The sequence below is a fragment of the Macrobrachium nipponense genome, chromosome 4, assembly GCF_015104395.2.
Source record: "Macrobrachium nipponense isolate FS-2020 chromosome 4, ASM1510439v2, whole genome shotgun sequence".
Taxonomy (NCBI): domain Eukaryota; kingdom Metazoa; phylum Arthropoda; class Malacostraca; order Decapoda; family Palaemonidae; genus Macrobrachium; species Macrobrachium nipponense.
In genome coordinates, this window is record NC_061100.1 from 33464116 (window position 1) to 33608294 (window position 144179).

Here is a 144179-nt window from a genome sequence, read left to right on the forward strand (position 1 = left end):
ACTTTTTTTTTTTTTTTTTTTTTTGGTGGTGGTATGTTTGGGAGTCCTTACTGGAATACGGTTGAAGTCTTTAGCTAAGGACTGTTTAGATATGTGGACCCTTTACTAAAGGGATTTTGGCGAAAGGATACTAAGTGTCTTCAGAAGAACGTTTGAAGGTCATGGTAGAATGAGGACTTCTGAAGTCCTTGGTGGAGTCGAATTTATTTATTGAAGGAGTCGAATTCATTCGCTGTGGGACTTTTGAATTTATTCTTTGAAGGACTTAAACTCATTGATGGAGTCAAATTCATTCAAAGGAAGACTTTTGAAGTCCTTAGAGTTGAATTCATTCACTGTCACTTGAGGACTTTTGAAGTCCTTGGTGGAGTCGAATTTACTCACTGAAGGACTTAACGTCCTTGGTGGAGTCGAATTCATTCACTGGAGGACTTTTGAAGTGTTTGGTGGAGGGATGTTTAATATCCATGGTGAGATGAAGTTTGAAGTCCTTAGATGAGTGTCTAATAGTTGATGAACGGGTATGTCTAGAGGAAAAGGATGCTTGTTAGATTGTTTTGGTATTCTCTTCTTACTTCTGTACCTCTTTTAAGTTCTTACATTATTGTATAAACCAATCGTATTTTTGGCGGGCGGATTCTTAAGGTAGCCTCAATACGTAATAACAAATCTTGTTGGCAGCTCGTAAACGTTGAATTACAGACTTTGGAAAATTGCATACTATTCATGTAGATTGGCAGACTAAACCATCATTTGTTTCCATACATCTTGAAATGACCAGGTAAATGCCAAAAAAAAAGGGCCTCAAACAGGCATGGATGATACTGATGATGGTTGCTCAGTTTCCCCAAACTTAGCATAGCCATGTATATATATTCTGTGGCCTAGCCTAGTCGCACCCCAGTTAGAATAAAACACCAATGTATACAAAAATTGCCCAAATTAAGAACGGCTTATTTCAAAGTGTTTGCCGTTAACCTACTATTGTTAGTCTTCAAAAGACTCCAAGGACCGTTCGTAGCTAGCCAGAACATTTTAATCTCGTTTCGTTAAGTCTTATTATGTCTTTACTATCCTAGTTGTGAAGAATATACCTGATAGTAAGTCGACTGTGGGGATATAGAAATGGTGGGCGCTTGCTGCAAACTGAAAAAATAAAATATTTATAGTCTCTCCCTTTAAAGGTAGAATCCCTGTGGGCGGGTAGTCTCGTCAGTGCACCTCGTGCGGTGCAGTGTAGGCATTACTTTAGGTTCTTTGCAGAGTCCCCTCGGCCCCGAGCTGCAACCCTTTTCGTTTTTTTACTGTACCTCCTTTCATATTCGCTTTCTTCCATCTTACTTTCCACGCTCTCCTAACACTTGATTCATAGTGGTTTTCCTCCTGTTGCACCTTGCAAACCTTTTCACTTTCAATATCTGTTTCAGCACTGTCTGATTTCACAGGTCCCAGTGCTTGGACTTTGGCCTAAATTCTATATTCAGTGTCATTCTAAGGTAGAAAATATATGTGTATGTGTTTGTGTGTATAAGATAATTATTGATTTACTAGTCTAGATGCATAACATTTTATTCATAAACTCATTAATACCATCATTCACAACATACGCTGATTAGTGATCAAAACGAAAATCTATGAATTAATCCTAAAATGATGACGGAGTTAACCCTTGAATATTCCATCATATTTACTCCGTGACTTTCAGCCTTCGTTGGAGAGCCGGTCGATAGATTTTCGGCTAATGCCAATCCCGTGTCCTCCGGCGCGATTTTATAATGGCATTTGGATGAATGTTTTGCTTCCTCTCTCTCTCTCTCTCTCTCTCTCTCTCTCTCTCTCTCTCTCTCTCTCTCCAAATATTTTTGACAACGGATAATAGCCCCACCAAAAACATTTCCATTTATCTGAACATTTCACTTCCTTTATCTGAATATTTCACTGCCTTCGATAAAGTATCTAATTCTTCATACCTAGGCCTTTGACTGCTATCAAAATTCGGTGAAAACTGTTCATTCACATTGATCTCCATCACCCAAAAATATTTCTCGTTATCAAGGATAACTTTATTTCCGGGGAGTTCCCATAAAGATATATTTTCGTTTTATTTTTTTTTTATTATTTTGTTTTCCTTACAATTGATGGCTCCACAAAGTACAAAAATATTAATCATAGGGCCAACCGGGTGACTGCCAGGGGTTCGTTCCCTGTGGACCTGGCCGCATTTTTGGACAAAATGATATTCGGGATGCAGATTTTGGCAAATTATTCGGAATGACGAAGAGAAAATAAAAAAATCGATAAGGAATTTCATTGTTATAAATTTGGAAGTAATAATGTGCATAAGGAAGCGTTTTTTTTTTCTTTTTTGAAATTGCAGGTAACAAGTTGCCAAAAGTCAGTAGATTAATATCTGCAAGGTGAGTTTTGAGTCTATAGTATATACCGGGAAATTTGTATTCAATTTAAAAGGAAATTTGTAATGTGACCAAACTATTATGCTTATGGAATTTAAGGTAATTGTGGTTCTTTTGTATGAAGGCCTATTTTCTCACATATTGTGCTATTTATGGGTATAAACACAACCTAGGACTTCTAGAACAATGCATGATATTGCGGTAATAAAGTATTATATGCTCCACCTCAGCTTCAGAACCTTATAACCTCTGTGAATAATGAATCATACTATGACTAGTCTAGTTTCTCAGTCATGCGACTTTTTAACACAAAACGGTTTCATCAACATGTTTACGAAGACCATTGCGTTTAGTAGCCCCTCTAAGTACTTTCATGGCAGCTAGAATACAGTTTTAGTTTGACATACAATCAATAATAAAATAGTTATAGCGAAATTTCAGCTCGTGGTCACATCTGTGGGCCACGATAAATAAGTAAACAGTCCTGCTTCCTGTCCTCATCATTTATACAAACGTCAAAGGCTTTGTCTTGCTGGGACTGACGCTCTGAAGTCCATTGAATGGTCGCCCACACACATTAAAGACTTGATTTGCCTTTTGAATTTTTAAAGAGGCAAATAACGTAACAATAATATGGTCATGTAGATCGATTTTACCACTTTAACGAACAAATTGCAAAAAGGTCTGGACGAAAAAAATTGAAACAAGGATTCGGTTGTTTAATGTTTCTGGGAAAATTATCAAGAGATGCACCGGTGAGCATGAATTGCTTTTAGTCTCATATGCCCTTGAATTGATCGTCACAGGCATTTTCAGATTTATGTAGTATTAAAAAAAACTGATAGAGCATTTCAGTAGTAATTTCGCCTAGACTAAGGCCAGATTATTCATCATAGTTATTTAAATTACATAATACTCGGAACAACCCTTCCGCATTGCTTTCACAAGTCCCTCGGATAATTAGCTATGTATCCCGACACCTTTATAGTTTATATTCTGAAATTGTGTTTGTATAATGAACTTAACTTTTTTTTTACTTAACGCTAATTTCTTCGCCAATGCCCAATACCCATATTTCCTTATGCTTTCAGTTTTGGGCATTATATCCTGCTAGAAAAACTCGCCGAATATAATGCCCAAGTTGATAGAATATGGAAACATATGGATATTAGCTAATTGGTGAAAACATTAACGTACGTAATGGAAAAATAAAATGGTATGAGCACATCTTAAAAACGAGATTTTACAATAAAAGCTATAAAGGTTCTGGGACATATTAGCTATATAATCTAAGGGATTAGTCAATGCAAGGGTTGCCCCAAATGTGACTGAAGCAACCTTCATAGCTATAAGCCATTATTTATAAGGTGTAACTTAATTAATTTTTGAATATATTGACCATGTACAGCGAAGTTCATAGAATCTTTATAACCTTTTAAAAGACTTTCGATAGGAAATGTTATTATGGGAATGTAGTGTTACCAACCTAAGTGAAAAATCGCTAATGCTGACGTATTCACAGTCATTATTGGCGGATTTAAACTATGCGGTCATCGGGAAATCGGGTTGATTGTGAAAGATGTTAACAGATTTTAGTGGCTTTCTATTGAAAGCATATTTGTTATTCGTTGACAGTCCCTTGTCACATTACGAATTAATAAGTAAGCTTAGAAAATATAGTCCGGTAATTATTTTAAGAACTACATGACTTGCCGCCAGCATATTACCCCAAAAAAAAAAAAAAAAAAAAAAATTCTTAAAAGAATGGAGAACGATTGGAAACTCACGATATTCTTAAAGAGAGTGAAATAAAAAATAAGAACAACAGCATTATACAGTGCAGCTATCATTGAGGAAGTAGCACACCACCGCACTGCTATTTTTTTTCTCTCCAACTGATTACGAAATAGGTTTTAACTTAACGAGGATAATGATTTAATTTTTTAAATGGAGGATTCTAGCACAAACACAACAGAGAAGACAAAATTGTCGGTACTGTTTAATGCTTACCGTTTCTTCCTTCTTTTTTCATACCCATTAAAGTCATTCTGAGATATATGCGGCTTTTTCCCTATTAATTGTCAGTTAACACTGACATGACACTTATAGGATAAGATATTGACAGTCTTCCCAATTGCAAGTGGGAGTTTATTGTAGTACACACTGAAGCTGCCAATTTAAAGACTCTTAAACCAAAGTCTGAAGTGTATCTTTGCTCAAATAACCGGGGACATCTGGACACCCAGTCTTGATATCTTGATGATGAATTATACTAGCATATCTTAGAAGTGTTAATAATAACATTTTAACCAACAAATGAAAAATCTAGCGGATTTGTGGCCAAAACAGCGGATTTTCGCAATTTGGTTAGCGAATTTCGGTGTTTACATTTGGCAACACTTGCTCAACCAAGGCAAGGCCAAGGAGGACAAATGTCTGGCTCTTCCTGTAACAGAAGCCGGCTTCCGTATCTGTAAGTTGATATATCTGGCTTTATTATCTTCGGTAAGTTAATCTCTTAGTAATATTACCTTGTATCATACAAGGTTAGGTCATAGCAATGCTAAATAATGTATCATATAGGGAATTGCACCCAGTTAAGGCTGTCCAGTGTCCACTGGTATCCTTGTTTTGACTGAATACTCGAATAACGAAGCAAAAAACCGGCATTTTGTCTTCCTGTAGCTATAGCAGAGGCAGAGGCTGGCCCTTCTGGCATTAATTTGACAGAGACCTTTGATTTCCTACTGATTGTTTTGCAGTGCAATGTGGGTTACGGTGAATTTTATCATTATTTGTCTAGTGGTGGTAAAGAAGTTGTGATTGAATATGCTCAAAGACATGATTTAATTCTAAAGCAAAAAAACTGCAAGTGTTGTGAGCTATTTGTCGGATCGACTACAACAGGAAAGCCTTTAGGTGTGATCGCTCTGTAGTGACGAAAGGACGTCGGCGTAAGCGATGTAATTTGAGTGTTTCCTTGCCTAAAAGAACGCGGTTTTGAAAATCCCATCTCTGTTTTGAAGTTAATCTAAAGTTTCCCGGGCCGCGCGACACCCAAATCCATCTGCCACAGTAAGTAGCCTTACTGTAACCCTTGTGGCTAGTGCGCGCAGCGCAACATTACCTCTTGCCAGAACATGCCGTGCTTGCCAAGAATCTTTAAATATGCGGATAAGGCGCGAAGCGCAGTTCCGCCACGGCCTTACTGACAGCACACACAAATCAATCGTCGCGGATATGTAGTCGCTCCCTACTTTGTTTGTTGTTGTTTTGGTATCGCCGCCATATTGGTTTTGGTGTTCTTCTGCCGATTTCGGTTGGCGGTCGAGTGGGCCCGCGAATCTGTAGGTGCTCCTAATTATTATTGCTGCAAAGCACTCCTTTATGGTATTTTCCCCACCCAAACCCCCGATTCCCAACTGGGGGCCCCCACAAGCTTGTTGGGTGGAAAAGGAGGTTAAAATAACATTTCCTCAAGAAAACAAAATGAGATTCACTGAAAAAACACCATTAAATAAAGGACTGTTAATTGTCTTTTAGAAACTGGTGATGCGGCTTGCTTCTGAAGAATTACCATTATTTTTGTCGGCCAACTGATTGTTTTGTATGGTGGCCATCGTGAAATGCTAGCGTGCATGCACATTGTTACAGGGAAACATTTGGTAAGATGTGGAGTTTACTTCACCTGGGGTCCAGGTTCCCCGTGGGGCAGGTTCCCCGTGGGGCAGGTGTTCCCCTCACTAAGTAACATGGCCCCAGCCTAGGGTTGGCTATTTGGCACGCTAGTTGAGTTTGGTTCCTTTTATAATAAATTCCTTAACCAATCCCTTCTTGAACATAGGGTTTCCTAATGACTTTCGTATTCATGGAACCATTCCTTACAGTCCGTGCAGAGTTGTACTAGAATACAGACTGCCCAGTTGTTGCTTCAGATGTTGCTTATTTTACAAATATACTCCATCATGAATGACTGCAGAATTGTCAGTAGGTTAGTCTACACTTTGATTACCTAGTTGGCAAAAGCTCAGAAGCACTCAAAAACCTACTATTCCCCGTGAGGCCCTTATATGATTGTTATATATAGGTTTACGATGGGGGTTCCATTCTTGAGACACATCGTAAGCCGGAACATCATCAAAAATCCCCAAAAATCCTAAGAAAACCTTACTTTTAATGCTTTGGCTGTATTGAAAACTATGTAATCTGCATTCTTATTGTGTTTTTTATAAGAAAAAAAAACTCCAAATATTGATTATTTTGCCTTTTTGGAGTCATATATCTTCTGCCAGATAGATGTCATAAGTGTTGTAACCCTGGAAATAATTTCTGATGAATATAATTGAAAAGTGTCATAACCTCAGAACGTCATAAGCCAAAACCTTTGTAAACCAGGGACTCCTGTATAGGCTAGCCAGAAAGAAAAAAATAAAGTTTTTTTTTCTTGTATTTGGGCAGAAATTGTTCTCGGGTGTAGTAATTTAAATTCTCACCAAACTTATGAGTGCATTTCATATTTTAGACTATTGTTGGCCCTTACTACCTTAGCTATTTGTTTCCCCAACCTCTCAGGTATAACAGTTATGTAGAGATCCTAGAGAGAGAGTGGAGGTTTGAGGGTAGGAAACCAAAATTGAGTGAATTACACCATTTAGACAATGCTTGCGTGCATAAACCAGAAAAGTGGTTTGAAAACTGCATAATTAAAGCGAGTTTCAGGGATCCATCCAAACATCACTTTCCCCAAACCTAATCTAGGGTGCCAGGTCATCCTGGCCAGGCTCTTTACCTGCAAACCCTACCCAGCCTAGTGTCAAAAAATCATTTACTGTGTATGTATTAGGGCTTATGCCTTGTATGATAAGGCGCCCTATGAGGTAATGTTAGACTAGCGATAATCTATACGCTAAGTCGGTTGGTATTGCACTTTCCAATCTTTCCAGTGGAGGTTTGTGTCTGGGGTTTTGTAGATCACTTACGAAGTCGGTATTATCTTTACGACGATGTGTTAAACTCATGGTTCGGTGAGGTTCTTGTAGAAAACACAAGGTATAAAATAGTATATTCTTCTGAAGTTTTACATGATGAAGATCAGGTATGATCGTACAGTCTTCTATGACGATAGCTTGATCGCTTCTGCCAATGATGATGTTAATCCTATTCCTCTACATGATAAAGCTTAGGTAAAGAGGTACAGGTCTTCTAATGACGATAGCTAACTCTGTTCTGCCTGTCGACCATCTCTGTTACAAAGTTATGAAGGAACAGACAGTACTTCGAACATATGAACATACTATCAGATGACATAGTTTCATACGAACACACAATCGAATGAGACACGCTACAGATCACGTAGGCCGTTTGATTAATAGGTCTGGTAGTTGTCTCAAGCAGGGAGCTTGGACTAATGTTTTATAAACAATTGAATGACTACAGGTGACGGCATGTGTTATCTTAACTTACATACTTATTGTATACGCATCTTTAGCGTCTCTAGTCTGATCACATTCCTGCAAGCAATCTGGTTGACCTCTTTAGTTTTAAACTTTATATATATGGACTAACATTCCATATTTTTATTATGTAACACTTACATTAGCTCGGTCAGCTACCAAAACCAACTACTGAATATTACTCAAACTTGACTTGCATCTGACTTATAGGATGTGATACAGACACTATGTGAATATATATATAAGTAAATAAAAATTCATGGTGTACATGAATTGATTCAAGTAATAAAATATAAAACAATGATATTGGTAAATAATAGTGATCACATGATATATAATGATACAGTTTTTCACTTCATCTCTTTAAGATACTTATGCTACAGAAAATACTAATGTACTCTGATAATTGCATAGAATGAAGATTACATGATAAAAAATCCAATATTTTTTTAACTGAATAACAAAAAAGTTTTTTTCATATATGAATTGATAAAAATTAGTAATGTTTAATGCTAACTGTTATATATCGGATTCATTAAATTCATATACTAACTCATAAATAGCCTGCAGATATTGGTAATATAAAAAGGTAACATTGATTATAGGCTACCTGATTTGTTATACATATGTATATGGATTCATATAATTATGATTAATATATGTGCACTTTAAATAGATTCCTATTGCGTACACGCAAAGATATATTTCGATTCCGTTATTTATGATCATTTATATATAGATTCCTAGTGCGTACACGCAAAAATATATTTCGATTCTGTTATTTATGATCATTATATAAATACTTTATATATATAGGATACATGATACTTTATATGAGGATACATTACCAGGTTATACTACTTCACTTTTAACTAGCGTTCGAACAACTTTTTCGTCCATTACACAGTTCCAGACAACCACCTATAGCCAATTGAAACGGCCTTGTTTTCAATGGTTGAAAACAATGGTGGGAAAATTTGCTCCTGGGCGGGTCCAACGTTCTAATTTTTGCGCTTCATACATTTTAGCTCTGCATCCTAAGCTACACGATTACGTTCGCGATGAATAAAAAAACATCCCCCCAGCACGAGTCTTCGCCAGCAAAGTAGAGTTGAATAATCTTCGGGTCGTAATTGTCGGAAGTATGTCCCTTTTTGTAGTCGAATTCCGACAGCCGCTGGAGCGTTCCGCATTAAAACGAGATTAACGACGAGATACGGTGTCGGTCGAAGAAGTCCATGAAATTCCTTTCACATTGTAGGCGGTTGTTACGTGACTGTAGTCGTCCCGCTGCGACGAACGATTTTTTGAAGTTGCTATGTGAAACTCTCGTACTGCAGGATACTGTAACCGGTTCCATTAATCAGCCTGCAAGTGAAATTATACTTGTCACAAGGGCAAAGTAAATTCAGACGACATCCAAATACAGGGGAGGGGAGAGAGCCATTTAGACCAGACTTAACCCACATGAATTCACTGATATTTTGGAATTCAAAAGAGTCCGCTGTACAAACTTTTTTATCCATGGCATTAACAATGAGTGAACCTATCCAGGTCTATGATGACTTGTAAAAATATCCATAATTATAAAAAATAAATAGATATCAATACGAATCTCAAAGAAAATTCGATATTACTGGTAGTAAGTTACTAGACAAAGAAGTGGAAAAAGGAGCTATTTGTAAGATTGCCAGGCAACATAAGAGTCAAAGAGAAGATTAATCATGATTCTATGTGCCCTAACAAAAGTTTAATATTCAATTTTCTCGTGCGCATCCTCTGAGGTTAATTTTTAAAACATTATTAATAGGTAGGAGATGCAACGAAAAAAAACCCACTATGTAACTAATTTCTATATAAACTTTGGGTTTTTCAAGAAAATGTGACATTTTCCCATGAATGTTTTACTTGAATTGTAATAGGCTAATGTTGCAAGTAAATAATCCATATCCATATCGTGATACTTCTAAATGTCTATGAGGTTCAGAAAAAGATTAATTCATTTTGATGTTATAGAAACTCTATTTCCTTATTTTGTTTTTTATTTAATTTTAAAATGATTTGCAAGTACTTAACTACTTTGCATTAACACACATGGATAAGAATATTTTATGTGGCCCTGTCATGTTGACCTATGAACCACATGTGAAGTTCATGAGCTGAGCATTCCTTTCTCCAGTCAATCTGCTGTTTTGCAAGCAGAGACGACACACAGATGAAGCCTGTGTAAGCAGATTATTGAGGTTAAAAGGAACAAATGCTGATACGGCAATGATGACGTCGTCACTTGGCAGGAGATTGCTCTCAGCCAGCTAAGAGTTACGTTACTTGCTGTAAGAGATACGACTTTAGTATTTTCAAATGATATTTTAGTGTTTTAATTCTCCACCCGCATGAGAAGAATGTCTGAAAAAAAAAAAAACAACAGTACCAAAATTGAAACAATATATTAGTTTCATGTTGGCATTATGTTAAATAAATATTCCTTATTCAAACTATATGAAAAAGGTTTCAAAAAGTTTTCCATACATTCTATATATATTATTAGCCCTGTATAAGATTCATATAGGATTATTTCATAGATAACCATTTTCACTTCTAGACTTCCTGACTTTAAAATCTCTTTTATTTTATTTTATTTATTTTATTTATTATTAGTTTATTTATTTATTTATTTATTTAATTTTTTTTTTTTTTCATTGACTACGAATATAAATCACCGGGACAGACAATATGTCAGTAGGTTTTTGGATATGTGTTTGAACTTTTAGCTTATTTGTCATTACTAAAGCGTTAAGTTAGAGTTCAAATCTTTACGCATATATATTTAGATATTTAATTAACCTATGGTTACGTTTTTGCTTATTGATTTTATCGTGATTCCTTTTATTATAATTTGTAACCCTTCCGACTTCTTACGGAGTGTATTATATTGACTCCACTTGTATCCATATTTATTTTATTTTTTTTTATATTTATTTATTTATATATTTTTTTTTATATATTTATTTGATAAATTAATGGTTGGCTTGAATATGTGGAAAAGTGTTCTAGCGGCGTACCGTATAAGGCTACTTGCGGCATTAATTCTATAGATACAAGATATAACTGATAAAGGTATTTAAAACCGCGAGAACCGCTATAATCCGGTCGGATCCAATATCACGAGTTGTAACTCGTAAGACATTGACACTTCCTATTTAATTATCCGTTATTCTACCAAACCGATTGATCTGTGTGATAAAATATAATTATTGGTTTTCTTAATGGAAAGGAATTCACACAACGTTTTAAGGAGATTATTATTGATTTACACCACCCGAGTCACAGATTATTATGTGTTGAATTCCATATTTATTGATTTAGCACTCATAAATATTCGTAACGCACTCAATTGCGGGTGTTGTTTTTAGTGCTATTAATTCTATATAACGTGTCAAGGAACTATTAACACTAAGAAGTGTTTTATTCCCTCTGTCAGACTCGTAATTCTGTTAATAATTCTACGTATATTCTTTCAGGATTGATTTGGCACAGGATAGGCCCTTAAACTGACAGGTGTCTTAGTGTATCCCTTGTTTTCATGACACGTGTTACAATTAGTTATGTGCTTTTTATATCTGTAAGCATTGTAGGCCAGTAAAATAGTGATTTGGCTTTCTGTGACATAGGAGGGAACCCTGGATGACGGAATGCAACCAGTTTATGACGATTGGTATGAAAGAGATTATTATTACTACCTGGTCGTTAGTCATCTGCTGTGTTCTTCGGGTTTACCTCGTCACAGACCTACTATAATATTACATTTGATTACATTATTCTGATACACATACTTTAAATGTACTTTTGCTTTAGGGTTTCTGCTCGAAGTGTGTATTGTTTATGCTTAGCCGCTGACCCTGTTTCCGTTTCGAAGTGTTTATTGTTTGGTGTTTATTGCTGCTGACTCTGTTTCCGTTTCGAAGTGTTTATTGTTTGGGTTATGTCTGTTGACTCTTGCTTTGTTCAGTTTGTAACAGTTCTGCGCTCCGACCCAGATATTCAATGCTCGCGATCTCTTGGGTTAAGGAATTTTCTTGTTTAGATACGGTTTTAACAATAGGCACGGATGTTTCTATATCTTTTAGTCACAACCAATTAATGGTTCTTTGCTGTATGGTGCGGGATTGCGGGATAATGCGTCAGCTATGATATTTGCTTTCCCAGGTAGATATCTTATCTTGGCTCCAAAGACCTGAATGATCATTTGTCACCGAGTTCCTTTTGGACTGTGATTAAAGCCTTTGAAAAACTCTGTAAATGGACTCATGTTCAGTAAAGCTTTATCAGGATAGCCATAGGGGGATTATTATGAACTTAAAATGTACTAGTGTTAAAGATACCTAGCCCTTCCTTGCTATTACTGCATATTTACTTTCAGAGGGCTTTAGTTTACGTGAATAAAAAGCTATAGGGAAGAACTGTTTATCATATGACTGAAGTAATACCCTCTTACCCCTTGGTCTGAGGCGTCTGTTGCAATAAAAAAAAAAATTCCTTATTTAAATCAGGGATTTTTTAAGTTAGGTAAGCTGCATTTTCCGCTTTTAAGATATCGAACGCCTGTTGATGCTTTTCAGACCATAATAAATCTACGTTCTTCTTCGTAAGATCTGTTAAAGGAGCTGTCATGATTGAAGAGTTACATATTTACATACGATTGTAACACCCACTACAGCGCAAAAGTGCTGTATCCCCCTTTTACGTTAATAAGTACCGGAAAGTTATGAATAGCCGACACCTTACCATGGACTACTTTTAAGACCTAGACCAGACACATAAAACCTAGATAAACATGTTCGGTTTTTTAAAAACTCACATTTAGATATTTTACTCTGAGATTATTTGTCTTTGTCTCTGTAGCACTAGCTCTACTTTATGTGAATGTACTTCTAAGGTATTAGAAAAGATTACAAGATCATCCATATAGGCATGTAGGGTATCCCCTAAAAATCTCCAAACACTATATTGTAATTGGGGTGCAACGTAAGCCTGAGGCATACGTAAAAATTGATAATGTCCCCTGAGTGTGCTGAAAACGGTGTATGAGGTACAATCACTTAGGTAATGGTATCTGGTAAAAGCATTTAAGTAAGTCCAAGTTGGTGAAAAAAAAAAATTTTTATTCTAACCTAACAGAGATAAGATGTCGTCGGTACATCGCACTGGAAACTATCGGAAGTCGTTTCCTTGTTTAAGCGACAGAAATCTACGCAGATACGCCAAGTCCGATCTTTTATGGCATGACGTTTGAGGGAAAAATTATATGGGCTATTTGATTTCCTAATGACTCCTATTACTAACATTTTTCAACTTCGTCATTTATCTCTATTTTAAAATTTCATTGAGAATCTATACGAAGGTACGTAAATAGCTTTATGTTTGTCCCCCTTAGACCGTGTTTTGTTTTCAATGACATCCGTTTTTCTCCCAGAGATCACTCGCCAAGTGGAGAAAACTTCCTGGTATTCAGGTAAAAGATAAAAAAAATTCTGCTGAATCACCTCTGCTTGAATGACTTTACGGATATTACTTTAGATAGATTTATCAGAGAGATTCATCCACTACTGGTTGGGCGTGATTAAAAATTAGCAACAATAAAAAATGCGATATTTATAACTTCCGTATCCACGATATGTATACTTTTAGGGCTTTGTTCGCGGAAATCGTTATATTTCAGAGTGTCGGGAAGGATTAAAATTTCATTTCCCAGCAAAGTCTTTTTACACGCACTAAGACATTCGAGGGTGCATGCTTCTCGAGATTTTGCGTGCAAATTGCGACTGCGGTTGTGGGAGAATTCTGTTGGGTCATTTGAACAATGTTACGATTTATGAGACAAATGTATAGTTCCTTTATATACAAGTTATTATTTGATTAACTGTCTCATTTTTGTTCAAACGGATTTTAATATGTTTGAAGGGTTTTTTTTATAGGATTTTCCTTTGATAAACACGGCACCTATTTTTTGGGCAGGCAATGTAAGATAATATTTTGTATACCCCTAGATGAATCTTACAATTACACTAGATCAGATCAATTTTTTTTTTATAACTATGAGAGGTATCTGTAAGCGCTCGCTTATCCGGACTTCTCATTAGGGAAGTTCGAACAACAGACGGTGAGTTCCGTAAATACAAGATATTGCGTGTACTAAAGAAATAAAACAAGATATTCTAATTTTTACGGGCGCGTACAGTTGGGCTTAATCCACCAGATATTTATTATCAACTTAATGTATTAATAAAATTAAAACGCAAAACCTGCCTCGGATTACTTATTATACGGTCGTGTGTTTCATAGGAAAATCCTTTTTTTAATTCAAAAAGATATTGGTATGAACCAACATCGCCTTTTCCCCACTCTGCTAGAGTCGCTTATTGTGTGGAATTTGCTATGTTTTGAACACTTCGGCAGTTTTTGACTAACCTTGACCGCTTGACTAGGTGACACAGTAACCGAGTTTGCTTGTTTGATTCTGAAAGGCTACTGTTTCTATTTCTTCTTGTAATAATTAGGATCCTTCTCTTTATTACCATCTGCCAACATATTGTGTGTTTTTAGCATTATGTATCTGGTTACGTATAAAGCAATGAATGACGAACTATTAGGAACTGAGCGATTACTAATAAGACGAGTTATCTCTACTGCATTCAATCTTAACTGTTTGTACTTCATTCGTTGCTAAAATTTGAAATAGTGAGGGATCCTGGGTCAGCGCATTTAGCCTGATGAAAGTTTTTTACAGACATGTTATTCCTTGCAATCCAGCCATATTTTTAAAAGTTAAGTTGAGTCATTGAGGTTCGATATTTTATATAACTCAAAAAAACTCAAGGCTAAAACTGCGATCGGGACTTGCAAAGGAGCATTTATTGTCAAGACCCGAAATAGTGTTACCTCTAATTTATATAGATTTGTACGGGTGTTCCACTTGTGTTTTGTGTGTTTTCTAATCACTACGGTGCTTAACGACCCTATCCATGCATCTGTATAAATACAGACGTCCACTGCGTAAACGCATATTCACTGTTTAATATGAATTTTGTTTACGTAAGGGATTATAATCACCCATCCATGACAAAATTAACATAGTATATGATTTTATGATTTGACTTCAGTTTAGAAAAAACTTCTGGAAACAGACACTCCAAGATAAAAAAAAAAAAAACTCGCAGTAGCGAAATCTCAATGATGTAGATAATTTCTGTAAAAAAACTAAGTATTAAGAATGTCTCGTAACTTCAGCCACAGGAATAACGAAATTCGACCTGTAAAGGAAACACTCAAAGTTACTCCAAATGAATAAAAAATTGTACTTAGCTTGCTTTTGTGGGAAGTCACGTGTTCCGATAACGACACACGGCCTTGGTCCTCCTCCTCTATTTAGCGATGAACCTGGTTTGGCTTCAGTTTCCCCCGTGGACTGCGCGTTGTTTCGATGATTCGAGCCCTTGAAAATCCGATGCTGCAGACGCGTTCGGTTTGTTTCTTGCAGTGCCGGAAACGCTCACTAACGATGTTTTCTTGAATGATTCTAATGAGACGAAGCTTCCGTTGCCGTAGGAAAAGGACGCGTCGGTTTTTGTTTCTTGAAGTTATTCACTAAACAATTATACTAAGTTGCTTGACGAATCTTGTTTTCTGAAGTCGCTCACTAATGATGATACTATGTTGCTTGAAGAATCTGCTGCTTCCGTCGTCGTTGACTTCTTATGATACATGATTTATTATTCTGGTTTTTTCTTCGTAGGACGTTGTAGAGTTCTTCTGGTCCGCTGGCCACCAATATTAGGCGGGCTTATGCCTTGTATGATAAGGCGCCCTATGAGGTAATGTTAGACTAGCGATAATCTATACGCTAAGTCGGTTGGTATTGCACTTCCATCTTCAATGGAGTGTCTGGGGTTTTGTAGATCACTTACGAAGTCGTATTATCTTTACGACGATGTGTTAAACTCATGGTTCGGTGAGGTTCTTGTAGAAAACACAAGGTATAAAAATAGTATATTCTTCTGAAGTTTTACATGATGAAGATCAGGTATGATCGTACAAGTCTTCTATGACGATAGCTTGATCGCTTCTGCCAATGATGATGATTAATCCTATTCCTCTACATGATAAAGCTTAGGTAAAGAGGTACAGTCTTCTAATGACGATAGCTAACTCTGTTCTGCCTGCTACCATCATCTGTTACAAGTTATGAAGGAACAGACAGTAGTTCGAACATATATGAACATACTATCAGATGACATAGTTTCATACGAACACACAATCGAATGAGACACGCTACAGATCACGTAGGCCGTTTGATTAATAGGTCGGGTAGTTGTCTCAAGCAGGGAGCTTGGACTAATGTTTATAAACAATTGAATGACTACAGGTGACGCATGTTATCTTAACTTACATACTTATTGTAAACGTCATCTTTAGCGTCTCTAGTCTGATCACATTCCTGCAAGCAAATCTGGTTGACCTCTTTAGTTTTAAAATTTTCTATATATGGACTAACATTCCATATTTTTATTATGTAAACCTTACATATGTACTAATTTTTTTTTTTTTGCGGGGGGAGAGGAGGAGGGTGGAATTAAAAGCGTTGAAAAGATACTGGTAAAGTTGAAGTAGTGGATAACATGGGGTTAACTTTTATAACTGTTACATACATTATGGTCTTATAATGTTCTTAGTCTGCCAGATCTATTCAGAGCAGGATATCAGGATTGCTTCATCCGCCAGGATTATGGAACTGTAACCAATACAAGCCCAAGAGAGTTACAAACGAAGATGTATACATATATGACCATTCTGGACGATAAAAGCATGGTAAATTTTGAAAACAAACTTCACTGTATAAACTGGAGAAGAGCATCTTGATTCTTTAAAGTGGGGTTATAAGCTTAAAGATCTAAAGAACCTGAAGTTGTGAAGGAGGAGGGGCCAGCTTATTTTGCATCCATTAATTACCCATGCTGAATTTTGAGTAAAAGGTTTTGATCTTTTAACAGAAGTAAGTGCACACTTATCTCCTCGGATGGACTGATAAGTCTTTGAGACATCATAATCCTTGTAACTGCAGCGTCAAATAACTGGAAAAGATATTGCAATAGGACAGTTCGAGTAAATGTACAGCAATCCCATGTGTAAGCTCATTATTAGGTCCAAGATGTATTTAGTCTGTTTTCAAGTGTGAAATATCTAAATGTTAGTTTATATATTCTTTTTTGCAGATATGTAAATGAAGTGTGATCTAATCTGTATTTACAGATATGTTGAAAACATGCTAAGGAAAGAAGAAGAGAGGCAAGAACAATTACGTGCACTTAATTCTAATCCTAGTTCATAGTAAGTATTTAATAACGGTAAGGGTATAACAGTAAAAAAAGAAAATATGAAGCATTTTTGCCCTGGAATTATGGCTGGGTAGTATAATTTCAAGGCTTTTTGTGAACTCAACTTTTCACAATACTATTTTTGCAAGCTTATGAGAAAATTCAGGAGTCGAAAAGTAAAAGCAGGTATGTGTGCAAGGTTGCCTACCATGCAAATGATTAAGTTGGGATTGTAAGTATCAGTAGTGTATTTTATCTTGACAGGCCACCACCAGGCTTTTGCTGAAAGTTTCATGGGCCATGGCTGAGAGTTTCATACAGCCTTATACAATGTACAAAAGACTGGATTGTGCTGAAGACATTTTTAAGTTTTTTATAGCTTAACAGCAGTTAAAGATGGCATCAGAAAGTGGGAAGTTTATTGCTTAAACCCAACTTCTAAAGACTTGACAAGATATTGCTGAGTACAGCATAAGTTAGATATACAGTAATCCCTTGTTTGACCTTATTAAAGTTATATTAATATACATTAATCCCTTGTTTGACCTTATTAATGGTCAAACAGTTGCCAGTGTATCCAAAGTGCTTTATCTTGAGAGTGAATATTGTAACCTATGGTAGGCTAACCCAAAACTCCCAGCCTAAGCAGAGTCTGACTGTGATACATGTAAATAGAAGGCAACATAGTTGGTTGTCACCCATACAACCCAGTAACAAAAAATTAGAGGATTTGAGAAAAAATAGGCTTTTGGGGATCTGGCCATAACCTGAACAGGTTTGAAGAGAATGTGCCCTGCCATAGGGTTGGCCGTACTAGGTATTATTGATAATCCTAGTTTGGAAAACCCAGTCTCATGAGTAAATTATGGTGCAGTGTTTCAGTTTTGACTGGTTAAGGAAGCAATGCTATTTGTAAGAATATCTGAGAAATTTTAAATAACATTGTAGTTTTAGACAACCTTGTGGAATATCTACAGGATGTCAGGATGTTTATACATTTACTTTTTATAATATTCTCTGAAAACTCCTTAATCCCTTTAGGAAAATTTAAATGAAAAAGGTGCTGAAAAATAGTCATAGCATTTGGCCATTGATCCTAATTGTTATAGTGTATGTGGCCAGTCTGTGGAATCATAAACTTTATAGAATGATGTGAAGTATATATACATTGTAGTAGTATACAGTAAGTGTGTAAATGTGTTTTACATAGAATGCCAAGAAAATAAAATGTGCAAAAACTCTCATGATAGGCTAGTGTAGCGAAACTGCAAACTGTATTTGCGATAAAGTACCTGTATCATCACATGACAAAGCAGTCTATAGGCAGTCATTTTGATATAGTACATATATTTATACATATAAATACTGAGTACAATGACTAAAAATCCCAATGGCAAGATAAGCCACTGAAGATAAATGGCAGGGCACAAGGAAGTGTAATGCAACTGATCTAAGTTAGACTCCCTTTTCTTCACATACGTAATTTTTTTTATGAATGATACAGTATTGCATCATAGGCCAGCCAATGATGCAACTCCAAACAGATTAATTTAGTGAAGATTTACAGTAGCACTATGTATGAAGCAAGTAACATTCATGCCTTATGGTAAAACTTGAATAACACTACTGAACGACTAGAGCGCCTGGACGATTGCAAATACATCTAAAGAAACATTCAAAATACTGAAAGGCAAAACAAAAGTAGACAGTAACCTATTTACATTAAACAAAAACCAGGCGAAGTAATGGATGGAAACTAGAACCGAAAAGATAAAACACATCCCATTGTGGGAACTCGATCTCTATATACAAGATATGTGACAAAAGGAGTAAACTGCCACCAGAAGTTGTAAACAGCAACAGTGTGGAAGAGTTTAAAAGAAAGCGAGACAAAATCATTAGGAGAGACTGAATGAACTAAAACTTGCTCCAAGAGATAATGAGCACACGATGTCTCCTTGGATAGATTAATAAGTCTTTGAGATCTCCTAATCCTTGTAACTCCTTGTAGCTCAATCTCCTTCAGTACTGAAAACCCAGGGAAAGGTAATTTTCAGTTAACTGAACTGGACATCTCCACGTGCTTGTTTGAAGGTAGTATTCCATGTTGCTGTGGGCATTCAAGAGGCATTACTACGCCACCTTAGCACATGCAAGTGACCCTGTGCTGACATTTACAGATGTTTGAACAGATGAAAGTATGGCAGTGTCATTGGGTTGTTTGGAGGCGAAGTGAGACATATTAATTTAGATAACTGATGTGGAGATTAATGGGTGTAGCAGCTGAACAACAGTGGTTGATGCACTTGGCATTGGTTGTGATGTTGTACGTATTTGTGGTTACCAAATTACTTGGATGGTATGTGGGACCAGCCCCGAAGTGTTCTTCAAGCCTACCCTTGACTGTAGTACTGCTGTTGCTGGAGCCTGATATGTGTATTTTCAGTTTGAAGGGAGTCAACCAAACCATAACATAGCTGTTTCCTGTCAAGATTGTGATGGTCGAAAAACTTCTTGAGTGTGCTTTTGAGCCATTGCTGAATCTGGTCATTACAATACTAGCAACATAGTCCCGGTTGCCATCATTATCATCTCGGGTAGTAACAGTGACCACCACCTTTTTGAAGTATTCAATGTCTCCAACCTTGAGGCCTAGGAGATAAGTTGCATCCTCCTCTCCACTGTACAGCTTATACTAACCACACTCTTGGGCTAAGAGCAGAGGCTTTATTCCAAAAAAAGTGCCCTGGTTCTAATTGTGGACTTGGGTTCTATTTTATAGTCTGTATAGTCCATTCCTTAAAGATATATAAGCTAAGCTCTTACTCCTCCTCATTTGCAAAACCCTCCATCACTACATCCAGGAACCTCGATAGGTAATGCCTCATTGCTTCAACAATATCATCATGGTCGACTGCATGAAGGACAGATGAATTAGAAGGCAAAAAAGAACACCTGTCCTTTGCAGCTTAAAGTACGATGGAAGGCATGTAGCAGTTTTGCAGTTGGTTATTGTAGCCTATCAAACTTCTCAGCAGCCATCTTTCATTTTGGTCCTGCAAACGATTACATCTGCCGAGTGTTGCTGACATTACCATGGGAGCATAACTCTGTCCATATCCTTATATAGTATTGGGCAGGATATTGTCTTTCACTCAAGCTTCTTAGGTGCATACAAGATAAAGTACAAATTGAGGTGTATATGAAAGTTTTAAGTGTTGACATTACGAATTCAAGCTTTTTCTTCTGATATACCTATGCTCTAATCAAGCACAGTATGACTTTTGGAGTAATCTACTGGTAATTAAGTAGATTTGATGTTTTTTGTCTGGAAGGCAGGTTAATAACTATACTTGTCGGTGTTTATTTATGAATTCACTGTTTATCTAAACTTAATTGAAATGTCTAGGTTTGGTGTGATTTGTTCACGCCGTAAATGCTCTTGCATCAGCTTTTCCAATCATTGGGTTGGGTATACAAGTTTTTGCCAGCTTTTACCTGAGGAGGCCCTAATGAACGTGTCGGCGCTGATATTATGATTAGGGGAATGGGAGGTCCGATTCCATATTGAGAGAGAGAGAGAGAGAGATATAAGATTGTTTTCGCCAGAAATTTATATATACATTGTTTTTTTCGTATTTATACAATCTTTGTATTGTTGTGTTTCCCTTTTTATCGCGAAGATTGTCTCCTGTTTTCTTTGTTTTCTGATGGTTGATGAGGATCTCTGAACTGTGTTCCATATCAGTGCCTGCACTTTTCGAATAATAATTATATATTAATAATAAATAGCGATCTTTATTCTTCATAGAAAAAATACGGTCATTGATGAACTTTACTAGCATTGAATTTCACCACCATTATAGCGAAGTTTATTGTTTCCTTCACTATTATTACTGATACTTCAGCGGGCTTGGGCTTATAGTAAAATTTTCTATATTTAAAGTTAATTCTCTTATCATCGGGATAAAGCCGTCCAATATTCGTTAGCAAGTTCTTCTGGAGTTTTCTTTATTTAATGATATGCTCAGTAAATTAAGCAATATCAACAGGCCATTTCTTGAACAGGCATAGTAGAGTACCTGGGCACTAAATGCAGAGTAATAGCACTTATACGAGTATTTAGGTAGTTACTAATACCTCATAGCACGCCGTACACATCGAACTAGACTGTGCTTCCCAAGTGCTTGTTGGGATCGTTACCCTGACAAGGAAACTGATAAAAGAGTTAAAGAGGCCATTGTGAGGTAGTTCACTTCATCAGCCTCCCACCAGGAAAGATTAAAAGCTTCCGATTACGCTATAGTACCATCAAAACGTTGGGAGGAAGAACTCGCATACACGACGTTATAGCTTGGTGTTTTAACCTCAACACTGAATAAGCCATTAAGCTCGAAATTATATCTTATGAGAAATAAAGCCTTTAAACACAATTTATTATAAAGCAGCGAAGATATCAAGCCTTCTTATGAGGAATAAACCTAGCCCTTCCATGCATGAGGTCTCAAGATAAAGAAAGTGGAAGACCAACCAACTATAATACATGTAAATTTACCAACTGCCACAGAAGCATAAGCCTGAGCAGGTCTTATCCAACATCGACTATAGTTATCCAGTTTAATCCCACCTTTCGTTGTGCCTCGTTCCAGCCAAGTCTTACTATGCTAAAACAACGTTAAAGGGTAATATTTATCGGTTTGTTTACTGCGTATATAAAAAGTAGAAAGCTCCCAAGTGTCTGTAACCTTTATTGAAGAAAAACTTACGAATGAATATCATGCAGCTCATAGCTAACCTTTGTCCTGATGAAAAAGGGAATTATTAGACGGAAAAAGATTTACCATATTATCACAGCGCCTCTTAAACCAGTAATTTTTGATAAATCATTTGTAAGAGGTGGTCTCCTTCCCAAATTTAACATTATTGTTAATCACAAGTTTTCACCAGTTCTTCATTGAAATTTTGATGAGTGGTACCCCATGATCCTCTGGGTATATGCCCCAAAGATTCAGATATAAAACCGTATATGAGGTCGCAGAAGCACAAAAATTCCAAAATTCATCAAAATCTGTCCCGTATTCTCTTTCTTCCATTTTACTGTTCATATTCTCTTTCTTCCATTTTACTGTTCATATTCTCTCTCTTCCATTTTACTGTTCAATATTCTCTTTCTTCCATTTTACTGTTCCTATTCTCTTTCTTCCATTTTACTTTCGACCCTCGCCTGACAACTGATTCATAGTGCAACTGCGAGGTTGTCCTGTTAAACCTTCCTAATCTTTTACTGTCAATTTCAGTTTCGGCGCTGAATGACCTCGTAGGTGCCATATTCAATTCAGTCAAAATCTGAAACAGATATCTCTCCAGTTTTAGAAATGTCAAATTATTTTAATAATATAGCCCTTGTTGTTTATCAGTTGCCAGTCATATGATTTAACTTTAAGACTTGTGGCATCTCTTCCAAAATGGAGATTTACATACCATTTGATCAAATCTAATTTCCTGTGTATTCACGAAACCAGACAACTTCTTCTTGTGCCATTCGCCGGCGTTCTCCCCAAGGCTGAACTGATAAGCATATCAGAGGCTGGTCTCAAATGGGTCTTTGAAAAACCTCGAATTTTATACGGAAAAGATCTTGACTAGAAATTTGATTTCGTTGTATTCAAGAGAATTGAACTTTGAGATAATCGCAAGGTTCTTGGCGAGGTGAAGTTGACTGTTTGTCACGAACAATTATTATTATTATTATTATTTTTTTTTTTTTGGATTTTTTTTTTTTTTGCTCTATCACAGTCCTCCAATTCGACCGGGTGGTATTTATAGTGTGGGGTTCCGGGTTGCATCCTGCCTCCTTAGGAGTCCATCACTTTTCTTACTATGCGCCGTTTCTAGGATCACACTCTTCTGCATGAGTCCTAGAGGCTACTTTCAGCCTCTAGTTTTTTTTTTTTTTTTCTAGATTCCTTTTCAGGGATCTTGGGATCGTGGCCTAGTGCTCCTATGATTATGGGTACAATTTCCACTGGCATATCCCATATCCTTCTTATTTCTACTTTCAGATCTTGATACTTATCCATTTTTTCCCTTTCTTTCTCTTCAACTCTGGTGCCCCATGGTATTGCGACATCAATGAGAGACTTTCTTCTTGATTTTGTCAATCAACGTCACGTTTGGTCTATTTGCGCGTATCACCCTATCTGCTCTGATACCATAGTCCCAGAGGATCTTTGCCTGATCATTTTCTATCACTCCTTCAGTACCACTTATTATTGTAAGGTAGCTGATGTTTCTTGCACAGGCTCCAGTGGAGAGCTTTTGCCACTGAATCATGCCTCTCTTTGTACTGGTTCTGTGCAAGTGCCGGGCATTCGCTTGCTTGCTATGTGGTTTATGGTTCCATTTTTCGTATTGTACTTCCTACATATGGGAGAGATGTTATTTCCGTCTAATCGTTCTTTGAACATATCTGGTTCTTAGGGCCTGATCTTGTGCCGCTGTTATCATTCCTTCAGTTTCCTTTATTATTATTATTATTATTATTATTATTATTATATTATTATTATTATTATTATTATTATTATTATTATTATTATTATTATTATTATTATTATTACACTAACGAAGGAATGGCAGTGAGCGTGATCAAATGGGGAATTGGTTGGATATCAAAATCCAGTTTAAACTTACGTTACAGAGAGAGAGAGAGAGAGAAATAAATCATCAGCAATTCATCCCTTACATCCTACTACCTGTTCATCGAGGAATTAAAAACTATATTCGTATCATATCACTTTCTCGTTGCATTTACCATTTATTGAGGAAACCACCCTTGATGAAATCTGAATTCTCACTGGTAAAATTCCTATTTGAATTAATGGTCTAATACTTGAGAAGGGATAGCTGATATGAGTATGAGAGCTGACCTTCGTTGAACATAAGAATGCCACAACTCCCACCAGATGGTGCTGCTGTTGACACCATCTTGTGCAAAATTTTTTTCTTTTTCCAAACTTCGATCATATTGAAAATGACTCTCCCCTCTTAAGATGAAGTGGAAGTTGCACACGATTCTGGAAGATTATTCCAGACAATGAGACAGTTTCCTGAATTACTTGTAACAAGGAATTACAACATGACGTTTAATCTGAATTACAGACAGTTTTTCAGAGAGTTTCCAGAAACTCCAAGATTCGCTCCGCTTGTATGATTGACCATGAATTCTCAGTTTGCGACTAGTGTTAATATATTTGATCATTTGAATTTCTCTTATAGTTTCATATTGTTTTCGGTGTTTTAAAATGTATGTAGTCAACTGTTTGGTCACGTTATTGGTAGAGTGAGAATATCATTAGATAAGCTGCTCTACTTCCGAAACCCAACAATGAGCACATATTTTGATTGGAATACAAAATCTCTTTGGTAGCGCATTCTCGCGCACTTTCGTTACTACGTGAACGCGGCTTTTATTGCACAGATAAAGGCCTGCATTGAACATGAGTCCTCCATTCCAATGTCATTTTTAGGTCTCAGATTAATCTCGTAGGCAAAAGATACTCGTTTTTTTCTCTCCCGAACGCTGCCTGAACACAACGACACTGAAATGTATTTTGATTTTTTATTTTAGAAAAAAAATGAGGTAGTCAAAATGATTTGAAATTCTTCGTTACTCGGATCATTCAATTGTGGACTGTCAAACTGGTAAAACTGATAGGTTATTGACCCGGGGTACAAAGTAAAATATAAACGAAACAAAAAAATAAAATCTTTGTATTCAGTCAGTATTTTGTTAGCTCCAAATATTCCAATAGTTTCAATTTTCAAGTTCAGTTACCTTTATTTATTTATTATTATTATTATTATTATTATTATTATTATTATTATTATTATTATTATATTATTATTATTATTAGCGCAGTGGTGTTTATACGATGAAATGTTACACCATAATTCTTTGTATATGTCTTTCCGTCTGTCTTTAGTGTTTGTGTTATTTTGAGTTCTGTATATCCTGTTATACCATTTCCCGAACGGTAACCGAGTACCAGACCTTCCCAGAAAAAAGTGGGACGCCATATCTTAAAAACTAACCACAGAAGCTTCTAGAAAATAATCTCATTATGTTCCCACATCCAAATTACGAAGTACTTTCTTTTTGAGCTAACCTAACCTAACCTAGGGGCACTGCAAAAAGAAAAAGAAAGAGAAAAATAGGGCTGGTGCAGTACTAGTATACATCTCGGAAATTTGTCGGCCGGCTCCACCCTCCCACTCCTACGTAATATACACACCTCGCGTGATCTCTCTCTAGTGAGTTAAAAATCACAAAACCATTTTCTTTATCTGATTTACTTTTTAATCTCTTATCATTTTTTTAAACGTTTTATTTTGTCCATTTCCTCCGGAAACCTTCGTCGAAAGCTATTCAGCAGTACTTCATTTCCGTCGTTCTCGAACGATAAAACAGAAATGATAATTCTTTGAAGTGTATTTGATAACATTCACAATAAATGTGCTCTCCCCAGCTTTCCTTTTCCTTTTTTCTGTGGGGGGTGGGCAACAGTTAGATTGGAGGAAAGGGTACAACTTGTCAAACTTCACCATTATCTGCAAGTGTTTTTGTTTATATACTATTTTTTACCTTCAGTAAAAGTTAAGTATATCTTAGTTTAACCACACCACTAAGCAGATTAACAGTTCTCCTAGGGCTGGCCGGAAGGATTGGATAGTTTTACGTGGCTAGGAACCAATTGGTCACTTAGCAACGGGGCCTACAGCTTATTGTGGGATCCTAACCACATTATAATGAGAAATTAATTTTTAATCACAAGAAATAAGTTCTTCTGATACCACGCTAGCAGAGGGGGTGGGGGCGAACTCTCGCTACCAAATCATTAGGCCAGCACGCAACCCACACGTCCAACAAGAAACTTGAATTTTGGTAAATTGACAGGAATGAATATTTCTTCTAAATTATGCATTACAACATTTCGCTCCAGCGATTTGAGTAAAGGCTCCGATTCGTGTAGTTAGGAAGGATACAATTTAATTAAAAGATTTTACACATTTATTTTTTTCAATAGTACAATCGGAAATGGAACAAAAATGCTTACTACGTTTTAAACGCTTAAATTACCTAGTTTCCATTTTAATAATTCTGAAAGGGTGTACTTGCCTGTTTCATTTTAAGGACGCTCACTAATAACTCATTTTTGAGCTATTTCCTTTTCGGTGAAAATACGCATTTAACCTTCGCCCTGAAGAATATCTTTGAAAAGACCAGTGGAAATGATTCAGCCATGAAGAAACTTTCCCTGCTGTTGAAGTATTCAGATGGCCCTGTCCAACTGAAGCCTTTGTGATGAAAGTAAAGGAAAATGGGAGATTCGCTTAATTCCCAGGACGCTTCTTTTACAAGAATATTTTTTTTGGTGCGGGTCCGAGAGAAATTGCAAGAGTCGCCTGAATCTGTGGGAAATTGCTGTAGATACCTGCTGTGATTCTCTCTCTCTCTCTCTCTCTCTCTCTCTCTCTCCAGCCAACAATTTTTCCATTCAGTTCCAAAGATCTCTCCCTTCTTTATTTATCGAACACTCTGATACGAATACTTTTTCCCCCTCCTCTCTCAGTCCTTCCAGCGTCATTCAGAAAGGCCATTGTGGTTTATGGAAGGGACTGGAAAGGGGGAAAAATCAAGAGTCGTATGTTACCTAGGTGTCGATTTATTCACTGAAGGACTTAAAGTCTTTGGTGGAGTCGAATTCATTCACTGGAGGGCTTTTGAAGTGTTTGGTGGAGGGATGTTTAATATCCATGGTGAGATGAAGTTTGAAGTCCTTAGATGGGTGTCTAACAGTTGATGAACGGGTATGTCTAGAGGAAAAGGATGCTTGTTAGATTCTTTTGGTATTCTCTTCTTACTTCTGTACCTCTTTTAAGTTCTTACATAATTGTATAAACCAATCGTGTTTTTGGCGGGCGAATTTGTTTTTTTTTTTTTTAAGGTAGCCTCAGCACGTAATAACAAATCTTGTTGGCAGCTCGTAAACGCTGAATGACAGACTTTGGAAAATTGCATACTATGGTTTTTTTTTTTTCTCATCTGTCCATCCGCCTGTGGTGTTTGCACATGGTAACACTGCATCCCGTGCTTTAAATAATATCCTATTTCGAATATTAAGGGTGTAATTAGCATACAGTAAATTATTGAAACACTTTTCAGTTACAAATGTACACCCAGATATCCTTTTATTTACATAAAACTTACACATAGCGTAACTATTGAAAGCCCAGGACGCAGTGTTACCATGTGCGACCACCACAAAGGTCCCGATGGACCAGATGGAAAAAAAAAGAGTATACGTTCTATTGAGATTGACAGACTAAACCATCATTTGTTTCCATAAATCTTGACATGACCAGGTAAATGCCAAAAAAGGGCCTCAAACATAGTCGTGGATGATACTGATGATGACTGCGCCATTTCCCGCAAAACGTTAGCCCAATAGCCCCATGTAATATATTTTATTCTGTGGCCTAGCCTAGTCGCACCCCAGTTAGAATAAAACACCAATGTATACAAAAATTGCCCAAATTAAGAACTGTCTTATTTCAAAGTGTTTGCCGTTAAGCTACTATTGTTAGTCTTCAAAAGACTCCAAGGAACCGTTCGTAGCTAGCCAGAACATTTTTAATCTCGTTTCGTAAGTCTTATTATGTCTTTACTATCCTAGTTGTGAAGAATATACCTGATAGTAAGTCGACTGTGGGGATATAGAAAGGGTGGGCGCTTGCTGCAAACTGAAAAAATAAAATATTTATAGTCTCTCCCTCTAAAGGTAGAATCCCTGTGGGCGGGTAGTCTCGTCAGTGCACCTCGCGCGGTGCAGTGTAGGCATTACTTTAGGTTCTTTGCAGCGTCCCCTCGGCCCCTAGCTGCAACCCTTTTCGTTCTTTTACTGTACCTCCTTTCATATTCGCTTTCTTCCATCTTACTTTCCACGCTCTCCTAACACTTGATTCATAGTGGTTTTCCTCCTGTTGCACCTTGCAAACCTTTTCACTTTCAGTATCTGTTTCAGCACTGTCTGATCTCACAGGTCCCAGTGCTTGGACTTTAGCCTAAATTCTATATTCAGTGTCATTCTAAGGTAGAAAATATATGTGTATGTGTTTGTGTGTATAAGATAATTATTGATTTACTAGTCTAGATGCATAACATTTTATTCCTAAACTCATTAATACCATCATTCACAACATACGCTGATTAGTGATCAAAACGAAAATCTATGAAATAATCCTAAAATGATGACGGAGTTAACCCTTGAATATTCCATCATATTTACTCCGTGACTTTCAGCCTTAGTTGGAGAGCCGGTCGATAGATTTTCGGCTAATGCTAATCCCGTGTCCTCCGGCGCGATTTTGTAATGGCATTTGGATGAATGTTTTGCTTCCTCTCTCTCTCTCTCTCTCTCTCTCTCTCTCTCTCTCTCTCTCTCTCCGCAAATATTTGTGACAACGGATAATAGCCCCACCGAAAACATTTCCATTTATCTGAACATTCACTTTTCCTTTATCTGTATATTTCACTGCCTTCGATAAAGTATGTAATTCTTCATACCTAGCCTTTGATTGCTATCAAAATTTCGGTGAAAACTGTTCATTCACATTGATCCCCATCGTAGCCTTCATCACCCAAAAATATTTCCCCGTTATCAAGGATACCTTTATTTCCGGGGAGTTCCATATAAAATATATTTTTGTTTTATTTTTTTATTATTTTTTTCCTTACAACTGATGGCTCTATAAAGTACAAAAAGATTAATCATAGGGCCAACCGGGTGACTGCCAGGGGACCATTGCGTTTAGTAGCCCCTCTAAGTACTTTCATGGCAGCTAGAATACAGTTTTAGTTTGACATACAATCAATATTAAAATACTTATAGCGAAATTTCAGCTCGTGGTCACATCTGTGGGCCACGATAAATAAGTAAACAGTCCTGCTTCCTGTCCTCATCATTTATACAAACGTCAAAGGCTTTGTCTTGCTGGGACTGACGCTCTGAAGTCCATTGAATGGTCGCCCACACACATTAAAGACTTGATTTGCCGTTTGAATTTTTAAAGAGGCAAATAACGTAATTATGGTCATGTAGATAGTTTTTACCACTATAAGGAACAAATTGCAAAAAGGTCTGGACGAAAAAAATTGAAACAAGGATTCGGTTGTTTAATGTTTCTGGGAAAATTATCAAGAGATGCACCGGTGAGCATGAATTGCTTTTAGTCTCATATGCCCTTGAATTGATCGTCACAGGTATTTTCAGATTCATGTAATATAAAAAAAACTGATAGAGAATTTCAGTAGCAATTTCGCCTAGACTAAGGCCAGATTATTCATCATAGTTATTTAAATTACATACTACTCGGAACAACCCTTCCGCATTGCTTTCACAAGTCCTTCGGATAATTAATCATGTATCCCGACACCATTATAGTTTATATTCTGAAATTGTGTTTGTATAATGAACTTCACTTTTTTTTTTTACTTAACGCTAATTTCTTCGCCAATGCCCAATAACCATATTTCCATATGCTTTCAATTTTGGGCATTATATCCTGCTTGAAAAACTCGCCGAATATAATGCCCAAGTTGATAGAATATGGAAACATATGGATATTAGCTAATTGGTGAAAACATTAACGTACGTAAAGGAAAAATAAAATGGTATGAGCACATCTTAAAAACGAGATTTTACAATAAAAGCTATAAAGGTTCTGGAACATATTAGCTACTATATAATCTAAGGGATTAGTCAATGCAAGGGTTGCCCCAAATGTGACTGAAGCAACCTTTATAGCTATAAGCCATTATTTATAAGGTGTCATTTAATTAATTTTTGAATATATTGACCATGTACAACGAAGTTAATAGAACCTTTATAACCTTTTAAAAGACTTTCGATAGGAAATGTTATTATTGGAATGTAGTGTTACCAACCTAACGAAAAATCGCTAATGCTGACGTATTCACAGTCATTATTGGCGGATCGTAAACTATGCGGTCAGCGGGAAATCGGGTTGATTTTGAAAGATGTTAACAGATTTTAGTGGCTTTCTATTGAAAGCATATTTGTTATTCGTTGACAGTCCCTTGTCACATTACGAATTAATAAGTAAGCTTAGAAAATATAGTCCGGTAATTATTTTAAGAACTACATGACTTGATGCCAGCATATTACGAAAAAAAAAAAAATTCTTAAAAGAATGGAGAACGATTGGAAACTCACGATATTCTTAAGAGAGTGAAATAAAAATAAGAACAATAGCATTATACAGTGCAGCTATCATTTGAGGAAGTAAGCACACCAGCACTGCTATTAACTCCAACTGATTATGAAATAGGAACTTAACGAGGATAATGATTTAATTTTTTAAATGGAGGATTAATTCAGCAAGGATTCTAGCACAAACACAACAGAGAAGACAAAATTGTCGGTACTGATTAATGCCTACCGTTTCTTCCTTCTTTTTTCATATCCATTAAAGTCATTCTGAGATTTATGCGGCTTTTTCTCTATTAATTGTCAGTTAACACTGACATGACACTTATAGGATAAGATATTGGCAGTCTTCCCAATTGCAAGTGGAAGTTTATTGTAGTACACACTGAAGCTGCCAATTTAAAGACTCTTAAACCAAAGTCTGAAGTGTATCTTTGCTCAAATAACTGGGGACATCTGGACACCCAGTCTTGATATCTTGATGATGAATTATACTAGCATATCTTAGAAGTGTTAAGAATAACATTTTAACTAACAAATGAAAAATCTAGTGGATTTGTGTTCAAAACAGCGGATTTTCGCAATTTGATTGGCGAATTTCGGTGTTTTACATTTGGCAACACTTGCTCAACCAAGGCAAGGCCAAGGCCAACTCCAAGGAGGACAAATGTCTGGCTCTTCCTGTAACAGAAGCCGGCTTCCGTATCTGTAAGTTGATATATCTGGCTTTATTATCTTCGGTAAGTTAATCTCTTAGTAATATTACTTTGTATCATAAAAGGTTAGGTCATAGTAATGCTAAATAATGTATCATATAGGGAATTGCACCCAGTTAAGACTTTGAAATTGTAATTGTTACTGGTGGAGTTGACCTACTACTTCATATCCTCAGGCGGCAGTCCATGATAGAAGTTATGGAACTGCTCATGGTTTAAGCTTAAACCAAGTATCATCACAACAATTCAACATTGACTTTCGCAAAGTGTGCTGCAATAGGTTAATGAAGTTTCATTAGTTTCGTTCGACCGTTGCCTGATGCAACAGAGTGCACGTTTACATTAATGTAGCCTAGTATATGTTAGGTGCAAGGTTATTTTATTGACTCCCATCAAAAATAGTGTATGTTGCAACACTACCATTTTTCAGTGTTGAATTTTTTATTAGTTTAGGTTAATATGTGTAAGGAGAGCTAAAGATCATACATTTTCCATTACTGAGATATTAATCGTCTGTTTCAATGGCCGTACTAAATATGTCATTCATGTAGGTTGGATTGTATTGAAATTTTACCTAAAATAGGTTAATAGGAAACTACCCGGTATTTCCAAGTAATTGCTCTGCATCGGGTATTTCCCTGGAAATTGACTTTTTCTATAGTATGTTGCTTGCTTATTAAGAATTCGCCGATTATTTTTGTTGGTCAACAGTAATTAACCTCAGAACTGATTGTATGCACATTGTTACAGGGAAACATTTGGTAAGATGTGGAGTTTACTTCACCTGGGGTCCAGGTTCCCCGTGGGGCAGGTGCCCCCTCACTAAGTAACATGGCCAACTACGGTTGGCTAGGGCACGTTAGTTGAGTTTGGTTCCTTTTATAATAAATTCCTTAACCAATCCCTTCTTGAACATAGGGTTCCCTAATGACTTTCGTATTTGGAAAACCATTCATTACGGTCCGTGCACAGTCGTACTAGAAATACAGACTGCCTAGTTGCTGCTCAGGAATTTGGATAATGCTTATATTACAAATATACTCCATCATGAATGACTGTAGAATTGTCAGTAGGTTAGTCTATGCTTTGATTACCTAGTTGGCAAAAGCTCAGAAGCACTCAAATACCTACTATTCCCCGTGAGGCCCTTATATGATTGTTATATATAGGTTTACGATGGGGGTTCCATTCTTGAGACATCGTAAGCCGGAACATCATCGAAAATCCCCAAAAATCCTAAGAAAACCTTACTTTTAATGTTTTGGGTGTATTGAAAACTATGTAATCTGCATTCTTATTGTGTTTTTTTATGAGAAAAAAAAAAACTCCAAATATTGATTATTTTTCCTTTTGGAGTCATATATCTTCTGCCAGATAGATGTCATAAGCGTTGTAACCCTGAAAATATTTTCTGATGAATATAATTGAAAAGTGTCATAACCTCAGAACGTCATAAGCCAAAACCTTTGTTAACCAGGGACTGCCTGTATAGGCTAGCCAAAAGAATAAGTTGTTCTTGTATTTGGGCAGAAATTGTTCTCGGGTGTAGTAATTTAAATTCTCACCAAACTTAAACATTTTTTTGACTCCTTACAAGAGTGCATTTCATATTTTAGACTATTGTTGGCCCTTACTACCTTAGCTATTTGTTTCCCCAACCTCTCAGGTATAACAGTTATGTAGAGATCCTAGAGAGAGACTGGAGGTTTGAGGGTAGGAAACCCAAAATGAGTGGAATTACACATTTAGACAATGGCTTGCGTGCATAAACCAGAAAAGTGGTTGAAAACTGCATTATTATAGGCAGTTTCAGGGATCCATCCAAAACATCACTTTCCCCAAAAAACCTAACCTAGGGTGCAGGGTCATCCTGGCCAGGCTCTTTACCTGCAAACTTACCCAACCTAGTGTCAAAAAATCATTTACTGTGTGTATACTAAATTTTTTTTTTTTATTTGGGGGGGGGAGAGGAGGAGGGTGGAATTAAAGCGGTTAAAAGATACTGTAAGTGAAGTAGTGATAACATGGGTAACTTTTATATGTACATACATTATGGTCTTATAATGTTCTTAGTCTGCCAGATCTATTCAGAGCAGGATATTTAGACTGAAAGTAGAAATATTTTTATCTCCTTATCAGGACTGCTTTCATCACCAGGAATATGGAACTGTAACCAGTACAAGCCCAAGAGAGTTACAAACGAAGATGTATACATATATGACCATTCTGGACGATAAAAGCATGGTAAATTTTGAAAACAAACTTCACTGTATAAACTGGAGAAGAGCATCTTGATTCTTTAAAGGGGGTTATAAGCTTAAAGATCTAAAGAACCTAAAGTGTGAAGGAGAGGGCCAGCTTATTTTGCATCCACTAATTACCCATGCTGAATTTTGAGTAAAAGGTTTTGATCTTCAGGGCACAAGAAAGTGTAATGCAACTGATCCAAGTTAGACTCCCTTTTCTTCACATACGTATTTTTTTATGAAAGATACAGTATTGCATCATAGGCCAGCCGGTATTTCTACAGAAGCAATCCGCGTGGCTTAGACTATGGCAATTGACTGATTCCTATGTTATTTGAGTTACTGTACAAGATTTAAAAGTAATATCCATTCGGCGGCTGTAACTAAGCGGTAATTGAAATTGAAAGTTACATAATAGCCGCACCAAACTCAAAGGTATATTAAAGTTTAGTTCCAACCAAACGAAAAAAATATTCCTTACAACCCTTGTAAAGCAACTAAAATAACATAGAAAATGTCAATTGCCATAGTCTAAGTCACCGAAGAACGGTCCTATAGGAAGGTACCAAGTATTCGTTACGGTGAAGGCAATGTAAACACAGCCGCCATGTTTAAATTCCCCAACCACCACGGAGCCGAGCCATATGTTTCACTAAGGGCGGGGGGGGGGGGGGGGGGGTGGGGGGTAAGGTGGAAGGTACGAGTTGTCTTAGCAGCACCCCACTGAATAGTAAACATACCTTGACGCAACTTTCGGCGAAAGCCTAACACTCACTTTCCTAAAAACATAATAATTAAGAATAATGTTTGGACCTTACCTTAAAGGGGTGGAGGGTACAAAGCAGCAGGCCTGCTTTAAGAATGCGTGGAAGGGCGTCTTGGGTTCCTCAAAATGCAGCTTGAAATAAGCAACAGCCAAGTACCCGACGAAGTTATACATTCTCCTCCCGTATCTGGAGTCGACTGAATGGGGGCAAAAGACCTGCTTTCTCAGGAGGCCATGGTCCTGGCAAAAAACCGATTAGTCGATCATAATTACCTGAGTAAAAGGCAGAAAAATCTTTGTAACTCATGTAACAATTGTTACATGAAGTTGGCAAAAGAGTTCTGGTGAGGGGCTGGGGCTCGAGCGTGAAGTAGATGCAGCAGTGGATGTCATGGTGGCAGATTCAACAGTGTTGGAGTTCTACAGTTAGGAGGTGGCAGGAGGCCAGACCGTAGAAAACAGGGTGGGAGAGGTGGGGTGGAGTAGTAAAAATGCTTTGATGCTATTGGTTGAGGCGTGGTGGGCTGAGGTAAATGAACAAGCACTTTAACAAGATAAGTTGGCAATGTTAAGGGTAATAAAAGTAAATGGGTAGTTAAGGAACTAAATGTAAATGTGGGATGGGTTCAAAATATGAAATAATACAAATACATATATAACGGGCCCAGGAGGGGGTGGATTTGGGAATTTTAAGTCCTGGGTGGTAAATGTGTAAAAGGGTCCTATAGTTGTTTTAATAAAATACAAAAGACCAAATAAACACTAGGTTAGCATATAACAAAACTAATTAAACTTGTAGGGGATGTTGCCCTGACCAGGGGTGGGTTGGGCCTGCTGTAACCCCCCTTAAGAACCAAACCAACCTAACATAACCTAACCTAGCAGGGGATGGTAACCTTACCCTAGTAGGGAACTTAAACCTAGTAGGCAATGTTGCCTGACCAGGGGGGATTTGCCCCCTGTACCCCCCCTTAAAGGCCTAACCTAACCTAGTAAGGAATGTAACCTAACCTAACCTAGTAGGGAATATTGCCTGACCAGGGGACTTCGCCCCCCGTAACCCCCCTAAAGACCCCCACCCCTTAAAGGCCTAACCTAACCTAGTAAGGAATGTAACCTAACCAACCTAACCTAACCTAACCTAGTAGGGAATATTGCCTGACCAGGGGGCTTCGCCCCCTGTACCCCCCCTCCCCCCCTTAAAGGCCTAACCTAACCTAGTAAGGAAGTAACTAACCTAACCTAACCTAGTAGGGAATATTGCCTGACAGGGGGCTTCGCCCCCCGCTACCCCCCCTTAAAGCCTAACCTAACCTAGTAAGGAACGTACCTAACCTAACCTAGTAGGGACTAGGCCAATGTAACCTGTAAGGAATTGTAACCTAACCAACCCTAACCTAGTAGGAATATTGCGACCAGGGGGGCTTTGCCCCCGTACCCCCCCTTAAAGGCCTAACCTAACTAGTAAGAATGTAACCTAACCAACCTAACCTAACCTAACCTAGTAGGGAAATACTAGGCCTAACGTAACCTGGTAATGAATGTACTAACCAACCTAACCTAGTAGGGAACATTGCCTGACCAGGGGGCTTCGCCCCCCCCTCCCCCCATACCCCCCTTAAAGGCCTAACCTAACCTAGTAAGGAACGTAACCTAACCTAACCTAGTAGGGAAAAACTAGGCCTAACGTAACCTAGTATAAGGAATGTAACCCTAACCTAACCTAACCTAGTAGGGAATATTGCCTGACCAGGGGGCTTCGCCCCCCCGTACCCCCCTTAAAGGCCTAACCTAACCTAGTAAGGAATGTAACCTAACCAACCTAACCTAACCTAACCTAGTAGGGAATTTTGCCTGACCATGGGGCTTCGCCCCCCGTACCCCCCTTAAAGGCCTAACCTAACCTAGTAAGGAATGTACCTAACCTAGTAGGTAACCAAGTAGGGAATGTAACCTAACCAACCCCCCCCCCCCACCAACCCCCCCCCCCCCCCCCCCACCCCCCCCCCCCCCCCCCCCCGGTATCCACCCTTGAAGAACTAACCAACCTAGCCTAACCGGGTAACCCCCCCTTCAAGGAAGTAAAACTAGTAGGTAAACCAACATATAACAAACTAAACCTAAGGGTATGTTGCCTAACCGGGGGATGGGATTCGGCCCCCAGTAGGTAAAATGACATATAAACCTAACTTTGATGGGTGTGGACTGTTGTAAAATGTAAAAAGTAACCATACATAACTGCATAATAGTAAGGAAACTGGAAGGGAGGTGTAAATTGTAATGTCTGTAAAAGTGTATAATGGAATAATATAAATGTAGGTTTTATAAAAATAATGGCAAATCTATATATTTAAATGTTATATATTTAAATGTAGGTTTTATAATAATATGGCAAACTTTAATCTAGATATTAGTATCGGTGAGAAATGCATTGTAAATGGATGGTGTAACGTAAAGAGCCAGTCGTGAATACTGGAAAGGGGGAGGGATTGACTTGTGTATAAATGATATAGGGAGTATGTGTATGTAATATGCAACGCAATGTGCAATTTCACGTAAACAACAGGTAGGTTAGGTAGTATCGAAACGTCCTAAAACTGAGTTCTATATCAACACGTAGCATTTTTAGGTGTCTGTCCTCAATTATAACATAATATTTCAAGTTTATATATGGTGAAATGATTAGGTGGGGATATTTCAAAACAGTTTTTTATTTTTATAACAAATACTATGGGAAAATGAAAAGGAATAAACACTAGAATTCACATAACATGTTTAATAAACAAATTAGGTAAATGCTTTTATGTAACTCAACGTATGGTTACCAGCCAGGGTTCCCAGATGACACCACTACCAACCAGCCAAAGTCTACCATGAAACCAGCCAAAATCCCGCCAAATGGAAATCCAAACCAACCCAAATAAACCGGCAAATATATGTGCGTTATTATTTATTTCTTTTATAAATGCATATTTTTTTATCATATATATGCTTGTATAGCGGCATCATAGTTTTAGTTAGATAATATAAACTAATATAAGAATACAGGAAAAAAAACGAGAATGAATTGAAATTTTGAAATGAGGCTCGTTCTCTGAGAATCCGGCGGCCTGTTTTGTGTGCGTTATATTTATCTTTATAAATGCATATTATATATATATGCTTGTGTGCGTTATATTTATCTTTATAAATGCATATTTTTTTATCATATATGCTTGTATAGCGCATCATAGTTTAGTTAGATAATGTAAACTAATATAAGAATACAGGAAAAAAAAACGAGAATGAATTGAAATTTTGAAATGAGGCTCGTTCTTCTGAGAATCCGGCGGCCTGTTTTGTGGTCGTCTGGTGTGTGTGTGATTTTTATTTTAATTCCATCTACATATTTTGCTTAAATGTTACCAGTTTTTACTGAAAACCTATTCAAAAAGAAATTCCCCAGATTTTCCTGAAAACCTTACCTTCAAAAAATTCCCAATCTGGGGGAGAGATTCCTCAAACGTGGATCAGTGTTTAGCTCAAATAGAAAGTATTTGAAAACCAGCCAAAATACCACTAACCAGCCAAAGTGAATGAATTTTTACCCACCAAATTGGGAAAAAAAGCCAAATTTGGTGAGAAACTGCCAAATCTGGGAACCCTCCCTGTACCAACCCAATCCTTCACTCAGTCCGGTAGCAACGTAGGGGTCATACTGTAACGTGTTTGGCTAAATACATGTATCCCTCCCCCGTACCCCCATTTCTTTCCTCACTAAGCAGTCTGAGTTTAGGCCAAAAGCTCCCTTACAGTTAGCGCATGCGCAGTAGCATTAGCGCATGCGTAGTAGGATTCAGTATTGTGGTAGTAGTAGTAGTAGACGAATATGGATGTGAAACGGCTCCACTATCGCTAGTTTTGTTATCTCTTATTTCCGCCTGTATTTCGTTGTTTTTAAAAGTGATAAATGTGGGAAATACCACAATAACACGGCAAAATCACCCCCCCCCCCCAAGTGGTTTCTCCCCACCCAAAACCCCGGTTCCCACTGGGGGTCCCCTTACCGTAGGATAGTTTAGTTAGGGTTTTGCCCCACCCCAAAACCCAAAACCCCGGTTCCCAATGGGAATCCCCTTTACCGTAGGATAGAGTTCAAAGGTCAATTAGAGTCGTCCGAATAAATATTACTTCAAATTCTTGTTCAGGAGGTAAAACTGCATAGAAAAACCGCAACTGCCATACTCTGGGCCGCCGCGGATAGGTACACTAGATCTACCGGCCAGCCAATTATGCAACTCCAAACAGATTAATTTAGTGAAGATTTACAGTAGCACTATGTATGAAGCAAGTAACATTCATGCCTTATGGTAAAACTTGAATAATACTATGTACTGAACGACTAGAGAGCCTGAACATCTAAAGAAACATTCAAAATACTGAAAGGCATAACAAAACTAGACAGTAACCCATTTACTTTAAACAAAAACTAGGCGAAGTAATGGATGGAAACTAGAAAAACCGAAAAGATAAAACGCATCCCATTGTTGGAACTCGATCTCTATATACAAGATATGTGACAAATGGAGTAAACTGCCAGAAGTTGTAAACAGCAACGGTGTGGAAGAGTTTAAAAGAAAGCGAGACAAAATCATTAGGACTCTGTGAATGAACAGTAAAACTTGCTCCAAGAGATAATGAGCACACGATGTCTCCTTGGATAGATTAATAAGTCTTTGAGATCTCCTAATCCTTGTAACTCCTTGTAGCTCTCTCTCCTTCAGTACTGAACCCATGGAAAGTAATTTTCAGTTAACTGAACTGGACATCTCCACGTGCTTGTTTGAAGGTAGTATTCCATGTTGCTGTGGGCATTCAAGAGGCATTACTACGCCACCTCAGCACATGCAAGTGACCCTGTGCTGACATTTACAGATGTTTGAACAGATGAAAATATGGCAGTGTCATGGGTTATTTGGAGGCGAAGTGAGACACATTAATTTAGATAACTGATGTGGAGATTAATGGGTGTGGCAGCTGAACAACAGTGGTTGATGCACTTGGCATTGGTTGTGATGTAGTACGTATTTGGGGTTACCAAATTACTTGGATTCTATGTGGGACCAGCCCCGAAGTGTTCTTCAAGCCTACCCTTGACAGTAGGACTGCTGTTGCTGAAGCCTAATATGTGTCCTTTCAGTTTGAAGGGAGTCAACCAAACCATAACATAGCTGTTTCCTGTCAAGATTGTGATGGTCGAAAAACTTCTTGAGAGTGCTTCTGAGCCATTGCTGAATCTGGTCATTACAGTACTAGCAACATAGTCCCGGTTGCCATCATTATCATCTTGGGTAGCAACAGTGACCACCAACTTTTTGAAGTATTGAATGTCTCCAACCTTGAGCCCTAGAAGATAAGTTGCATCCTCCTCTCCACTGTACAGCTTATACTAACCACACTCTTGGGCTAAGAGCGGAGGCTTTATTCCAAAAGTGCCCTGGTTCTAATTGTGGATTTAGGTTCTATTTTATAGTCCGTATAGTCCATTCCTTAAAGATATATAAGCTAATAATAATAATAATAAAATAAAAAAAAATAGAGCATTGAGTTATAATCGTTAATGCAGAGATTGCACAAATTAAATTCCAGCCAAAGACCTTAGGTGATTACAGTAGTCATGTCCAGAGGGCTAAATACGAATATTGAATGTAGTAAAGCTCTAACTTGATAAAATTCAAAGTAATAATGCAAAAGTAAATTATCATTAATTACAGAGATTAAGTCATTTAGGGAACAAACGCCTTATTTTCCCATCTTTCCCACAATTTAGATCTCCTTGCTTCACTCCTTTGGATGCTTGTATGAGCGAATTGCTATTGTTCTCACTCAGGTGATCAGACTGGATACTGTTCGCCTTACAATGATTTTTAAGTTGTTCCGGCGGTTTTCTGTGAACATCTGTGTGGCGGAGTGGTAGCGCGGAATGTTTGTGAGGTATCTCAAAATGTCATAGTGCACAATAATGATACATCTCATGGTCTCTCTGGTAAAGTTCGTCCAGGGAGATCACCCATAGATACTGTAGAAAATACGAGAGGAAGAGTAGCAGTTTCACACCTCGGTGACAGAAGGCAAAACCTCCTTGCAATCATGTTGCCAGTTGCACATAGTTGACGACGCCTCTGTCTATGTCTGCCGTAGGTGTAATTTGCTGAAGCGATCTCAGGAGCAGCGACATGCACTGGTCTTGGTTTTCGTTGTAAATTATATCAAATTCCTCTGCATACTGGCAGATAGGTAATGCCTCATTGCTTCAACAATATCAACATGGTCGACTGCTTGAAGGACAGATGAATTACAAGGCAAAAAAGAACACCTGTCCTTTGCAGCTTTAAGTACAATGGAAGGCATGTAGCAGTTTTGCAGTTGGTTATTTTAGCCTCTCAAACTTCTCAGCAGCCATCTTTCATTTTGGTCCTGCAAACGATTACATCTGCCGAGTGTTGCTGACATTACCATGGGAGCATAACTCTGTCCATATCCTTATATAGTATTGGGCAGGATATTGTCTTTCACTCAAGCTTCTTAGGTGCATACAAGATAAAGTACAAATTGAGGTGTATATGCATGTTTTAAGTGTTGACATTACAAATTCAAGATTTTTCTTCTAATATACCTATGCTCTAATCAAGCACAGTATGACTTTTGGAGTGATCTACTGGCAATTAAGTAGATTTGGTGATTTTTGTCTGGAAGGCAGGTTAATAACTATACCTGTCAGTGTTTATTTATAAATTTACTGTTTATCTAAAATATTGAAATTGTCTAGGTTTGGTGTGATTTATTCACACCGTAAATGCTCTTGCATCAGCTTTCCCATTTATTGGGCTGAATATACAAGTTTTTGCCACCTTTCACTTTCTGCCTGAACTCCGATCAGGTGGTTTCATGGTTACCTGAGTCATCCTGCAGGTCTTTGTCCTGCTACATCCTCATCTACTGTTTTGCTGGCCAACTGTTTTTCGTCCCTTGTCATATGCCAAGAGTCTAGAGCATCTCAGTCCTTGATATCAGTCCTCTTTATCCTAGCATCTTGATACTGTCTCTCTAATTCCCTTTTCCTAACATTCTTCTTCCCACCATAATTTGATGATGAATGTTAAGGTTCTGTAGTTGCATCTTTTCAGTTGCTTTGTATCACTGAGCTTATGGTTGAAGTGGGTCACTTTAAAATTTACCCTTTTTTTAAACAATTTCAGTTTACCTATGTAAGAATACCTACCCTAAAATTTGAGCACCATTTCTATGTAATATACAGTTTTTTTCTATTTATACAATAAATGATAATACAGTACAAATATTTTACCCTAGAAGTACAGATTCATTTAAGTACCAATCCGAAAGCTTCACTGAACTTCATTCAGTCACATCAGTGAAATTCTTTTTCCATTACAATGTTTTCAGAAAATGGCAAAAGAAAAAATCCCAGTATTTTAAAATGGTGGTGGTAGGAAGTAATGCTATTTCACATTAGGGAAAGAACCAGAATATTTCATAATCAAACAATAATGTGCTTACCCTTATTTTGAAATAGAATGATATACCATATACTTCACAAGTTGATTTGTCCATAAGTAAAATTGCATAGAATTGTAAGTTATATAAACGTGTTGATTTTTATATAATTTTTTTGTTATGGAATTAGTATTGACTTTCGTTTAGAGTAATGAGATAAGGTACCTATGCCTCAATATCATCAAGATCTTCAGTTTCCCATTATCTACCTTAAAGAAAAGTCCACTAAGTTGGTAACTAGTTTGAGATTTTGATCGAGATTTCATAATGAGATTTTGATCGAGATTTCATAATCTATCACAATATGGTGTTTACTAGCAACCCAAAGATTGATGGGGGCTATGAAATAGGTCCACAAAATTGTATATATACATTGGAGTTTTTTAGCTATAATACTTTGTTTTATATATTAAGTAGATGTGAAACTGTCCAAAGATAAAGTACGTATTTTAGGTGTAATGTAAGGTCTTGGCCTGCCACCTTTATGGCCGCGAGTTCAATTCTCAGGCATTCCATTGATGGGTTAGAGATGTGTATTTCTGGTGATAGAAGTTCACTCTCGACGTGGTTTGGAAGTCCCGTAAAGCCGTTGGTCCCGTTGCTGAATAACCACCAGTTCCATGCAACGTAAAAACATGTTGATTGTGAGCCAGATTTTGGGTATTTAGATCATTTATTTCAGAAGGTCAGAAACTAAACCATTCTTACCGTCCCTGTGATCAAAGCAGTTTAATATATTATGACTTCAGTTCATTTATTATCATTTAGCATCTATAGTTCATCATAGTTAATTTTCAGTCAATTTGCAGTTCATTTATTGTCATTTTACTATAATTCATCCTTTAATCTTCATCACATTCAATTTTTCACTCATTTTGCATCTTCTTGGTTAGATATGCAGAACAAGTATCAAGCTTTTTACCCTCCCTGACCTAGTATGGGATAATGAGTATAAATATTGCAATGTCTCTGCAATATTTATACTCATTATCCCAGCTTAGGTCAAGATTTTATGAGTCAAATCTGAGAACAGTTTGTAGTAATTTTGGTTTACTACAGCTATCTCCATTTTATCCGTGCTGCAGCTGCACTGTTTCTTACTGCTCTCTCAATTCTTACTTCGCTGCCCAATGGGTCCCCTAGGCTACAGTAATGCTGTACTTCTAAGACATTCCTATATAAGGTTCTCAACCCCCCCTTTCCCCTGTTTACTCTTGTAATGCATTTTAGTTATCACAAATTCTTTACTTCATGTATATTTTGTCATTTTAATACATTGTGACACCATCTTTGACACAATCTACGTATATACAAAATTGTGTACTTTCCACACTTTCTCCCCACAGTAATGACATGACCACTTTCCTGATAGTAGTACGTATTTTCTTTGCTTCTTTTCCAGTCCCCATAAGCTTTGTTTGGCTTAATTGATTTTCAGTCCACGTTCTTAACTTTGCCATCACTTTCTCAGATTATAGATCATCTGGTTAAAGCAGTACTCGGTGACCCCCATTTCCGACATCTTTGTAAATTGTCCAGTACTACTATGATAAAGAGCTGAAGTCTCAGTGCTGATCCATGAAGGACACACTTAGTATTGTGTTTGAAGTAGAGTAACATCACTAGTTTTTTTTTTTTTTTTTTTTTTTTTTTTCCAAGATCCACAAGTGTCCCTTCCAAATTGCTTGGTACTCTTTCCATAGTTGTCACATTATAAATAATGCTTCTGGTATTTATCTCCCTTGTATGAAGTTAAACTGACAGTTGTTTCTCAGCTTTTCCTCCAGCACTTATTCCATTGCAATCCATCCCCTTTTCCTTTGTGTACCATGACTAGAAGGCTCTTTATCCATTCTTCTGGTCCTATCCCTTTTCTTTCAGTCTGATAAGATGTGTGGATAATGGAGCCTCTTGCTTTCTTAAAGTTGTTGCATTATCTCTTCAGCTGGTATGCTCTCCTTTGGCTCTTTTAATATGTCTGCATGTCCATTTCTTGTTTATTTCCTTCTTTCTGAAGTTTTTGAAAATCCAGACCTCGGCCAACATTCCGTACATACCTTGATTTTCAATCTTAATCTCTCCAATTTCATTTTTATGTGTTTTGCCCCTTTTACATCTTTCCGCAGTCACTGCTTTCCTGAATGTTTTCCCCTTGCCATTTCCACCAGCATTTTAGCCTCTTCCCCCCCTTTCTTGTACTATATGTACGTAACACCCAGTTATAAAAGCGGTGTCGCCCCGCCATCGTAGAGATCATGCCCTTCTTACCCTGAAAGTGGCCCACGTTCAAACAACCAGTACGTGGTTAGAATGGTTCGAATGGGAGGAGGTTTTTTTACGGGCTGCTCTGTGAGCAAGAGCCCGTGCTGACACAAGGTCAGCTAAATCAAAAACAACAACAAGGAGGAGGGAAATTATGGTAATCACGCAAAGAAATGCAACATTGAATTAAATATATATGGAGAGAGAGAGAGAGCTTTTATTAATGAAATATATATGGACAGAGAAAGATAGTTTTTATTCCTGTCTGTTTAGTTATTAATCTTAAGGATATACTTGAGACCTTCTGCTTTAAGAAACATGTTTACATATATTTTTTCGGAAAATAATTATTATGAATTCTTATCACATCGTATTGTTTGAAATCTGTCACATTTTCTAAATAAAAATGACTTAAATATTGTTGGCACTTACTATTCATATGAATATTATTCAGACGAAAATAACCTTTTTAATTACCCTATAAGCAGCTCTCTCTCTCTCTCTCTCTCTCTCTCTCTCTCTCTCTCTCTCTCTCTCTCTCTCTCTTCTCTCTAGCTCCTCTCTCTCATTCTGTCCTCTGTCTTATATCGCCTGGATTGACTATTAAAATAATGGTAGATGTTTTTTGATATGTTATTTGGATGTGGCCAAGGATCACAAAACCCCGTAAATGGCTACTCTACCAACTTGTCCTAAGCTGTATCTATTTTTGCTCTAGACTGATGGATTATAATTACCTGTATTACCAAAAATATACGAATCTGGTCACAAAGATGTTACACACCAGGTTTTGTAGCCGTGGGTTGTATAAGTCATCAAAGCATCAATTTTGCAAGGATATTTTATTAAACTATGCTAAGAACACGTTACTGGATATCATAATCTATTACTACAGGATTTGTATTTAAGGCATAACTTCGTTGAGTAACCAGTACTTGAGTGTGATGGGCTACTTGGCTCCACCCCTCACAACCTTCTAGGCTACTTATAGAAAGTATTTTAATTTGCTTTATTTCTTATATTATAGAATATTTATTATTTTCGAAACTTTGTGAAAATAAATTATAGGAAATTAAATGCAGTGAAATGTGTGCATCGGAGCATTAAAATAATGATGGTGGGGTATAAAGTATGTAGGTGCTGCAAAACCGGTTACTATTAACATAATATTTAGTGTCTCAAATTATTTGGTGATAGTCGTTAGACCTGGGCAGATCAGTCACGTCTTAGTTAACCATCTCCCCCTCCTCACCGCCACCCCCCCCCCCCACCCCAACCCCACCCTCTGGCTCACGCTGCTTGCTCACTCTGCCTTTATTCGTGGCTTCAACGGCTAATGTCCCACACCCCTTGTTGGTGTTCCCCCTCCAAGCTAATCTAGAAACCCACCACTTTCGATATCTCCTGTTCATTAGTCTTTTACGTAGCCATGTTTTTATTTTTTGTAATGAAAAAATTGTAAAACATTTGGAAAATATAATTGTGTATGAAATACTGTCATCTGAGTATTACTTTACCTTCCAAAAAACATCCATCAGAACAATTTCATAATAACTGTAAGACATTGAAATCCCGAACATGAGGAGGTGCGGGGATAGAAGGATATTTATAACAAGGTGGGGGTTGAAGGTGATGGGGGACAGGTAATATTTGGTGACCTTGACGGGTTCACTTACCAACATTTATAAGGTAATGATAGTAACACCTTTACTGATAGCAGTTAATATCAATGATTCTAAGTCGCCATCACGACTGGCACATAGCATTATAGGGTTACTGAGATCATCTTTGTATATCTGGTTAATGTCTGTAACTATCGTTTACGTTATGAATCCTGGTTCGCCCACGAGGTAACGTGCCATGGACGATCTGTATAACGCCAGTGGTCTTGACAGTTGTTTATGCAGCCTTTGAAGTATATGCTCAACAGAGTTGCCTTAGTTTGCCACCGCCATCCCTACAAACGTTGCCACAGATAAGTATATAATACATAAATTACAGAGCACAACATTGTTAGAACAGTTATTCCAAACGTATAGATAAACACAATGACCTCGACTAACATCTAATTGTAGATAATCGTAATTACCAAATAAACCTCCACAAAGGCTGCAAACATGACTGTCAAGACCACTGGCGTTATACAGATCGTCCATGGCACGTTACCTCGTGGGCGAACCACGATAGTTACGGACATTAACCAGATATACAAAGATGATCTCAATAACCCTATAACGCTATGTGCCAGTCGTGATGGCGACTTAGTCATTGATATTGACTGCTATCAGTAAAGGTATTACTATCATTACCTTATAAATGTTGATAACCGAACCCGTTAAGACTTAAATTAAGGTCACCCAATATTACCTGTTCCCCATCACCTTCAACCCCCACCTCGTTATAAATATCCTTCTACCCTTGCACCTCCTCATGTTCGGGATTTAAATGTCTTAGTTATTATGAGATTGTTCTGATGGATGTTTTTTGGAAAAAATAATACTCGGATGACAGTATTTCATACAACATTTATTTTCCAAATGTTTACAATTTTTCATTACAAAAAAATAGAAACATCGCTGTATAAAAGACTAATGAACAGGAGACATCGAAAATGGTGGGTTTCTTGTATAGCTGGAGGGTGAACACGAACAAGGCTTGTTGGACGTTACCACTGAAGAAGGCGGAGTGAGTGAGCAAGCATGAGCCGGAGGGCTGGGGATGGATAGCCAAGACGTGATCGATCCGTGGCCACGATCGATCTGACCAGGTCTAAAGTCTGTCCCCAAATAATTTGATACTAAATATGTTAATAGTGTACAGTTTTGCAACACCTACATAATTTATACCCCACCATCATTAGTATATTAATGCACCGATGCACACATTAAACTGCATTTCATTTCACATAATTTATTTTCACAAAGTTTTGGAAATATAATGAATATTCTATAATATAGGAAATATAGCAAATTGAAATGCTTTCTATAAGTAGCCTAGATGCTTGTGAGGGGTGGAGCCAAGTGGCCCATCACACTCAAATACTGGTAACTCAACGAAGTTATGCCTTAAATACAAATCCTGTTGTACTACATTAGGATATCCAGTAGTGTGTTTTTAGCATAGATTAATTAATAAAATGATATCCTTGCAAAACTGATGCTTTGATGACTTATACAACCCACGGCTACAAAACCTGGTGTGGAACATCTTTGTGACCAGATTCGTATATTATTGGTAATACAGGTAATTATAATCCAGTCAGTTTAGGGCAAAAATAGATACAGCCTCGCACAAGTTGGTAGAGTAGCCATTTACGGTTTTGTGATCCTTGGCCACATCCAAACAACATATCAAACATCTACCATTATTTAAATAGTCAATCCAGGCAATATAAGACAGAGGACAGAATGAGAGAGAGAGATTGAGAGAGAAATACAGCTGCTTATAGGATAATTAAAAAGGATATTTTCGTCTGAATAATATTAATATTAATAGTCAGTTCCAACAATATTTAAGGCATTTTTATTTAGAAAATGATAATTAAAAACAATACGATGTGATAAGATTTCATAATAATTATTTTCCAAAAAATATATAACATGTTTCTTAAAGCAGAAGGTCTCAAGTATATCAGTCAGATCAATAACTAAACAGGAATGAAAGCGCTCTCTCTCTCTCTGTGTGTCCATATATATTTCATTCAATATTTGATTTCTTTGCGTGATCACTGTAATTTTCCTTTTCCCCCTCCTCCCTTTCGAACCATTCGAACTATGTACTGGTTGTTTGAACGTGGGCCACTTTCAGGGTAAGAAGGGCATGATCTCTCCGAGCCAGGACTGGCGGGACGACACCGCTTTTGTAACTGAGTGTACATGTATCCTCATCCTTGCATGTCTTGTCTCAGAGCTTGAAGGCTGCGTTTTTCTCTTTAGTTGCTCATTGTACATCGTCATTCCAGCACTGTCTTTGTTTTCAATTTTCCCCTCACCTATTAACTTTAAGCAGTCTGTTGTGTATGGCAAGATTCACCAAGCATGACAGTACTCTTCTTTTTAGTGATGCTATCCATATTTTGTGTCACAAGTGAAGAAGCGTATGTGTGTATGAGTGTGTGGTTTTTTGTTTGTTTCTTTGTTTGTTTATTGTTTCTTTTGTTTCTTTGTTTGTTAGTATATAAAGAATAGGCCAGGCAGTCTAGTGTGCGTGCGTGTACGGGCTAAGAGAAGGTGCCATACGTAGGTTAGGGATCTTATAAACTGTTTGGCCAGTTTGAGTTCAGTTATCTGAGTGATCATTTCACAGCTCAACAGCTACTTAAAAAATGTGTTAATGTACTATTTGAATACAACAAGTTATTTATAATTTATTTTGATAGGGAACTGAAACTTTTAGTGAGTTTTAAGTATTTTATGGATTTTGCATATTTTATAAATATTACATATTCAAAAGTTGTACTTTTCCCAGCAGAGTATGTATATAGAAATAGGCTTATTTATTTAGTTATATTTATTAGCAGGAAGGTTGTGTAAACATTTATAATCTGTTAAGAATATTAATAATTTAGTTTCCTCCCACAAATTCCTGTAAGTATAAATGTGACTACACACATTATGTGTTGAAGGATAAGTTTGTTTGTTTGTATGGTGCTTTTACGTTGCACGGAACCAGTGGTTATTCAGCAACGGGACCAACGGCTTTACGTGGCTTCCGAACCCCGTCAAGAGTTAATTTTTATCACCAGAAATACACATCTCTCACACCTCATTGGAATGCAGAGAATCGAACTCGAGGCGACAGAGGTGGCCGGCCAAGACCATACCGATCACGCCGTTCAGATGCTATTGAAGGATAAGTAATAGTGTACTACTCGTGTTTGCATATCCCACGTCCAGGTCTAGGTCTGTATGCATTCATTTTATTAATTGCTTTAATATATGTAATTGTTTATGTTTACATTGTGTTCATTCTTAATTTTATAGGTCTATATAAAATAAGACTACTTGCTGAGTTACACATGTTTTGTCCTGCATTTTTCGTTTACCAAAGGTTTTCCTCTATATTCTTTTTGAATTCCATTCATTTTAAATAAAATCTGTTACACCTGTACAACAAATCAAAATTGGAACTAAATTTCATGTGCATGTAAGGCTGTTATAAGGAGTGTTCCTTCTTTGTTGGTGCTCTGTTTTCAATAAGCAACAAGTTTTGTGTACTTTTGTAGTTCACTATGTTGGAACTTTTAAATACAATACTTTGATAAGGTTATAGATTTGTTCAGATAGGCTTTATTGTTGACTTGTAATTTTTTTCAATTTCCTTATGAGGGTCAGTTGAGTTTGTAAAGGCATGTTATAGAATTATAAAACTGAGTAGGTCATCATGCAAAAGTATAGAGTACCTCCCAGCCCTAGAGAGACTATTGTGAAACGAGGAAGGTATCTTATTTTTTAAAGGCTGTGCCTTATTGTCAGAACTCCTTTCACTTGGAATAATTTAACCTCTGAGTTCTAATGCCATTTCAGTCCTTAGTCTATGTATTCATTGCTGTAGGATTTTATAGTTGTTGTAGAGTTACTTGGAGAGACCTGGTGTGTGTGTGTGTGTGTGTGTGTGTGAATTCTTTTTTTTTTGGTTTTTTTTAGGCTTTTGTCAAAACTATCTTGCTTTGTTTCTTTGTTCTTCACTAACTTTGAAGAGTTGAGCCAGTTTTTTTATGTTATACACAGCTTTAATCCCATTTTGTTCTTGGTGATGCTTGTCTCATACTTTATTTACATTTCCTTACGTGCAATTGAAATTACCATCTGAATTTCATGGCATGGTAGAGATAAGTACATGTCTCTTCTTACTAAAAAAATACCCTTTTGATTGAAGTTTTTGATCTGCGCTACTAATCAGAAGGTGTCTGTTTTTCATCTCCTACTCCCTCATGGAGACAGTTCTGGTACTGTACTATAAAGCATCATAGCTCAGTTTGTTTTCCTCTACTTTCAGTTAGTACCTAATAGGACTTCTGATCCTGTTCCCATAATTATAGGCTTGCTGTAGACAGTCTGGAGGAGTAGTGATTTGAAATAAGACACTAAATCTGTATAAAGGATAATGGATGTTTAAAGAAATAGTTCCACCACTTAACATTGCTGACTCTTATTGGACATTGCTGATCTTAGTGGATGCAGCTTGCTTGGCCTGGTGGGTAAAATACAAGTGTCCTGAGTAAACAGCCAGCCTGTGATTCTTAAGTTAATGATGGTAATTGGCTTTTGGCTTTACTTTACCCCTTACGAGATATGTATTAATAAATATTGACTTGTTTCAGGTGTTTCATGAACTGTCTTGACATGTAGAGAATGACTGATGTTTAAGCTTATTTTGAATGGATAAGTCGTTAGATTTTATCAGTAATTAGCATTGCAAGAGGAGTTTATGATGTGGCACACTATTCAGTATACTCAAATTATCATGTTAGATGTATATAAGTTATATATTAATTTTTTATCGGTAATAAGCATTGCAAGATGAGATTGGTATAACACTACATATTCAATATATTCAAATAATCTCGGTATATTCAAATTTATCATGTTAGATATATTTAAGTTACTAAAAACTTAAGTTTTATGTCCAGAATTAAAATTTGATATGTCATGTGAGTTTATCAGACCACAATAATTTTGTGTTGTAAGTGGTGACAGTATTTTACAGTGTAATATATAAGCTTGTTTTCTCTCAAAGAATGAGAAAGCTTAAAGCTTCAGTATTTAAATATTTCTGGTATGTTCGATGGAAGCTGATCTACAAAGTCGTAGCAGTTATGCTTCCTATTTAGAAATAAGTGTTTCAAAATGTTTGGTCGGAAACGCAAAACAGTTGCAGTAGAGATTGTTATTTGTTTTATCTATTTAAACAAGGTTTACACTGTTAAACTATGTTAAGTATATCTTAGTTTAACCAGACCACTGAGCTGATCAACAGCTCTCCTAGGGCTGGCCCGAAGGATTAGATATTTTTACGTGGCTAGGAACCAATTGGTCACCTAGCAACGGGACCTATAGCTTATTGTGGGATCTGAACCACATTATATAGAGAAATGGATTTCTATCACCAGAATTAAATTCTTCTGATTCAGAGTTGGCAGAGCTGAGAATCGAACTTAGGACCACCGGATTAGCAACCGAGCGCGAAAACCACTCATCCAACGATGAACGCCACTGTTAAGCAAAAGATGAGAACTTGTTCACTGTATATATACATCAACAAGGTCGTCTTTAAAGTGCTAGGTTGGCTTAGTAGAGTATAATTGACTTTTTTCAATGTCAAGTTAGCCTAGTTGGGTACAATTGACTAGCGTGTCTAGTTAGCATTAACAAAGGTAACAAAGCTTTGGTTTGTGACATTCCAATTGGAGATTTTTTAAAAAAATTTGTTGTGCATATCTTCATAACTTATGTTGGGCTTATCTTCCTTAACTTTTATTCATTGCATATTGATTGTAAAGGTATGAAATAACAGTATGTCTTTTATTTTGCCCACATTTCAATAGTAATAATGTTTCCTTAGTTTTCAGATCGTCATGGGGGAGTGACTACAAACTGAAGAAAATAGAGATCAACATAGGAGAATGGGAGAGTACACCAGAAGGGAGACTAGAGTGTCAAAAATACAGGAAGCTACTGGTAATCCAGGGTCTGGTATGTATTGGGAAAATTTTCTGAATTTTTGTCAGGTCCATTAATACATTAATACTTACTACGTATAACCTCTGTGTTAAAAATGAGCATTTTACTGGGAATCCAGGGCCTAGTATGTATTGGTTTAAAATTTTCTGAATTTGTCTGGTCCCGAAATATGTCTAATACTTCCTACGTATATTTTTCTGTGTATTAAATATGTGCATTGTCAGTTGGTAGTTCATACCTATACTAAATTTGTTGCCTGTATTTCCAGATCAATAAGGTAGGGTACTAAGAGTACAACAAAAAAAAAGAAAATACAGGTCAGCATTGGAGATAACACCAGGAGTGAGACTTCAAAATTAAAAATGAGAAGCCGGTAATCCAGGACTTGCGTTATATTTCTGGACCAGAAATTATTATTATTTTTTTTTTGTGGGGGGGGGGGGGGGGGACAGCCACAACCCACTAAGAGGGTTATATGATACAGCTTGCTATTCACTTTATCAATAATATATAATATTTTCAGTAATATATATCTTGTTTTTTTCAGATGATGGCAATCCAGGACTTGCAGTATTACACAATTGTGGACTAGACAAAATCTAGAGTTGGAACGACTGTATTTTATTGAATTTACAACATTACAATGCAAAATAAACATTGTGAAATAAATGAAGTACGTATTTATTTATTTTACCTAATTAATCATTATCATTACAACCAAGATAAACCCTCAGAATAAAATGTGGGTTAATGAGCTCAAAAATTGTTAAATATAATTTTTGCAATTTAAGAGACCAAATTTTAAGGAGGAGCCTTAGTTAACTCATGTATGGGTCCTGCTTGGGGGAAAAACTAGAGATGTTTTATACCTACCTCCTCAAAAGCTTCCTGCAAGCTCCATCTCCAATTGTCCATATACACAATGATGCTCTCCTGTACTCTCTCCAGTGTAAACGATGTTATGCTCCTCTGCCCTCTCTCTAGTGTAAACGATGTGATGCTTTCCTGTACTCTCTCTTTACTAGACTAAAAATGCTTTTCTTCCCCCTCTTTACTAGTACATAGTAAGTCATCATACGAGTTTGTTGGGTTCTGAATATTACCTGTAATAATCCACAGTACGTACTTCTAGCCGTTATCCCGTGTGCAGTACCCCTTTGCTTACGACTTGCAGCAGACTTTTATTCTTCCCTTTAACAGATTTCAAGATCGTAACTCGCTAAAACTTTGCTCCACCAGAAAGCCTGGAAAAATGCATAAGGTCAAGAAAATTAAGCAGTTTTAAAGTAAAAGTCACCTCAAAGTAACTATTTGGAAATACTGTTGGCTATTTCTAATTAAAAGTAATCTCCATGTACAAGATTTCATTTTTAATTTGGCAAAAATTTAATACGCTTTATGAAAACTTATTTGCACATATTTAATGTGCTTTATGAAAACTGACTTTAGCATTAGTTTGAATAAAAAACTAGTAACTGCTCAAACAAAAAATACTTCTCTGCCAAACTAGTAGTAATTGCTCAAACAAAAATACTTTTCTCTTGCCATTACCATTCTTACATTACAATACCGATGAACTTTATTATAGCCTAAGAACCCGGCTTTGCATATATCGTATTTTGCTTTACATAAAATCTTACTTTAAAAAAACCGTAATAGCTTATTGTTTCCACTAGTGCTACTGTTAAGTAACACCTCAACTTGACAGGCTTCTTTTACTCAACTACTTTATTTTATTTTACTATACTACTAATTTAGATGTTTTGCCTTTTTCTTGAATGTAAAAGTTATTTCACACTAGAAACTATCAATTATGTGGTGTTGCATTATGCATAAGATACATGGGAAATACTCAAGGACAGGCTATATAATAAAGGGTCTTTGTCAATTAACTCTTCTCCTTTTCTAAACTCAACCTAGGAAAACTGCCACTCGCTATCCTTATTTATAACTAATAACGCTGTTCCGTTGTTTGAAAGCTTGCTTCAAGTTTTTAATTTATACCAATAATACAATTTATTGGTGATTTTTTCTTCTTTTTTTATAAAATTTAACCACGACATTCTTAAGTGTTTAACAAAGTTTAAGTTATAAAATTCATAAAGCTAGAGCCCATCATTACTACTACGTATTGTATTGACAAGGCCATACACCAAGGAATGTTACTACTTGTCTTACTATTTATATGAAATCACAAAACTATAGCCGTAAGCTGGCCAGCTAAATAGTTGTAGACGTCATATCTAGTGTAAGTGCTGATCATTGATTTGAGTTTTTAAAAACCAGTAGTGCATGCAAATTGTAATGTGAAAAAAAAAACGCTCAAAACTAATTTTTCAGACTACCAAAATGCCATGTGGCTTGAAATTACTGAGCGTGAAATTTTCTCGGGCAGAAAAAGTCATCCCACACGATATAAAGCCATATACAATTGTTAAGTTTTGCATTTCCATACATATTACATTTCATATTAGAAGTGTTTTGAAATTACCCCCAATGTTACTTTAAAAGACGTGATAACTTTGTCATTTAACTTACTCAAGTGAGTTTACAACTACACTAGCGCTTTACGTGTTAGTACAATACACAAACTTTGAAACTAATTATGAATTCTGTATCCAATACTTACATCCAGTATTACATTTCTACGTTCAAATGTATAGTATTCGTCAGGCTGAACAACGGAACAATTGACTAGTCATTCGTGTGGCTGTTCATCCCGGGCGTTAAATATTGTTCAATTTTTAATTTGTCTCTTCAGCAAAATAGAGAAAAAATGCGCAGTTTAATCGAACAGACATGAAAATACTTGAAACTTTTAATTCGAAACAACTTATGTTGAAATTTACTTCAATACTGTCTACAGAATAATGACAATCCGTGTGAAGTTGAACGCAGTGGCAGGAAAATGCTAAAGAAAGAAAAAAAATCTTTTGGAAGACAATTGCATTTTGAAATGTTTAACTATACAAGACGAATTAACTTGTTCAGTATTCAAAGGAAAATGATGGCGACAGGTAACATATGGGCAGATCAGTAGTATGGAAAGAATCCAGTCAAATTAAAAAAAAAAAAAATGTCCGAGCTGCTTAAAATGGCACTTCCCTTTATCTAGAGCTGTTGATAACCGTCATAAACGTGGCAAGCCTTTGCCACATCCTATTCCTCTTATGAATGCTTATTATGTACACACCGAGTTGGTCGAGAAACACTTTATTAAATAACAAAACTTATGAATCGTTTTGTCAGTCGTCATATCTATGTATAATGATTTTTGAAAGCCTTCCTATGAACCCTTTTTATTTATCAGGTGTACCCCTCCCCCTTTATTGACAGCCTATTCCTTCCTGGGTATTTTAATCTGCTGTGACTCTAGGCAGCATTTAGTGCCACAAAACTGGGCCTACACATTTTCTCATAGAATAATGGAAACTTTCTAAACTGTACTATTAAGTTTTCGAAAATGTCCCTTTTGCTGTACCGGTCTTCAGTGATGTTGCTGGTACCAATTCACGGCTTTATTACATTCTCGGTCCCAAAAAGAACTTACTTGAACCACGAGTATATTGAAACTATATAGCTCGACACAATGGAGGCAGGAATGGCTATCGCTGAAAATTTCATTAAGTTGCCATTATCACTGGTTTGTAAGTAGAATCCACATACTGATAATAATGAGTAATGAACAAGGGATTAATTAATTCTCAATTCGCTCATATTACATCCATGGTCGAAGCAAAAAATGGTTCAACCATGCGAATCGTGATAATTGTTCTGTATTCGAGAATAAAACTTCGTGTTAGCGTAACATGGTATTTGTAGCAATATATACTAAAGAGTATTTCCAATTAGCATTTTTTCGTCTATTGTCAAAACTTGTTTTTTCCTAAGAAACTCGACTTAGTCTTTCAGATATTTATCAAAGGTTGGCCAAAACTACAGTACATACTTAATCGTTTTTTCTTTTTATAGAATTTTGTTTTTTTAGGAAAAGCCCTTCAACATTCCTCGAAACGAAACCACCTCAGCAGTGTTCTGACAACAAAGGTACGACAGAAGTCTTTTAGTATTATTTTTTGTCCTAAGATATCTCTAACGGACTAAAATATCTTTTTAAGGTGGATATTTATTTAACAATACCATAAAGGTTTTAAGATGCCTGTTTAACATAATATCCTTATCAAATTACAGTGGAAACCCAAAACTTGCAGTTATTAGAAATAATAAAATAAACGGCTGGAAGCTCGAATTTGCAAGAAACTGCAAAATACGATATCATTTACAGTTCTTCTTACAATATTAATAAAACTCAAACTTTTTAATGCATAAACTAATTATTACGATTTTCGAAAATGCTAAATCATGTGATAAAAATTGCTACAGAGTCCTATGTAAAAATAATTGGACCCGCCATGCACAAAAAAATCGTTACTTGGTATGTTTTTTTTTTTTTTTTTTTTTTTTTTTTTTACTGTTGTAGCATCGGTTAACCGGCACTGACCTGTACCTTAAGGTTTGCAAATTGCCGGACTTTAGCTTTTTTAAGGTAAGCATGATAGTTTTTCTACATTCACTTTAAACTCTTATGAATTCTTCAGATATACTCGAACTTTCTTGAACAAAGAAAACATAAGTAGGCGTTCGCGTTTTCGTCTTACCGTAACTCTGCAATAGTCCAAAGCACTTTGTTTATGCGTAATTTTCAACTACAGTAATTCACTTTTTCTCCACTTGGTTATGTGACCAGCAACATACTGTAAAACAGACACGCGGCAAACTGCTAAGTGAAGTATTTCCATCATTTACTTGTACACCGGTCATTGCCAAAGAACTTAATTGCCATAATATGAAAATATGTACAACAAACTTTTATTTCCCAGTTTGATAAATACACGCTGAATGAGTGAGTCGTGCAGCAAATACCATGCCACCCTTTAATTACTTTAACAAAATGTTACTTGCTATTTAATATTCTGGGTAACGAAAATGCTAATAAAATATTCTACTCTTAAATTAAATTTAAACTTCGATCTATTAATTGTGATCTAGAAACACGGTGCTGTCGCTTCATAAAAAGAACGTGTCATTCTCTTATGCGCTTTTCACGACACGTTAGAAAATCTTTTCAGGCATTGAAAAGTATTCCGTTCCACGGCCCTGAAAACAGCCATATAACTAGTTAAAGCGTTAATTTGATGCTAGTAATAAGCGTAAAGTCAATTGCAAATTAACATAGCAACCGAATTGCATTATCACGTTTTTAGCACTGTAATTTGGTCAACGAAAAAAATAAAACATTTCCAGTGAAAGATAAAGGGAAACACTGCTACCGAATCTGGTTTGATTGCTGCTTTGCATTGCACAAAAAGCCCACCTACTAAAATTAAGCTTTAAAAACACTACAATTCTTCAGAGTAGCCTTCGAACCACATACGACACGACTAAACCTAGATAAAATTCACAAGATAAATATTTACTTAAACTTTCGACACCAGTAAACACATTCCTAGAACCAAAGTAAGGTACGAGGCATTTTGCGTTGTATTTTACGTACGTAGTGTATGGTTTCCTTTAACATTCAAATGATCCCAACATCAAATAATTATTATTAGCTATTTCCGAGGAACTCTGGATGACAGGCAATACTACTTAACCGAATTATACTGAAAGAACGAAGGTTTCGTTCAATTTTCCTCATGAAAAATGCACCGGTCCCTCTACGTACAAGGATGGTGCTGGCATACGCGAATATTCGGACATGACATACTGCAGACTAGCCACTCGTGTTTATAACCTTATTTTTATTTCACTTGACATGCCCATATTTTATTAAGTGGTAACGAATCACTAAAATAAGTTTAAACCACCTATGGAACGCTACAAGAATTCTTTGAAACAACCAGGTTGTTATTTAACGCTACTGCTGTTGAAAGCAGATTTTCATTCCACCGTCTTTCCCAGAAAGAAATTAATTTTTCATTGGTCACTTATGACAAATATGCAAACAAAGAAGTACACACACCGCAGCGCCATTATATACAGCAGGTAGAAAGCTTTATATACACATATCACACGTTTATTGATGTACTAGTTTACCACACGAAGTACTATAATTTTACTTACAGAATTGGTCTCTCAAAAATATCACTATTACTGTTTACATTAACCAGTGACAGGAAAAGATAAACTATGTTAAGATATTAAATGCGATATTTTGTAATACTCTATCATCTATTTAAAACTAAAATCTTTTTGAATTATGTCGCCTATGTTTAGAAGCATTTTAAAACCTACTTATCCCCGTGAGCCACTGCTAAATTAATCCAGACTGAACGGGGTGTGTGTGTGTGTGTGTGTGTGTGGGGGGGGGAGTAAAATTACATTGCATGAGCACATTCGTTTTTACATTTCTTGGGGTGTTTACAATAATTTATTTTGCATCTCAAGGAGGCACTTTTTTTTTCCATCACAAAATCTTTGTATTTGTATTTGAAGCATTTGGATGGTGTAACATGAGTGTTCCACATGCACGTTCCAGTTTAGAGAAACTAACTTTCCCTCTTCTAATCTCTTGCGTAAATAGCAACAATGACAATAATAAACCTACATGTGCTAATTCATTCCCTTGATACCCTGGTGGAATACAAAATATTAATTGTCAACTGAAAACTGTTCAACTTCGGACAAAACTCTTGTACTAACCAATTTTGGTAACGACCTTTCTTACGGGAAGAGCGAATACACTTTTCTTTAATGAACCTCCTATGGCGTCATTATTTCAAACTTCACGTACGGTTTACTTCATGTTTTGGTCTATACTAATTAACTGGGCATCGACTGCTCCTAATAAACATTGTCGAATCTTTAAAAGTGCGAAAATAGGCTTTGTGACATGCTGCTTAAACAACTTTTGCAAACAATACGGCTTTATTTTCACATGACAAAACTTTATAATGTCTCTGCCAATGCCAATGGCTATTGCAATTGCTTTCTACATTTAAAAAACCTCCCGATAATGTAAATGGCGGTCACACTTCTATTGGATTAAAATTCTCCCTCTTCCCTTTCTGTCCTTTATAAGAAAATTTCCCCCAGTTGGTTCGATAGTACTGTATATTAAAGCCTTTTCTCAAGAGCCCTTCCATACGCATTAAATAGAGATAAAAATATACCCGAGTTTTGCAATATGTAGTGATAAAATTCGCAAGAAACTTCAAGTGTTTGTAAAGGCCAATGGGTCACTGTTCATCTTTAAGTAAATGTTAAGAAAACACAAATTTATTTTCAAAAAGTTTGAAAACTGCCTTATTCCAAAGAATTAATTAGCAGTGGTATAATACAATTAGGATTTTGATAGCTCACACCTACATTCCTATCTGTTAACTTTCTTTTACCGTATTCCTTCAGAGATTAGCTACTTAATATCACGCGATTTTTCTTACATTTCTTTCGAGTTGGACCATTCTTGGATATAACTAGTCATTCGTTACCTACCAAACATATCCTTAATGGATGATTTTAAAAAATGCGTTCTCAAGACCGTATTTTTGCAACAACTGACCCTCTAGCTTTCTTTGACTTTGGCTGTCCGAGTTCATAGAGGACAACAGTCATCATGGATTTTTTGTCTTTCATCAGCGTATATATTATAAGCCTTTGGATATTCCTTTCTGCTCAAAGACTACCACAGATCCTAATCTAGATTGGACCTACTTTCAGGACTTTAATTTCCTTGAAAATTAATTTGAATAAAATTTTTCAACAACATTTCGAGCCCTTAATTCCACCCTCAAGTACCTATATTATACTCAGTACCACCTTAAAAGCCCTTGAACATATCAATTCATCAGTGGCCAGCTTTAATAGAACTATATGCAACTTTACTGCTTTTAATTCTGGTAGGAATTTCTACGTAATTTCAGCTCTTCCCTTCCCTTGACTAAAAACATTCAGCTTTATTAAACTTACTGGCCCCCAAACAACAACTAATCAAATTCTCTTGTAACTTCAAAACTCCATTCTATTAAATATTAACTTTTTATTTCCTATTTCAAACTTTTAAGATTGACCATTAGGACAGCGTACAGAACAGTTCAGTGACGCATAATGTCCAGGCTTCCAAAAATCTAGGTTTCCAGCAAGCAGCTTTGTTCCATTAATGTTTTCTTTGATTCTTAAATATTTCAATTAGTAACCTAAATTCAACACAGGCAACTACCACATTAAGTAGTTTATAATATAAACTTTCCTTTTACTTTAGCGTACTTTAAGGTTAAACTGAACTAAATAGCACATTTAAGGGGATTGGCTTTGCCAATCCGTTCATTTAACCCCAGATCAATACACTACTTTGCATTATGGAATTTTGTACTTACACCCTTTTTATTTTAACAGAATTCACATTAAAAAGCCCTACAACCTTACACCATCTAAGATATATCTATATACCGTAATGATTGTTGCAACATTTAACTAGGGTGGCACAAAAATAAACTTATTACCTTCAAGGTAATAATGCCCAAGCCAAATCAGTACTGCCCTAATTATTCCCAGTATTCAGTGCTTTAACTTCCGAAAGGTTTCTCTCATTTTGTACATTTTCATCTGTACTCAAAAGTACGAGATGGCTTAACTGCCAAATACTATCAAACACTATCCATTCCACCCACTGCAGGATTTAAGCCTATAGTACCCTAACCTTAATCGATTTAAGTATATTCAAGGTGATAATTGGTCCCTAGTAGAACTATTAAAGATTAAACGAACTCTTCCACTTTTAGCAAAAAGACAAGAGACTGAGTGTTAAAACTAGTTTGGGTGTCTAGCTTCCAGTATCCATAAAGTTAAAGTTATCTAGTAATTTTACTAGATTATAAACTAGTAATTTCACTACTAAATGATTTTAAGCTTGGAGACTTAAACTAGTACAACGTTAAACAAGAAACTCTCAAATACTCAGAACCGCCGCATTTCCCTATGCATCCAAATTCGGATAATATATAAAACAAAAAATTTAATTATGTCCAGCCACCATAATAAAAATTTCATGCGAAGGTGTTAGATGTTACAAGGGTAAAAGAAAGTAAAGTTACTGACCAATAAATATATTTACAGTAACTCCCAAACAGTCTACAGTGGGGAATTCTTCACAGTCTTACAGTGGGAATAATTTCACTAAACGAACGAACCCTTACTTTGTAGGTTCGCAGGCTTTTCACAACATTTTTTCGAATTGTGGGACTAATAAAGCGGAAGCTTTTAGTCTTTTAGAAATTAGAGTTTCAATGTGTAGGGATACTACGCCTTATCCTTCCTGGCAAACGATCAAACCTGAAATAAAAAAAAGAAAAAATAAAAACTTTTCAAATACACAAACGAAACTATTTCAAACATTAGATTTGCCCCACCAAAACCACGTAATTCTTTAGCACATCTCAAAAAAAAAACGGAAATTATTCAAAGGTAGTTTCCCACCCACAAATGCTGACCAATACAATATGCCAGGGACCTACCAATTCCCAGAGAACTTCCAAAAATTTCTATTATTTACTTTACATATCTATTACTTTACATAATTTCTAGCAATGGCACAATGAATAACTAAACTGTAACCAAAACCGAACTAAAATGCGTTTTCAATTCGGCCTGTACTGATTGTTTTGCAACCGAGGTTGGAAGGCTGAAAGAAACTCCTTGGTCAGCAAGCAATTGTGCACACCAAACTTGAAAATCGCAACCTTGGACGTAAAATACTTAACCAGACCCTTTAACAATAATACGTCAGGCTAAAAACATTCACCACTCAAGGGACCTTTGATTCAAAATTACTATTTGGAGTGAATGGACATGAAAATTACAATACACAAGTGGTTTACTATGCAAATGTTAAATGTGCCCTTTACGAAAACAATGCATTAGGGTAACCCGTGTCAATGATTTATTTGGTCAACTATCAAATTTCCAAATTATCAAATTAAAAAAAAAATAGCCTGTAATTTTGATAGCAACTGCGATGTTGTGCCGAACATAAGAGTGCAAGATTCAGTATTAGGCAAATAGAAATGGTGTAAAGTCTTTAACAGAAACGCCGATTTGGAAAAGTCAACCTATGATTTTGCCACTTAGATATCTTTGAAAAGTAAGAAAAATCAAAACTATTGACACTCAAGTAAATAGGGCTAAGTAACCCATGTGAACTCTCGAGCGAGACTTTCCAGCCCTGTGATTGGCTTAACAGCCAACCAGGAGCATCGTAAGGGAATGGCCTAGACATCAGATGCATGGCTCGTGTGTAATTATAGTACCATATGTGAAACATTCTTGAATAACAGGTGGGGGCTAATAAGCGATTAGTTGGACAACAGGTGAAAAAAAATGGTGAAAGAGCAGTCTTCTCGCTGGGTGAAAAACCATCTTTTAACTACTAAATACACCCTACCACTCCTTTCGTTCTGGTTCTTCGATCCTCATCCCCACCGATATCCCTCAGTTAAGGGTCCGCCTTCAACATCTCAATTTGTACCTCTAATGCAACTGGTGCTCATCCATTAGTAATTTCACAAGACTTAATTTTCATAGTTTGTATCTCAAAATCACCGGCTACTACAGCCGCCTCCTGACCTCTTAGGTTTATCTTCCTATTAAAAAAAAAATATACGTAACCCATCTGCGCTTTATTTCCTTACACAAAATATTTCCTGTCTTCCTATCTGTAAAAAGTCTCCCTAATCCAGATAGCTTATTTATTCATAGTGCCAATTTATCATAGTGCAATTGCGAGGTTTTCCTCGTTACACCTTGTGACTTTATATACTATCAATTTACGTTATTCCAATTCACTAACTGACCTCCATAGGTCCCAGTGTTTGGTCTTAAATTTATATTCAGTAAATATATTTTAGTCGATCGTTCTTGGATGGACCTTCCCCCCCCCCACTTCTCTGTCCATAAAAAAACTCCAGACTTCCGCCTAACTAAACAAATCATTGTACCTCTAAGCAGCTACAGATATGCCAAAAAGTACTTCGCAATGGCTGACCTCATAAGGACAGCTTCCTCTGCCAGATTGTTTAGACTATTTAGTTATTCGATGTTAAGTGTGCTAAAGTTGGCAAGATTTTTTAAGCCAAATTCTGAGACCTGTTTCCTAGTAGCTACTAAAATTAAACAAGAATTTTAAAATTATCATTAGGCCACCATTTAAAGAAACAATTTAAAACCCAGGCTTATGTAAACACCGTAAAGATTAGTAGTCACCTACGCAATCCTATAGGAAAAATTTTTTAATCTTTTTAAAGTTAACATTTGAGGGAGTTTTGCAACCAAAATTATGAGGACCCTGGGCACATGGATAAAAATGAGGAAAAATAAGGGAGCATACAAGACATCAGATGATCAGACCAAAAGGAAATAAGCAATCTGCTAAAACTTGCAAGCAAGTGAAAAACTTTCCAGATTCACAAAACGGACTGAAAAACCCTGTAATTATCAAAACCCAAACTAAACGAAAATCTCCACGAAGTAAAATTTCAAGGGGGCAAAAAAATGTTACAAAATCTAGGGGTTTCCATCAATTAGCTGTCCTTACCGGCTTACTCCACAAAGTAAATTGTCAATGCTCAGCCGTCACTTTTCAGTCAGCAAAAGTGGCTTTGTGGTCTCAGATGCAACATTAACCAAATAAGTTCATTAACCAACCTGCCAGGCTGCAGCTCAATAATGAGATACAACAATACTTGGGCTGAAGACCAACATTACAATGTAACTGTGCCAAATCTATCTTCAACCATTGAAATTAGCTTTTATGTACACCCTATTCTTGCAGTAGGAGGGAAAAATCTGGAAATCCTGCTAGTTCCCCCCATCTTCGTGCAACACGAACCCTCAACTAAGCAGGCAGCTCTAAAAACTGCACGGAATAACAAAATTAAGGCAGTTTTTAAAGTCAAAAAGTCACCTCTAAGTAACACACATTCGAAAAATTACTGACGACTAATTCTAAATAAAAGTAATCTTCATGTACAAGACTTCATTTTTAATTTGTCAACCAATTTAAATATGCTTTATGAAAACTTATTTTTGCCCATATTTAACTATGCGTTATGAAAAACTGACTTTTTTAAGGCATTAGTTGAAAATAAAAAAAAAAACTAAGTAATTGCTCAAAACAAAAAAATAACTTTTTCGCTCCTGGCCATTACCATTCTTACATTACAACAACCGATGAACATTTATTATAGGGACTAAGAACCCGGCTTTGCATCTATATCGTATTTTGCTTTACATAAAAAATCTTACTTTTAATATAAAAAAAATACCGTAATAGCTTATTGTTTACACTAGTGCTACTATTACGTAACACCTCACTTGACAGGCTTTTTCTCTTATTCTCACTACTTTATTTTATTTTTTTATTTTACTATAACTACTAATTTAGATGTTTTGCCCTTTTTCTTAAATGTAAAACTAAAAAAAAAAAAAGTTACTTCACAACTAGAAACTATTCAATTATGTGTGTTGCATTATGCATAAGATACATGGGATATACTCAAGGACAAGGTTATATAATAAAGGGTTCCCTTTTGTCAATTAACTCTTCTCCTTTCTAAACTCAACCTAGGAAACTGCCACTCGCTATCCTTATTTATTTAAACTAACTAAGAACGCTGTTCCGTTGTTTTTGAAAGCTTGCTTCAAGTTTTTTAACTTTTTTTACCAATAATACAATTTATTGGTGGATTATTCTTTTTTATAAAATTTAAACCAACAAAACATTATGAATTTTTATATCTTAACACTTAAGCTAGAACCCATCATTACTAACACGTATTGTACTTGACAAGGCCATACACCAAGGAATGTTACTACGTGTCTTACCATTTCATATGAATTCACATAACCAGAAGCCGTAAGCTGGCCAGCTAAATAGTTGTAGATTGAAAAATGTTGCTACCCTCTAAAACATTGCTGTCAGTGGTACATTACTCCCAATATGGCTGCTTTTTTTTAAAATTTTAAATTTTAAGAAATGTCAATATCTAGTGTAAGTGCTGATCATTGGTTGAGTTTTAAAATCCAGTAGTGCATGCAAAAAATTGTAATTTTAAAAAAAATCAAAAAATAAATAAAAAGCTCAAAACTAATTTTTCACGGACTACCAAAATGCCATGTGGCTTGAAATTACTGAGCGTGAAAATTTTCTCGGGCAGAAAAAGTCATACCACACGATATGAAGCCATATTACAATTGGTTAAGTTTTGCATTTCATACATATTACATTTCATATTAGAAAGTGTTTTGAAATTACCCACTAATTACTTTAAAAAGACGTGATAACTCATTTAAACTTCTCAAGTGAGTTTTTACAACTACACTAGCGCTTTACGTGTTAGTACAATACCACAACTTTGAAAAAACTAATTATGAATTTCTGTATCCAATTACTTACATCCCAGTATTACATTTCTACGTTCAACAAATGTTAGGTAGTATTCGTCAGGTGAACAACGGAACAATTGGGACTAGTCATTCGTGTGACTGTTCATCCCGGGGGGGTTCGCTTAAATATTGTTCAATTTTAATTTGTCTCTCAGGCAAAAATAGAGGCAAAAAAATGCGCAGTTTAATCGAACAGACATGAAAATACTTGAAACTTTTAATTCGAAACAACTTATGTTGAAATTTACTTCAGTTACTGTCCTACAGAATAATGACAATTTCCTCCGTGTGAAGGTTGAACGCAGTGTGTCAGGGGAAAAATGCTTAAAAGGAAAAAAAAAATTTTTGGAAGACAATTGCATTTCGAAAAGTTTAACTATACAAGGGAAGACGAATTAACTTGTTCAGTATTCAAAAGGAATATGATGGCGAAGGTAACATTATGGGCAGGAACAGTAGTATGGAAAGAATCCAGGGTCAATTGAAAAAAAAAATAAAAAAAATAAAATCTCCGAGCTGCTTAAAATGGCACTTGCCTTCATCTACTATGAGATTCAGGGTCTCTGTAACACTTTTTTTTTTGGACTTTGCTCCCTTGTTGCCAAAATCAAAAGCATCGATGTAGCTTGAAACGTTGACATATGTTATATTTTACAACCCCACACAAATTTTGTCAGCATTATCAATAACCTAAACCCCCGATAGTTTTAATTTTTTATAGAAAATTAAAATGATCTAAGCCGACGCCATGGCCAATGATTACGAGCCAAGAGTCGAAAAATAAAAACATTCATTACGTAAGCAAAGGTAAAAAAACAAACAAACACCTTCTTGACTAAATGTTGACCCCGCAACATCCACCAGACAGAAATTCCATTGGCTCTGAAACCCAAAGACTTTATGGAACTGCGGAACGATACATAGATGTGGGTGGGTTATCAGTGCTAAGCGTAGTAATACTACTGTAGCAGTAGTGGCCGCAACAGTATAGCCATAATATACAAGAGTTAAACGTTTAGGCCAACTGCTGGGATCCTTGAGGATCATTTAGCACTTCTTACAACTACTCGAGAAATTAGTTTTTATAGCCAGAAGTTAAATTTTTTTCTCAATCCAACAATGCCCATGGGTAGCCTTCAGTGTTATCCTCAATTATAACGAGGCGAAAGTGGGTGGAGCCTCATGAAGTCACCATTCTGTCGATAATTATTGGCGAAGGTTTAAAGCCAATATACGGTACCGGCTATTTTTTTTTCCAGTAAATAGGTAGATAGCCAATAAATAAAAATTGCTTGACATTGATATATGGCAGTTATCAAATCAAGCTTGTCTACTATGTTTTATGAAATTACCAACTATTCCTACATCTTGTCAATCTGATTGTGACCTATAAAGTAGACTAATTTCTTTGGAAACTTAATTTTTTTTTGGGAGTTAGACTAATAATCGAAGTGTTTTTGTATTATTAACATTTTGTTGGTTTGTTCATTATGACAATTATCAGTGGAGAGGTTCAGAGTTCATAAAGGTGTACCTGCTTTGCTGTATTTTAAATTTTTGTATGTCATTGTGCCAGAGGTTTAGCCTTCGTTACGTATAGCAATCATCCATCGAGAAAGAGGGAAGAAATGCTGTCATAAGTTACGTAAACGAGTGCGTTCGAAACCTTTTCTCTGAGTAAGTTGGCCCGTCTTCAAAAAAGGTCAAAACTTTTTAACATTATAAAAAAAGTACCAAATTTATTCAACCTACGTAGTGCAGATACACTAAAAAACAAAATTTAAAATGTGTTGATATAATATGTATTCTGAATAAGCGTTATATTTATGAAATGCATGATAAAAAGTTATTGCGAAAAAAAAAAAGCAGAGTTACAAAGGCCCCTTGAATCTCATAGTAGAGCTGTTGATAACAGTTATAAACGTGGCAACCTCTGCCACATACATTCCTCTTATGGATGCTTATTTACCGTACACACAGAGTTGGTCGAGAAACACTTAAATAACAAAAAACAAAAAAACTTTATGAATCGTTTTTGCCAGTCGTTCATATCTATACTTGATTTTTTTGAAAGGTCCTTACTATGAAGCGTATTCATTTATCAGATGTAACCCCTCCCCCTTTATTGACAGCCAATTTCCTCCTGGTATTTTGGTCTGCTTTTGGACTTTAGGCAGCATTTAGTGCACAAAACTGGCCTAACACATTTCCCTCATAGAATAATAATGGAAACTTTCTAACTGTACTATTAGTCTTCAGTTGATGTTGCTGGTACCAATTCACTGGCTTTATTACATTCTCGGCCCCAAAAAGAACTTACCTTGATCCACGAGTATATTGAAACTATAGCTAAGGGGTACACCAATGGAGGCAGCAAAATGGCTATCACTGAAAAAAATTTCATTAAGTTGCCATTATCACTGGTTTGTAAGTAAAATCCGCACCACTGATAATTCTGAGTAATGGGAACAAGGGATTAATTTCTCAATTCGTTCACATTACATCCATGGTGGAAGCAAAAAAAAATGGTTCAAGCATGCGAATCGTGATAAATTTTTCTGTATTTCGAGAATAAAAAAACTTTAGTTTGTCGTAACATGAGATTTTGTAGCAATAATATACTAAAACAGTATTTCCAATTAGCATTTTTTTTTTCGTCTTTGTCAAAACTTGTTTTTTTCCTAGGAAACTCAACTTGTCTTCAGATATTTATCAAAGGTTGCTAAAAACTGCAGTACATACTTGATCGTTTTTTCTTATATTATTTTTAGGTTTTTTTGTTTTTTGGAAAAAAGGCCTTCAACATTCTCGAAACGAAAACCACCTCAGCAATGTCCTCCATCTAACAACAAAGGTACGACAGAAGTCGATTTTTTTTAGTATTAGTTCTTTTTTTGTTCTAAGATGTGACTAAAACAGACTAAAATATCTTTTTAAGATAGATATTTATTTAAGAATTACCATAAGGTTTTAAGATGCCTGGTTTTAAAATAATATCCCTTATCAAAAATTACAGTGGGAAAAAACCTAAAACTTGGTTATTAAAAAATAATTAAAACAAACTGCTGGGGAAAAGCTCAAATTTAGCAGGAAAACTGGCAAAAAATACGATATAACTTTACAGTTCTTCTTACAATATTGATAAACCTCAAATTTCTTTTTAATACAAACTAATTTCTTACGATTTTCGAAACGCTAAATCCTGTGATAGAAATTGCTTACAGAGTCCTATGAAAAAAATAAAAATAATTCGACCCGCCCCATGCACAAAAAAATAAAGTTACTTGGTAGGTTTTTTTTTGTTACTGCTGTAGCATCGGTTAACCGGCATTGACCTTGTACCTTATGGTTTAGCAACAAAATTTTTTCAGGGACTTTTAGCTTTTAAGGTAAGCATGATAGTTTTTTTCTACATTCCACTTTAAACTCTTATGAATTCTTTCAGATATACTCGAACTTTCTTGGAACAAAAGAAAGAACGTAAGTAGGCTTTCTCGTTTTCGTCCTTTACGTAACTTAACTCCTGCAATAGTCCAAAAAAAAGCATTTTGTTTTATGCTTAGTTTTCAAACTATAGTAAAATTCACTTTAATTTTTCTCCACTTGGTTATGTGACCAGCAACATTACTGTAAAACAGACACGCAGCAAACTGCTAAGTGAACTATTTCCCCATCAATTTACTTGTACACCGTCATTGCCAAACGAAAACTTAATTGCCATAATATGAAAATATGTACAAACAAACTTTTGTCTACCATTTTTGATAAGTGCGCGCTGAATGAGTGAGTCGTGCAGCAAATACCATGCCCACCCCCTTTAATTACTTTAACAAAATGTTACTTGCTATTTAATATTCTGGGTAACGAAAAAGAAAATGCTAAATAAAATATTTCTACTCTTAAATTAAATTTAAACTTCGATCTATTAAGTTGTTGATCTAAAGAAACACGGTGCTGTCGCTTCATAAAAAGAACGTGTCATTCTCTTATACGCTTTTCACGACACGTTAGAAAATCTTTTCAGGCATTGAAAAGTATTTCATTCCACAGCCCTCAAAACAGCTATATTAACTAATTAAAGTATTAATTTGATACTAGTAATAAGTGTAAAGTTAATTGCAAATTAACATAGCAACCGAATTGCATTATCACGTTTTTTGCACTGTAATTTGGTCAACGAACAAAAATAAACATTTCCAGTGAAAGATAAAGGGAAACACCTGCTACCGAATCTGGTTTGATTGATTGCTGCTTTGCATTGCACAAAAAGCCACCTACTAAAATTAAGCTTTAAAAACACTACAATTCTTCAGAGTAGCCTTCGAACCACATACGCACGACTAAACCTAGATAAAATTCAGAAGATAAATATTTACTTAAACTTTCGACACCAGTAAACACATTCCTAGAACCAAAGTAAGGTACAGGCATTTTGCGTTGTATTTTTACGTACGTAGTGTATGCTTTCCTTTAACATTCAAATGATCCCAACATTATATACTCATTATTAGCTATTTCCGAGGAACTCTGCATGACAAGCAATACTACTTAACCGAATTATACTGAAGAACGAAGGTTTCGTTCAATTTTCCTCATGAAAATGCACCGTCCCTCTAAGTAAAAAAAGGATGGTGCTGGCATACGCGAATATTCGGACATGACATACTGCAGACTAGCCACTCGTGTTTATAACCTTATTTTTATTTCACTTGACATGCCCATATTTTATTATGTGGTAAACGAATCACTAAAATAAGTTTAAACCACCTATGGAACGCTACAAGAATTCTTTGAAACAACCAGGTTGTTTATTTAACGCTACTGCTGTTGAAAGCAGATTTTCATTCCCACCGTCTTTCCAGAAAGAAATTAATTTTTCATTGTTCACTTATGACAAATATGCAAACAAAGAAGTACACACACCGCAGCGCCATTATATACAGCAGGTAGAAAGCTTTATATACACATCACATTGTCGTTTATTGATGTACTAGTTTACCACACGAAGTACTATAATTTTACTTCACAAATTGGTCTCTCAAAAATATCACTATTACTGTTTACATTACCAGTGACAGGAAAAGATAAACTATGTTAAGATATTAAATGCGATATTTTGTAATACTCTTTATCATCTATTTAAAACTAAAATCTTTTTGAATTATGTCGCCTATGTTTAGAAGCATTTTAAAACCTACTTACTCCCCGTGAGCCACTAAATTAATCCAGACTGAACGGGGTGTGTGTGTGTGTGTGTGTGGGGGGGGGGGGGTGGGGGGGGGGGGGGGGGGGGGGAGTAAAATTACGTTGCATGAGCAACATTCGTTTTTACTTTTCTTGGGTTGGGTGTTTACAATAATTTATTTTGCATCTCAATGAGGCACTTTTTTTTTTTTTTTTCCATCACAAAATCTTTGTATTTGTATTGAAGCATTGGATGGTGTAACATGAGTGTTCCACATGCACGTTCCAGTTTAGAGAAACTAACTTTCCCTCTTCTAATCTCTTGCGTAAATAGCAAACATGACAATAATAAACTACATGTGCTAATTCATTCCCTTGATACCCTGGTGGGGAATACAAAATATTAATTGTCAACTGAAAACTGTTCACTTCGGACAAAACTCTTGTACTAACCAATTTTGGTAACGACCTTTCTTACGGGAAGAGCGAATACTTTTCTTTAATGACCTCCTATGGCGTCATTATTTCAAACTTCACGTACGGTTTACTTCATGTTTTGGTCTATACTAATTCACTGGGCATCGACTGCTCCTAATAAACATTGTCGAATCTTTAAAAGTGCGAAAATAGGCTTTGTGACATGCTGCTTAAACAACTTTTGCAACAATCGGCTTATTTCACATGACAAACTTTATAATGTTTCTGCTGCCAGCCAATGGCTATTGCAATTGCTTTCTACATTTAAAAAAAACAAAAAAAACCTCCCAATAATGTAAATGGCGTCACACTTCTATTGGATTTAAAATTCTCCCTCTTCCCTTTCTGTCCCTTTATAACAAAATTTCCCCCAGTTTGGTTCGATAGTACTGTATATTAAAGCCTTTTTTAATCAGGGCCCGTTTCCATACGCATTATACGAGATTAAAAATATACCCCGAGTTTTTGCATATGTAGTGATAAAATTCGCAAGAAACTTCAATTGTTTTTGTAAAGGCCAATGGGTCACTGTTCATCTTTAAGTAAATGTTAAGAAAACACAAATTTATTTCAAAAAGTTTGAAAAACTGCCTTATTCCAAAGAATTAATTAGCGTGTATAATACAATTAGGATTTTGATAGCTCCACCTACATTCCTATCTGTTAACTTTCTTTTACCGTATTCCTTCAGAGATTAGCTACTTAATATCACGCGATTTTTTCTTACATTTCTTTCGAGTTGGACCTATTTCTTTGGGGATATGAACTAGTCATTCGTTACCTACCAAACATATCCTAATGGATGATTTAAAAAATGCGTTCTCAAGACCGTATTTTTGCAACAACTGACCTCTAGCTTTCTTGACTTTGGCTGTCCGAGTTCATAGAGGACAACAGTCATCATGGATTTTTTGTCTTTCATCAGCGTATATATATAAGGGCTTTTGGATATTCCTTTTCTGCTCAAGACACCACAGATCCTAATCTAGATTGGACCTACTTTCGGACTTTAATTCCTTGAAAATTTAATGTGAATAAAATTTTTCAATAACATTTCGAGCCCTTAATTCCACCCTCAAGTACCTATATTATATTCAGTACCACCTTAAAGCCCTTGAACATATCAATTCATCAGTGGCCAGCTTAATAGAACTATATGCAACTTTACTGCTTTTAAATTCTGGTAGGAATTTCTACGTATTTCAGCTCTTCCTCCTTGACTAAAACATTCAGCTTTATTCAAACTTACTGGCCCCCAAACAACACTAATCAAATTCTCTTGTAACTTCAAAACTCCATTCTATATAATATTACTTTTTATTTCCTATTCAACTTTTAAGATTGACCATTAGGACAGCGTACAGAACAGTTCAGACGCATAATGTCCAGGCTTCAAAAATCTAGGTTTCCAGCAAGCAGCTTTGTTCCATTAATGTTTTCTTTGATTCTTTAATATTTCAATAGTAATCTAAATTCAACACAGGGCAACTACCACATTAAGTAGTTTATAATATAAACTTTCCTTTTACTTTAGCGTACTTTTAAGGTTAAACTGAACTAAATAGCACATTAAGGGGATTGCTTTGCCAAATCCGTTCATTTAACCCCAGATCATACACTACTTTTGCATTATGGAATTTTGTACTTACACCCTTTTTATTTTAACAGAATTCACATTAAAAAGCCCTACAACCTTACACCATCTAAGATATATCTATATACCGTAATGATTGTTGCAACTAGGGTGGCACAAAAATAAACTTACCTTCAAGGTTACAAGGTTATTGCCCTCCAACGTTCAAATGCCCAAGCCAAATCAGTACTGCCCTAATTATTCCCAGTATTCAGTGCTTTAACTTCCGAAATGCTTCTCTCATTTTGTACATTTTCATCTGTACTCAAAAGTACGAGATGGCTTAACTGCCAAATACTATCAAACACTATCCATTCCACCCACTGCAGATTTAAGCCTCATACGTACCCTAACCTTAATCGATTTAGTATTCAAGGTGATAATTGGTCCCTAGTAGAACTATTAAAGATTAAACTAACTCTTCCACTTTTAGCAAAAAGACAAGACACTGAGTGTTAAAACTAGTTTGGGTGTCTAGCTTCCAGTATCCATAAAGTTAAAAAATTATCTAGTAATTTTACTATATTATAAACTAGTAATTTCACTACTAAATGATTATAAGTTGAGACTTAACTGTACACGTTAACAAACTCTCAAATACTCAGAACCGCATTTCCCTATGTATCCAAATTGGATATATATAAAAAATTTAATTATGTCCAGCCACCAGAATAAAAATTTCATGCGAAGGTGTTAGATGTTACAAGGGTAAAAGAAAGTAAAGTTGCTGACCAAATATATTTACAGTACTCCCAACAGTCTACAGTGGGAATCTTCACAGTCTACAGTGGGAATCTTCACTACTAACGACCCCTTACTTTGTGGTTCGTAGCTTTCACAACATTTTTCGAATTGTGGGACTAATAAAGGAAGCTTTTAGTCTTTTAGAAATTAGATTTCAATGTGTAGGGATCTACGCCGTCTCCTTCGGCAAAGATCAAACCTGAAAATAAAGAAAAAATAAAACTTTCAAATACACAAACTCAACTATTCAACATTTGATTTGTCAAAACCACGTAATTTAGCACATCTCAAAAAAAAAGGAATTCTTCAAATGTAGTTTCCCACAAATGCTGACCAATACAATATGCCAGACCTACAATTCCCAGAGACTTCCAATTTCTATTATTTACTTTACATACTATTTACTTTACATATTTCCTAGCAAGGTACATGAATACTAAACTGTAACCAAAGCCGAACTAAAATTTTCAATCGGCTGTACTGATTGTTTTGCAACCGAGGTTGGAAGGCTGAAGAACTCTGGTAGCAGCAATGTGCACACCAAACTTGAAATCGCAACCTTGACGTAAATACTTAACCAGCCCTTAACATATATACGTCAGGCTAAAAACATTCACCACTCAAGACCTTTGATTCATTAAGCAGACAAAATTACTATCTGGAGGTGAATGGACATGAAAATTACAATATACAAGTGGTTTACTATGCAAATGTTAAATGTGCCCCTAACGAAAACAATGCATTAGGTTAACCCGTGTCAATGATTTATTTGGTCAACTGTCAAATTTCCAGATTATCAAATTTAAAACAAAAATAGCCTGTAATTTTGATTAGCAACTGTGCAGATGTTGTGCCGAACATATGAGTGCAAGATTCAGTATTAGGCAAATAGAAATGGTGTACAGTCTTTAACAGAAACGCCGATTTGGAAAAGTCAACCTATATGATTTTGCCACTTAGATATCTTTGAAAAGTAAGAAAAATCAAAACTATTGACACTCAAGTAAATAGGGCTAAGTTACCCATGTGAACTCTCGAGCGAGACTTTCCAGCCCTGTGATTGGCTTAACAGCCAACCAGGAGCATCGTAAGGGAATGGCCTAGACATAAGATGCATGGCCCGTGTGTAATATAGTACCATATGTGAAACATTCTTGAATAACAGGTGGGGGCTAATTAGCGATTAGTTGGACAACCGGTGAAAAAAAAATGGTGAAAAGAGCAGTGTGTCGCTGGGTGAAAAACCATCTTTTAACTACTAATTACACCCTACCACTCCTTTCGTTCTGGTTCTTCGATCCTCATCCCCACCGATATCCCTCAGTTAAGGGTCCGCCTTCAACATCTCAATTTGCACCTCTAATGCAACTGGTGCTCATCCATCAGTAATTTCACATAGACTAATTTTCATAGTTTGTATCTCAAATCACCGGCTACTACAGCCTCCTGACCTCTTAGGTTATCTTCCTATTAAAAAAAAATATACGTAGCCCGTCTGCGCTTTATTTCCTTATAAAAAATATTTCCCGTCTTCCTATCTGTAAAGTCTCCTAATCCAGATAGCTTATTTATTCATAGTGCAATTGCGAGGTTTTCCTCTTGTTACACCTTTGTGACTTTATACTATCAATTTACGTTCCATCACTAACTGACCTCATAGGTCCCAGTGTTTGGTCTAAATTTTATATTCAGTTAAATATATTTTTAGTCGATCGTTCTTAGGACCTTCCACTTCTCTGTCCATAAAACCTCCAGACTTCCGCCTAACTAAACAATCATTGTACCTCTAACAGCTACAGATATTGCCAAAAAGTACTTCGCAATGCTGACCTCATAAGGACAGCTTCTCTGCCAGTTTGTTTCGACTCCTATTTGGTTATTCGATGTTAAGTGTGCTAAAGTTGGCAAGATTTTTTAAGCCAAATTCTGAGACCTGTTTCCTAGTAGCTAAAATAAACAAGAATTTTAAATTATCATAGCCACATTTAAAGAAATTTAACAGGCTTATGTAAACACCGTAAAGATTAGTAGTCACCTACGCAATCCTATAGGAAAATTTTTTTAATCTTTTAAAGTTAACAATTTTGAGGAGTTTGCAACCAAAATTATGAGACCCTGGCACATGGATAAAAATGAGGAAAATAAGGAGCATACAAGATATCAGATGATCAGACCGGGAAATGCAATCTGCTAACTTGCAGCAAGTGAAACTTCAGATTCACAAAACTGACTGAAAAAACCCTGTAATTATCAACCCAACTAAACGAAATCTCCACGAAGTAAAATTTCAATGGGGAAAAAAAAATGTACAAATCTAGGGGGTTCCATCATTAGCTGTCCTTACCGGCCTTACTCCACAAAGTAAATTGTCAATGCTCAGCCTTCACTTTTTAGTCAGCAAAAGTGGCTTTGTGGTCTCAGATGCAACATTAACCAAATAAGTTCATTAACCAACCTGCCAGGCTGCAGCTCAATGAGATACTACAATACTTGGGCTGAAGACCAACATTACAATGTAACTGTGCCAAATCTATCTTCAACCATTGAAATTAGCTTTTATGTACCCTATTCTTGCAGTAGGAAAATCTGGAAATCCTGCTAGTTCCCATCTTCGTGCAACACGAACCCTCAACTAAGCAGCAGCTCAAACTGCACGAATAACAAATGTAAGCAGTTTTAAAGTAAAAGTCACCTCTAAGTAACACTATTCGAAAATACTGACGACTAATTCTAAATAAAAGTAATCTTCATGTACAAGACTTCATTTTTAATTTGGCAACAATTTAATATGCTTTATGAAAACTTATTTGCCCATATTTAATATGCGTTATGAAAACTGACTTTAGCATTAGTTTGAATAAAAAACTAGTAATTGCTCAAACAAAAAATACTTTTCTCCTGCCATTACCATTCTTACATTACAACACCGATGAACTTTATTATAGACTAAGAACCCGGCTTTGCATATATCGTATTTTGCTTTACATAAAATCTTACTTTTAATATAAAAAAAATACCGTAATAGCTTATTGTTTACACTAGTGCTACTATTAAGTAACACCTCAACTTGACAGGCTTCTATTACTCAACTACTTTATTTTATTTTATTTTACTATACTACTAATTTAGATGTTTTGCCTTTTTCTTAAATGTAAAACTAAAAGTTACTTCACACTAGAAACTATCAATTATGTGGTGTTGCATTATGCATAAGATACATGGGATATACTCAAGGACAGGTTATATAATAAAGGGTCTTTGTCAATTAACTCTTCTCCTTTTCTAAACTCAACCTAGGAAAACTGCCACTCGCTATCCTTATTTATAACTAATAACGCTGTTCCGTTGTTTGAAAGCTTGCTTCAAGTTTTTAACTTTTACCAATAATACAATTTATTGGTGGATTATTTTCTTTATAAAATTTAACCACAACATTATGAATTTTATATCTTAAACACTTAAGCTAGAACCCATCATTACTACTACGTATTGTACTTGACAAGGCCATACACCAAGGAATGTTACTACGTGTCTTACCATTCATATGAATTCACATAACCAGAGCCGTAAGCTGGCCAGCTAAATAGTTGTAGATTGAAAAATGTTGCTACCCTCTAAACATGCTGTCAGTGGTACATTACTCCCAATATGGCTGCTTTTAAAATTAAGAATGTCATATCTAGTGTAAGTGCTGATCATTGGTTTGAGTTTAAAATCCCAGTATGCAGCAAATTGTATTTAAAAAAAAACAAAAAAAAAATAAATAAATAAGCTCAAAACTAATTTTTCAGACTACCAAAATGCCATGTGGCTTGAAATTACTGAGCGTGAAATTTTCTCGGGCAGAAAAAGTCATACCACACGATATGAAGCCATATACAATTGTTAAGTTTGCATTTTCCATTACATATTACATTTCATATTAGAAGTGTTTAGAAATTACCCCCAACCAATAATACTTTAAAAGACGTGATAAACTCATGTTTTTAAGCTTCTCAAGGTGAGTTTACAACTACAAACTAGCGCTTTACGTGGTTAAGTACAAATACACAAACTTTGAAACTAAATTATGAATTCCTGTATCCAATACTTACATACAAGTATTACATTTCTAACGTTTCAAAATGTATAGTATTCGTCAAGGTTTGAACCAACGGAACAATTGGACTAGTCATTCGTGTTGTGACTGTTCATTCCCGGGGCGGTAATAATTGTTCAATTTTTTTAATTTGTCTTCTTCAGGCAAAATAGAGAAAAAATGCGCAGTTTAATCGAACGACAATTTTTTTTGAAAATACTTGAAACTTTTAATTCGAAACAACTTATGTTGAAAAATCGGACTTCAGTACTGGTCTACAGAAATAATGGACAAATCCAGTTAGAAGTTGGAAAAGTATTAACGCCAGTGGCCAGGAAAATGCTAAAAGGAAAAAAAATTTTTTGGAAAGACCAATTGCCATTTCGAAAAGTTTAACTATACAAAGACGAATTAACTTGTTTCAGTATTCTAAAGGAATATGATGGCGGGGCCAAGTGGTAAACCATTATGGGCAGAAACAGTAGTATGGAAAGGAAATCCAAGTTCAAAATTGAAAAAAAATAAATCTCCGAGCTGCTTAAAATGGCACTTGCCTTCATCTACTATGAGATTCAGGGTCTCTAACTGTTTTTTTGGACTTTGCTCCTTGTCAAAGCATCGGATGTAGCTGAAAGTTGACATATGTATATTTTACAACCCCACACAAATTTTGTCAGCATTATCAATAACCTAAACCCGATAGTTTTAATTTTTTATAGATTAAAATGATCTAGCGACGCCATGGCCAATGATTACGAGCCAAGAGTCGAAAAACATTCATTACGTAAGCAAGGTCAAACAAACACCTCTTGACTAAATGTTGCCCCCGCACATCCACCAGACAGAAATTCCATTGGCTCTGAAACCCAAAGACTTTATGAATGGCGGAACGATACATAGATGTGGGTGGGGTATCAGTGCTAGCGTAGTAATACTACTGTAGCAGTAGTGCCGCAACAGTATAGCCATAATATACAAGAGTTAAACGTTTAGGCCAACTGCTGGGATCCTTGAGGATCATTTAGCACTTCTTACAACTACTCGAGAAATTAGTTTTTATAGCCAGAAGTTAAATTTTCTAATCCAACAATGCCCATGGTAGCCTTCAGTGTTATCCTCAATTATAACGAGGCGAAAGTGGGTGGAGCCTCATGAAGTCACCATTCTGTCGATAATTATTGCGAAGGTTTAAAGCCAATATACGGTACGGCTATTTTTTTTTTTTCCAGTAAATAGGTAGATAGCCAATAAATAAAAATTGCTTGACATTGGATATAGCAGTTATCAAATCAAGCTTGTCTACTATGTTTATGATAATTACCAACTATTCCCTACATCTTGTCAATCTGATTGTGACCTATAAAGTAGACTAATTTCTTTGGAAACTTATTTTGGGAGTTAGACTAATAATCGAAGTGTTTTTGTATTTATTAACATTTTGTTGGTTTGTTCATTATGACAATTATCAGTGGAGAGGTTCCAGAGTTCATAAAGGTGTACTGCTTTGCTTGTATTTAAATTTGTATGTCATTGTTGCCAGAGGTTTAGCCTTCGTTACGTATAGCCAATCATCCATCGAGAAAGAGGGAAGAAATGCTGTCATAAGTTACGTAACGAGTGCGTTCGAAACCTTTTCTCTGAGTAAGTTGGCCCGTCTTCAAAAAAGGTCACTTTTACATTATAAGTACCAAATTTATTCAACCTACGTAGTGCAGAATACACTCAAAATTTATGTGTTGATATAATATGTATTCTGAATAAGCGTTATATTTATGAAATGCATGGATAAAAAGTTATTGCGAAAAAACAGTGTTACAAAGGCCCTGAATCTCATAGTAGAGCTGTTGATAACAGTTATAAACGTGGCAAACCTCTGCCACATCCCATTCCTCTTATGGATGCTTATTACGTACACACAGAGTTGGTCGAGAAACACTTAAATAACAAAACTTATGAATCGTTTTGCCAGTCGTCATATCTATACTGATTTTTGAAAGCCTTCCTATGAAGCGTATTCATTTATCAGATGTACCCCTCCCCCTTTATTGACAGCCAATTCCTCCTGGGTATTTTGGTCTGCTTTGACTTTAGGCAGCATTTAGTGCCACAAAACTGGGCCTACACATTTCCTCATAGAATAATGGAAACTTTCTAAACTGTACTATTAAGTTTTCAGTGATGTTGCTGGTACCAATTCACGGCTTTATTACATTCTCGGCCCCAAAAAGAACTTACTTGATCCACTAATATATTGAAACTATAGCTAGACACAATGGAGGCAGGAATGGCTATCACTGAAAATTTCATTAAGTTGCCATTATCACTGGTTATTAAGTAAAATCTGCACACTGATAATTCTGAGTAATGAACAAGGGATTAATTAATTCTCAATTCGTTCACATTACATCCATGGTCGAAGCAAAAAATGGTTCAACCATGCGAATCGTGATAATTTTTCTGTATTCGAGAATAAAACTTAGTTTGTCGTAACATGAGATTTGTAGCAATATATACTAAACAGTATTTCCAATTAGCATTTTTTCGTCTTAGTCAAAACTTGTTTTTTCCTAGGAAACTCAACTTGTCTTTCAGATATTTATCAAAGGTTGGCCATAACTGCAGTACGTACTTAATCGTTTTTTTTGTTTTTATAGAATTTTGTATAGGAAAAGCCCTTCAACATTCCTCGAAACGAAACCACCTCAGCAGTGTCCTCCATCTGACAACAAAGGTACGACAGAAGTCGTTTAGTATTTTTTGTCCTAAGATGTGACTAACAGACTAAAATATCTTTTTAAGATAGATATTTATTTAAGAATACCATAAAGGTTTTAAGATGCCTGTTTAACATAATATCCTTATCAAATTACAGTGGAAACCTAAAACTAGGTTATTAAAAATAATAAAACAAACTGCTGGAAAAGCTCAATTTAGCAGGAAACTGGAAAATACGATATACTTTACAGTTCTAATTACAATATTGATAAACCTCAAACTTTTTAATGCATAAACTAATTTCTACGATTTTCGAAAACGCTAAATCATGTGATAGAAATTGCTACAGAGTCATATGTAAAAATAATTGGACCCGCCATGCACAAAAAAATAAAGTTACTTGGTATGTTTTTTGTTACTGCTGTAGCATCGGTTAACCGGCATTGACCTGTACCTTATGGTTAGCAAATTTCAGGACTAGCTTTTATGGTAAGCATGATAGTGTTTTCTACATTCACTTTAAACTCTCATGAATTCTTCAGATATACTCGAACTTTCTTGAACAAAGAAAACAAGTAGGCTTTCGCGTTTTCGTCTTTACGTAACTCTGCAATAGTCCAAAGCATTTTGTTTATGCTTAGTTTTCAACTACAGTAATTCACTTTAATTTTCTCCACTTTATTATGTGACCAGCAACATACTGTAAAACAGACACGCAGCAAACTGCTAAGTGAACTATTTCCATCATTTACTTGTACACCGGTCACTGCCAAAGAACTTAATTGCCATAATATGAAAATATGTACAACAAACTTTTGTCTCCCATTTTGATAAGTGCGCGCTGAATGAGCGAGTCGTGCAGCAAATACCATGCCACCCTTTAATTACTTGAACAAAATGTTACTTGCTATTTAATATTCTGGGTAACGAAAATGCTAATAAAGTATTCTACTCTTGAATTACATTTAAGCTTCGATCTACTAATTGTGCTCTAGAAACACGGTGCTGTCGCTTATAAAATGTACGAGTCATTCTCTTATGCGCTTTTCATGACACGTTAGAAAATCTTTTCAGGAATTGAAAAGTACTCCATTCCACGGCCCTGAAAACAGCTATATAACTAGTTAAAGCGTTAATTTGATGCTAGTAATATGTATAAAGTCAATTGCAAATTAACATAGCAACCGAATCGCATTATCACGTTTTTAGCAATGTAATTTGGTCAATGAAAAAAAAAAATTTCCAGTGAAAGATAAAGGGAAACACTGCTACCGAATCTGGTTTGATTGCTGCCTTGCATTGCACAAAAAGCCCACCTACTAAAATTAAGCTTTAAAAAATCTACAATTCTTCCTAGTAGCCTTCGAACCACATACGACACGACTAAACCTAGATAAAATTCACAAGATAATATTTACTTAAACTTTCGACACCAGTAAACACATTCCTAGAACCAAAGTAAGGTAAGAGGCATTTTGCGTTGTATTTTACGTACGTAGTGTACGCATTCCTTTAACATTCAAATTATCCCAACATTAAATAATGATTATTAGCTATTTCCGAGGAACTCTGGATGACAGGCAATACTACTTAACCAAACTATACAGAAATAACCAAGGTTTCGTTCAATTTTCCTCATGAAAAATGCACCGGTCCCTCTACGTAGACGGATGGTGCTGGCATACGCGAATATTCGGACATGACATACTGCAGACTAGCCACTCGTGTTTCTAACCTTATTTTTATTTCACTTGACATGCCCTTATTTTATTAGGTGGTAACGAATATCTAAAATCTGTTTAAACCACCTATGGAACGCTACAAGAATTCTTTGAAACCACCAGCTTGTTATTTAACGCTACTGCTGTTGAAAGCAGAATTTCATTCCACCGTCTTTCTCAGAAAGAAATTAATTTTTCATTGGTCACTTATGACAAATATGCAAACAAAGAAGTACACACACCGCAGCGCCATTATATACAGCAGGTAGAGAGCTTTATATACACATGTTTCACACGCTTATTGATGTGCTAGTTGACCACACGAAGTACTATAATTTTACTTACAGATTGGGTCTCTCAAAAATATCACTATTACTGTTCACATTAACCAGTGACAGGAAAAGATAAACTATGTTAAGATATTAAATGCAAGATATTGTGATACTCTATCATCGATTTCAAACTAAAATCTTTTTGAATTATGTCGCCTATGTTTAGAAGCATTTTAAAACCTACTTATCCCCGTGAGCCACTGCTAAATTAATCCAGACTGAACGGTGTGGAAAAAAAGTAGTTTGTGTGTAAAATTACATTGCATGAGCACATTCTTTTTTACATTTCTTGGGGCGTTTACAATAATTTATTTTGAATCACAAGGAGGCCGACTTTTTTTTCCATCACAAAATCTTTGGATTTGTATTTGAAGCATTTGGATGGGGTATCAGTAAACCTTAGCTCTTAAAATATGAGTGTTCCACAAGCAAGTTCGTTTAGAGAAACTTAACTTACCCTCTTCAAATCTCTTAAGCAAATAGCAACAATGACAATAATAAACCTACATGTGCTAATTCATTCCCTTGATACCCTGATGGAATACAAAATATTCATTCGTCAACTGAAAACTGTTTAGCTTCGGACAAAACTTGTACTAACCAATTTTGGTAACGACCTTTCTTACGGGAAGAGCGAATACTTTTTAATGAACCTCCTATGGCGTCATTATTTCAAACTTCACGTACGGTTTACTTCATGTTTTGGTCTATACTAATTCACTGGGCATCGACTGCTCCTAATAAACATTGTCGAATCATTAAAATTGCGAATGGGCTTTTGTGAATTGTTGCTTAAACAATACGGCTTTGTATTTTCACTTAACACAAACAGCTTTATATTGTCTTTGCCAATACCAATGGCTACTGCAATTGCTTTCTACATTTAAAAAAAACCTCCCGATAACGTAAATGGCGGGCACACTTCTATTGTATTAAAATTCTCCCTCTTCCCTTTCTGTCCTTTATAACAAACTTTTCCCCAGTTGGTTCGATAGTAATGTATATTACAGCCTTTTTCAAGAGCCCTTCCAAACGCATTAAATATACAGATTAAAAATATACCAAAGTTTTGCAATGTGTAGTGATAAAATTCGCAAGAAACTAAGTGTTTGTAAAGGCCAATGGGTCACTGTTCATCTTTATGTAAATGTTAAGAAAACCCAAATTTATTTTCAAAAACTTTGAAAACTGCCTTATTCCAAAAAATTAATTAGCAGTGGTATAATACAAGTAGGATTTTGATAGCTCACACCTACATTCCTATCTGTTAACTTTCTTTTACCGTATTCCTTCAGAGATTAGCTACTAAATATCACGCGAATTTTCTTTAAATTCTTTCGAATTGGACCATTTTTGGATATAACTAGTCATTCGTTACCTACCAAACATATCCTTAGTGGATGATTTTGAAAAATGAGTTCTTAAGACCGTATTTTTGCAACTGACCTTCTAGCTTTGACTTACTTCAGCTGTCTGAGTTCATAGAGGACAACAGTCATCATGGATTTTTTGTCTTTCATCAGCTTATATATTATAAGCCTTTGGATATTCCTTTCTGCTCAAAGACTACCACAGATCCTAATCTAGATTGGACCTACTTTCAGGACTAATTTCCTTGAAAATTTATTTGAATTAAATTTTTCAACAACCATCTCGAACCCTTAATTCCACCATCAAGTACCTATGTTATACTCAGTACCACCTTAAAAGCCCTTAACATACCAAATTCACCAGTAGCCAGCTTCAATAGAACTTTATATGCAACTTTGTTGCTTTTAATTCTGGTAGGAATTTCTACATAATTTCAGCTCTTCCCTTCCCTTGACTAATAACCTATTCAGCGTCATTTAACTTACTGGCCCCCAAACAACAACTAATCAAACGCTCTTATAACTTAAGAACTCCATTCTATTAAATATTAACTTTTTTTTTATTTATTTCCTATTTCAAACCTTTAAGATTGACTTAGGACAGCCTACAGAACAGTTCAGTAACGTATAATGTCCAGGCTTCCAAAGATCTAGGTTTCCAGCAAGCAGCTTTATTCCATTAATGTTTTATTTGATTCTTAAATATTTCAATTAGTAACTTAAATTCAACACAGGCAACTAGCTCGTTAAGTAGTTTTTAATATAAACTTTCCTTTTACTTTAGCGTACTTTAAGGATAAACTGAACTAAATAGCACATTTTAGGGGCCGTTCATTTCACCCCAGATCAATACACACTACTTTACATTATGGAATTTTGTACTTAAAACACTATTTTAACAGAATTCACATTAAAGCGCCTTGCAACCTTACACCATCTAAGATCTATCTATATCTGTAATGATTGTTGCAACATTGATATTTAACTAGGGTGGCACAAAAATCAACTTCTTACCTTGAAGGTTACAAGGTTCTTGCCCTCCATCGTTCAAATGCCCAAGCCAAATAATCAGCACTGCCCTAATTTATTCCCAGTATTCAGTGCTTTAACTTCCGAAATGTTTTTGTACATTTTCATCTGTATTCAGAAAGTACGAGATGGCTTAACTGCCAAATACTATCAAACACTATCCATTCCACCCACTGCAGATTTAAGCCTCAGATACGTACCCTAACCTTAATCGATTTAGTATTCAAGGTGATAAGAATTGGTCCCTAGTAGAACTATTAAACATTAAACGAACTCTTCCACTTAAAAAAATTAAAGACAATGAGTGGTAAAACTAGTTTGGGTGTCTAGCTTCCAGTATCCATAAAATTAAAACATAGTAATTTTCGAATTGTGGGACTAATAAAGGAAGCTTTTAGTCTTGTAGAAATTAGATTTCAATGTGTAGGGATCTACGCTGTCTCCTTCGGCAAAGATCAAACCTGAATATAAAAAAAAAATTTCAAATACACAAACTCATTTGATTTGTCAAAACCACGTAATTTAGCATATCTCTAAAAATACTAACTTTAGGCAAGAACCATTAAAAGGTATTAAAGTCTTAGTTTCGCACAAACGCTGACCAATTCGTGCGTGACCAATACAATATGCCAGACTTAAAATTCCCAGAGACTTCCAAATTATTACTATTTACTTTACATACTATTTACTTTACATATTTCCTTGCAAGGCACAAGGAATACTAAACAGTAACCAAAGCCGAACTAAAATATTAAATCGGCTGATACGGATTGTTTGGCAACAGAGGTTGGAAGGCTGAAGAACTCTGGTAGCAGCAATGTGCACGCCAAACTTGAAATCGCAAACTTTACGTAAATACTTAACCAGCCCTTTGCATAAATAACGTCAGGCTAAAAACATTTACCACTTACCTTTGATTCATTAAGCAGACAAAATTGCTATCTGGAGGTGAATGGACATGGAAATTACTATACACAAGTGGTTTATTATGCAAATATGTTAAATGTGCCCTTTACGAAAACAATGCATTAGGGTAGCCCGTGTGACTTATTTGGTAAACTGTCAAAATTCCAAATTATCAAATTTTTAAAAAAAATCACAGCCTGTAATTTTGATTAGCAACTGTGTAGATGTTGTGCCGAACATAAGTGTGCAAGATTCAGTATTAGGCAAATAGAACTGGTGTAAAGTCTTTATAACAGTAACGCCGATTTGGAGAAGTAAACCTATATGATTTTGCCACTTAGATATCTTTGAAAAGTAAGAAAAATCTCTACTATTGACACAAGTAAATAGGGCTAAGGGGGTGCTCGGTCAAGTGTGATAATACTTTTGTATACTTAGAGAATACTTATGAACTTTAAAGACCTCTTCAAGATATACATAGATCAAATACCCATTACTTCCGGTGGCGTCAGTTAGGATATGTCCTTACAGCCTGGAAGGATTACTGGACAAGTTATATGGATAGTTCAAGACACGTGAATAAGCACTGTAGTAGTCTAGGAGGGGCTAGAACTTGTCATGAGTGGACGGTTGAAGCCCTGTGCGCCACATGGCACTGGAGTTACTTGGGTTGTGTGACAACTGTCTGCACAAAGGAATAACGTCATCTCTCCGGTATTAAAAAAAAAATAACCTCAGTAATAAAAGGATAAATTAACCAACAACCATTTCTACTTGCAATGGAAACTATCACGAGAGTATATATAATGTTCTAAAGGGTCCACAATAATACAAAGTGTAAAAAGTCAGTGTATAATTTTGAAGACTTTACAGATAGCTTTCGAACCCTTCCCTGGGTTCATCTTCAGTCCAAATGAACAAAAAGTTACGACAAGTGCAGAGGTAAATTTAAAAAACAAGAGACGTTGAAGATCGTTGACAACGGTCGTTAGCTCGTTAATGGGCCAGGAGAAGATAGGGGGGAGGGTATCACCTAGTTGTTAACTCCATCCTTTCTTCTCCTGGCCCATTAACGAGCTAACGACCGTTGTCAACGATCTTCAACGTCTTTTTTTTTTTTTTTTTTTTTTTTAATTTACCTCTGCACTTGTCGTAACTTTTTGTTCATTTGGACTGAAGATGAACCCAGGGAAGGGTTCGAAAGCTATATCTGTAAAGTCTTCAAAATTATACACGGACTTTTTACACTTTGTATTATTGTGGACCCTTTAGAACATTATGGTAGTTCTCTTAATACTTTCCATCTACAGTAAACGTTGCGATGCAGTTTTCTGTAAGCTGGTATGGCAACTGACGACAGCTCTAATTTGATGAAAGAGCGCGCAAAGCCTGTTCAATGGAAAATTGTTAAGTCTGCTTCAAGGTTTTTATTTATCTACAAATGATTCAGCATAAGTTTTTGATACTTGCAAAGTTTACTATTAAAGCTACTTTTTAAATCTAGACTGTAAAAACCCAGGCCGTAAGTACCTCCCTCCAAGTTACCCAAGGTAAATTCCCTTGTTTGGTATTAAACTAAATTGTTCACTTAATAAAATTTTCTTCCTGCACACGTTAATGCTACCATGCGTTCGTAGCTGAAAAAATTTAAAAATGCGTGATTTAACTGTACTTTGTGAACCACTCAAAACACCGCAAGCTTTCTTCTCCTGACTGATCCCAACAACCAGTATATTCACAAAACCAAAGGAAAGTATATTGGTAAAAAAAAATCCAATGACCAATTTCAGTCCTGAACCCTGTCACAGGAGCCTTATGTGTACTGTCAACAAAATTCAAAATCAAGATCTGAACGAGTCTTACACCACACTTATTAAAACAAGGGCAGTGACTGTTTAGCAGTAGCAGGACCAGATTTTTTTTCTAATCTTTTGCGTCAATACCTTCATGTATATATATTATACCCCGTAGAGGTTTAGTACATTCACTGCACCTCATGCTATTAACTTTAGGCACTGTAGGTTCTTGCACCGTGCTTACGGCCCCTAGCTACAACCCTTTTGTTCTTTTTACTTTTATCTTCTATATTCTCTTAATCATAGCATCTGCGAGGTTTTCCTCCTGCGACACCTTTCAAACCTTTTACTGTCAATTACAGATCCAGCGCCGATTTACCGCTTAGGTCCCAGTGCTTGGCCTTCAGCCTAAATCCAAAGTTAAATCAAATATATTTATATACACACACGCGCGCACGTTACATTCAGTTAAATTCAGTTAAATTTTCACGTTTGTTACCTTTGTTTTTTTTTTTTTTTCTACCGAAGTCCCTTTTTAAATGTTCACATACGTTACCTCACTGATATTTCGCCTTTACTAAATTCTACAATTTCTTTCATTACACATTGTGCATTTTGTTGTGAATGGATTTTCAGTTTAGCATTAGCTGACCAGCACTTAACCATCCCTTCACAACCTTTCATCGATATTTAAAGACATTTAACTCCCAAGGTACTATAATAGATTCACAAACCGCGCATGTGATATCTAGGCCATTCCCTTATGACGCTCCTGATTGGCTGTTGATAAGCCAATCACAGGGCTGAAAAGTCTCAGGCTCTCTAGAGTTCACAGGTAGGATTTATGTTCAGACCTCTTTCAAACATTATGACTCATTACACCTAGTTTTACCTTTACCTATAGAAAAGAAGTTTTTCCGAATTTCATCACTTAACATCTTCAAGCCAATGATTTAAGGATTAAAATAAGAAAATCATGTACTTCAGTAAACTTAATGCCAAAATATTTAGTAAAATAAAAATTTAAATTCTATATAAATTTATTTTCATTCCTTACACGAGATCGCAGTGCATTCATCATTTAAATCTTTTTTTAAATTAGTTTCGTAGCTTAAATGTCATGGAAAAGACAGCTTCCAAAAAATTATAGGTAGGGCTATCAATATGAAAATAAGCAAAAAGATTAAAAATATTACGAATATTAATCTCATTGTGTAGTCAGGTGTTGCTCACTTTATCACTGTAATCATGATCAAGACTCCTCGATAGTAGTAGTCTTATGGAAAAAAAATTATATTAAGACTTCATTATCGTCACTAACATTATCACTATCACCTCCATTTCCTATTGTGAAAATCTGAAAATAGTTACTTAGATAATACCTTGGAGGAAATTTATTAATCCCATTAATTTTTCTTTTGCTACAATCAGTCTTCCTATGTCCCCTCTTAATTTTTTTTATTATATGACATTTTCTTCATAATTCTTATATTATAATCCTCAAATTACTGGCTCGAAGATGTTCAAGTGATAAAATTCGTTAACACTCCTTTTCTGCAGGTAAAACAGTGTAATGAAATTTATAAATTTTAAGATTTATGAACATAAATCTTACCCTTGTGAACTCTCGAGCGACACTTTCCAGCCCTGTGATTGGCTTAACAGCAAACCAGGAGCGTCGTAAGGGAATGGCCTAGACATCAGATGCATGGCTCATGTGTGATTATAGTACCATGTGTGACATTCTTGAATAACAGGTGGGGGCTAATTAGCGATTAGTTGGACAGCAGGTGAAAAAAAAAGCAGAGAAATGGTGAAAAGAGCAGTGTCGCTGGGTGAAAAACCATCTTTTTACTAAATACACCCTACCACTCCTTTCGTTCTGGTTCTTCCTCATTCCCACAGATCCCTCAGTTAAGGGTCCGCCGGTTCTTGTCAGTTATTTGGGCATTACTACCTCTTACCAGATTACCCTATTCCCAGTAACAATTCTTACACCTTAAGTACCCTCAACATCTCAATTTGCACCTCGAATGCAACTGGTGCTCATCCATCAGTAATTTCACTTACAGACTTTAATTTTCATAGTTTGTATCTCAAATCACCGGCTACTACAGCCTCCTGACCTCTTAGGTTATCTTCCTATTTAAAAAAATATATACATAGACCATCTGCGCTTTATTTCCTTATAAAAAATATTTCTTATCTTCCTATCTGTAATATCTCCTAATCCACAGTTTATTCATTCATAGTGCAATTAATTCAGTGCAATTTACGTTCCATCACTAAATGACCTCATAGGTCCCAGTGTTTGGTCTAAATTTTATATTCAGTTCAATATATTTTTAGTCTATCGTTCTTAGGACCTTCCACTTCTCTCCGTCCATAATACCTATCTTCCGCCTAACCTAACAATCATTGTACCTCTAACAGTTAGAGATATTGCCAAAAAGTACTTCGCAATGCTGACCTCATAAGGACAGCTTCTCTGCCAGTTTGTTTTAATTCCTATTATGTTATTCGATGTTAAATGTGCTAAAGTTGGCAAGATTTTTAAAGAAAAATTCTGAGACCTGTTTCCTAGTAGCTAAAATAAACCAGGATTTTAATTTATAGCTACATTTAAAAAAAAATTAACAGGCTTATGTAAACACTGTAAAGATTAGTAGTCACCTACACAATCCTATTGGAAAAAATTTTTAATCTTTTAACGTTAACAATTTTAAGGAGTTAAAAACCAAATTCATGAAACCCCTGGCACATGGATAAAAATGAGGAAAATAATGAGCATACAAGATATCATAATCAGACCGGGAAATGCAATCTTGCTAACTTGCAGCAAGTGAAACTTCAGCTTCACAAAACTGACAAAAAAACCCTGTAATTATCAACCCAACTAAACTAAATCTCCACGAAGTAAAATTTCAAGGGGGCAAAAAATGAACAAATCTAGGGGGTTCCATCATTAGCAGTCCTTACCCGGCCTTACTCCACAAAGTAAATTGTCAATGCTCAGCCTTCACTTTTCAGTCAGCAAAAGTGGCTTTGTGGTCTCATGTGCAACATTAACCAAATAAGTTCATTAACCAACCTGCAGGCTGCAGCTCAACTAATGAGATACTACATCCAATACTTGGGCTGAAGACCAACATTAGAATGCAACTGTCAAATCTATCTTAAACCATTGAAATTACCTTTTATGTACCCTATTCTTGCAGTAGGAAATTTTACGGAAATCCTGCCAGTTCTCATCTTCGTGCGACACGAACCCTAAACTAATCAGCAGCTCAAACTGCAAGAATAACAAATGCAGTTTGCAAGATTCCAATTAACTTAGTGATACATTAGGACTCATGGTCGTTCATCCATAAACCAAATTTCCCACTAATCCAGTAGTAGGCCCAATTCCACTTATTAAAAATTTCACTTCGGAGAGGTCTACTCAAAATCGGATTGGATCTGAGGTCTACACTGATTATCTTCTGCAAGCACTACTAGTTTAACTCCCTATATTCAAAACTAAAGTTGTAAAAAAAATAATAAATGCTCCGCTAAACCTATATCCCCTCAAAATTATGTCCGCTGTATTAGCGGAATCAGTCATTTAGCATGTTTTAGCAGTAACTGGTATATCAAAATTTAAAAAAATCTACCTATTACCATATAAGAATGTTAGGCCATTTTTGAAGACTATGTATTAATCATGATCAGTATTTGCTGCTCCTTTACTGCGGCCTCCAAGGCTTTTTCCTCAAACTCACTATGTTAGGTATCTTTATCCCATTTGAGTAGTTAAAGTTTTGTTACATGAAACTAGCAATAACCACAATTTATTACTTTCCTTCAGATATTCCTATTTGATACCTGCCACAGATGTTTGAAGTTATGCATGGTAATAAACTAACAGTCTTACGAACTTAACATTCACAACATAGAATTGTAGGGGTAGTCCCATCTGATTCGGGTTCCTCCAACGATATAAAGAGCTAGTCTCTTGATAAGATTTTACAGGACTTACCTAAATCGAAAAGGTATCCAGAAACAGCTCTAAAGGATTAAAAATGTAACCGAAACACTGGCTTAAGAAAAAAAAAGCGCAACAGATTACATGACCATGATTAAGAATCAATTCTGAAGGACACTCTTAAAAGATATGGGTCCTCGAAGAGCAAGGAGTAATTAGAAATTTAAGTTACACTGGCAAGGTAGTAGCAAGAAATTCGATAAACTTTTAAAAAGATAATAGTCATTTATTTCTTATAACGTAGCAAACAGATTCGAGGACAACTTATGACCGGTATTCGAAACATTTAATAGATCAATAGTAGTTCTGAGTGCCTTATTACAAATTTTTTGAAATAAAGCATCAAATGAAGACAGAAGCGAACTGGAATTACAACGAAAAATTGAATTTTACAAGATACTGAACAACTCCAATTCTTCTGCAACTTTAAAAACATTTAGATCATTTCTGCAAGCAACAGACTCTGCAAATTTAACCTAACCAAAAGCTTAAAAAGTTTCCTGGAATTATTCCGATAAAATTAACTAGCTATAAACCGGTATATACAAAGTTCCAGTAAAATTAAATATTAAAGGACGTGCAATCTCTCCTATAATGGCCTTTACCTCCAAACTTGATAAATTTCCCTGCTATGGGTTCAGTACCTGTTCAAAGCGATATCTTCCTGATAAAAACTATAACCTAATAATATGAAACTTAAAACCATATACTAAACCCTTGGTAAAAAAAAATATAAATATATAGGACATATTCAACAAAAATCTCCACATACCTAAACACCTTCAAGGACACTTTCTCAACCAGTTATGTCGACTCCACAAATCCACTTCCCCAAGAACTCGACAATCACAGCTACAACTTCCAATAGCATTTAGAACTTAAACAAGGATAACGGGACAAGGAAGTGATATCGGCACTTTGGATCCTTATGAAAAAATGGCGCCATCTTTAATGAATTTTCGTGATTAACAAGAACTATGGAAAATTTACATTCAAAACTACGAAATAAATCTGAAAAGAAGCTTGTTAATATTACCTGTCATTTCCCTAGAGAGAGAGAGAGAGAGCGTCAATTTTCAGTTACATGACGTCATATCCAAGCCAGAGTTTTCTTGAATCCTGCATCTTTATTCTGGAAAATGAAACATAATTCAAAGATCCACGTTAGGTATCAATGACAAGGCCATATAAACATACACAGCAAATCCCAAGAAACAGAAGAAAGCCTGAGGGAACAGGGCTCGCAGAAGATGGTTTTTGCCTAACAGATGTGGAAATCAGCTTGACTTGCTCTATTTACACAACCATTGTGAAAATAAGAATGACCTGTGCATGCATACCTGTTTGAGAATAAAGCTCATGTTTGTACATCTCACAAATTTTAGAGAATAAAGTTTAAAATGCGTTATTCCACAAACCTCGCAGAAGTAAAGCTTAGATTGCGTATTAGTCTATGTTGAGGAATAAGTTTTATGGCATTTTATTCCCCAACACCTGGGGAATTAGACTTACATTATGCAGTATTCGCCGAACCGTTAGGGAAATTAGGTCTATAGTGTGTCTGTTATTTCCAAAGATTTGGGGAATAAACCAAATAATAAGGTAGACAGTGGGGCAAGGAGAGTGAGTAAGTCTACTCAGTGTTAGCAGTATATGTTATTTTAAGGTTCAGTTAAGCGCCAATGTATTATCTTCGATTTTATAGAAAATTACAATGCATAAGACAAAAATTTAAAATAATTGATAATTTTATGGCTTATCTGTCGTTGGGTGAACAACACATACTCGCGGTTGTTCCTCATACGGTTTTGCGTATATTTATATTAGTCCATGCTGAAAACAATTTTGAGAAAATGAACTCAACCGAATAAAAGAAAACGAATTTTATATCTGACTAAACTATTAATTTTAAGTCAAAACTGTCTTTTTCAATCCCTTTCACGGTTTTATTTTCTGGATAAAAATAAATGGGGTTCAGATAATGTAAGGTAGACAGTGGGGCAAGGAGAGTGAGTAAGTATACTCAGTGTTAGCAGTATATGTTATTTTAAGGTTCAGTTAAGCACCAATGTATTATCTTCGATTTTATAGAAAATTACAATGCATAAAATAAAAATTAAACATAATTGATAATTTCATGGCTTATCTGTCGTTGGGTGAACAACACATACTCACGGCTGTTCCTCTAACGGTTTTGCTTATATTTATATTAGTCCCTTCCTAATAACAATTTTGAGAAAATGAACTCTACCGAATAAAAGAAAACGAATTTTATAACTGACTAAACCATTAATTTTAAGTCAAAACTGAGTCTTTTTCAATCACTTTCACGGTTATATTTTCTGGATAAAAATAAATGGGATTCAGATAATGTAATGCTTCAACATACGTGTAGGTAAAAGAGGAAAGAGTTACGTACGTTCTTTTCGATCTACCGAAAAGCGGATCGAATCCATTTCAAAGATTCACCTTTACCAACCTTATTCTGAGGAGCCGTGGCCTGACCTTGCAGGAGGGGGAAGGAATTGCCCTTTTGGACATCTCCCAGCACACGCCATTTTGGTATTGTGCATAGCACAATGACTTACGTGAAGCTAAGTCTGCAATATTACCTTTATGTAATTGCTTGACTTATTTTTAGTAGCAATATCTACGGCACATATGTAGTATGTTTAGTTACCCATAACCAAAATAGTAGCCTTAATAGCCGTGTTTTATGTATTAGTAAGCCTTTGAATAAAAAGATTCACTTTGGAACATAAAAAAATTTCAGATTGTCCGCCAAAAAAGGGAACATATACAAAAGGAGGCTAAATTAAGTTGCATGATTCTGTGATCATTAGAATGAAGTATACTACTAGACATTGCTTTTTTTCTTTTTGCATGTCTTCTTTTGAAATCAGAATTATGTTTTGGTCCTGGTTAAGGGAAACGTTTTCGATACCGAGTCATTAGATTATTCACCATCAATAACCTTAGTTTTATCATAAAGGACATTCAGCTACAAAGCAATTGTTCAAGAAGTCTCCATACATATGTCTAACCTCATAAACCAGTCATGAAAAATTTTCTGATGATGATGGCTTTTATTAGCCTATTTCTCAATTACTCCTTTGTTCTAGTTTGGTCATTTGTACAATCAAAATAATCTTCTCACTGAATAGTTTTACAAATAGTTTTGGTTAGCTTTGTTTTTACCTTCACTGTATAGTGACTACTGCATCATCTTACATCTCTCTCTCGTATCATCTAGTGCCTAAATGATCTCCAAAAAAGGAATAATTTACTTTAATCACCAAAGCAATCAGTCCTGAGCCCCTTCTTGTGCAAGGTTTTGCTAGATACAATAACTGAACTTATTGAAGTGTTGAAGAAAGACTGAGGTCTGGGGACCTGATAAGGAAGATAATGTGCAACATGTTGTAGGAAATATCTTGAAAAACTGATGGAAGAATACAAGATGGAAACACATGGAAAAGGTGCATGAACAAAAATGAACTCCAACTAATACTTAAACTGAGAAGTAAGCCACTAAATAGTTTAAATTGATGGAAATACTATGGTTCCAAAAGTCTTAAGAAATGAGTAAAACAGAATAACCCTTATATTTTTTCTTTCTGATGATGGAAAGCATAAATTCATAATGGTTTCTTGCACTTAATTCGTTTCTTGTATCATGAATACTTACACAGGAAAATCTTATAATAACTAAATGTTACATATGTCAAGAAACATACATAACAGGTACAAGAAACACTATGGCATAAACAATTTGTCATATTTTCAAAATATTTGAGCACTGACACTAATTTACAAAGAGACCAATTATTCCTCAGAAGTTTCAATTTACCCTCAATTTATAACAATTATGAAAGTTTCATATCTTAGTATGCTAGTTGACTTTTATAAAAATTACGAATTTTAAACTTGATTCCCACCTCTCAAAAAATCTGAGGATTAAGAACAATCATACAAAGGTGAGGAAGCTGAATGGGAGGGAGATGACAAGCATAAAGAAGAAAATAAGCATGGAGAACCATGATGGCATTTCCCTGTCTTTCCCTGACCTTGCCTCTCACTTAGTCTTTAATCTTTGGCTGATGACTTGGACGCAATGAGCTTATGGAGGACTCAGGAGTTACAACAACTTCAGAAAGTCATGATGTCTCAACCCTCTCCAAAACAGGCTTATCTGTAACGATGTAAGGATGGTACCTGAAGCAGCAGCCAAAGCCAAATGCAATAAGAAAGAGGAAACAGATGGCTCTTCTTTCCTCTTGGAAGATGGCCAGAAAGCTTTCAGCAGCTCCTGCGACTCTGAAAGAAGCACTGGGATCAAGTGGTGACACAAGGAGGCTGCTCAATCAAAGGGAGTAACAACATCAGCAAGCTGAAGAACTCTTCAGAATGAAGGGAAGTATAATAGAAATCCTTATTCCTAATTTACTTGGAACTAAACTCGAGCTGTTGAGCAGCATATCATCCTTTGCACTCCACACAGGGAAACTCCTTTGAACAATCCTGGTTGACCCTTACAGTAAGCACAAAACACATGAAGATAAATTTCATCAAGGGTCATGAACCTATCATACGTACATCTTTTCATAATCTGACCTTGTTAAGTCATAAACCCAAACTCAAGAACAGACATGCTAAAGAACATTTACGCCAAATACACAACTCAATAAATATTACTTAAGGTGAAGTACAGTCTCTACAACCCAAAATTAGTACGTACACTGTACAATAAAATGGGGAATTGTAAACATTGCAGCAGCCAAAGAAAAAGTAATGGGTCAATTTAGGTACTAAGTTGTAAAGATTTCCCTCAGCCACCTCACTCCATCACACTTTTAACTTCCCTGCTAATATTCTCAATGACAGAACCAGCCTGCACTTCATATACACCTATTTAAGAGAAATGTTTGTACTGTGAAGGAACCAATTTTTTGAGTTCTTTAAATGTGAAAAATAGCTTCAAAATCAAGTACAGTGTGCGGAAAACTAATCTTAATAGAGTAAGAACACTATGAGATAAATAAATAATTCTAGTTTTATGTAGTTCAGCCTCATATCCACAGATCTTAACAATGTTAAGTTGCATGATTTCTGTACTTCACTGTCTAATTTCATGGGCCAACATTTACTTCAAAAGTAAAGATTAAAAACAAAAGTTCCTCTGGAACACTAGACAAGACAGGTCTTAGATCACTAAAATTACCATCAACACCTCTTTTTTGCTGATTGCTTTCATACTTAAGTTCCTTATTACTGATCACTTTCATACGCAAGTTTTTCATGGTTAACTACATCAAAGCCAGTGTAAGGACAACGCTTTTTCCCTATTTTCATCGAACCCAATCATCAAGTCACGTTGTTCTTGCTTCCGTCCGATAGAGCATTCCGCGGCCTTTCCGCCGATGTATAACGCATGCAATTCCATAATTTGTACGCCTTGATATATCGAAATCTATGTCTGTAAGACAACACAAATTTACTGTCTCAGAGTCATTTCTGTTCGCAGTGCCAGACTGCACTACTTATCAGTCCGCACCTGTCTATGTCAACCCAGTTTGTCTGTAAATAAATCATCAGTACCCAGCTACCTGTCTTAATCTCTGGTCCTCACAACTGGTGACCTCCCGGAGTTGGTGACACAGCGGTTTAGGCCCAACCTTTAACGGACTAATTACGGCTGCTCACCTTCAGAGAACCTTTAACGGACTCAATAAGGCGCCACAGTTTAGGTCTCTGAAAACTCCACTGCGAGGACGACACCAACGCCATTAACAGACTAATCACGGCACTGCTTCCCAGCGTGTTTTGGCGTTTATTTCGAGGACGGGTAGCTGGGTGCTGGTCAGCCAACACAAAATTCAGGCGGCGGTTCAGAAACATCCATCCAACGTTGCGGCCTCCTTTGCCTCACCCGGGGGACGCCAGATATCTTCTCGACCCACCGAACCTGCTACACCCAGGGACATACTTTACCCACCCAACGTCGCTGCTGCACATGTGGGCCTGCTCGGCCCCCCCGACGTCGCTGCCTGTGGGCCTCCCCTGCCTGCCGACGCCGTTGCTACAACCGAGGACCTGCTTTACCCCCCCCCGACGTCGTCTGCCTTGTGGGCCTCCCCCTGCCCTGCCGACGCCCGTGGCTACAACCGAAGGGAGCTGCTTTACCCACCCGACGTCGGCTTGCCTGTGGGCCTCCCCTGCCTGCCCGACGCCCGTTGCTTACACCCGAGGGACCTGCTTTACCCACCCGACGTCGCTGCCTGGTGGGCCTCCCTGCCTGCCGACGCCGTTGCTACAACCGAGGGACCTGCTTTACCCACCCGACGTCGCTGCCCTGTGGGCCTCCCTGCCTGCCGACGCCGTTGCTACACCGAGGGACCCGCGTTTACCACCGACGTCGGGATGCCTGTGGGCCTCCCCCTGCCATGCCGACGCGTTTGCACCCACCCGAGGGACCTGCTTTACCCACCCGACGTCGCTGCCTGTGGGCCTCCCTGCCTGCCGACGCCGTTGCTACAATACCGAGGGACCTGCTTTATTCCCACCGACGTCGCTGCGCACATGTGGGCCTGCTTGGCCCCCTGACGTCGCTGCCTGGGGCCTCCCCTGCCTGCCGACGCCGTGCTACACCGAGGGACTGCTTTACCCACCCGACGTCCGCTGCTGTGGGCCTCGCCCCATGCCGCCGACGCCGTTGCTACAACCGAGGGACCTGCTTTAACCCACCGCGACGCTCGCTGCCTGTGGCCTCCCCTGCTGCCGACGCCGTTGCTAACACCGAGGGACCTGCTTACCCACCCGACCGTCGCTGCCTTGTGGGCCCTCCCCTGCCTGCCGCGCCGTTTGCTACACCGAGGGACCCTGCTTTGATGGATTTACCCACCCGACGTCGCTGCCTGTGGGCCTCCCCTGCCTGGCCGACGCCTTTGCCTACACCGAGGGACCTTGCTTTAACCCACCCGCGTCGCTGCCTGTGTTGCCTCCCGCTGTCCTGAGGGACGCCGTTGCTACACCCAGACCCTGCTTTACCCACCTGCTTTACCCACCCGACGTCGCTGCCGCACATGTGGGCCTGCTTGGCCCCCTGACGTCGCTGCCTGTGGGCCTCTTCAAACCCTCGACGCTGCCGTTATTCCTGGGGCTCGCTCGGCCTTCCTGACGTCAATGCTACACCTGTGGACCTGCTCACCCTTTCCGACGCTGCCGCCTGTAGTCCTCCTCGGCCCACCGACACTGCTGCCACGCCTGTGGGCCTCCCCTTCCTGCCGACGCCGCTACCTGTGGGTTTCCTCGACCTGCTGATGCCGCTGCTCACCTGTTGTTTCGCTCTGCCCGCGGGACGGCGCTGCTTTGCTGGGGACTTCCTCAGCCCAACCTACGCCACAGCCGCACCTGGGGATCCCCACGGCCCGTCCCACTCCACCACAACACACAGTGCAGCTCTCTCTCTCGCCTTTGGTTGCCCCAGCGTACAGTAGAACCCCCCAGGCTACCGCCAGGGGAGGCATCCTGTCAGTCAGCAAAACCGAAGGACTCTACACTCAATGACACCCCACAACAAGTGTCACAAAGGACACGGGGTCGCCCCCTGCCTCAAAGATTGTCATCCAATAATTATTCCATAACCATTGTCTTGGGGGGGGAGTATTTGTAAGGACAACGCTTTTTCCCTATTTTCATCGAACCCAATCATCAAGTCACGTTGTTCTTACTTCCGTCCGATAGAGCGTTCTGTGGCCTTTCCGCCGATGTATAACACATGCAATTCCATAATTTGTACGCCTTAATATATCTAAATGTATGTCTGTAAGAAAACACAAATTTACTGTCTCAGAGTCATTTCTGTTCGCGGTGCCAGACTGCACTACATATCCGTCCGCACCTGTCTATGTCAACCCAGTTTGTCTGTAAATAAATCATCAGTACCCAGCTACCTGTCTTAATCTCTGGTCCTCACACCAGCACTAAAATCAACTAAACATGTATATCTCATATCCTCTGTCCACTAAAATCAACTAAACATGTATATCTCATATCCTCTGTCCACTAAAATCAACTAAACAAGTATATCTCATATCCTCTGACAAAGTTGTCTTGGATCTTAAAAAGGATAAAAACTACCTAACTTTTTCCTGTAATCATAATAGCTGACATTATACTGGTGGTAAAAAATAATCATAATAGCTGACATTATACTGGTGGTAAAAAATAATCATAATAGCAGACATTATATTGGTGGTAAAAAAAAAATCAACTTTTTATAAAACCTTGAAAATGGTACTGGCAAGATGTAGATTGGCCTGTTGATGTTGGAACCCTTTGGACAGGGGCAAAATATTCAGTAGTATAATGTGTTTACTAAGCAAAATACTGCTTAGGAAACAAATATTAAAATGTGCTAAGTTTGGGAGAAAGGATACATACTTGGCATTATAAGGAAAAAACTTCTTTGGATCTTCACATTTTGTAGCTTATCTAAGATGGTTTAAAAGATGATATGGGATGAAAGGACTTTATCATGAGCATATTTTGTGTATTAGAAATTGAATACACTGTACTGACATCATAACTGAGGTTATGATAGAGTCTTTATATGCATGCAAAGCAATTTACAGCTGTACAAATCATACGACAGTACATATATTTCCTATTAATTCAAAAATATTATAATATTTACATACCTGTACACTGAGTCTAACAATCTACAGAAAATAGTAACAACCTACAGGTGCGCAATGCTGCAGCAGTAAATAAAGACAGGTTCATCAACCTAGGTTCATCAGCCACTGGAATGAAAAACTGTCTTACACTTGCTTTTAGATACACAAACTATGGATATACTGTACAGAAGAAGTTTCAGATGGGAAAATTGTGACAATGAAGGTTGAAAAAGTGTCAGTGCTGTCATAAAGACTAAGCAATATGAAATTTAAATATTAAAGATAAACCAGCAAAAAAATAAAATAAAAACAGTATATTAATCAAAAGCAGTGTTGATCAGAAAAATAAAATCTAAAAGTCCCATACAGCGATCTTAAAAATCGGAATACAGTACTACTAAATCACTATCATGGATCTGGTAAACTGTGAAAGTTAAAACAAACCCTCCAGGATTTCCACATCAACTGAACAAATACAGTAATGATGGTTTCATAACAACTATTAAATTCGGAAGGCAAAGTCCAAAACAATTACTTAGTGCAGAGAAAGGAACTTCCTTGATAATCCATAAGGATACCTTTACTCACTAAATACCATCTAAAAACCCTCAAAAAAAAAAAAATGACTAAAGAAAGGAAAGCAAGCCTAAGTGTTCTCTTATCCAAAGGAATCATACCCAAGACTAAATGCCATTGTAAAGAGGCTAAGGTATGACTCAGGATTGAGAATAAGTTATTCCAATTACCATGTGGCACACAGCTGCCACACACATTAGAACAGACAACCCCTTCAATCATGCAAAATATTGAAAGGGGGATGTAGAGAACCACAATTTGCTTAAGAAAAACCATTTACCAAAGTCAGTATATTTTGTGCAATTGGGACATTCTTTCATTGAACAAAAAATTCTAGACAACTTTTACCAATTTTAGATTAAAGGATACTTTGAATTAAAATGAACTCTTAATTAAAATATATTTATACACATATATACATATTTTTACAAGAGCTAACAAAGATTCATTAAGTGACTTAGTTTCAACATTAATAATGAATGTTTCTGAGCCTAAGTGTCACAAAAATGTCAGCCTATAACATCTTTGGCAAGATTAGGATAAATTTCCATTAGAGGAACAGCTTAAATCATACATACACACATGAAAAGTGAGTTGTTCAATTACAGTATATACATTAATAGAAAAGGAAGTATTGCTATATTGTACAGTAGTGGTTAAGTTTATATGTAATTTACTTATGTCAGACTAAATTCTTATAGCTGTAATGGAGATCTGATGTTCTAACTTCAATTCCTTAGTTGCACACAGTATACATGTACAAAACATTAGAATAGCACTGTAGATCCAGATGATTTCTAGAGACTGGTTTTATTTGAAAAATGTGATTTACTATATGGTATGCAGAAAGAAAAATTGCAAGAACAGTAAGCAGTATAGTTGTTGCTCTTTGGTAAAAGTGATCACAGAAATATTACAATTTTACAAGACAAAACTGTATAGTTAATGGGAAAGCATTGTACAATTGTTTAGAGAGACATAAAAATTGGTTTTCACTGCATGAAAATTGCCTTGGAGGTGCATTTTTGTTAAAATCTACTGTTATAAGCTTGACTGCTTATTATCAGCATTTCAACAGTGTTACTGTATACTCAAAGAGTAGTGTCAAAATAGGAATGAATGAATTAAGCTTATGTACTCACAATGTTTTTAAGTCAGTGTACTTTTTTTATCTTAGAATTTCTTAGGCTTTGTGATTCACTTTTTGCATTTATGATGTTCAATGAAGAGAATTCAATGAAGGGAACAATACTGGGGGCATATGTTTTTGCTACCAGGGTTTCTAATAAAATCATGCAAAAACCAATTCTTTACAAAAATTTCTGTATCTACAGTAACTTGAATGATTAACAACAGTCTTCTGCATTTTACATCACAAAACTCTATCACTACTTTACTGTACTCTTTATACATGTATCACAAATCACAAGTAATACTTTTCATTAAGTAAGACCTGCCCTGCATATACACCACTGTATATACAGTTATGTTTGACATATCTATCAAAGATAGTGCACATCCTAACAGAGGTGATGTAAAAGAAGTACATAATGGTAAAAAATATTGGCAACATGCACCACTCTTCATCACTTCCATAGATGCATAAAAATATTTTCACCACACATATTAAGGCAAACTGTACCATTAAAGCATCAAACGTCATCACAATCTATAAAGTACAGCACTGCCTTCAAATGTTTTATCATTGTGCAAGTGAAATATTAAAGCTTTGTCAATAAATATTATTAAGCTAAGTTTTATAGTTTAAACTGAGCATTTTCTTATACAAAGACTGGAATGACTTTATACAAAAGATATATGACGTCTTTTTTTGACACTACGTACTGTCCCGTGGGGAAGCGTTGCAGTTGCACGTGAAATAGTATGATGTGGATAGTCTATAGACCCAGTAGCAGTGGCGACTCCTGCTGTTGATCTGTATTCTGGTGGTGGTGGTAAATATCTAAACGAAGAAAAATGTGTTGGAAGATACCTCCGTGGTCCAGGGCCTGGAACAGTTCTTGGTCTAAACCCTCCCTCTTCATCACTGCTGTATCCATTGGCAGTGGTATTGTGGCCTGGATGAATAGATATGACTGTAGGTCCTGGGATTCCCAAGGGTTGCTGATGGAACTGTGAAGGAGGTGGAGGAGGTGGTAATGCTGAACCATTAGGTTTTAGGGTGACTGAAGTTGTGTTATCAATGATAGGGGCAGGTGGTGGTACTTCTGCAGATGATGCAGAAGCTCCACCATCTGTAGTTGAGTTACTGGTAGTTTCTGACAAATCACGATACTTGAAATCTTCATTTGCTGGATCATCTGATGGTTTAGATGATGATGTGGATGACGAACTTGCACAAGTTTCCCTCATGATTGATCCATTGGTTAAAACACCAAACCGAACTGGACTGGAATACTTCATGGAGGCTCTAGGTCTACACTCAACCAAGGGTGCCTCTGTGGTTGCCGCATTTGCATCTCCATTATCTCCTCCAAATTCATTTGAACCAAACTTTGATAAGGAATTAACCCACTCCTGTACCTGAAAATAGAAAATAATAAAAAATACATATATCTTAATATCTGCACTTCAAAATAGAACTCATCAAGATTATTGTCTGAAAAAAATAAAACTATATTTGTATTTGAAAGCTACACCTAAGTACCCATTTATATTTAAGAAATATACTTTTTTGTACCCTACTTTTGTTGAAGAATGTTATTGTAGAGTACAAATGGCAGAGCAAGAACAGGTAAATTAATCTAATACAAAAACTGTGTATGACATATTAACAAATGCTACATTTCAATCAGCAATAGCAAAGGTTTCTTAGTCTAGGGTTACATCTGTATTACCATAAAGTTTCAGGCTCAATCATTTTTATCTAACAGCAAGAAAGAATGTCTTTTCACGCTGACAAAATAAATATTAAATTTTTTTTAAGTAATTTGTATTTTTCTTAACATACAAACCTGAGGTCTTTACATATGGGATTTGCCCTCAGACAAACTTTAGCCTTATGTAATGGTATACATTCCACATGACAGCTACCACAAGAACAATAAAGAACTAAACTTGCACTTCATTACAAAATCTGTACATCCAACCAAGCAATAATACATTATATCTAATCTCTTTCCCATAAGGTTTAACAAAGGACTCCTGTTATCACTTTTTATGTCTGTGTCTTCAGAATTAGTTTACACAAATGCCTTAGCATATGTCAAACTACCCAGTGCCTGAGGCCCTTTTTTTCTATATATTGTAAAAACTAAGGCAAGATCTTCTTGATAGTGTTATGAAAACAGAGCACCTAAGTCTGAGAGGCTGTGATGCAACTCTATGCCCCAAGCAAGGGTGTCTTAATTGTTCTCACCTATTTTTTTTGTATGTTATTTTCAATATTGACTGCACAACAGCAATATGTAGGAAACATTTCAATATGGTTATTTATGAGCAGAAATCTGTGAAGTACGTAAGTATGTTTTCAAAATCTCCAGGATACATGGTAATAAAATGCTATGAAGATACCAAAGCATACCAAAGACCAATCAAATTTAATTAAATACAAGAACAAACACATGAAACAATTCCACTTCATTGCAATAACAAAAATTTGCAAAAGAAAAAAGAAAAAATGTTGAACACCATTTACCTACACTATACTTGAGGATGAAATGTGAAGAAAACTTCCTATGACTCCGTGTTGGAAGAGTCAAGAGACTGACCAATCTAGCAAGAGAGATTGCAGACTAGCTTCAAGAGACTGGCTAATCAGGCAAGTTAGACTGACAATGGAACTCAAGTCACAATACGTACAAAGTACAAACTGCACTTCCCAAATTTAGTGGAAAGAGGTAGATACAAAAAGGTTATTGGCCTCTTCTTAAGTAAGTACAAGGGTCATACATAAAAATAGTATAACTTTTGCAAGACAGCATGTCATAAACTGCCGAAGGATACCAAATGTGTCAGCAAATTACAAAATGCTTTTTGTAAATTATAAGTTTGATAATTGTTTTTATTGATACTAACATAAAGGTAATATTGAACAAAAATTACATGCTTACCTGGCTTGGTTCCTTATCATCCATTAGCTTTCCATTGCTGACTACTTTGATTTCACCATCCTCTTCTTGTATATATGCATTATTGACATAAATCTTGTATATTGGTCGATCAGGGTCTTTCTCATCATTCTGCTGACTTCTCTTACAGCAGCAAATGCATATTACAACAACTATTGCAGCTAATATGATTCCACCAATGCCAACTCCCACTGCTACCCAAACTCTCCAGTCATAACCTGCACTCTTTGACTGGTCAGCCTCTGTTTCATTTCCAACTTTCTGGGCATTCCTTGGATTTGCTGAGGTTATAGTTGACATCATGACTGTTTGTATATTTGAAGGTGGCTCACTCACAGTTGATGTAGGGGGTGGATTCGTTGGTGGATCCGGAACAAATGCTGTGACCACATTAGAAATTTTTGCAGTGTTGTTTGCAGAATCAACAGCACGAATAGCAAAATACCTGTAAGAAATGAGAGTATTAGGGGATTTAAAATCAAAGAACACAGATTAAAAATAAAAGGGACGAAGTAACTATAGAAAACAGAAAAAGAATATTGTATTATATCTATAAGGATCAATGATAATGCAAAATTACTCAGTAAGAACTACTTTTCATTCTATTCTATCTAAGCATGAAACACAACATATGGTGATGAAAGTAAAAGAATACAGTCTACAACATGCAATACAAAAATGTGGTAACCATGAATTTAAAATAGAATCCACTGAATAAAATAGGAAACTACTGATATAATGTAGTATGAGATACAGTGATCAAGAATTTAAAATTAATGACAATATCTGTCAAGTAAATATACTTACCATCTAAGATTAGTAAATGGAAGTTCAGTCAAACAGTATTGGGGTGTCCCATAAATGGATGGTGTCTTTGTTGGAGCTCTTAGATCATCAGTGATACAGTAAACAGAAATAGTTGAGGTGTTGAACTTTTCTTCACTTAACGCACTCCTCTCAGTGTACATTTTAAGCTCATACAGCCATGCTGTGGATACAATGGAATATAATTAATAGTGAACATTAATTAAAATGTTCTGTAATGATGCAATGTTTCTAATTAATTTACAAAATTAAAATCAACAGAAAATTAAATTTTCCTCTAACTAGCTCTCAAGCATGGAGAATGAGAATCAAGATATAAAGGAATCAGTTTAATCACAAAACTAGCATCCAAAAGATTTATCAATAATAAATTTACAAAGGACATCATTAATGGTACAATATATTTCCTATTATTATCACAAAGTTATGCAAATATCAGATTTTATCTCAAAATTCAAAATATTTTGACTGATGATAATGTACATATAGTACTGTACCGTACCTTAAAAATTGCTATTGAGTATAAAAAAAAATAACTAAACAATGCTATACTAATAACATATAAACATTTCCCAAGTTTCTTTTAAGACAAGTATCCATCAGTGCCTTTAATTTTATTTTTTCTCACTTTCACCACCTATTTACCCTCAATTTTGCCCATTTCTTGTGCTGCATTCTTCATCTGTTGTTAAAATTTGATATGTATATATACAAACACATTAAAGGACAAGAAAGAGAAAAAAATGTAATAAAGAAAGAGAACAGACTATACTTTAATCACTTATGTTAACTGTTACATACAGTATACATACAGTACTGTAACTTCCCATGCCATACTATGTAATGTTCTCATAGTTGACATTATTCTTCTTTTAATAATCTCCTGTTATTCTAAATATTCTTCTTTTATTGTGCAATCATTGTTCTCATAATTCTTCGTAGTATTTTATCTCCCTCATCCTATCCTGAACTCTTCTGTCTGTTGCTACTTTCACAGTCCTGATGTTAATTTGTAAATTATATTTTTTATCCCTTTCTTTTCTCTTTTTCAGAACATTTTCCTCCCTTTCTTTCTATACTGAAGCATACATACAAATGATAGATTAATGGATTATGTTCAGAGGAGAGAATACCTTGGGGCTTGGTGGAAGTTGGAAATTTTCAGGCACTTTATGTAACTATTTCCTTCAAAGAGAAAAGTCCTATTCTACAAAATGAGTCTGAAGTTTCTCGATATGGGTTCCAACTAAAAATCTTTCACAATAATGATGATCTATCCATCAGACACCATAAAAAACATTTTGCAATTATAAAATAAAATTTTAAACATTCAAATCTGAAAATTTGCAATTATAAAATAACAACTATACTAACCTGATCCTTGATCAAGATCACCACCAGGTGCTGACCAAGTAAGATTAACGGTGGTGTCATGTACAAATGTGACTTTCAAGTCTGTGATACGTGATGGAGGTGTTAAATCTTCGGATGTTACCCGCAACACACTAACCGAGACGACAGCACTTGTGACATCAAACTGACCAGCGCTCACAGGTACTACACGGCCATCTTGAAGAGGACAAAATGCAATTAAGTTTCCACAAAAAAAGAGGAAGAAAAAAAAAGAAATGTTTGAAGTGGAACAAATTAATTGCACATCATGATCAAGCAGTAATTCAGTAGAAACTCAGTTTAGAGTCTTGAAAATCCTTTACCTCGTCTCCTTGGTGCCAACACTGATGCTGCTCCTTGGTTATCTGTGGCTGATGCACTAAGAGCGTATCTACCCTCTCCAGGCAGCCATGTGACATACCTTGTATAAATGCCATCATGGTTTCTTACATCAGGTTCTGTGAATAAAAATAATACAACCTGAAGAAGTACTTTGCTAAAAACTTGCTCTTTACTGAAAGTATTTTAAGAAATTCCCAATTACCCAAACACATGAAACTGCCATAGCTTAGCTGCCCTTCATACTATTATGTATGCAAAATACTAAAACATCTTTATTTTACATACTTTTCTATGGTAGTTGTGCTACTATTGTGATGTAAAAAGTGAACTTATTTCCTCTGAATTTTGTGTTACACATTTCTATACTTAATGCTGTGTCATAAATTGAAAGATCCATTCCCAATTTGTTAAAACTGATGTACCTATCTACACATTTCTGATTAACACATGAAATTAAACCATATAGACAGAATCTATACCGCTACGTATAATGAATATGGTGTACAGTGTTATTTCAATACAGTATTTCAAATTTTTCTCACCAAGATTTTTAAGTGATATCCTACAATTCTGAAATACATGCTTTTAGCAATAGTAACTATAACATCTATCAGCCGTGATACAAAAAAGCACTTAAAATATCATGAGTACTCACCTGCATTTCCATTATCTAGAAGCTGAAGTGTCATATCAGTTGATCCTTCGTGACTCAAGTGACTTACTGTCAGCATAACCTTAGCTCCCACTACAGGCTGGCCATCCCGAATCACTTTAGCCCAAACAACCAAAGGCTGTGAGCCAGGCTCTAGGGGAACATGCTTATCATTATTTGTATAGAGCTCAATTTCAACACCAGCGTTATTTCTCTTCCTCTCATAGACATCCACAGAAAATGGGTACACAATGGAACTAGACAAGAACTTGAGTGTGTATGTCAGTGTTCCCACACGTTTATCAATTATGGCCCAAAATCGCTGATTTGTATCCCGAATGACATCAACTTCATTTCCGGAAAGATCCACAACTTTTATCACCTACAAAATTAAAAAACATATTTTTAATACCAATATAAGGATATAGCTTAATACTAATTTAAGTATATAGCTTAAATAACATTACTATCTATCAATAAAAATCTACACTGGAATAATAGACAAATATCAAAGTGAAAATATGAATACGATTAAATTACTTTATCCCTCTTGAAATATTTAAATACTACCTGATTTTTAATGAAATATCAACACTGGAAGGTAAAAAAAAATCAGAACAATTGTAAGCAATTAGAGGATACATATACATATATGTACAATTCAATACAATAAAGAAACTTCTGCAATTAAATATTAACTCACCTTCGCTTGGTACTGTGTTGTTATAACTATGAGCTGCTGACCTGATCCTGAAAGGCTTAACTGACTTGTTAATGTGCTGTAAGGACCTTCACTTTCAACTTTCCTCCGAGTGACTTGAATAACAGAGCTCACCACCTAAATTTAAAAAACCATCATAGCATTGGGAACTTAAATCTTTAACATACACAGATATTTCTATTGAAGATAATAAAAACAATTCACTACAATTCTTATATATTCAAATAGGCAATCCAATATAAGTCCAAATAAAAGACACAAAAAAGTAAGTATGTAGGCTTTGTAATTAATATGTATATTTATTATTACTTTACTCTAGTTGTTTCTTGTAATGTACTAGTTTTGTTTCCTGGGTTATGTAATAACACAATTAATATTGTAACTACAAAATTCTAAAAATATATAAAAAAATGCTAAATCAATTTGGACAAATTTAGATACTACTTCCGTAAAATACAATTAAATCATTTATCGATACATAAGGGAGTACAAACTTATATAACTTAATTATCTTACTTTTCTTTTAAAAAATCTTAATTTGTTTACCACGAAACCTTTAAATGGAAGCTGGTTGAAGTATGTTTAATGATGTTTATATGCTGAAAGGAAACATACCCTGACTAATGTTGGACTTCCTGGTACTGCCATGGCTGTATTTGTTGCAGCAGTAAGGCTTAATGCAGCTTTGTGCTCATTTTCATTTTCCTTTTCAGGATCTGAAGGTTTGACAGACAACCCAGGCAAAACCCAGGAACCTCCTGATTGAGCGAGCTGGTCAAACACAGGATTAGCGTCTGGACACAGGGCTAATGTGTGAATAAATAAATTGGCTTCTTCAACAATACTGATAGCTCGTGGTGGTACTAATGGTGAGCAGGCTGCAAGAAGAACAACTCCTGCTCCAGCCTCCACACCTCCTCCTTCAAGCATCTGAAAAAGATAATTATCATTAATGGACAAATCTCAACCTATAATGTAGGAAAACCAACCTGGAATTTTTACAATAGGTATAACTACAAATATACAAAGCTACCAACAATAAAATATGTACTCGCAAGTTAACAGATCAATATCAAGGACAAAAAGCTATGCACAAAATAATATTCAAATTTCTTGAAATGAAGATGCACACTATAGTAGTAAAAATTCATTTTTAACTAACCTTGGCAGCCTCAGTTAATACGCATTCGAGGCAATATTTCCCACCATATACACCATCCTCTACTTCATCAGCTGATGGAAGGAGCGTAAGTTTGTCTTCAAGTTCTGCAGCTGTTGTCGGGGCTGGCAAAATTGGCCCAAGAGTTAATGGATATGAGGCATTATTGTAAGCTGCAACAACTCCAACTTTAACGTCCTTTCCAAGTCCCCACAACCATCGCAGAATTCCTCCTCGAAGGTCATCCATATTAACCTGTTATGAAACGCATAAAATATGTTTAAGATGCAACAATAAATTTTCTATTTCCATTTTCAACTTTTAAAACAACAGTTGAATGTCATAACACATACTACTATTAAGACATGGAAAACAGTTTTTAATTGAGTTTAATTTTCATAACACTATAAACAGGTAATCTGAACTTTTCCACACCTGTTTAACCGCATGATCTGAAAGATCAAGTGCAAGCACAACAGCCTTTGATGGTGGAGACAAGAATATAAGTTCTGGAGGTGACGGTGGTGGGACGGTCGGTGTGTGGTTCCTTGTAAAATACAGATCATGTGGCCCATCTCCAAATCTGAAATATAATCAAGATATGGTCTGAAAATAAATCACTTACTTGAAAAGGTAAGTTAATGTATGCCAACATTATTTTATGATATGCATAACCATGCACTGTGTTGCAAAATAAATACAAACAATGTGATCCTAACCTTCCTTCAAACACAGGATAGGACAGCAACTCCTCAATAGTTTCTGAATTAACAATTTCTTGTTTGAAATTATGACTTAAAGGAGGGGACGCAGAAGTGGCAATATGGGCAGTGACTAAACTGGGTCGAAGAGGAGCGGAAGATCTATCCATCATCTTTGTGTTGCTTCTTTTTCTTCTCTGCTTCTGAATCACTGGAGCGAAGTGTTCATCCTCTGCTGAAGATGAACTGTTTGTTTCAGAGATGAATGACTCATTTAGAGAAAGATGAGTCCTCACATCCTCAAGGAACAAAGTGTCTGTTGCATTTACTATCTCCAAAACCACAGTTTCGTTGACAACAGTTGATGACGAGTTGTTTTCCATATCAATATACTCGACACTCGTGGCATTTGTATCTTCATCACTTCTGTTAATGTAACTGGTATTGGTGGGTTGTACTTTTGTGATATTTACAGTTTCAAAGACGGTTGTGTGGGCTTTTTCTTTCCTATGATTAACTTTGGTTGAAAAGTCACTGTGTCTATTCATGACGTCCCAAATGCTGTCAGCCCCACACAGAAGATTGTGAGGAGTGGGAGCATCTGGGTCGTGATTGCTTGAGTCGCAAAACCCCCACATCTGTTGGAGTTTTAGAAATCAATTTGTTATATTCCTTACCATACAGTGTGATGAAATTTTACAGATGCTCATGAAGCTATGAAAATATAAAAATTACTAATGCAATGTAGTTATGAAAGAAAAATAGTAGCAAAATGTTGTTAGATTAATACAAATAATACATATTTCATTATTACATAAGGCACCACCGTACACACACACCAATTATATATCATATTATATATATATTATATATATATATTATAGGTATATGATATATATATATAAATATATATATATATATATATATATGATATATATATATAATATTCTATGATATACTTACTATATAGTATATAGATCTATTATATATATATAGTAATATAAGCTAGATATATAAATAGTATAATATATATTATTATATCTATAAAAAGACAAAAAAAAAAAAAAGAAAAAAAATATATGATTCTCTATCATACTCTCTACTTAGTATATACTATATATAATAATATCTATATATATTATTATAATATATACATATACATAATATATATTTTGTGTGTGTGTATGTGTGTGTTGGTTATTGAGTTTAAAACTGCATGCTATACTCATATGACATGAAACTCAGCCAAGATTAGACATTACCTCAGGAAGGTTAACTCTATACATTATAGATGTATTAACGTGTGACAACTTGTCTGGTATCCAGTGACAGTCCTTCAGTTCTTCTGTTGCATTGCATTCACTTGACCTGCAAATATAAGAAAAGTTGTGATCGCTGTGGAAAAAGACACATAATAACGTGTTAAAATAGAAATAAATCTCTACCCCACATCAGGATCGATCAAACCCGGGACGGGTATCAGATAACAAATAAAGGTAGAGTATATTAATGCATATTCTGTATATAAAAGAGACATAGTATTTTAATGCATACTCTGTATATAAAAGTGAAAAAAGGCAGCGTACATTTACACAGTATAGATATAAATAAAACATTTGCATCAAACGTACTACACATATTTCCACAAACAAACCATCAAACTGTAAACTTTCAAATTTGCAAGCCCACAATTTAAAAATTTTTTTCTTGGATTTTTTAAGTGACTACTAATTTCATTCTTTTCTATCAAAAATAAAATAAAAACCAGGAGTGCTATTCGTTCAATGGAATTTTCAGTCAAGTGTAATAGTCGCGGGACAATCTTTAAGAACCACCTAAGTAAGCATATCTTCTAATGATATATGAGTGAATATAGTTACATTAAAGATCAATCTTACTGGCTTCCATTCCATGAAATCAAAACGGAAAACTGGAACCTTTTACACCGGAGTTCTATTCCAAATGTAACATGGGAAAGTAAAAGTGGACGATTGAAAAAGCAGTGAATGTATTTTCTTTATTTTACATATATAGCTACCAATCTCCATACACTTGGCACACCTCTGGAAGCTACACAAAAATAGTAAATGAGAAGATTTAAACTGAAAGCACATAAATATAAATACTTATCGGAGAAGGATTAAAGAAACGTATTAAAAAAAACAAAAGAAAAGCGGCTTTGTTTCTGTACATAAGTCAAGTATTGCCGACAGAGGACTTTGTTTCGGGTGATTAGAAATTAATTTCTCGATATAATGTGGTTCGGATCCCACAATAAGCTGCAGGTCCCGTTGCTAAGTAACCAATTGGTTCCTAGCCACGTAAAAAATATGTAATCCTTCGGGCCAGCCCTAGGCGAGCTGTTCATCAGCCCAGTGGTCTGGTTAAACTAAGATATACTTAACTTGAAGTACTGCAGAACGTCTCCTCATAGCAAAATATCTTTGCAAACGCGAAAGAAGAAACACTTAAGAGTAAATTTGAACTGTTAATTGAAAAGCAGTTTTGAGCGAAAGGGCTCAACACAATCTACATTCTAATCAACTTCTCCACGTGGCCTTTAACCCTTAAACGCCGACTGGACGTATTTTACGTCGACATACAAAAGTTTTTTAAAAATTCGCGGAAAAATACTTTTTAGGCCTACCAGCCGAAAACTCTTGAATCACGCGCCTTGGGGATGCTGGGAGTTCACGGATCAAGGTGTTGTTTGTTTACAATCGTTACGCAGGCGCGCACAAGCGCGAATTTCTTTTCTTGCCGCACTAAAAAGTATGTGTGGACACATCTCTGAAATTATTTTTTCGAATCAGTTTGACATAATTTTTTTGTACCGCATTTTAAATAGCCGTTACATAGAGTATTATATATGAAAATGTGCGCATTTTTTATGTAGAATACAACAAAAAAACACATCATGATTGTAGCTTTTATCAGTTTTAAGATATTTCATATAAATACGATAAGTGCCAAAATTTCAACCTTCGGTCAACTTTGACTCTACCGAAATGGTCGAAAAACGCAATTGTAAGCTAAAACTCTTATATTTAGTATAATTCAATCATTTAACTTAATTTTGCAACTAATTGGAAGTGTCTAGCACAATATTCGATTTATGGTGAATTTATGAAAAAAACTTTTTCCTTACGTCCGCGCGGTAACTCTTCCGAAAATAATCATACATGCGATTGTGGTAATGTTTGCACCATTTTAAATTAGCCGTTACATAAAGTTTTATATATGAAGAAAAATGTGCGCAATTTCAGCACAATACAACTAAAAAACAACCCATGGTTGTAGCTTTTATCAATTTTGTGAAATATTTTCATATAAAAAATGATAAAGTGACAAATTTTCAACCTTCGGTCAATTTTTTGACTCTACCGAAATGGTCGAAAAACGCAATTGTAAGCTAAAACGCCTATATTCTAGTAATATTCAAGCATTTACCTTCATTTGCAACAAATTGGAAGTCTCTAGCACAATATTCGATTTATGTGAATTTATGAAAAAAAAAAAATCAAAAACATTTTCTTTACGTCCGCGCGTAACTCTTCCGAAAAAATCATACGTGCGAATTGTGGTAATGTAATTTGCACCATTTTAAATTAGCCGTTACATAACGTTTTATATATGAAAATGTGCGCAATTTCATGTATAATACACAATAAATAGTTGAAGGTTATAGCTATTCTCATTTCGAAATATTTGCATATAAATCACGATAAATAGAAAAAAAACCACGTTCGGTCAAATTTGACTCTACCGAAATGGTCGAAAAAACGCAATTGTAAGATAAAAATCTTACAGTCTAGTAATATTCAGTCATTTATCTTCATCGTGAAACAAATTCGAAGTCTCTAGCACAATATTTAAATTTAGGTGAATTTTTAAAAAAAACTTTCCTTCCCTCCGCCGCGCGGATTCTTCCGCCACAAATCTCCGAAATGCGTAAGTCCCATTCTCGGAATATTTGCTCCGTTTCATATTAGGCATTTCATAGAGTTTTATATGATGAAAATGTGCGCAATTTCATGTAGAATAAACGAAAAATATTTGAAAGTTGTAGCTTTTCTTATTTCCGAAATAATTGCATATAAAAAAATATATATATAAAAAAAAATTCGACATTTGGTCAACTTTAGCTCGTCAGATATGGTCGAAAACTGCATTTGTAAGCTAATATTCTTACAGTATAAGTAATATTCAATCATTTGTCTTCATTTGTCGAACATATTGGAAGTCTCTAGGACAATATTTAGATTTATGGTGAAATTTTTGAAAAAAATATGTGTTTACGTAAGCGCGTTACGAATTCATGCATTATTTTTTGTTATAATATTTTCTCTGTGTTGCTTTAATCGTTTACAATTGTTGTTATTATATCAAAATGATCGCAAATTTAGTGCACATTACAACGAAAAAAAAAAAGTAACTTGTTACCTTCAACCGTTTTGCGCACAGCGCGATTTGAATACAATTATATATGAAATTTCGTTTTTGCGCTATCATATATCACATTATTTATATGATAATGATAATTTTTTTTCATTTCTGATGGTTGCATACTAAACTTCAAGCAATGAAAAAAAAAAAGGAGCCAAAAATGAACTCTTAATCTTGAAAAAACTAAGCGCGCTGTGATTTTTTTGAAAAAAATATTTTTTCCGCTTATGCGCTCACTCTCAAACCCCCCCCTCCGGCATACGGGAGTCATTTTTTTATTTACCGCTCCGGCGTTTAAGGGTTAATAGGCTTCGAGGGCCTTAATGCTATGCTAATAACATTTCGCCCGAAAGACGAGTATTAAGGATGGAGGAAAATAAAAAGCACACGAATATAATAACGTTAAAAATAAAAACGACCAGCGGGAATCAAATAAATCAAACGAAATATATAAACAAATATGTGATATTTTTTCAATCTAATTCACTTTAAAAAATTCTGGAGTTATGAAGCCTAGAATTGAAAGGAAAAAATAGTAAATATAACGAAAAGGGATAGCCTAGAACTGAAAGGAAAAAATAGTAAATATAACGAAAAGGGATATGATAAAAATACCTGTCTACCAACAGGAATATTCGAAATGCATGCATATACTGCATTCCTCGACCTAAGACGAAGTAAGCTCTGTATTTTATGAAACCATTCTATAACGGGGCAATTCACTATGCGAAAGCGAATGCAGATCTTTTCCTTTTTTAGTACCAACTTCTCTCGCGTGGAAAGAAAGAATGGACAGCTTAAGACGTGGGAAAAGATAAAGGCAGAGAGAGAGAGAGAGAGAGAGAGAGAGAGAGAGAGAGAGAGAGAGAAGGTGCTGCGTAAGACGAGGCAGAGAGGGAATATGGAGGGTATAAAATAAAGTACTTCTCTTTTCATCACATCTCTATCCCTCACATGCTCTGTATGAGACGTTAAGATCTCAGTGAGTGCATGAAAGGAGGATTACAAAATTTCATATTCTCTCTCTCTCTCTCTCTCTCTCTCTCTCTCTCTCTCTCTCTCTCTCTCTCAAGCATTAAGTGATTGACAGAGGTACGACGACGTTACGTTACTTCAGCTGAAAAAAATGCAGCAATCCCGTTCAGTTCTTTTTCCCGTCCGCTATATCCCGGGAAATTTCTTTTCCGTTACCCAACGCAGAATCTTACATTAAAGGAAAAGGCCTTGGCCGAATTTTCGTGGACCCCGACAATTTCTAATGCATATCAATGTGCTCTTACTCTTTTCTCTATTTCTGGAATTGATGACGCCTTTCGTTTTCTCACAGAACATGGAATTTGTTCCATGCAGTTCTGGTCTCCCAGTGAATTACTCTATCAATTCTATTTTGCCTTATAAATATAAATTCTCTTATATTTTCGTCTCCTCTCGTAGAAAAACATTTTATGGAGTATATTCCTTTTCTTCCATTTGTAAGCCGGATTAAGATAAAGTAAGGTCCTTTCCTATTTCCTTTGTACAAGTTCTGTCTCATATTGTCTTCCGACACTTTCCCTCCATCCTACAATATCCCTTGATATCCAGGAAAAGCATCTTAATATCTTAGCGGACTAATTCTCCCAAATCTTGCTTCAGACGTCTATAAATCTAACAAAGTCGTTTACAACATTTTTTTTTAAATTGCCAATGCCTCCCATCTATCTTCTAATCTCCCCTAACATTCACTTCTTAAGTCTTATGGTATTAAGTTTATACGATATTTGCCTCCACTTCTCGGGCGCAAGGATATTAATCGAAATTTCCTCTTTATTCCCTATGCACTGTACATCTTCAAAGACCCTGCTCATCAACACGGCAATAATTTCCCAAAAAATGTTTCCTCGTTCCATTAGGCATCAAAAATTCCCTAAACCTCCCTTCGGCGTTGTTCCTACATCTTGGCTTTATTCCCTTAATTCCCCCTGACATCCAGTACTGGCATCATAACTCCTTAATCCGTCTCGTAAATTCTCCTCGCGACGTCTCCTTCCTCTTCGTCAAACGCACCAACGCACAAACACACACCGCACCAGGAACCGTCGTCCCTTGCGTCCCCCTTCCCACAAAATCCTTCTTCTCGAGCGTCTTTCATATTTCAATTTCTCTGCCCACCTCCCAACACTGGCTCGCATCCCAAACTATTTCGTCTCGCGATTGTCTCACAGACGTCGCTAATCGAGTTACATAAAAGAGGAAAAAAAAAATTGGGGGAAAAACCGACAAGATTATTTCATTTCAGATCTTGGAACATTTGCAGTTCTCAGCTTTCCACATTTACAGGCTCAGTTACACGAGACAATTTTGACAATTATTGTTTTTTTTTAAACCATCTCATGGGACAATTCACTGTATATGAGAGAGAGAGAGAGAGGAGAGCAGGAGAAAGAGAGATAAGAAGAGAAGAGAGAGAAGAGAGAGAAATAATTTTTTTGAAGGCGGAGAAGGATGATCAGGAAAGGGAACAACGCCTCGAAAAAAGTACACTGGACATGAAGGAAAGAGAGGCAGGGAGTCAGTTTCTTTTTCCCTAAGGCCAATCTGCGGACTCTTATAGGATTCGGGAAACGACAATAAGAAGAGGGATTGCAAAATTCTATAAAGGTCGGCAGCCTTCTTCTCTACATTCAGTTTCATATTGGACAGGACTTCCTTCAGAGGAACCACAGAACTGCATGTTGTGCGTACTTGAGGAAAATAAATCTTTAAATATAAACCTTTAAATATTTTCAATATAAAGCAAAGTGGTGTGCCCCAAATTTTCAATTTTATACCTTTTCACTCGTTCTCGTCATGGCTTAATAATTCCATCCAACCTCTCTCTCTCTCTCTCTCTCTCAGTTGGGTAACCTATTATTATTATTATATCATTATTATTCCAAAGATGAACCCTATTTCTATGAAACAAGCCCACAGGAGCCACCAACCTGAGATCCAAGCTTCGAAAGAATATGGTGTCCCTATGAGGATATGAGAAATACTGATTAACTTCCTGAATTACTATAAGTGACTATCCCTACTTACTGTAACAATGTTACGCCTTCGAATTAAATATAAACGTTACCCTTTCTTTGGCTCCCAGTGGCCCTTTGTGGGCGCCGTGGTGCAGGTCGTCGGCACAGGGGCGTCGTCGATGGTGTGGATTGCTGGGTATTTTGGATGTGCAGTATAACCCCTTTCCTCGAACACTCCCCATCGGTACCTCGCCCAAGATCCGAGTAGAGATCGACCTGAAAGAGAAATTGAATTAGCTTCCTTAGTTGGAAAAAAACAGGTATACATATGATTTTCTGATCTGATAAATGTTTGTAGAAGTATCTCAGTCATTTCTTCATATACTCCGTCTGGTCTTGTAGGATTGACGGTAAGGTTTTACTGGTGAAATAAGCAAGACGAATTCAGAGTTTTAATGATCTTATACAGACGTTCTATACGTGCACTAATACTTACATACCCATAAAAATATAGTTTATATTGGAGTAACGGTAGCAACCTGACACACTTAAGATATATATATTTACATATATGTATATATTTACACACACACACACACAACACACACACAGACACACACACACACACACACCACACACACACACATATATATATATATATATATATATATATATATATATATATATATATATATATATATATATATATAATATTTCCAACCTCTAGTGAAAAAGGAAAAAGGAAAGGTGACATAGTGTCCCCCACGAGCACCTAACTATCTGCTGCAGATTCACTTACCAAGTAAGTAACTGATGCTGTTTTAATTAGCAGAACATCACAAGATTTACAAAGAATATTTAATGTATTAAATCATATCTCTACAGAAATGGGACTTAATCAAAGAAAAGCAGAAATAATGAGGGACAGAGTGTGTACAGAGACGAAGTCACACTGGATGGAGAGAGAATGACTGACGTTGAATCTTTCAAATATTTAAGAAATAATAATATCCAATTCAGTTTCTCTGAGTAGTCTAAAAAGGTCGAGAAAACAATGATATGGCTGAATAAGATTTGAAAATCAATAGACTGCGACTGCATGCTGAAAGTAAGATTATATTAATAGTTCAGTGTGGTTTGTATCATAATTCGGAGTATGGAAATGCAACTATATCTCATTGAGTTTGCGAATTGGCGAACATAGCTTTGCGAAGGATATTAGGAGTCAGATGCAGGATAGTGTGAGAAATAATAATAATATCCAATTCAGTTTCTCTGAGTAGTCTAAAAAGGTCGAAGAAAACAATGATATGGCTGAATAAGATTTGAAAATCAAATAGACTGCGACTGCATGCTGAAAGTAAGATTATATAATAGTTCAGTGTGGTTTGTATCATAATTCGGAGTATGGAAATGCAACTATATCTCATTGAGTTTGCCGATTGGCGAACATAGCTTTGCGAAGGATATTAGGAGTCAGATGGCAGGATAGTGTGAGAAATGATATCACAGAAAGGTCTGCAGGGAAGGCTTTGGACATGTCCTTCGCTCGAGCCCTTGGGAAATGGTACGTACTGAGAACTACGAGACAGGAGGCTAAGAACGAGTGACATTTGCCGGAGTGAAAACAGAAAAGACACGAGTGACGAATCACAAAGGAGGATTTTGCGTCGCATATATGCACACAAACACACACACACATACGCACACAAACTATATATATATATATATATATATATATATATATATATATATATATATATATATATATATATTCTGTGTACGTATGTGTGTGTAAACATTACTTAGTTGACAAACAACCAAGAGCTAATATAAAACTCCTTACCTAAGGTTTCCATCTCCTTCGAATCCAAGTCCACAAGGACATCAGGATCCAGGGAAATATACTGGCCAGGACGCCCACATCCTTCAGGTTGGGACACGCTCACGCCTATGCTGCCCTCTGGGCCCCATGCCCACTCGGGAGTTGACCCTCCTGGAAAAAATAGTGAGTGAAATTACGCTGCCCACTTGATAAAGCCTAAATCGTTGCATCAATAATAATAATTGTTTTAATATGCAATGTAAAATTTGGTACGAAAAACTGCCTTTTCCATTTACAGAAAAAAAAGGTTTAATTTCGATATTTCTTCCAAGGGGCACAACTATGATACTAAATATATATAAAGCAGCAAAATTATGTCACTGCAAATCTATATCATTGCCATTAATCCCCATACGAAAACTGATGCTTTTCATAATTACATGCAGATCTATTTCCCCAGAACATTAAACAATAAACAGAGATAAAAGAATATACAAAGATCCATATGTGACAAGTATAAAAGCGCAAGAAGATAGTAGGATACAATAAAAAGGAAGACTCTTACCATGCGTCACCAAGAAGTCGGCAGTCGTCCACTTCTCCCAGGTGGCTTTCCTGGCCGGGCTGAGAGAACACGCCTGAGACAGCCCCGTCGGAACGACAACACCAACATCCCCCATGTGGACGTGGCCGTGGGTAGCACGCCACAGCTGACTTGAAAATGACCCCAGGGCCTCCTGCAGGGGAGAGAAAAAGGACGCAACAAATGTTAGCCATCAGTTTACGAAATAGGACATCACTATAAAAAAACAAATATAAGCTATTGGGTAATCACATCACATAATCGAGGGACCTTCCTAATAGAGGACGCTCTGGTGAATAATGGCGGGTTCAGTAGACGGTGCTATAGTGAATAATGGCAGAACTACCGTGACCTTTTTCTTTCTCGCCCTATAATCTCTGCAACACTGAGCTTATTAATGGTAAATGGAGTCTCTAAATGATAGAAGGAGTATTATTTAAGAAGGGGGTGTAATTCTGTGGCCATTTGGTAGAAGGATTTATTACATCTTAACAGAGTAGTAAATATCGCTTGCCAGTATAATTAACCTTCAGAGGAATTTTCGACAAGCATGTAATCATCAATGAATATAAATGACAGCAATGATTTTTGTAATACTACTACCAGTACGGCTATCTTAACAAAAACTTTAAATTTTCGATGAAATTGAATGCAGTACATTGGCACAAATTAAATCTATGTGGGTACAATTTCTGGCTCAGCTCGTGTCGCCCTATGAAAGGATCCTTAATATCATTCTTTCTAGGTAAAAATTAATCTAAAATTACCAGAGAAAAACAAATTAAGAAAATGTCAGTAAAACTGACTCGCTCACTCTTTAAAAAGAAGTGTCGGTATGGTAATAGGGGCGAGTGTGGAACACTACCACGAGATAATAACCAATTAGAACTTCCAATCAGAATCCCCCCAAGAGAGAGCTGATACCAACGGGCGATGCAGTCGCTACTACTACTACTAGAGGACGCCACGGACAGCAGCGCCCCTAGCGGACATCCTTAATTTTTAGCGCTAGCGTCCAAGGACGCATTTTTTCCTTGTGCTGTGTTATTTTCGGGATTATCCTTTTCTACCATCATGGAACGCTCTGCTATTGCTACGGCTAAGTTAGTAACTCATAAGTAATGTTTTACCTCAGTTTTCTTCCGGGGGTGGGACCAGTATTTTCCTCTTAATAGGTCATATACGGTTCCCCGGTTGCCTCGTGGTGGCGCCATGCTGCCATCGTTTATTTGAATTCCCGGTCCTCCATACCTGGGAACTTCTTTAAGCCTTATGGCGGGCTTAAACTATATTGCGTTTCATTGTTTTTTTTTTTTACATCGAGTTGTTTTAGCTAGTTAGCCCTCTACCATGTCTTTTAGTTTGGTATTTAGGGCTATTATTATTATTCCGGCCCAGCATCCCGGCTCTTGCTCTTCATCGGCTATCGCTGGCTCCGAGTAGGCTTCTGTTTCTTGGAACAGTCTGCCTCCTCCTCCTGGGCTTCTTTTTCTTTTACTAAAGTGTCTTTTCCATCTTTTCGATGTATTTATTTATTATATTTAGGGTGTTAGGCTAGCCTAGGTGCTTGTTCCTTGTATTGGTACAGTCTGGTTCACGTGGCCCTCTCACGGTTGTGTTGCTCGCGGCCTAGGCCACTTGCGGTCACGTGTTCCATCGCACTTACCGCCCCTGCCCTCCCTCTCTGGTATAGGGAGGGGCTGGGGGACCCTTGGTTGTCATGACAACCTCAGTCGCCTTCTCTCTCTCCCTCTCTGAAGTGACCAGGGGTTCCTCCCAGCAGGGGTATAGGGCGACCCACTCATGAGGTAACCGGGTCTCCGAGCGGGTAGTCGGTGAGGCGGGGAGGAGTAGGCCATCCCTCCCCCCTCTCTCTCTCCCGCCGTGTTACGCCGAGACCTTCTCCTCCCCCCCTCCCCAGTTGCTCAGCCACCTCCCTCGCTATAACGAAAGGAGCCTTCCGTCGCAGCCAGGGGCATTTTCCTTTGGTTATAGATTACTGGCTCCGCTAGCGGGCGGGTGGGGCTACTAGTGGTCGGTTGCTTGCCTACTATATCCTTACATCTCTCCCCCGCTACCGGAAGGGAGCTTGCTTCTTACCCGTGCACTCTTCTAGTAGACGGGTGGAGAGAGGTTTGTATTATTATTATTATAATTATTTTAAGGATATACCCTAATTTTACAATGAATTGTGCAATGTTTTTATTATATTTCTACCATACCCGCCTTTTTACGTCGTGGTTTCCTTTTACCACCACTCCTGGTTGGTTTCCCTTTGCGTCTCCGCCATCAGCGGAGCTATAGCCTAGGGCACGCAACCAACCTGGTTACCACACGTATTTTGGCGGGGCTCTGGTTTAATCTAACTTTATCGCTCCGGCACCACCAGCGGAGCATCTGTTAGACTGTAAGTGTGTACCTGGTACTCATGTATCTTCCACTTACAGGCTACCAACTGCCAGGTGGCCAGCGTGTAACGCGACGCTGTTCGATCCCTGCGGCCACGATGAGTGTAGGTCTCACGCCCCCTGTGCCACGTCTTTCAACGGGATGATCGTCTGGCACCCAGAAGCCTGCGCCATCTGCTACGACCTGGTCGGTCAGCTGGGAGATGGGGTAAGTCCATTATAGGCTTCATTATCATTTACTAACAACTCTTAATCATAAGTTTGTTAACCCCGTGCCACCACTAGAAGCTCATCTCGCTTTTCTTTCAGGCTACTGGTGTGAGGGAAGTCGCCCACGCCACCCTGAAAGCGTGGTGGGTGGGCGGCTTCGGGAAGAACGCCGCCAAAGGCCAGCCTTATATCCTTGATAAGAAGCTGGCCGTCCAGATCTTCCCTGCTTGCAAGTCGACTGGATATGTTGACCCCTTGTCCGCGGCCCCTCTGATAGCCTCCATCCAGCAAGACCTCCAGCAATCCTTTGGGGTCGTAGCTGCCCAGGAGTCGGTCCCGGACGTTGCTGCCACCTGGACCTTAACATCGAACCCATGGCGGTAGGGGTGGGTGGAGGGATTTGTTGGTTGAGGTAGGTGTGTCGGGCGCCCAAGGTCTTTCCTTGGGTGCTCCTGGTATCTTCTCCTGTACCCTCTTCGAGTGCTTCTTTCCAAGGCTTTGTGGGATCTGAGATCCCTACAACGCTCTCCCCCCCGCTCTCTCTGTACCCCCAAAGGTGAAGGGACAGAGAGAACCGAAGACTTTGGCTAAGACAACTTCTAGGAAGTCGTCTTCGTCTTCTTCGGCTAGGAAGTCTTCGACTTCCTACGCCGACGCGGTGAAAGCGAAGCCGAGCTCTTCTCACTCAAAGAGCTCTAGAAGCAAGGCTTCTAAGGAGAAGGCCCGCGCTCACCCCCCGCCGAGCCAGTGCCTTCTCCCGCCTCCTCCGCTTCCACTCCGGCTACGCCGGTAGGAGGAGCAGGGCCTAGCACCTTTGATCCCTCTGCTTTCTCAGCAGTGGTGATGCAACAGGTGGGCGAGCTGGTTGGCTCGCAAGTCTCCGCCCTGGGGACGAGATTCGAGCAGATGTTCGCACAATTGTCGAGCACTCTGTCTCAATCAGGCCAGTCGATTCAAGATCTCTCTAACAGAGTTAGGGAGAATGAGGACCGAGTAGCCGGGCTATCTCAGGCTTCCTCTTCCAGTTTCCCCAGTGCCAAGCACTGGCATTCTCCAACTCCCGACATACGACTCTCTGCCAGCTTTCTCCATGGAGAACCCATGGAGAGTAGCTGCCTACGCTCCTTTCAAGGATGGGATGATCTCTATCCCGGAGTGTGGAACTCGGAGGATTGAGGACTTCGAGTTTTACCCTCCGGGTCTGACGCAGCCTTTCATCGGTTATGCTAGGCTGACTGTAACGGCTCTGACTAGGGAAGACAAGATCTCTAGAGAGTCTGTCCTGTTATAGTAGAGATCAGCCCAGCGGGAATGGGTTCACTGCCTTGAGGACTGGGAGTGTACGAACACCAAACTCCAGGCCTACAAGAGTCCCTTTACTATTTTTCGCGACGGAAGAGGAAGTTTCTCTTCCGTTCGCTACGAAATAGTAGAGAAGTCCCTCAGGCAGTCCTCAAGGATGAGCCCATCCCACAGTTGAGGGAGGCGGAGTCTACTTCTCCGCTCTTCCCGGCTTTCGGAGAATTGTGGGAGAACTTACCAGCTACATTCACGCTTGGTAAGCTCAAACCGGACTGCGCCATGGACCAGTTCGGCGAGAAGCTACCGAGGCTGCCGGATTCCCTAATCCAGGCAGAGTTTGATGCGCGAACCAGGTTTGGTAGGTCCCTCAATTCCCTTATAAATCACGGGGAAATGGCTGCTCTTTCTTACGCTACGGAACCGCTGTTCAAGATTTTGGCAAAATCTCAGTTCCAGACGGTACTTTCTGACGCTTTCGACTTCTTCCAGGCTAGGAGGAATTGCCGGAAGCATGTTCTACAAGAGTGTACTATTAGGCACGAGCCGAATAGACTCTTGGCTTCTAGCATGTGGGGAGCGGATCTCTTCCCAGAGTCCGCTGTCAACGAAGTGCACCACGAAGCTGCTAGGCTCAACCAGAGCCTTAGAGCTAGGTGGGGTATTTCCTCGAAGAGGAAACAAGAATCCGTCCCCACTGCTGGTAAGAAGCAAAAGAAGGCTGGTAAGAGGTTCCAGCCGTATCAGAAACACCAGCAACAGCAGCAATTTGTGCAAGCTGTCCCAGTTACCCAACAAGGACAACCTGCTAGTTCGAAGCAGAACCAGCCTATCCTCCTGTTGTCCCCTCAATCTCAGCCGTCCACCTCCTACGCAATCTCGCCAGCCTTCAACCCTTCATATGAGGCTCAAGGTTACAAACAACCAAGAGGTAGGGCGAGAGGTTACTTTCGTCAGCGTGGCGCAGGAAGGGCAACAAGGAGCAGGCAGTTCAGAGGGGGGGCGTGGTGGTCAACCCGCCCATCAACAATGAGGCTCCCCAGGTAGGAGGGAGGCTGTTCCTCTTCCGCCACAGGTGGGGGTTCAGCAATTGGGCACAGAGCATAGTGTCCAAAGGATTGGGTTGGAGTTGGATCAAAGAGCCTCCTCCAATCAAATCATTCCACCAGATACCATCAGAGGAATTGACAGATTACGCGGAAGAACTCCTTCAGAAAGGAGCTATTGCGAGAGTCAAGCATCTAAAATTTCAAGGTCGCTTATTCAGCGTGCCAAAGAAAGGCTCAACAAAAAGAAGGGTAATCTTAGACTTGTCAAAGCTAAACTCTTTCATTCGTTGCGACAAGTTCAAGATGCTTACCCTCTCGCAAGTAAGGACCTTACTTCCGCGTGGAGCCGTCACATGCTCCATCGATCTTACAGACGCATACTATCATATCCCTATAGCCAGGCACTTCCGCCCATTCTAGGATTCAGGCTAGGAAATCAAACATTCTCATTCAAAGTGATGCCCTTCGGTCTGAATGTAGCCCCCAGGGTATTCACAAAAATAGCAGAAGTGGTTGTACATCAATTGAGAGCTCAGGGAATCATGGTAGCAGCATACCTCGACGATTGGTTGATCTGGGCACCAACAGTCGAGGAATGTCTCAAAGCCACCAAAAAGGTAGTTTGCTTTCTGGAACATCTGGGGTTCCAGATAAACAAAACGAAATCCAGACTCACTCCAGAGTCTCGTTTTTCAGTGGCTAGGAATCCAATGGGATTTGTCTTCCCACAATCTGTCAATTCCAGTGGCCAAACGGAAGGAAATAGCAAAATCTGTCAGGCAATTTCTCAAATGCAAACAAACGTCAAGGAGAACCAGGAAAGAATCCTAGGGTCCCTCCAGTTTGCTTCGGTAACAGATATCCTCCTGAAGGCAAGGCTGAAAGATTTAAATCGAATTTGGCGATCAAGAGCAAACTCCAAATATCGAGACAAGTGTCAGTGATCCCACAGATCCTCCGCAATCAACTCCGTCCTTGGTCAAAAGTAAAGAATTAGCCAAGAAAGTACCCCTTCAATATCCCCTTCCAGTGTTAACTATTCACACGGACGCCTCCCTGTCCGGGTGGGGGGATACTCTCAGTTCAAACAGGTTCAGGGGACTTGGTCAGTTCAATTTCGCCAGTCCACATAAACGTGTTGGAAGCAATGGCAGTATTTCTTACCCTTGAAGAGACTGCTTCCCCCGAAGAAGTCTCATCTAAGGCTAGTTTTGGACAGTGCAGTGGTAGTTCATTGCATCAACAGAGGAGGGTCCAAGTCCAAGCATGTCAATCATGTCATGATAGCCATCTTTGCCTTAGCAAACAAACACAAATGGCATCTATCTGCCACTCACCTGGCAGGGAGTAAGAATGTGATAGCAGACGCCCTGTCCCGGTCAGTTCCTCTGGAATCAGAATGGTCTCTAGACGACGGGTCATTCCAGTGGGTAAGCCTGAGAGTCCCAGGTCCTCCAAGGTGGATCTCTTCGCCTCACAAGCAAACCACAAGCTCCCTTGCTATGTGGCCCCCAACCTGGACCCTCTGGCTTATGCCACGGACGCCCTGTCGTTGGACTGGAATCAGTGGAGGAGAATTTATGTTTTCCTCCAGTGAATCTTCTCTTGAAAGTCCTAAGCAAAACTAAGGTCTTTCAAAGGGATAGTAGCTCTGATTGCACCGGACTGGCCCAAGAGCAACTGGTATCCTCTTCTTCTGGAATTGGGTCTCCGACCTCAACGGATCCCCAATCCCAAGCTATCACAATCAGTACAAATGAGGACTGTGTTCGCTTCCTCAGGAATTCTCCAGACCCTAACTTTATGGACTTCATGAAGTTTGCGGCTAATAAAGATGCTAATATTGATCCACAGAATATTCTCTTCTAGAATCAGATAAGAGAGAGTCAACCATTAGACAATATGACTCAGCTGTTAAAAAATTAGCATCTTTCTTGAAAGAATCGAACACTACAACCATGACAGTTAATCTCTGGCTATATCCTTTTTCAGATCCTTGTTTGAAAAAGGTTTAGCAGCTAGCACTATTACCACTCATAAATCGGCTTTGAAGAAAATCTTTCAAGTAGGTTTTCAGATAGATCTGACTGAATCTTATTTTACGTCTATCCCTAAAGCCTGTGCTAGACTTAGACCTTCCCAAAGGCCTACTACAGTTTCATGGTTCTTAAATGATGTCCTCAAACTAGCTTCAGATACTGACAACTCATCTTGTACATTCATAATGCTCCTGAGGAAGACATTATTCTTATTAAGCTTAGCCTCAGGAGCTAGAATTTCAGAACTGTCGGCTCTATCCAGGGATGCGGGTCATGTGGAATTCCTCCCATCAGGAGAAGTTCTACTTGCTCCGGATCGTAGCTTTTTAGCAAAAATGAGGATCCTCTGGCAAGGTGGGCCCCTTGGAAAGTTATCCCACTTCCCCAGGATCCTTCTCTCTGCCCAGTATCACTCTTAGAGCCTTTCTATCTCGTACTTCTTCAAGATCCTCAGGTGCTCTCTTCATGAGAGAAAAAGGTGGTACTTTGTCAGTAAAAGGTATTAGGCAACAAATCCTTTACTTCATTAAACAAGCCAATCCTGAGTCATTTCCAAAAGCACATGATATCAGGGGAGTAGCCACCTCAATTAATTATTTTCAACATATGAACTTTGAGGATCTTAAAAAGTATACTGGATGGAAATCCCCGACAGTCTTTAAACGCCACTATCTAAAGTCCTTGGAATCTTTAAAGTTTTCAGCAGTAGCAGCGGGAAACATTGTTTCCCTTGATACTGTTATAGTAGTCGTAGTATAGATCCAGGTCTCCTTTCTACCTACAGCTTCCAACATGCCTCACCCTATCGCCATGCTACTCGGATATCCTAGCCTTAGCCGTGGAATCATATAGTGGATTGTCCCTTATTTTTTTGCTAGGGACATCCACACTTGTACTGATAGTGTACTTCAGTGTACCTACCCTTATTTTTATGCTAGGGTAGGACACATGTGTTTGTATATTTACCACAATTGTACTAATAATGTACTTTAGTGTACCTACCCTTATTTTTATGCTAGGGTAGGACACAGTGTGTTTGTATATTTTGTAAATAATTCCAAGTAAATCCCTGTTAGTTTATATTACATGCATCACTGTAATTTACTGAAATTACCATTTAAGTACTTTAAGATTACTAACATTCTGTTATTTTAACTGTTTAGTATAAGTTAGTTTAAGTGCTTAGTTTGTATGCTGTAATTGATTTACTTACATTATATCCATCATTTTACACTGTTTTTCATTGTTCCTTTTTCCCATCTTGTCTGTTTCTCTGGTACTCTTTCATAGGCCGACACGAGCTGAGCCCAGAAAAGGATTTTGACGAAGGAAAAATCTATTTCTGGGTGATTGGCTCGTGTCGCCCTATGAAACCCCCCCTTTTATTGTTTTCCCCCCCTTGCAGGACAAGATGTTTTTTATTAAGGATGTCCGCTAGGGGCGCTGCTGTCCGTGGCGTCTCTAGTAGTAGTAGTAGCGACTGCATCGCCGTGGTATCAGCTCTCTCTTGGGGGGATTCTGATTGGAAGTTCTAATTGGTTATTGTCTCGTGGTAGTGTTCCACACTCGCCTATTACCATACCGACACTTCTTTTTAAGAGTGAGCGAGTCAGTTTACTGACATTTTCTTAATTTTGTTTTTCTCTGGTAATTTTAGATTAATTTACCTAGAAAGAATGATATTAAGGATCCTTTCATAGGGCGACACGAGCCAATCACCCAGAAATAGATTTTTCCTTCGTCAAAATCCCTTTTTTTTTTAATTACAACACCTCATACGTTACCGTAGTGCTTTATATTTCTACACATTGAACTGTTTTTGTTTCAAAAAACGAACCATGAATCAACACCCAACATTCAGAAAATGATTACCACTAGCATAACACAGACATAACCACCGTTATTACTTTAAAGTTAGCTTCTGCTCCTCTACATAATGTGAACATGGTGGACTAACGCATGTGACATATGTAGGTTGGCCTAATGGAGTATACAAAACACTGACAAGCATAATTATCATTAACATTAAGAGTCTATCGTGAGGTAGTCATTGTTGATAAAACTATTCCCTTTTTTAAATCTTAACGCTAATAAGTACACACATTTGCAGTCAAAGTCCTTGCACAAAATTCCGATTAAAATTCGTGTCTCTATTGTCATACAACGCTTCTTGAAATACCTACTACAGATACATTTGTTCCCTTTCTCCTCTAGATTTCTGCAAATGGTTTCTGCATAGGCACTCTGTAATTTGTCGTTCCTTCGGCTCTCCCTCAACAAAGACATTTGTGATCCTATTCCAACCTTCAAACAGAAACCTCTAGCATCACCGGCAGCGTCGAGTGTTGCAATAGAGGGAGACGCTAATTACTCCATTACTCTTCCCGCCACCTTCCACTCTCGCTCTACAATAATTGGCTGGCGCGCAATCACTTTAAAAATCGGTCTTACGCAATGCCATACATAGAGAGGTCTTACTCATGACAACTTCATTTTCGGAGAGAGAGAGAGAGAGAGAGAGAAGGTGGTCTTACCCAATGCTATAAACAAAGAGGTTTTAACCATGACAACAACTCCATCTTCAGTGACAGAAAGAGACAGGAAGACATTTCGTCTTTACAAAAACTGTCACTTTTCCGATTCCTTGAAGAAGCTTCAGTTGAATGAAATGATATCAGAGCAAAGAAATAAATTTCTAAGATCACAATCACAAAAATAAAAAATAAAAATACTTGACATTCCTGCACCAGTAACAACACCTTTAACTTGTCAACAGAATCATCTACTTGTCATCTAACCGCGGGCTAAGAATAGGCTTTGCATCGTAAGCCAGGGAGTATACGTAAAGGACACTCGTTATTGTCACTGCTATCACAGTTAAGTAATATTTGCTGGGCTAAACCAAAGAGACATTTCGAAGGCATATCACCCCTTAAGTAATATTACTTTATATATGTGATCCCCTCCACTATCTACCATAACTACTGCACTACGACTTATTTCACCAATCTGATAAATAAGAGGAAGAACACTCAGTCAATAACTAGGTCTAATGAAACCCCGAAGAATAGCAGCAGGAGGTTTTATTGAGGAATATAAAGTAAGGGTCATAAAACAGCTTGATACACACGCTATACAAGCGCTTCGCGAAGCCAAGACTCGGTAAGCACCTCCAAGCTCTTCCTTCTCCAAATGGAAATGAAGAGCAAGACAGAGGGACTAAAAGAATAACAAAGAAGCATAAAAGAAACAAGTACCGAAGGAGGGGGGTGGGGAGGCGGGGAATGCCAAGACGAAAGAGGACATCGAAGGGTAGGAGGGGACGGAATAGGAAGAAAGGAATACTAGGAGGAGGAGGAGGAGGAGGAGGAGGAGGAGAATCTGGAAGTGGCATCAGCAATCTCACCGAAACTCCTTCCCTACAGTTTTATGGTTAATTATTTGCGTTAAGAGAATAGCGACTATGGTTTATTGGGGTCATTAGTATACAATGAAGGGTGAATCCCACGTCTTTGTTTTTGGCTGTAATGGCGTTACAAATGATTTAGCTCAGCCCTGGGTCAAACCTGCGAGCGGCTCGTGCACTGGAATTGGTACGAGGCGAAAGAAACCCGCCTTGTAGTACTGTACCTCAAGCTGCGCGCTTTTATTGTCTAATCAGCCTCTTGAATTCAATGAAAAAGTTTAATTTGCTGTTAAGAATATCCCGGTGTGCATGAATGCTATTAATACATTAGTTACTTGATTTATTCCTCATTATTCAGAAACAGGTAGATATGAAATAAAAGATCGAAAATCCTTTGTACCAGTTCCCAAGCAATGAACATGAAAATATTTTGTTCAGAAGTAAAGCTATTACAGTAACCAAATCATAAAAAAGAACGTAAAATTATTCTGGCAGATAGTAACAAAGCAATAAGCAGTTAACGACAAAAGAGTAACGAGGGAACAAGAAGCATAAAAATAATTAGAGGAGGATGGAAGGTTCAGGGGGGCGGATGTACGGCCCGCAAATTATGCAGCATTATTCCAATCCTGTGGATTTCAGCCCCTTTGAATCCATAATCAGTTTTGTATTTTCCTCTGACTATTTATGGAAAGGCCCTACGGCACGGGCTAATTGCAGTCATTATCTCTGGAGTTCTGAAACAGAGAAATGGAGAGAGAGACAAAAGGCTTATGGCCTAACCCCATAATAAATGAAAACTCGGCATCTTAAAAAGTACAGTAAATACCCTAAAGGTGGGCAAATATGCTCCGAGAGAAGACGGACACCGCAAAGTCCGTGAATTTTTGCAAAACAAAAAAAGCGTCTAGTGAAAGGGGGCAATGGGAAATATTTTATTTTGGTCATAAAAGACAGCTAACATGAAGACCTGCCATGCCAGTAACGGGACACAGAACCTACTGAAAAATTCTTGCAATTAAGCGAGAAATTGTCTGGAGACTTGATTTCCGAGTCTTCTGTTGCTAATCTGAACATAATACTTTGGCTGACTTGACGAAGAGGAAAAATAACCAAAATATAGTCGAGGACGTTTCATGATACAAATATTTTTTTATCGTTTGGCGAACAAAACAGAAACAAGAACTCATCTAGATATCTGGCTGAGAGAGAGAGAGAGAGAGAGAGAGAGAGAGAGAGAGAGAGAGCATTAAATGTCATGATACAAAGATTTTTTTATGTGTAGAGAACAACACAGCACAAGAACTCATATCTAGCTGAGAAGAGAGAGAGATAGAGACTAGAAGTAGTAGAGAGAGAGAGAGAGAGAGAGAGAGAGCATTAAATGTCATGATACAAAAATTTTTTATGATGTAGAGAACAACACAGCAACAAGAACTCATATCTAGCTGAGAGAGAGAGAGAGAGAGAGAGAGAGAGAGAGAGAGAGCACATTAAATTTTCAGTTCATTTCCCTTGAAGAGACAAGTCCGCCCTCCGAACGAAGGCAGATAAAAACTGCTAAGACAAAATAGGGAAGCATAATTATAATCATCCTCCATTATGTTCTTTCCGAAAACTAACATTAATTCCACGTACATACACTGAATATTCTGAAGAAGAATTTGATGTTATAGTAATTAGCGACCTTCTACGAGTATTACGTTAATGGACTTGAATTTCCAGTGAAGAGAGAGAGAGAGAGAGAGAGAGAGAGAGAGAGAGAGAGAGAGAGAGAGAGACTTGCATATATAATGAGTGTTGAGTAACGGTCTGAAGTTAATGATTCGAGTAAGTCACTCTCCCATTATGACTTAGAGTTTTAGAATGAACAAAGTTACACTTTAAGCTTAACGTCACCTGTGAAAGGGTCCCCAATTCCCCAATCCCCCCCTCCCCACAACTATTCCTCTTACCCTCCTCTTCATCTTTTCAAAGCCAGCATAATGAAACCAAAGACCAATGCTTTATACAAGTTCAAAGTGCAAGGAGAAAATGACAGTACCCGATTGCCACTGGGGTAGATGAGGTTGTTTAGTCGCCAGTCCCGGCGGACACTGCATACGCAATGATGCATCAATGTAATTTGTAAACAAATAGTCCATATGAAGGAGGCGTTAAACGCAGGGGTATATTTCCAAGCTCATTTCAGCTGGGCAAAAGAAGCATACAACATTCTTGGAAGTGCGAGGTGCTTCATGAACTTTGTGTAATTATAAAAATGATTAAAAATACTGCTGTTAAGTAAGACCGAATAATAGAATTCGATGCTCATAAGGCTTAATTTGCTTTCGTTTATTGGAATTTCTGCCATGTCAGTAAATATGACGATGCCGTTATTACAAGGAATATTCGATTCATAATCTACGATCTAATATCACTATTATATACGCTATTTTTGGGGGCTAGTCTTTATTCTGCTAACCCTACTCAAGCGGTTGCTACTAGCGTTATCTTGCAATCCTGGATCTCTTGCAACGATCCACGATCAACTCCTGGAACCCTATCAAAGGAGGTTGTGATCCTCTGGACAAAGGCATCGAAGCCTCTCCCACTCCCAGGACCTAGGCTCATGAAAATGCAATGCGAACGTCCAGCGCTTTGTGAGCGAAGAGACGACGTAAAACAAACCCCACAGATGTCAGCGCGCATGCGCCGGTACCGTTGGATATAATTGGCCATTTGTGGTTCCTACGGCAGACTGGTGAAACAGGTAATTGAGGCGAAGAAAACCACGGCCGCAACTCCGCCTTAGCTCTGCCTCCCTAGGAAACCCACCAGAAGGAGCCCTTTCTCGATTTTAATAACAAATGACGAGTGATATTTGGTATGGGTAAATCAGCCGTGTCTTTCAGTAAACCGTGAACATATGGCTCTTCGGATCTATATTAGGGAACATGTTCCAAACCGGAGGTATGTTCATGAGAAATATTTTAAACTGAAGAGAGTCTTAAAGCCAGGTTTTACAATCATTTCACAATATACACGTCTGTGAAACTATGAAACATTTAATTACAAATACATACACATGTATATATTTTTTTCATCGCTTCGCCGTGATTTACATACAAGCATTAAGCTGGAAATATATAGCATTCGAGTAGTATAAACATACGACCTACGTTCTCCTCTCCATGGGTATGCATTATAGGCCCTAGCCGTGGGACATGTTAGAAGATACATACACACACACACACACATATATATATATATATATATATATATATATTATATATATATATGTGTGTGTGTGTGTGTGTGTGTGTATATCTATATATATATATATATATATATATATATATATATATATTATATATATAATAATATTTATATATATATATATATATATATATATATATATATATAATCTACTCAAATTTCAATACAGAATTCAATTCTCACTCATTTTCTCTAAATTTAAACAAACAGCTTTAAAATAACCTGGTCCTCAAGAAACTCCCACAGTTTCAATGCCACTGTAAACAATTGCATATCAGCCACACCTACAACATAATGAACTCAGAGCCAATAACAACTTTCCAAATTGCTCCGTACTCTGCGTTTAGTCACAAAAATTTAAAGCAATTTTTCGCTGCCTGCTGTTATAGGGTATTTCGAGATGCAAAAAAAAAAAAAAAAAGAGAAAAAAATCCATTTTTCATTTGCATACAGAATTCTGGACAGCCTGAAACAGTCGAACTTGGAAAATGAAGTCCCTGCCTGATATAAATATAATATAAAATATATAAATATATTATATATAAAGATATAATATCTATATATATAGCTTATATTATATATAGTATATAATTCGACACACATATATATAGGTATATATATATATATTTATTCCTTATATATTATAATATCCTAATAATAAGTAATTATATATATATATTAATATATATATATATATATATATATATATGATTATTAATATAATACATACAATATTACACAGACTCATAACAAGCTGACGCCTTAAACAACAGCTCACCAATGAACTCTCGTAAAAAGGAAGTGAATGTCTTCAACTCAAACCCTCTTTGCAACTACAGAGCTCATTTTTACAGCAGAGCCTCCAGCTCTACTCGAAACACCTGTGTCGGTACAGCTATTCGGCATATGCTTCCAGGAGCTGTGTCATACAGGTTCTACCCACGAATGGCTTTGCATGTGACGGCAATTCGTTTTCTCAAAGTGAAACTGTCGTTAAATGTTTAGGTATGTATCAAACTGATTAGGCACCCTACACATAGATATACATACATACATGCATGCAGAAATATACATGCACACACACACACACACATATATATATATATATATTATATATATGTGTGTGTGCATGTGTATTTCTGCATGCATTTGTGTATGTAGGTATGTATGCATAGGCTGGGGCCTATCTACTAGAGCATTATATATATATATATATATATATATATATTATATACATATATACATATATATATATACATATTATACGTGTGTACACATCACAAAGGTAAAACTGTCAACAAGAATCCTGAATACGCTGCAAAAGCCATAATCATTTTACCTTTATGCTAATACATGACAGTGGATCTTCCTCCCAGTGATTATTCTTGAGGCATTAGCCCTAGGAATAACTAAATATAGAGAGAGAGAGAGAGAGAGAGAGAGAGAGTCTCCCTCCCCTTTTAGTCTTGCGTAAAGAGTTTGTAATGAAAATGACGCCCGGAAGTAATGGGCTGTACGCGAAGTCTTATAGTCATGATGGCTTGACTCGGTCCGCTTTTAACGACAACTGCAAAGACGGGGAAGAGAGAGAGAGAGAGAGAGAGAGAGAGATTTGATTGATTCATGGTTACTCAAACACAAGCCACAACAACTAGGTTATTGACGCCGATGTGTGTGTGTGTGTGTGTGGAAGAGAGAAGAGAGAGAGAGAGAGAATGCCTAGAAAAAGGACACTGACAGGGATCAAGAACAATTCAGAGAGAGAGAGGCTGAGGTAAAGTCAAAATACTTTATTCCATAAAAATGATTATTAAATTAATATTTCAGCGAGAGAGTTAAAAAGTCCGCTTACTTTATTCCATTACATCTCAGAGAGAGAGAGAGAGAGAGAAAGAGAGAAAAGACCCCCTTCTCATTTGATTACTGTGGTCGAACAACTGTTACACATGAATAAGTATTTCCGAGATAACTATGGCGGTTGGTCGACGAGTGATGAGGGACCGAGAGCATTCTGTATCTTATCTTATACATAAAGAGTAGAAATAAAGATTCTGCTGGAGGAACGCTGAAGGAAGATGTGATGCCAAAACAAAACGTATAATGCTATATAACACCATCAAGTATGACTGACCGGCAGCTCTCCAGTTGCTCACCAGATGCTGTAAGAGTGAGGGTGCCTCCCATGGTCCCTGAAAGCGCTGCCAAATGCACGATCCATGGCTAACTTTAACATTAAATAAAATAAAAACTACTCAGACTAGAGGGTTGCAACTTGGTATGTTTGAGGATTGGACGGTGGATGATCAAAATACCAATTTGCAGCCCTCTAAGCTTAGTAGTTTTTTAGATCTAAAGACGGACAGACAGAGCTGACACAATAGTTTTCTTTTAAAGAAAACTAAAAGAATCTTAAGGTTAAGAAGCCGAGTAACAAAGGAGTAGGAAACGAAATATAGATAAGTACTTGAGGGAAAATGATTCGATGAAATGCTAATAGTAATAATTTAGATGATTCCAAGATATCAACAGAAAAGGTAGAGAATAAAACAATGCTGAATGTAAAATGGATTTAAATCTCACTCTCACTCTCTCTCTCTCTCTCTCTCTCTCTCTCTCTAACACACACGCACACACACAAGCACACCCACACAAACACATATACATACATATATATACACCCAAAGCTATAAACAAATGTATCCCTTCACGGAAAAGATGATAATTTAATCATAACTAAAAGAATAACAACACATGAGTAATATGCAAGCCAAAATGATAAAAATAGACAGAAAAAAAACTAAAACATATGATCAATAAAAAAAACCCTTAAAACTTTTAATCAAGAAAACGAGGCTGTCATTCTAAATGTGAATCGAAAAAAGAATTCAGACATTGCAACGGGAGAATGAACGAAAAGCACGCAAGGAATTGAAAGAGAGAGAGAGAGAGAGAGAGAGAGAGAGAGAGAGAGGACAAGCCATTCAAAACTTGTCCGGCGGCATCAGGTCATGTGTCACCCGAGTAAAAATCTCCGGTGATGAAAGTTTCGCCAAGAGGCTGGTCATCTCTCTTTTTGTTCCCGCCTCTATTGTGGTGGTCGGCTTCTTTTTTTAAAATAAATTTGACAGGCTTTCTTTGCCTCGCTGATATCTCTTCGTAAAGGACACGCATGCGCAAGCAACACCCTCTCCCCCCCCCACACCCCTCCCCTCACCCCCCCCCACCCACCCCTCACCCCCCCCACCCCCCCCCACCTCAACACACACACGTCTACAAAGTTCATATCGATATTGCAGTTTTCCCTCAATTTCTAATTTCTTGTTCACAAATGACACAAACGCGCAAGTGTATGTACGTCCATATGCAATACGGGATAACATGGAAGAGAGAGAGAGAGAGAGAGAGAGAGAGAGAGACTTTGTTTTTATTGGGCAAATCTACTACTGACTGTGAATTACTCTTTTTTTTTCTTCACGAGAGAGAGAGAGAGAGAGAGAGAGAGAGAGAGAGATGCATAATGTTTTTCCATACTGAAAAAGCTACCGTAATGAATTGAGTCAGTTGTAGCTAAAGTCTGGAAACGAAGCAATTCCATACTGCTTATCTGTTGAAGACTGTTAAGAACAAAACATTAGGAAAGAAACTGATAAAAAGTAGCCTCTTTGCATTTCTCACAATCTCGCTGTTCTTCATCATCAGGAGATGTCATTTAAATTCACCTCGTGCATAATGAAAAGCTCGGGAGGAAGAAATCCTAAGTCTGAAAATGATTAAGTATACAAAATGGGATAGAAAAAAATGCTGTAAAAGGAGTTCTGAAGAAAAACAAGTCTTCTGAAGTAAAAAAACGTTTCCAGTCTAGAGAAAATCTCAGAAATAAAAAGATAAAAAAAAGGTACTCCCTAAAACAGAGAAAAGTTCCATGCATGTAAAAAAAACAAAAAACTAAAACCTAAAAAAAAAAAGTTTGAAGGGGAACCAAGACGCCTCGAGAAAAACTAACTCCACACAAGAGTGAAGTTTCCCACATCTTTTGTGTAAAAAAAAAAAAATACCACGACTATCCGTCGGGAGTTGGGTAATCAATAACTGGGCATGGAGGAGTCGAATAACCTGAAGATGGGCATGTCACGGAGGGCGGTTTCGTGTCACATGAAGGGTACGTCACGTACCTTTAAATAATGTTTCCCGTGGAAAGTGACGTGAACAGCTTGCATAACTTCGACTGCTAACTAGTGTCAGGTATTCGTAAGACACGGGTACCCATTATTGCTAAGTACTTACGGCACACGGGTACTGACTGACATTTAGGTATTGCGTTATGTAGGTCCAGCAGGTAAAATTTCATGAACCACTAGGTGAAATGGAATACGGAATTTAGGCCAAAGGCCAAGCGCTGGGATCTATGTGATCTTTCAGCACTGAAAAATTGACAGGAAAAAGGTTTGCAAGGTGTTACAGGAGGAAAAACCTCGCAGTTGCACTATGCATCAACTGTTAGGCGAGGGTGGAAAGTTAGATTGAAGAAAGAATAAGACTGGAGGTACAGTCAAAGAAATGAAATGGGTTGCAGCTAGGGGCCGAAGGGACGCTGCAAAGACCCTTTAGTAATGCTTACAGTGCACCACACGAGGTGCGATGACGGCATTGTCCCTAACAGAGAAGTCTCACTAACTTGAGTTTCGCAGACATGAGGTCTGAACAATGGTCATACCTAAAGTGACCTTTTCCATCTATTTCATGGATAATAATACTAATAAGAGTCCAACCTTCACAAGACATAGTACTACATACCGGGCAGGACCAGATGTTCCAGTCTTATGGGTACTGACATTCAAGGTATTGCGTTATCGTGCCTACGGCAGGTAAAAGGCGCGAGACAAGCTTGGGTGTTCTGGCAAGTTATAATTTTGAAAACGCGCAAGAAATATGTACTAGGGTTTTAATCGTTAAATTCCTTTCTGTTATATGAATACAACGAGGAAAGGTTAATATTTCCTCCACAAATTCAAATGGAGTGTGCCATTTTGAAATTGGTTGTTAACAAAAAGACCTGCATACAAAAAGCAAAAATCAAAGCACAACAGTAGACTAAGACATCGGCGATAAAAATACAGAGCATTTTAAGAGATTTGATCCCATGATCTTGTCTGTGAAATTTTTTCACCGTGTAATCTTTAGCTCTACTTTTTCTTGTAATCTTTAGCTCTACTTTTTCTTGTAATCTTTAGCTCTACTTTTTCTTACTGGTGCCAACACGACAGGACGCCCCGAATGTAAAAACAGGAGAGATGTCACGAACCATCAGGCAGTACAGAAGCTATCTAGGAGGAGGCAATTAGCGAGATAAGCAGAACCTACGTCAGGATGCATCAATCCCCAGCATCCGTCCTTTGGTTCTTTTTTTGGGGAATTATGTGAATTCATATTCTTTTTTTCCTTGTTCCTACATCGTAATCAAGCTGAAACGGTTTATGATGGGAACATAATTCTGATAAGTTTTTTTTTAAGTCTTCCTATAACACACCTAGTCGTCTTATTAAGGAAAATTATATTCTACACGTAGTCGCTACCGTCCAAGAATGCTTAACCACCCGCTGGAAAAGAACTACATGGAAACCTCAGATATGGGGTGAAATCTAGGAATGCAATTGACAACACCAAAAGTTACACGTAGACAATTTTCATGGAGGAGATGAAGAACGCGAAGTAGAGCGTGATAAGTACTTCAGTTTAGACAGAGAAGTTAAATGTAAACCCAGAAAAGACAGGAGAGAATAATTGGATGAACAGGCAGGTATTCAGAGAGTAGAGCTAATGTTATGGTACCAAAAGAATGATTAATGAAATTTCCATGATGAAAAGCAAAACTGAAAATTACCTACCTAAAGGACTAATTATCGATTAAATTAATTATATACATCGTGAGACTGCGTCAGTCCAGCCAACATGATAAACAACATGAATAAAGGATTATAATAATAATAATAATAATAATAATAATAATAAAATAATTATTATTCTTAATATAATTAATTAATTATAATAATCATTATAATTAATTTAATTAATTAATATTAACATTGATTATTATTATTATTATTATTATTATTATTATTATTATTGATTATTAATTATTATTTTATTATTATATTAATGTGCTAATAAACTTACATAAGCAAGTAAGCCGGAAAAAATAAACTGTAAACTACATCATTATATAATTCTTCATAGCCAATATTCATATACGTATAGATATATATATATATATATATATATATATATATATATATATATATATATATATATATTAAGCCACATACGCCAAGATCATCAGTACACGCATTTAACTTAACTACTGTACTATCATATATTTGTAATATTCAAGGGCAAATTCCTCCCAACTAAGAACATAAATCTGCTTTCCAAAGCTACAAGTGGAAACAATTAAACCGTATGTTAATATAATATCCAACAAACTGTCTGTATATATATATATATATATATATATATATATACCTATTATATATTATATATATATATTTATATATATATATATATATATATATATATATATATCTATATATATAATATTATTATATATATTATATTTATATATATATTATATATCATATAGAATACATATATATAATACATATATATATATATGTATATATATACGTATATATATATATATATATATATATATATATATATATATATATATATATATATATATGTACATATATATAATACATATATATAATACATATATATACATATATAATATATATATATATATATAGATATATATATATATATATTAAATACAAATTAAATAAAGAAAAAATACAAGATGGTAATCCGGGACCCAAATGTTTCTCGTGCTAATGTGTTGCGGAGTATGTGACACCAACGCCATCTGTTGCCTCTTCAAATAACCTGACCGTTGCTTGGTTCGCAGTTATTGTTATGGGCCACATTTTTTGCCTACATTATGCCCACAACTACTCAGCGAGCCCTCTTTGGGGTTAAATATTCCCGTGAAACTGTGAATCAACTAAGATACATGATTTTTTTTTTTTTAAGTATGCTTTAAAAGCAGTGCTTACAACATCGGGGGCGCTGGTGCTACCTTTTGTTTAATGTAAACACTGTATATATACACACATATATATAGTATATATACATGAGAGAGAGAGAGAGAGAGAGAGAGAGAGAGAGAGAGAGAGAGAGTGTAAACCCTTGCAAGACTTCTGTGGTAGACTTGACTAGTTCTTAATGCTTATCAAGTTGCCGAGGTTCAAAGCAAGGAAAAAATAGAATCTTTGATTTCTTACCCTCTTAAAAGGTATAACTGACATTGTAAGGGATGCTGGTCCACTGTATTGTTCAGTAAGGCGATAAAATTAGAATAACGTTGTCTCGCACTAAAGACATTAAAAGTTTTAGTGGAACTGCAAAGCCTAATGAAAAAAAAACTTGAGAAAATTCAATAAAATCAAAAGGCCAGAGGAAAATGTATAAGCTTCACTGAAAAACTGGGACGTGAGAGAAAAAAATACCATACTGGGAGTCGAAAAATGTACGTTTCAATAAAAATCGCACCAGATCCACACGAAACTGTTTCAATTCAGTCTTTACATAAAACAGCACCATACAATAGCAACACTCGTGATACAAGTTCAAAGCATGAACATTCATTGCAGATAAGCCAGAATACCTTTTGCGCTACACGATACGTGGCCGGTTGCTGCTCTCGGAATCCCAAGATATAAATATGGATTGACACTGGGGCCTCATCTGCAAGCAAATGAACAGCAACGATGACAATAACGTTTTTTACTGCGGGGAATCTCGATGCACGTGGAGAACTTCAATACAAGTGCCGGGTGCTTCGTCCAAACGTAGCAAGGTGTGATCCGACCAACACCTTACTCGGGGCGCGTTCTAAACTCTACGGTCAAATAGCGCGTTGTTTCACCAATGCAAATGAAAATAAATACTCTATATTTTATCACAAGTAACTGTTCTGTACTGTTTAACATATACATTATTCAAGTCTATATATATATATATAATATATATATATATATATATATATATATATATTATATATATATATATGTCCAAATTTCACAGAATTTCGTAGTTTTTTTAGCTCTGTCAGTATTTGCACAAGCTCGCATACACTCTTATTATCCCTAAAGATCAAAATATGGAACACAATCACATATGCATGCAAAAAAAACAAAAAAACATTGCTTTGAGCCAAAGAGAATGGCGTATTCAGGAACAGAAGCGCAGTCAATTAAGAATCCGGAAGTCAAGTAATTTACCTTTATGGGATGCCGTAAGTCCGGCAGGACAGCTGAACCGAGGCAATAATAACAATACAGCAGTCATCATGCAACATGGCTGAAAATCTCATAAAGGGCAACTATGTGGAGATATATCATATAAAGTATCGCTGGCATATAAATACACTGCAGCAAACATATGAGAAATGTAGTATGCACATTAAATCTGAAACAAACTATTACACCGCTCAAATAAATACACATGAAATGCATAAATTGTACAATGAAAACAATATACATTAAGTATTTACAAAATCATTACAACAAAATAGTACAGTGCAAGAGATTGATTCGGGATGTTGCATTCAAAAGTATAAAAGTATATTTTACATTTTCTATCCCTTTGCTTATATATATATATATATATATATATATCATATATATATATATATATATATATATAGAATCACAAGTATCTCATGATATCCAATTCATTTTACACTGAGCTTAACAGACATCCAAGGAGAATTAAAAACAAGTGTATTTACTCCGGACAGCATTGAGAATGCGTATGTATGTATTTGCACTTTGTGCTTTTATGTAGTAATGTGTGTGTGTGTGTGTGTGTGTGGAAATACTCATATCAGGAAACTAATTTAATCTTACCGACACACTGCCCAAATGTATTAATATAACTGAGATTAATTACACTGCAGTTCGAAATCCGTGGATTATTGGAAGCACGTACCCAATGATTTAAGGTACAGCACTACTACACCTGACGCCCGATTTATCAAACCTGCCTCAAAAATTATTCAGCGTGACAAAGACCTTCCATTTTTGCGCGGTCATAAATTTCTTCTGTATTACGAACACGCTAAATGACTTAGGAAAATATGGAGACAGAGATCTGTGCCAATGTTTGCGTTTATTTGTTGGAATGAAAAGCCTGAGATGAACAGTGGAGTTGGATTGTATGACGCTGACTTCGCCTTAGCGAGAATTTGTTAACAAAAGTTTCTCTGGATGTCATATGAAAGGGATTCACTTCGAGCTGAAAGATTTTATTTATTTATTTATTTTTTAGATACAATTCCGTTACTGTAAGATAGAAATGAAAGGAACTTCTCGTCCGTGTCTACGAACCGGCCTTTTTATAAAAGCGGCCTGAGGAATAGGGGGGAAAAACGAAGGAAATATGTGAATACCAATAATGGGAAATTGGAGTGTTCCTAATAATTGTGAAGGTTAACGGTCAGATCTGAAATAAAATCAGTCTTTCCCTACTAACGAACTGAATGAAGAGAAGGCCCCGACAACAATAAGCTCTGGCTTTCATGGTATATACGCGTATGTCACAGCGTATCTTGCTAAAATGCATTTTCCTCCCGTCTACTCCATTAAATTGCGCCGACAGCAATGTCTGCTGTTCATTTTCCACTTTTATTCGCGTCATAACTGATGAAAACAGCGACGGACTCTGTTAATTGACATACAGATACAGTCCCGTTCCCGATCGGCTGCTTTTAGTACTGCCGGAGCTTTTATGTTTGAAAACGACACTTTACCATTTATTCATAAAAAAATATTGCGCACAAAAAAGACAGCTATCTCTAGTCTAGTGATCTTTCGTCAAGTGGGTGAGATCTCCTGATTGACCATATCTGTTGTTAAATGAAAATTTACAGTAACAAAAATTCAGTACGACGATCACTCACTTGCAGTTAGATACATATGCACAAATGTGGCATTCAACTTTAAGGAAAATAAGAACTAACAAAGAATATGTATTCAACGTTAAAATGAGGAACTAAAGATAGCTCTGCAAAAAAACATTTTGACCCACAAATGACGACAAAGTTCCGTCGCATAAGTAAAACGTGACAAAATTGCGGGGCAAGAGCTGCGAATTCTGGAACTCACTTTCTGGGCATGAACGAACATTTTGCTCCGTGCGTTTTATGTTTCACGTCTCTTAATAGTAAGTTTCATCTGATTAAAGATTTAAAAAAGGAATATCAAAAGACATAGCC

General features: G+C 36.8%; 1 protein-coding gene and 2 long non-coding RNA genes across 3 annotated transcripts in view; 1 reads left to right on the top strand and 2 right to left on the bottom strand.

The window, feature by feature from the left end:
• The first annotated feature begins 30864 nt into the window (after positions 1–30864).
• Positions 30865–52423, top strand: LOC135210846 (uncharacterized). The gene is made up of 3 exons (XR_010313582.1): positions 30865–31264; positions 51632–51762; positions 52298–52423. It is a non-coding gene; the product is annotated as an uncharacterized LOC135210846 (long non-coding RNA).
• Positions 52424–73205: 20782 nt separating this feature from the next.
• LOC135210847 (uncharacterized) lies at positions 73206–92032 on the bottom strand. The gene is made up of 3 exons (XR_010313583.1): positions 91969–92032; positions 84456–84931; positions 73206–73424 (listed from the first exon to the last, which is right to left on the bottom strand). It is a non-coding gene; the product is annotated as an uncharacterized LOC135210847 (long non-coding RNA).
• An 8820-nt stretch (positions 92033–100852) lies between these two features.
• The window catches only part of LOC135210848 (uncharacterized), a 494197-nt gene continuing 450870 nt past the window's right edge, over positions 100853–144179 (bottom strand). The window contains exons 2-16 of the mRNA XM_064243719.1: positions 120160–120331; positions 119616–119765; positions 117880–118045; positions 111596–111701; positions 110352–110971; positions 110068–110215; positions 109636–109887; positions 109089–109403; positions 108456–108590; positions 107756–108134; positions 107082–107216; positions 106741–106935; positions 105349–105529; positions 104524–104986; positions 100853–102994 (exon numbers count right to left, since the gene is read on the bottom strand). Of these exons, the coding sequence (XP_064099789.1) occupies positions 102254–102994; positions 104524–104986; positions 105349–105529; positions 106741–106935; positions 107082–107216; positions 107756–108134; positions 108456–108590; positions 109089–109403; positions 109636–109887; positions 110068–110215; positions 110352–110971; positions 111596–111701; positions 117880–118045; positions 119616–119765; positions 120160–120331 (4158 nt within the window). The 3' untranslated portion in view covers positions 100853–102253. The remainder of the gene's footprint in view (positions 102995–104523; positions 104987–105348; positions 105530–106740; positions 106936–107081; positions 107217–107755; positions 108135–108455; positions 108591–109088; positions 109404–109635; positions 109888–110067; positions 110216–110351; positions 110972–111595; positions 111702–117879; positions 118046–119615; positions 119766–120159; positions 120332–144179) is intronic.